Here is a 144,179-nt window from a genome sequence, read left to right as displayed (position 1 = left end):
ATTTTCTATTGGAGGCATGTCGTCTGTTTTTCGAAAAATTTGAGGATAATGCTTCAGCTATTCTCTTTGTGCTGAAAGACGTAGGAATAACTTCTCAGCAGTATACGTGACGCCTGCATCGGTTGCATTGTAGTACTTTGCAAAACAAGGTTTGCGCATTCATTTTCTGTTAGATGAAAATCTTTTCTAGACAGGACTCATTGTAACTCAATCGCGAAGAAAGAAGCGGGTGCTTTAGGCAAAGTATAATTTGTGAACCAGTTATCAAGACTGCGCTACAAAGCTTGGGCCTTTTTTGCGAGATAAGGAAGGTGCGGGATACGTATCATTCTCACGTCTTATAATTTAATAAGGACAAATATATCAGAAGCCTTTAGTCACCCTGAAAGTGTTCCCACTATACACATGCGGTAGCTGTTTTCTGTCGCACATTTATTTACCCTAACTCGGGAGGTTCATTTCAGACTACGTGCCACGCTCTAATTGGCAATCGCCGTGCGCCGCGGCTTCGCGCATTCCTGTGTACATGCCTTTGATGCGATTGAAACATACCATTGGTGCAGAGTATCAGGTTGCCTGCTGTTGCCACTTCCAGAAATATTTCTTCATAGGAAGCGCATCGGCTCTGTGCAAGTACGGAGAGCAGGTTTGTCTATCAAACAATAGAATTGGCGGGACAAAAAAATGGAAAGAAGGCTATTAGTCGGAAGCTGTATCAGCTCTTCACGGCAAACAGAATGCTCCACCCTGATGTTTAGCTTTCGCAATGTGACGCATAGAACTGCTATCGCGATTGCTATTTACGCAACTGATACGTTCAATGGTGAAACTATGCAACCCCGTTTGCAGTAGCAGGCGCTCAGTACTTGGGCATACACCTGCTTTCGAGCTAAGGCTTGAGCTTTGCCTACTACCGAACCGTTTTGAGGAGCACACAATGGGAAGAAAATTTATCAGACACGGACACAACACAGAATACTTTGCGTATATTACCGCTGATTTCGTGGCATGACGTACACTGAGGATGTCTATAGTTTATATCAGTAATTTTAGGGAAATCAGCAGCTTAAAGCAAGACCGGAGATGTAGATGCGGTTAGCATGACATTTTCGTATAATATGGCCTCAACTCGAGCGTGGCATGACGTACACTCAGGATGTCTATAGTTTATATCAGTATTTTTAGGCGAATCCGCCGCCTAAACCAAGATCAGAGATGGAGATGCGGTTATCATGACATTTTCGTATAATATCGGCTCAATTCGAGCACTTGTGCGCCTTATCGCAGCGTCGAGGGAGCAGAACTCGGGCAGTACTTGACAGCGCACCTATCTCGTACGAGCGGTTGCGTAGCAACGAAATGCGTACCCCAGGAAAGTGCATAGCGTCAAATTCCCGTACTCTCCATAGTTCCGCTACGGCTGCTGCGAACGCGAAAGATAAGAGGGGCTTGAGAAACAATCCACCCAGTGCTAGGCAGAAAAGGGTAGCCATTCGTCCATCGGAGTGGAAGCGATCGCAATGGCAGCAATTTATTTCTTTCTCTGGCATGCATTACTGGTCGCGGCCATTGCAAGAGCACATGGAATCCCGCAAAACAAGGTAAGCTTGATTTTCTCAATGAATTTGTCTCTGTTGGATAGGTAAGTACGTCAAGCATTAAAAATAACAACATCATGATGTCAATACCATCTTGCCTTTTCAAGAAAGCTTTCGTGCCCAAACTGACTTTCTGAGCCGACGAAGGTAGGGAAATGAGAGACACGTTATGACATAAAAGTGAAGGAAGCCAACCGTCACAGAAATCAAGGAAAGCATATGGGAATGTTTCTCTTTACTCGTTTCTATTTTTATTTGGTGTTTCTCGATGGGAAAATATTAGTGTAATTATTTTATGGCTGAGAGGCGAGTGATTATAAAGTGAGCTAAAAGACAAAAGTGCCGTCGGTGGTCTCCCAACCCGCAATCTCTGAATAGTGTAATTACACTATTAATTTTGCATTGATGCACACCACAAGTATAAAAAAATTAAAAAGAAATTCCACTATGTTTGCCTCGGTTACGAAAGCTGTCGGCTGCCTTCAAAAGGACATATTCAGGCGATGTTTGTTTTATTGCTTTCTAGACTAAGTGTCGAGAATCCGCTTAACACATGCTCTTGATACAATTGGTCCGACGTTGCTTCCGTTCCAGCGCGGGACTTCAGGAAGGCAGGAAAAACTAGCGCTGCTATGTGTCGTCGTTCTTCAGGTCGTCATGTCAGTTCGCAGTGCTACGGGAGCATTGGGCGTAATTCGCTGTGGGCTAGCAAAAATATCTGCAATTTTTTATCACATAAATCCGACAAGAAATTCCGCGTTCGATCAATTAGCCCTTAGATTTTTCTACTTACAACTCTTGCCTTCAGCATTGCTTACTTAGATATTTTCAGCGCAAAAAAAAAATAATGAAAAAAACGTGCGTGATTTGACCTTCACTCATCTCGATAGAACGGGACAACGCACCCGTTCCGGCTAATACCACACATGGAATGTCCAGAGAAATTAATATTATGAATCTTCAGAGCTTACGAATTTATTTCACCTTGCGATTTTGTGCATTAAATAGTCTTCATACATAGCAAAGTAACAAGCGATCCCTTTTGTTGGGTGTCTTGCAGTATACTATCCAGAGCAGCAACGCGATGCCAAACGAGATTGCGCCTCATCCGGGTAAGCAGTTAAACAACCTCCTTATAACCATCGCCCTTTTACTAGGGTGTGTGTGTGTGGAGTCAGTAATAAATTTCTCGGTTTGTTCAAACAAGATTTCTGACATATCACAAATGCATTGTTGAGTGGCGTAAACTTGAACGGCACATAACTGATTTTTAAAATCTCGTCAAAGAGGGGCTAATGTGCACAGCTTGACTAATCATGATGCTTTAGACTTGATTTCAAAAAATGCAAGCCCTAAGCAATCACAGCTTCCTTTAGGGTGTACTGCATGTGAATGAGTAAAAAAGTCGACAGATGCGTCTTTACAGGCTCAACGAAAGAGTTCTAGAAAAGAACATAGGTTACCGATAGAGCTCTGTTTTGCAATATTTCATGTGGTGATATAGAGAAGCAATTTCACGTGGCCTCTCTTTAGAAGCACTCATCATGTCATGATGGCGCCGCCGCGGTGACTCAGTGGTTATGGCGCTCGGCTGTTGACCCGAAAGACGCGGGTTCGATTTCGGCCGCCTCGGTCGAATTTTGATCAAGGCAAAATTCTAGAGGCCCGTGTACTGTGCGATTTAAGAGCATGTTAAAATGCCCCAGGTGGTCGAAATTTTCGCAGCCCTTCACTACGGCTTCCCTCATAACCTGCGTCGCTTCGGGATGTTCAAACCATAAGAACCATGAACCATCATGTTATGAAAATGAGTGCTTCTAAAGGAAGGTCATGTGAAATTGCTTATCTATATTATCACAGGAAGCGTTGCAAAAGAGCATTGTGTAGGTAACCAATTTTTGTTCCTAGAACTCTTTCGTTGAGCCTGTAAAGGCCCATCTATCGACTTTGTCACTCAATAAAATGCAGCAGATTTTATCTAAGATGCACAGTTCTCAAATAGCGCCCGACATTTACATTCAGCCAGCACTTGGCTCCTTTGCACATTTAGGACGATGGTGGGGGGGGGGGGGGGGGGGGGGGGGGTTGAGGGGTAGTTGAGGAAATATTCTCTCTTCAAGAACACTCGCTTTGTCACTGGAGGAACGGGTGTCATCTGCGGCGACTTCTTGAAAACAGCAAGATTTGAACAACTCGTTCTTATAAAAAAAAACACAGTTTCTTTCCGTGATTCCCTAAGGTTTAAAAGGCACACTTATTGTACAAATAAGCCTTAAATAACAAGCGTTACCAACCGAATATTTATTAAAGGCTACCCAATAAGTGGAACCAGCGACTGCAGTTCCTGCACTGGAAGAGCAGGCGGGTTTCGGCTCCGCAGCCTTGGCTCCATTGCCCAGAAATGTTTTCGTAGAGTATACTCGTCTGGTCTCTGCTCGGACACCACCAGTTCCTAGCGAAGTGTTGATGACGTCATTTAACATACCGCAAGTTACGCCCTAGCCGTGGGCAATCAGGGAATCTTTCTTCGCTGTTCTCGAACATTCGATAAGGAGTGCGCGAGTGAGTTTTGTTTCTGCTCTGACGGCTTCTTAAACTTGAGCGGGCTTTTGTGACTGACACTCTGAAAGCGCTAGGTTTTCTTGTGTTCACAAAAAAGTAAAGGATCTTGCCACCACACACTGTTACCAAGCATGATGTTTTGATAACTATGGCCAACGGTGTTTCAGTTTTGATCCCCGAATTGGTGTAAGCATCCTCTCGCGTTTGTATTACAGCAGATCATATTGCGTTTTGCTATAGTAAAAGCATTCCTACTTTTACACTTAATCATGATTATTTTCTCACGCGTAATTGGTCAGCCATCGAATGTTGACTTTCAGACTGTTTGCTGTGGAATTCTGTACTTGTGTGATGTTTTCTTTTTTCTTTTTATTTCAATCAGCCTTTCTCGTGCAATATCCCCTCCCCGTCCAACACAAAGGCACGAAAGGCACGAGTACCTACATACATCTCTCTCTGGTCGTGGTTACTTACTAGTATAAATGGGTAAAATTGGTATAAACGGGTAGGGAGGAGGGTTTAAACTGGTGCTATAAATCATATAGATGGCTATATGCCTCCACTCATTCGAACACATTTCTGATAAGTCAGCTCAGACATGGTTTCTGGGGGCGAAAAACATTTCTCTCGGAATAATTCTGGGTTATCCGCCCGACATGTGTGTTGGATGAGTGTTGCATCCGCTTGCACTATTCCTCTGATTTTCTTTGTTTATATGTGGTGTCCTTGTTTAATTACGAGCCAATAATTGAATGGAATATTAAAGACTTCCATCGGCTGTTATTTTATTAGGTGCGAAAATTTTTAATTTTTTATCCTGGACAGACGAAGCTGTACTGCAAGGTAAAATTACAATTTGAATAATTTGGAAACAATTTCTTTCGATTAATTCGTAAATCAACGGTCACTGTCGCTTATTCGAAAAAAATGCAGAAATATACATATACGTTTGGGCTACCAATCTCGACTAGATAACAAATTTATCGGTTCATTGTTTTTTTTCTTTCAGAGCTACGAGTAGCAGACCTCAAGGTCACCTTCTTGGACAGTACGCAAGCTGAAGTGACCTGGATCAAGCCTGCGGGCCCCGTCAGTGGCTACCAAGTGGTGATTTGCAAAATAGCCCCGCCCCCAGATTGTCGGCATGATGAACCCAGCGAAGCCAGTTTAAACCTGCATCAATTGATGCCAAACACCACGTTCGAAGTGCGGGTCACGCCTTTCCATCGCAGCAAAGAGCAGAGGTTGACCGGAGAAGAAGCGGTTCTGCAATTTACTACTCTTCCTCGTAAGCCATATTTTTGTCCCGTTTCTTGGCTATTTAATTTCGCATCCATTGGCTGAAGGTTCACCCAGCGTTCTTTAAATCAGGATAGTCTGTCATGCTCAGCTGGGTACGCTTGCACACAATCATAAAAACGTTTTACAACCCAATCCATCTTTTTTTCACGTTAATCCATCAAAGAGAGAAGGATGAGAAACAGAAGGACGGAGAGGCAGGGAGGTTAACCAGGCGATGCCCAGTAGGCTACCCTACACGTGGCGAGGGGAACAAAAGTAAAAATGAAGTAAAGAGTGGCAACAAAATGAGTTAATGCCAAGTTTATAGAGACAGAGGGTGCACACTTCAAGCTCAAAGTTTATAATCGGAAACTCAACCTCGAGTCCTTTAAAATCTTCAAGACCGCCTTCACCGCTTTCTTTTGTGATGAAGGTTTATACCAAGGCTCCATAATCTCGGTCTCTGTGAGAGGAGGAGAGTCCAAACGGCGGAGTGTAGCAAAAATTTGCAGATGCAAAGCAACTAAATACTCTTACCACTGCATATGCTGTAATTCATAGTGTAATTAACCAAGAAACGAGAAATTTCGAACATGACCGAAAAGTGGCCATTAATTTTCTGTAGAAGTATGATGCTGCTTTGGACATATGCAGCTCCCAGAATTAGACACGCACTTTTCTGCGCGCAAATAATTCGTCAATCTTTACGCAGAAAAGTTAGGCCATATATTGTTAAGTCTTTTATGCTATGAAGCTTTGCACTTGATCGTATAATATGACTTCTGTTCTTGAGTGCACGATTGATTTGCCTTAACTCTACACAGCCCGATTAATGCAGAATCCTTGTATTCTCTAAGGCACATGCACCGTTGCAGTAACAAACATGCTTGTCCGCAAATTATAGGCAAAATACGTCTTATTTGCGAAATATCGACTGACCGACGCCGCAACGTTCAGGCAGCAAACAGGAACGCCAATGGCATAATAAGAAAAAGCGCAACCTCGCTGTAAGGAGTGCTCAGCGGCCATCTTGCCTATCATTAGCAATAATGTAGCTGAGTTCCCTATGCTTTGCTTGGTTTCGGTTGGTGCTGCCTTTATACTAATGTGTGTAAAAACTAGCGTCTTATGTTCCTGCTGCTCAATAGCTAAAAAAGAGCCGCTCTTTGGCAGTATTGATGCCATAGGTAGCATAAAACAGTTCTGCACTGCTGCCCGCTCTACATTTCGATCACGTTCCTCGTGGCATTAGCGGTAGCCTAGACCTTTCCATGTCTGCCGCTATGGACGAGGGTGGCGCTAATGTAACGTCTCAGTGCATGAGACCAGATGTTCAAGCAAGGTTAGAAACCAAACACCATGGCGTAGGAAGGCTAGCTTTGGGAGCACATGGCAATGCACCAAATCAGGGGGTACAGGGTGATATGGGATGGGCGTCGTTCGAGAGCAGAGAAGCTAGCAGTAAGATAGCATTTAAATGGTTCAACCCGATTTAAAGGGTTCAGCATTATCCATCCATCCATCCATCCATCCATCCATCCATCCATCCATCCATCCATCCATCCGTCCATCCGTCCATCCGTCCATCCATCCATCCATCCATCCATCCATCCATCCATCCATCCATCCATCCATCCGTCCGTCCGTCCGTCCGTCCGTCCGTCCGTCCGTCCGTCCGTCCGTCCGTCCGTCCGTCCATCCATCCATCCATCCATCCATCCATCCATCCATCCGTCCGCCCGTCCAGCGTTTGCACGCAATATAAATACCTCCAAAGAGTAAAACGTTGGACTGCCGCCACCACACCTCCGTATCAAGGACTTATAGACTAGTGAAACAAATTTTCTTCGCGCGACAACTTTCAGAAACTTAATCTTTGTTAAACTTATCCTGCACCAAGACAGATTGTATACCAGCTCAGTTTCAACTGTGGTCACGATGACTGTACTAAATTAAAATGAAGGTCGTACATGGTGCGCCAACTGAGATTTTTGTTTACCGGGCGAACCAAACAGGGAAAAAAAGGAAGAATTAAAAGCTGAAATGCACTAAATGCGTTGAAGCAAACAGTTTTATCTGTTTCTGTGAGCACTTTCACATCTAGTTCCCGCGTTCTGACGTGATGAAAACCTGTTGTCTGATAGCTCAGCATTTCCCTTAACTACACTCATTCCTGAATTTTAGTGACAGTGCTCCGAGATAAAAGGTAGGCTTAAGTCTAGAAGGTAGCTTCGTTTCTTGCAAGTCAGCAAAAATTGCAAGAGTTTCTTTAAAACCCAGCTTTGAAACAGAAAAGCTTTGCTTCCAGCATATATTTTCTCTTTACCATCGCCATCTCTAGCAGCGGTATCCATATATATGAAGTCGTTTCCAACGCACACCGCTGTGACGTGAATTAAATGGAAACGCGCACACAAGCAATGCAGAAAGAATTGAATTTAGCCCGTATTGACAGATTAAGGTGGTCTAATGACACAGAGGCTACTTCACTAAAAACATTTCATAACCATTAAAAAAAAGTACAGCTGCGACTACTGCCGGTCGTTTTCAGGCGCGAACAGCAGTGACGTCGTAACCTTACCGACCTCACAGGTTAGGTTCCGTGATTTAGTTTCAAATCCTGCTCCCTTTTATTAACAAGGTCAGTTTCGACCTCGTGGCGAAAAAAATGGCCCACTTTTTAATCACAAATTTTAAGGAACAGATGCGTCTTTCTCTGCGAAAAAGCATCGACATAGCCACAGGGAGCAAAGCTATCGGTAATTTCACAGTAAACCCTTGATGGAATTCTCTCCAGCCTCTCTTTAGAGGCAGACTGAGAACAAATTATAATCAGATTTTATATACAGAGTTTTATCTGCAGAGTCTAACCACGAAGAGGGCATTCTAACGCAAAACGACAATTATATAAGGCAGAGGCTGCGCTGCATGACCATTCACTTCAAAATGGTGGAACCCGTCCGATTCGGTACGGTCATCACGAGTCTCTATCGACTGACAGGAGGATTTTTAAATAGAATTTTCACGGTGATGAATGCATCTTTTCCTGCTGCAAATGCGTCAACACAGCCGGAAGAAGCCAAATAATCAAAATTTACTCAGATCAGTAATTTGACAGAGATGGTGCAGTGTTCTTTCAGCACGTTGTCAAATAATACTCAGGCAGTTTAGCTGCCAAGGGTGTCTCGGTCTTTCACACATTTGCGAACTCTGCGGCCACGCAAATGAATTTTTTGTAACTTCACCATCCTTTTAACGCCGATACATTTTTAAGTGATACAAAAATCAACCGTAATCCCGAAATGTTGATTTTGCTAAATTTTGCTAGAAAGTTGATTTTGTGGATACCCAAGTACGCTTCCTCTTGCATGATTACAACATTTTGTGTCGTGTTCGCAGCCCTGAATCAAGGTAGTCAATGCTTCCTGTGGCTGCTTCACACATTTCTATACATTGCAGCGCCCAAGCTTGATGCCATCCAAGTACGACCACTCAATTCGACATCCCTGGAGGTGACGTGGAAGGCAGTGTCTGGCGCCAGAATCATGATTGAAATCTGTCCTGTCCCTGCAAATCTTAAAAGATGCCCTCTCTACCACACCGGCAGTCATATGTCAAAATTAAGGATCAATGATTTGAAACCCGAAACTTTCTACACCATTAACGCCATCTTCAGCACGACCGCGGGTGGCCTGAGCTACCCCGGCGAGCACATCTCAAAGAACGTCACAACTCCTGCGCAAGGTAAGTGCCTTCCTCACTAACACATACATACCTGGGGACGTGATTGCCTTACAAAGCATGCATATAGGAGGGCAACTCTAAATTGTACAAAGCTCCTGCACATGCCACAGATAGTGCTTGACGTAGGAACTACAACGTCTCTCGCTAGATTGCTATCTTCTCAGGGTTTAAAGTGCGTCCTTACCTCAGTTTGCGAGTACGCCTTTTAGTCTGGATGAGCTAGGATTGTAGTTTTTTTACCTCTCAACAAAGGCAGATCTTAATTACGTTTCACTTATACCTCAATAAAGATGCTCGAGAGATATTAGCCGGTCCAAAGAAAATCACTCTGTTCTTACTCAGCCGAGAAGAAATCCTCCAATCGATATAACGTAGCTGAACACAATTTAAACCGCAACAAATACACAAAGAACGCAAACGTTCATTCCAAGACCATTTTCAAAAGACCAGCAGTGACAGAGCTGAACTAGTTTTGTTTTTTCCTTCATTGGTCAAGATGCATTTCGGAAAACTGCAGCGCCAAGTATTTAAGACTTTGAAGTTCGTCCTCTGAACTCAACGTCCCATGATACTGCGAAGAAATCACGGCACTAGAAGCATGCCACAAGCACTTTATGCTTGAGTCTTCTCTTTCAACAATTTCTCAATATAGTTCTGCTGTGCACATACTCTAGCGGCCACTTGCAATGACCTACAGCCACGACACATTGAAATGCACACAGGAACAACCGGTACAGAATCGTTACCAATGGCATGATCCTGCCCCTGAGGAGGACCCCGCTGTAGAACCAATGTCGAGGAAATCGCAACTGTCACAACTATCATTCCAACGCACACCACTGCCAAGCGTCGGAAATGCGGCAGAGAACTATTTGTCCGTCACGCTCACTGTTATCAGTCTACACGAGAAGCAATCTCCAATGTCATTGTCAAGACGTTCGAGTAGAGATTTTGCGTTTACCGTGGGAATCAATCGTTTCAACTGTGGACTGCCGTGAGTGGTCTGTAGTTTCAGCCTTCATATTTGCACGGAGGGTGCATGTTTTGTAAATGATTGCTCATCGTGAAACAATACGAGGCGGATCGAAGAATGTGAACAGCAGCAAAGAAGTGAATTCGAATTTTCTTTCATATCAGGCACAGTCAAGCGCGACCTTGTGAAGTCTCTTCAATTTGGACTAATGGCACAGGTAGCCCTAGCATGACTTCCCTGATTAAACTGGACTGAAACTAATTTCAAACAGCATATTTTGAGGCTATCGGGGGTTTTCTTGAAGGCGTCAGCAACACTTCTCTTCGTCGTAATTAGTGTGACGTCAATAACAAAGCTCTTGTCCTCTTAAAGAACCAATGCTAACTACAGACAGATTTAGTCGGTGAGGAAATAAAGGTGCTCCATGCACCCGAACGTGAGAAAGAAAATTTTTTTTTCCTCTCACAAGTTCGAGTAAACCGAAAACTACAAGCGTTGAAAAGAACAACAGCGATACACAGGTGGTTCAGAATCCACACTTTGCAACAGGCACATTCCTACACGTTCATCTGCGGCAGGTACTTTCGAGCTGCATTCAACAGTGACGATTACAACACCGCTTGTAAAACTTTTGAGCTCCATCAACACGTAGCTTAGAATCGCAATGACGTATCCATTTGTACTAAGGGATGGTGCTATGCTTTTACTACTGAAGAATAATTTTCAAAAATACCACCGACTGCCTCAAACATCTGAAATCACGTTCCGTCCCTTGATTTCACAAAAGCAGCCGCCCCGTAAGCGTCAGGTGTGGCTTTGGATTCCCCTAGGCACCGGGTAGCCGTCGCTTTTCCACTGGGTACCAGCTTTCACCTGGCCTGGCGTTCCGCTTCTGTGGGGCAAAACGCTTGTAAAATGAGTCCTTGATCGTTCAAACCAAAAGAATTTTAGCCATGCGTTTTTTGGCCAAGCAGTCGTTGTACAATTAAAATCCAAACGACCATCAACATCACAAATCTCCGCGAGTAAGGTACTATTCGTGCGATCAGATATATTTATTTCAGCCTATCAAAAGAAATCCGAAGACCTTTACCTTTCAGGGAGTTAAAGGTGACTTGCTTTGACAAACGAGTGTAAAGTTCTGCAAAGTAAGGTTCTACAAAGTGTAAGGTTCTACAAAAAAATTAAAGCAAGGGACAAAACTCTCCAGCACAATGTGTCAAGCCTAAAGTTTTTATGAAATGTACAGGCAGGAGTCCTGCAAGCGTACATCGGAAATGTTGTACGTAATCTATGATTGTTGCAAGAGTGGCACAATGTCACTACCTCACTTCGTTTTCTAGCTTTGCGTTTGTCGCATCGCATCATTGGAGGCGAGCGGATGTCTGAAGAGAAGCAAAGGTTTTTCTCTGTCGTCATGCCGCGGTAGTTAGCGATAGCTGCAGTACATAAACTGAAATCTTAAACCAAGCGCGTTAATTTTGACCGCAATTGCGAAAATGCAAAAGTGCGAGTTTTTCTAGATGGTGTGGCAGGAAAGGAAGTGTTCCACTGCGAACAATACAAGTCATTGTTATAATCAGTTTCGTTGTGATGAATCATATTTGAACAGCGCAATAAAACAACGGGACACAACGATGAAAGGACACCACAAGCGCTGACTCGCAACTAGATTTTAATTCACGTCCAAGCATCTTAAATACTAAGAACGCCAAACACAAACAAGAGGGAAAAACCAAAATAAAAACGATACAAAGCTGCTAATCATGCCCACAAAGGTGACAATCAGCACGAGCGCGAGACTACACATCTTGGCCGGATAAAAACATCATCTCTTTATCAGTTAGTGTGACAGAAGGATCACTAATACAGCTATCAGGTTCCAAGCGGATGTGAAAAGCCTCCAAAATTTCCCGCGTTAGGCTGTCATTATGTTTTCCTAGGATGACGGTGTTAGACAGGTCCCGAGGTAATGGGTCTTCTTGTAACCTTGCCCGCCACTGGAGAGAAGGTACTTGCACCCCTCTGTTGTCTAACACCGTCATCCTAGGAAAACATAATGACAGCCTAACGCGGGAAATTTTGGAGGCTTTTCACATCCGCTTGGAACCTGATAGCTGTATTAGTGATCCTTCTGTCACACTAACTGATAAAGAGATGATGTTTTTATCCGGCCAAGATGTGTAGTCTCGCGCTCGTGCTGATTGTCACCTTTGTGGGCATGATTAGCAGCTTTGTATCGTTTTTCTTTTGGTTTTTCCCTGTTGTTTGTGTTTGGCGTTCTTAGTATTTAAGATGCTTGGACGTGAATTAAAATCTAGTTGCGAGTCAGCGCTTGTGGTGTCCTTTCTTCGTTGTGTCCCGTTGTTTTATTGCGCTGTTCAAATATGAATCAATACCAACTCGCCCAGTTCGCAGCTTTAATGATCGTTGTGATGATTATACTAATTGATGTGTTTTCCTTTTCAGGTGATGGCAAAAACGCAGCATCTTTGCCGTCGTATAGCGGACTTTGGATGTCGTCACTGCTATATTTTCTTGTACATGTATGCTGTGATACTTATCTGCCACAAGGGCTCTGATGGCCATGTTGGATAGGCTGTCAAAGAGCAAAAAGCAAATTCTTGAACGCTTGGCCTTGTCCGCTGCTAACTCACAGCCAAAGAAAAACATGAGCAAGAATCATAAAAAGCTGATTTGTGTACGAAATAATTCGCAAAGTGAACTTTCCAGCAATGAGTGTTTGCAATCTCACATTACTAGGATAACACCCCGGCGTATACCTTAAACACCAAGATGTTTTATGTGGAGCTCCACGACAATCAGATCGCCTCAAGTAAAGCGTAGAATTCACCAAGCAGGAAAGTATCTAACATCCAGTGCAAAGTGAAAACCTGCAAAGACGTGCTATTTCTGCAAAATAAAATACTTTTCCCACTCGTAATTTGCCTACATTTCACAGGTAGGTCACAGATGGCAATATTTTCTGATCAGTCGAACTACACTACGTGCACAATGGAGCATTCTGCAGTGCTCTCAAGCTGAAGCAATGGACGATCTCTCAAGGGATGCCGTGCCTTTTAAAAACACACAGTAGCAATCCGCCTATAATTCTCAGCCCACACGAAATCAAAAGCGCCTTATTTTAATGCGATCCTTCTGTTTGTATTGCGCTGGTAACAGCATTAGACATCTTATGGTAGGCAGTTGTTACATCAGAAGTACCGTCTGCTGCGTCTTCGATGCGAAGCAGGAAAGTCCTAACAACGCTTGCCCTGGCCGTTGCATATGTACAAAAATGTAAAGGTTCTTGAACGACAAACATTCACTAAAATATTTGTTTTCTGCTTGATAATTTCATAGCCTTTACGTTTTTCATATCAGCGGCATGCAGTGCTTTGCTGGTTCCGGACCGATATAGTTTTATTTTAGACTTCGTGTGATATTTTCTTTACTTAATTAATACACAAAAACATGGAAGCATTGGTATCAGTTATGTCTGCAACGATTGAAAGATATGGGGATAGTTGGTATGACATGACTACAAGACATAAAACTGAGCAGGGGACAAGACACAGAAAAGAAGCAAACAGGACAAGCTCGTTATGTTTCCTTCTCTCGTGTGTCTTGTTCCCTGCTCAGTTTTATGTTTTGTAATCATGTCTACCATAATTTTTAAGATAAACGAATACATTCTTTTATTTTAAGAAATAAATATTTCACTTGTCTAGACAGTGCGTAGAGTTATCTAATACACAATCGCATTGTCAATGGCAATGACAATGCAGTTATTATTGTTGCGCTTGATCCCTTCACACATTCTATGAGGAGGCCGCGCTGAAACATGAGCCGCCCCCCCCCCCCCTCCGAACATATATTCTGGCTACGCCACTGGGCTGGACTGCACAACATTTCAACTGTACAACAGACTGCAAGAAGTGTGTTAATTGCATGAGTGCAATGTATTCTGGCTGCTATGTTTTAGATAAGCTTATCTACTGTCGCTTTTATGCATCGAATTATCGATATTTCTATCTATTCCACAATCCCCATTGAGTTAAAGATACTCAGGCTCGATTGTACAACATTTCGGCTTCACATCAAATAATGGTTTAAAGCCTATACTGAAAGCCGAAATCGTCTGACACCGTTATGTTGCCATCTCCGAATAAGGTCCAAGAACGGTATTCGTTGCAAACACCTTTCTGGCTCGCAAAATGCGGTGTGATGCCAGCGCAGTTGAGATGTAATGTCTTACGAAGGTAGGGGACGGCTCACAAAAAGATTCGTTTCTGCACCAGACTCCACATATCTTTCTTGTGGTTCTTCATCAACCGTGCTCACCGCCAGGCATTTAAAGTGGCAGCGGGATCACAGAATTTGGCATTGCTAACTTCTTGTCTTCTTTTAGAGGGATATAATTTTAGTTATTGTTGCGGACGCAACGAGTATTTTTTTTTCACACTTCAATGAGTTGTAATTTCGTTCAAATCGACATCACATTATTCCGCACCACATTAGCCGTTTACAACTCACACTGAAAGCTCTTTACAACTCATCCAAGGAAGTTTCGGCAGTTAAAATAAATTAGAAGCTCTTTGCTGCGAGATGAAACCAGTTCGAATTAAAAATATAAGTTCCACTTTGCTCAAATGATAATATTCTTAAACAAAACTCGCACCATATAAATTCCAACTAAGCTTTAAGCTCTTCTCTGAATATTTTTCAATGAACATCTATTTCGCTCGTTACACTATGTAACGTGCACCTTTTTTTGTGTGCGAAGGTGTGTACTGCGTCCACTGCGACATAAAAACCTACTGTGCACTTGGCGCAAAGCCATAGAAATATATGAATGTATTTTTGTGTTACAAATATACTATACTCCCAATGAAAACTGGCCTGCATCGACAGGATCCCGCCATCTAATTAAAATACGCTGCTTTCAGTGCCGCCATCCTCGGCTGATTTCGCCATTAGCTGGAATATATCGATCAGTTTTTAGCCGAGGATGTAGGAGCCTAGGCCTACATCGCCGTTTACTTTAAAACAGCGATAACGAAATGCTTTTCGGTGCAGACGCAGGGAGGTTTTTGTAGTGGAGGAAAAATTGATAGCTGCGATTTTATCAATAATAAATGACTATTTTGCGACCAGACAAATGTCAGCATTTCCAGCAAAAGCCGTTAAATTGTGTTATTTTTTAATACCGGAAATATAAAAGAGATCTCCTCAGTGGCCCTTTAAGGACTATTTCTCGATTATGCGGTGTCGGCGTCGACGTTGAGGCTATCTTTAACGGTGACGCAACACCGCGCACTGATCGATCAACATGCAGTAACGCAGCCCATGACGTCATAACAATGCATCATGTCGGCATGCCGAAGTGAGTGGTCTCAGCACAGTAATGTCCGGAGTAGAGTTACGTCATTAGCTCTCTATAAAGCAGAAGGCAAATAACAATGGTCAAACAATATTTTGCTGACCAGCGTAAGCATCTAACGCTTAATTTCGTGTTCCGAGCCGATGACAATTTTCCCACAAGTGCATCCTTCATACAAGTGAGATTAATTTATATACTTGATCAACTCACTCGTTTATTAACACCAGTTTATTAGCACGCCTCTGATGTAAAGCCATCACCCAAGTAGCTCTTGAGGTACCCGGAATAATAAAGTAAATAGTAATCGCGTCAAATGCTATCCCGCACCAGCTTGGCTGTCTTCGGTGGACTTTTGATGCTAATATCTTTTCTGTAATTTATCACAAGATGAGCGCTGTGAAAGGGCGTAGGAGTGTTCTGAAGGCGAAAATTCGGCGCTTATCAAGAAGGAATTGCTTAAGTTAAGAAAACTTACTTTTCTTCTGACTACAGAGGCAGGCTATTTAACGCGTTAAATGCATTCGTGGAGTATTAAACGCAGCTCAAGGTTTGTAATGAAAGTTAACGTTGGTGTAGCCAAACCTGCCCAGTCCACCTTTATTGGATATCATTTTTAACCGTGAGGCAACTGTGAAACAATGTATGGTGCTTTTACGGCGATCTTGATGGGACTTGTCTAACCCTAAGATGCGCAGCAAAATGTCCTGCGCACGCACTGAGTATTTAAAGGGCAAGTGCACCAGTTTTTCGAGAATTGCGCGTTATTCAAGGCTTCAAATTTATATAGGCTGTAAGTAAAGCATACATTTAGATGATGGCGTAACTGACGATTTACTTGGAGGCTTCTGCTCAAAGCAGCAGAGCTCTGTGTAACGTCAAGGAAAGCAAAATTTCAAATTCCTACTCTAGTCAACAACACCCTACCGTTCGCCTTTAGATGAAGCCAAACAACGGTAAGCAGGTTTGCGTTCGGTGGTGTTTGTTTACTTCCTTGAAAGGCAGTGTTTATGCTTTGGAAATTTACCAGAACCATAAATGGTGTTGACGCGGTCTCCATACAACCTTGATGTCGGCGCCCTAGCTTTCCGATGAAGAAAAACTCCGAAGCCTTCTTGATAGATTATTTGTTTGGTTTGGTTTGTTTTATGGTGGTTTAACGTCCCAAAGCGGCTCATGCTGTGAGGGACGCCGGAGTGAAGGGCTCCGGAAATTTCAACAACCTGGGATTCTTTAACGTGCACTGACATCTCAGAGCACACGGGCCTCTTGAATTTCGCCTTCATCGAAATTAGACCGCCGCGGGCGAGATTGAACCAGCGTCTTTCGGGTCAGCAGCCGATCGCCATAACCACAGAGCCACCGCCGCGGCTAATCTTGATGGACGAGTTAACAAAAAAACGTTTGTCTTCAATATGCACAAGTGGTAATACCGAATGCTTCACTTAAAATTTTCCGCAGTTTCTAAATTTTCTTCGTTAGAAGAGCTGTTTTTTCACAGCATAGTCAGCGGTGTAGTACGCCAAAGTACAGCTAATCAGCACTAACTCCTAGAATGGTTAACTAGTATGAAAGAGATAACTTTTTAGCTATTCCTGTTAGGCTCCTTAAGTATTGAAAGGCGTGTAGCCAAGCCTATCGTAACATTCATCTCAGTTTCTAGTTTCGAAAACGTGGTTATGCACTGCGATGTAGCCCAAAACATTAACTCAACTTCTTTTGCTAATGTCTAATTTTATGTTTAGGTCTTCATTTAAAAAAAACATGCTGATTTTCGACCAGCGGCTCTATTAGCATCCATCTTTGAGTGTTGTCGCTAAAAGCTAATGAGTAAGTACAGCGAATTATTTCTGCTTTATAATGTAGTCCCTACTTTGTTATCAAGTACGTTGCTCTAAATGATCCTGCAAATGATCATTTGAAAAATTTTCACAAACTCTAAAAACTCGCAGCACTTCTTGCACATCTTGGCAAAGTGAGCGATAATTTTTATTTGTCCTAACCGGTTATACGATAAATTCATGTAGGTAGCTTCATTTAAAATTAGTTCTGCCATTGTTGGCAGGACAATTTAAAATAAGAAAAATGCAAGGTGTCTTCCAGAGTTTTATTTCATCACACCTGATTATAGCGTCTCTACTGAGCTTATCATAAAAAATGGTGGACTATAGTAAATACAGACAATGATGCTCTTGGTTAATCAAATTATAGAAAACAAAAAACCGCTCTCATAAAAATGAAATTTATGGAATGTTTATTGCTTAGCGCAACTCTCTTCATTTTTTTTTTGCTTTCCCAACGACCTTCGGTTTCGGGCTCCTCGCAGAAATCCACGCACATGGCGTCGTCTCCTTAGTAGGCGCAATAAATTTCAGAAAAGTAACGGCTCCTTTAGGATGAAACTATTCGCCTTATTTTTACGCTATTCGCTGGCGTTTAAGCTATAGGACTTGAAATGGGCTTCGTACAACAGGGCTACAAAAACTCTGCACACGCTACGATGTATATAGAATGTTCACATTAATGCAGGTAGTCAGATATTGTCGGCAGGAGCCGTCAATGGTGGGTTAGTAGGTCGTCTCATTGCATTGCACTCTGATAAGATTAGGTTCATAAGAGCACCGAAGATAATACCAGAATCTAAAAAATGTGCCATGCATGGGTTTATCCGGTGGGAGCGCCTTGCGTCCATTGCCAATGTAACTGATCTAATATAACTGCTCTAACTGATAATATTTCATTTGATAGTTGTCCTTTGTCCTAATGTCCCGTCTTCACGTTCGTCATTCAACTTCCGTCGCCCCTAACTGCATGCAAGTTACTACGCAGTACATACTAGCTCCGTTTCAGGCACTGTTGATGTCAACGATGCCGGGATTTGTATTTATGAGCAAGCTGTCCAGGACACCAGATCAGTGGTTTTTCGCAATGATTGGGAGCACGTCATTGTCTGTTTTGCCAGTGGTATTAACAGTAAGAAAACGGTAAGTTTCTCAGCGGTGAATTCTTCAGGGTGAATTTACTAAGGTTACATGGCGCCGTCCCAGGGGTCCTCGTGGAACGCTGAGCTCAAACACCATCCAAAGATTCTATCATCACGCACGAAGTTCTTCTGGCGCCACCATCGCTGCCAATTGTTTTGCAGGCATGCTAGCAATCAACCAACAAGCTTAAACGAAAAAGTTATCAACAAAATGTTTATTTATTTCAGTAATATTATTCACTATTTCAATCAAGTTTCTTGTCCTGGACAGGCTGCAGTAGCATTCATCATCATCAGCTTGACTACGCCCACTGCAGGGCGAACGCCTCTCCCGTGTCTCTCCAATTAACCCAGTCCAGCATTCATATATATTTAAGTAAGCAGGTGCTGGTTATTCTTGTATAGCTGGCAACAGTGGCACTATGCGTGCTGCAGTTTTGCTCCCGAACTGGGTTTTTTTTCTAGAAAATAAGCTATATATTTCGAACCTCCATCATCATGATCACCATCATCATCAGCCTGACTACACCCACTGCAGGGCAAAGTCCTCTCCCATGTCTCTCCAATTAACCCAGTCCTTTTCCAGCTGCGCCCACCCAATGCCTGCGAAATTCTTAACCTCATTCGCCCACCTAACCTTCTGCCACCCTCTGCTACGCTTGCCTTCTATTGGAATCCAACCCGTTACCCTTAAGGGCCAGCGGTTATCTTGCCTTCGCATTACATGCCCTGCCCAAGCCAATTTCTTCCTCCTGATTTCGACTAGGATGTCATTAAAACGCGTTTGTTCTCTCACCCACTCTGCCCGCTTCCGGTCTCTTCTATATTACTTCTATATATTTGTTCAAATATTACAGCTCGTATTTCAATCTTCAGCACGCTGTTGCGAAGCGTCCGAGAGTGTACGCATCCGTCGTTCGAGGGCCCGCGAAATCTCCATATAGTTCAGAGCTGCTCAGTTAGCTCGAAATACTATCCACTCGATGGCCATTGGGGCTGTTTAGCAGCGCTCAATTGGCCTATGAGTCGACTGACTATTGGTTCGGTGGCCTTACAAATGACCGTGTAACAGGGGTATCTCTCCTTTTCATCTATACTTGCAGTAGTGCCGAAAGAACCGTTTTCTAGACATATATGCCTGTGTTTATATGCGCATGCTGGTGTTTTGAGCAGAATGCACAACTCAAACATAAATTGAGTGTATAGATGTCGCAGAGAGAAAAGTTCAATACATCTTGATGTAAAAGAATAGAGCAATAATCATTACAATTACATGATGAGTCGAGTGAAACATCTGATCTCTTGAGCTTTGACACGAATAATGATTTCAGTTCTCTGACCCACATTACAACTTCCAATGGCATAACTCCGATATCCATTGACCTCCTTCCAACTGATTTCTAACTTCATTGGCAACTTGTCTGTAACGATTCTGCAACAACTAGCTCAACAAGTGGATGCTTACGAATACTTGGCCCAAGCTGATCAGAGAGTCCGAAATATTTTTATTTTTTGCGGCTTGAAACATCTTCGCGTAAAGAATAAGTTGAACTCGCGTCAAAGGCATGGCCTTTCATTTTCGAAATGAAACACGTTATAACGGATCCTTGGGAGAGTTCGTATGACATTTCAAAAAGAAACAGCGCGACAGTTGACAGGGAATTCTGGCCGTGTCTTTCCTTTCGTTCCTGACAACAGTCGCACAGTTTCTTTTTGAAAACTGCTGCTCAATCAATCAGTTGTCAGTGCGGTCTAACCATCTTTTAAGAAAGCTTTGTTGAGTTTTATGGACGGGCAAAGTCTACTATTATCATGATTTGCTTTTCTTGAACTGCGTCAACCTCTTTCCTGACATTGATACCATCATTTTTCTTACAGGTTCCACTGTCACAGCGTAAATCAAGAATCCGTTTTAAAACTCTACCGACTTAGGCTTGCTCGAACAGTTTTCGTTTTGTTAGTCGCAGCCTCGAAATCAGCTTATTCTTTTGGCACAAGCGCAACTATATTTGGGTTGGGCGTTGTCTCGATATTGAGCGTTAGTGTGAAGAAATGTTTAAAACCCGGTAAGGGTGAACGATGCATTCGTGTACAGAATTAGCTCTTGTAATTTCAATGCCTGCGTCAATCTATAAATATTTAAATTTGATCTGCGCGCTGAGCAATGGTGACTTCTGGCTGCACTGCACATAAAACGAGACATGAGTGATAGACTCAACTCTGTGTTTCACCAGCCACAACACCGCGGCGCACTGGCCGGTATACGCGTCGTGCTTTGGTACTCAAGCTGCATTTGAACTACATGTTATCAATTCAGGAGACTAAAATTCAGGCGTTCAACAGTGAGTTCGTTAAAAGAATGCTCCAATCGTCTGTAACCTTTTTTGCGTAGTCCTGTTTTTTGACCGCATCGCCTGGACTAAAGCACTTTCGTGCCTTATCGAAGTGCTAAGGGCGCAGCCCAGGTGTGGTACTTGAAAGCTCCTTTTTCATATGTGTAGCTACTCAGCAACTGAACGCTTTCCGCAGATAAGTTAGTAACGTCAGATTCTCGTTACTCTGCTAGGTTTTGGGGGCGGAGGTGCATGCGGAGAAGATAAGAGAAGCTTGATAAACTATCCGCCATATGCTACGCTGCAAGACATAACTGTGCACTCTTCGTAACAGCAGCCGTCGCGATGCCAGCGAGTTTGTCATTCCCCGGACTAACGTTGCTCATAGGCAGCATAATTTGTGTCGCACACGGCATACAAAAAAACCAGGTAAGCCTGAAGTTAAGAGATTATTTGCTAGTACGTCGTGCTTTATTTTAAAGCGAATCTTGCATTCAATGTCGTTCTTTAAAATAAAAAGGCTTTCGGACAAAAAAAAAGATTCGTTTTCATGACCCCTGACAGCGTTAACGGCGCGGAGTCATCGTAACACGTTTTATTAGCATAGCTGGTCTGTTGCGCTGTTACACGAGGAATCCGCGTAATTCGCTAATCTAGTTTTAGCATTTTTCGTTCATCTCAACTAGCGACACTTGCTGAATGCACGTGTGCAAGCCTTTCATTGAAAACATATAAAATACTTACTGCATCTCTTTCGAGTAGGCACTGCGGAAAATGTGCCAGTACACGATTTTGTCAGCGAAAAGAAAATTATACTTCCTGTGACGGTTCGTGCACGTTAACCGCGGCAAGACCCGTGTCAGTGACGTTTCCTGGAATCCGCTGACAGCGCCATCTTAGTATCGTCTTCCGGCGTACTGATTTTCATATTCGGATATTAGTGACTACCCACGTTACCATATTTGGTAGCCGTCGACGACACCATCTTTTCAAACTTCGATATCGTTGTTCCGGCACCCCTCCTTGGCCATTGTCGCGAGCCGCTATCTGTATTCCTCCCCGAGGCCACCAGCCGCTTCCTTTGCTCACCCCCTGCCCTTCCAGAAGGAATCGTCAGCGGCTACCAAATATGATAACGTGTGACATCACCATGTCCAAACATGGCAATCTTTCCACGGAAGCATGATACTAGGATGGCGTACTCAACAGCTTCCAGGAAACGTTGCTGATAGAAATCTTGCCGCGGTGAAGATGCCTGAATCGTCATATTCATCGATTCTTCCCAAGAATGAAAGTTCTCACTTCTTCCAAAGACATGAGAGATCATCTCAGTCATTAGTTGTGCGTGCATTGAAAATCCCGTATTGAACTATCTGTTAATTCGCAGATTTCTTCCGGGGTCACTTTATTCGTGTTTTTTTTCTGTATCTATACGTCGGTGCTAAAAGTTCTAGGACTCTTGACCCAGTCACGTAACGTGCTTTTCACAGTATGTCTGCTTTACTTAACATAGAACGATCTGAAGCAATCATCTTTGTGCCTCTTGTTGGTCGAGGCAGCATTGTTAGTGCATGGTAAATGTTTATAGGTACATCGAGATATCATCAACCACATTTGCGGGTATGTACTTTGCCTGTGGGCTTGATTCAGTGGCGCAAAACAGAAGTAGTACTGCAAGTTTACAGAACAAATTTTCTTTCGAACTCTTTGTTTTGGAACTATGGGCTTCTTTACTTGATTCGTATTCAAAATATCTTGAATGCACTAATTTGCTGTTTTTACTCAGCTTTTCCTTCTGCATTATTATTATTTCCCAAAATTTGATAGCTTTAACTTCTTCACTCCCTTTTACCTTCCTTACATGGCAGCCACGCGATTCAAAAAATGAAAATGAGAAAGAAATATAACTGATGTGAGGTTCTTCCCTTTTGGCACGTTAGAGAAACGCATTGATCGAAGATTCTGAAATGCTTAAACACTTGCCCATAGTCCCGTTAAAGGGGATCCTATACCAATAGTGTCCGTCCAATTTATTGTTTTTAATATACAGAGCTAAAGGACCTTCTTTGACAATATTTGGTGTACAGTATGCTGTTGCATTGCTGCACAGGAAAGCATGGGCACAACATTTTGAAGGGTTTGTTTCAGGGTGATGCCAGGAGCAGCGACGTCGACCCGAATGCCATTTCGCCTCAGTCTGGTATGCCTTTTAAGTACCTGACTGCCTTTTCGATCACTTTTTCACTACTTTTAAGACTTGGCTAGAAAATGTATACTTAAATTTTGGCTTTGTTTCTCAAAATAATATTTTTCTCCTGTATTGCTCTACTCACCCTGTCTTGGTCTGTAACCGGATGGCACAAAATTGTTTTTTTCCTTATTTTACAAGAGGGAATCTGACTATATATAGCTTGGCGGGCCTTTTCTCTTTCTACACAGAAGCAGTAAAACGAGCGTGCGTGTCTGAGAGGAGTCGAGATACAGAACCGCCTTCGATAAATGTAATCTCCTCCCTACACCTCCTTTTCAAGCAATTTCCAAACTGTTGCATGAACACGTTTTTACAGAGGGTACATAGAAACTTACGGAACTATTCGAGAATATTCATTTTGCAGTCAATCTTTTTGTTCGTATTCGCTTCGCCAGTAAAATTATTATTGCCGCACGCCAAATTTGTAACATGTATTGCTTTCTATAGTAATTCATTCCCTACTGAAAAAAGCTGTATGATTAAATAATCTAATACTTGGTTCTCACATAAATGTCTGCAGTCTTACAAAATCGTACATTTATCGCGAAAATGTCATACAATAATAGACAAATTAATAACATTTGTATGACAAAACCAAAATGAGGTTATTGCATCACGCAGCTTGTTTCACTAGGTTTTTAGCTCTAAAGGAGCAGCATCTGAAATTTTCTGGCTTGAAAAGTGTAGCCCTGCTCCACTGACACATAGTGTTCTGTTCGAATTATTAGGTTATCTCGTTGGCATTTTCGTTAAACAGGCATTGGATTTTTTTTTTTTGAATAACAGCAAGGCATTGAAAACACCGTTTCTCTGGAGGTCTTGAAAACTTAATGGAGCCTACCGATATGACTAGCCTCTATCGTGATGCTTGGAAGCATGCCTAGAAAAAGGTGTTCCAAATATATAAGTGAATGAATGCAAGGCTGCAGTCGCGCTTGTTTTACAGAAAAAAAAATATTATTAATTCCATGCATTTCCACGCACTTCCATGCACTTACTCCAACGTGTACTTTGTATAGTGATCCACTGCCAACTTCATGTATCTTTACTAAAGAGCAGCATCTCTGTCTTTTTCTTTTTAATTTCACAAGCATCCTTTCCTTTGTAATACCATTTAGCTTTCCATCCTGTAGTAGGAGAGTGCTAAGAGTCCCCAAAGAAAAAAATAGGAAGGGGGGGGGGGGGAGGAGGTAGCCGAAAGAATATTTAGCGTGGTTCATTAGTTGTACGTCGGCTAATAACAGCCTTTTTTTCTAAAGAGATGTAAGACACCGGGTCGGTATGGAAAAACTTTTGTTCCATAATGCGACATTGTGATCCATCTGACACATTACGAGAAAATAACTGCAAGTGCGGAACTGATTCATAGCTCCTCCATCTTCAGACTTTGCACGCCATACTTTTTATTGCCAATAATAAGTAGAAGCCACAACGTTCGTGCAAGGAAAGTGTCAGTTTCAATGTCCAACGTTTTAACGCAATAATATAGGATCAAAAATAATTATGAAACTCATGTTCAGAACCAAAATAAGCAAAGGTGCACACTAATGAGATCCACCGGGTCATAACGAAAATATCCTATCCAAAGGACCGATACATACCATGACCGGAGGATCGTTCAGATAGTTTCTTCCACACTTGGTACGATTTCAATCATCTGGTTACTGCGCTCATCTTCAGTGAGCAATGTGTAACAGAATGAAATGTTCCAACGCTACAACGAAGTGCTTTTTGCTTCAAATTTATTTCCAGAACTCATTGACATTGCAGTGGATGTAGAACCACCTTGTACTTACAAAGCACGGGTAAAAAATCTACTTTTGGCCAAACCAAAATGACCTGCCTTTTTTCTTAGCTCATTCATGTTAGTATTTCTTTCCTATTACTGTGTTTCTTGATAGATTTTTGTTATTTATCTATGCGACTTTTGCTTCTTCTTGCCTTTTTACACTGTAATAAATTAACTGGGTGTGATGTAATCTTTTCTTTGGAGATAAATTCTCTTCTATTTTGTAGTACTTACGATTTTAATTTATCGATGCCCTGTTCACAATAATTTCGTTTTCTGCACTTGATGAAAGGTACAATGTAATTTCCGTGCTGATTTTTCCAACGGCTTTTCTAGCGTAGAGAGTGCAATGTTTGTCTCCGGAAGGCGAGGCCTTGTCAGGTGTACTTGAAATGCCTTTTGCCTCGCCTACCTTGGTAGAATGTACCTCTTTTAAACGTTCTTGCTCATGATGTACACCTGCCTTCTACCAAAATAAAGTGTAAATCAAGCTGCTAGTGGCGTGTTTTTTTTTTTCACAACCAATATTTCGCTGAGTGATACCAATCACAGTTTTATTAATTTACAAACAGTTTTTTCATTGCTTAAATTATCGGCATTTACTGATAGTTAAAAGAAGCTGTGTCCACAGATTGTTTGTGTTACCAATATGGCCTAAACAAGTGACTGATCAGTTGACTGATTTTGCTTTCCCAGCGTTCCAGGTAACGGACCTGAAAGTCACACACCTGGACATCACCCAAGCTGAGGTGACGTGGCTCAAGCCGTCCGGACCCGTCGGTGGCTATCATGTGGTCATATGCGCCAAACTGAAGCCCTTACAATGCCAGGAAGACATACTGTACGAAACCAACTTGTACCTGCGTCAACTTAAACCCAACACCACGTACGAAGTGCGAGTCAGGCCTTTCCATCACAGCAAGCCGCAGAGCTCCCAAGCAGACGAAGTAGCTACCTCATTTACTACTCTGCCTCGTAAGCCGCCTTTTCTGCTTCGGTTCCCAAGTATTTATTTCTGGCTTCAGACAGCACAATAGCGTAACACGATGGGAAGACGGGCGAGTTGGTGATACATAGTTAAGCGAAAATAGCGCAAAAGACGAGGACAAAAAAAGAAAACAACTCGCAACTGAATGTTTATTCACAAGAAGCAAGGAATATAAAAAGCGCAAACAAACAAGATAACAAAATCGTTATCTCTTTGCGCGGGAATGTGTCTTCGTCAGAGGTGTACACATACGCACATCCTTATCATACGGTTCAAACTCAAGTGTTTCTTATTCGCACGTTCCAAGAAGCTGTTTGCGTAAATTCTAAACTAGCATGGGTTATAAATAATCTTCACAGTATCTCACGAAAAATTAACAAGCTTTACAAGGTGAAAACACATCTGCTTTGTTTTGAAATTAAATCATTAGTTCCAACATATTCAGATGAACCTAACAATAAACATATGTAGTTGTTTTTACCGTGCTAGCTGCTGAAGTGAAGTTCATCCGCCTTCATGCTGAACAGTAGCGCGGAGCCCTGAGCGTCTGCAATCACATGACCAACCCGTGCAGATAACGTGTGCCTCGCAGCTCGTTCACTTTCAGCGACGCCGTAGCAAGCCCGTCGCCCGGCGTGAGGGTCAGAGATGACGACGTGGAGTGTCATGCTGTGTACGCTGCTCGTGCATAGGGAGCAGCTCAAAACCCAAGCGGCACAAGTAATCGGCAAATATTGGAATTGCCAATATTGGCTGGTCCTACGAAGGACCTGTGTTAAACCTTTCATTTCCGAAATTCGGTCAAATGCATGTGTTGCTTGGGAAACGTGCGCCGGATCGAACACAGGACGAACGCTCTAAAGACGCTGCCCCCAGACACGCTCCACGACAAGATGATGAAGTCCGTGCCAACACATTTCTCGCACCATATTAAAGCAGTCACTCAAAGACTGCCAAAACATAAACACAATCGTCAGACACTCATGCGTGTCAGCAGCATTCAGAGCAAACGCGACAATCCCAAAAGCACAATGTCGACCGTCTAACACTGATCATCCTCATTGCCACGATTGTAACCGTTATTTTATTTTGGCGTTAGATCGATGCTATCAAACCTCGCTGCAGTCTTAAGGCAGGCCAAAAAAATTAAATGGCCTTTACACAACTGGTAACGCGGTAAAAGAGCGCTAGGTGGCATGCGATACTGTTTACGCACAGAAAGACGCAAACAGTGCGGGATTTCCGTGCAGTGCTCCCCGGAGAGGAATAGTGGGAATCAAGTTCAGTTCGATACAACATTAAAAGTAGAGAATATCCCGAGCCAATGTCACAAAATGCACTTTGTTCATCAGTTGGTCCGAGGTTAGCCAAGCCCGCCGCGTTGCTGGCGAAAGATTTGGTAAGGGGGGATTGAATAGAAGAATCCCAGAATATCAAAAATTTTCCAGATTAGCATAGGTTTCAGGGCCACACTGGCATGCAGGTTAAGGCCGGAGATGGCAGAAGAAAGAACAGCAAGAGATGAGGAGTGTATTTAAATGTACGCGCCGCAAAAGTTGCAGTTTGGGGATGGTGGGATATTTGTCAGGAACAGCAAGGCTACGAAGAGTTATCCTAATGATGTCGCAGTGAGCATTAATTTCATGTTTGTAAGAGAGTAGTTCCCCTCTTTGGCGGATAAGGCAGGGGATCCCAGGCGCCTGGTGTGGCAGTTCGAGGGCGAGGCGATAAACCACCTCATCGTTTGGGATTCAAACACAGCTGGGAATCCACTTAGTGTGGCTGTGAAGCTCAATTATAACCTGTTGTGCATCATTTCTGACTCGTGCAAAAAAAGTGAGGGATATTGACTGCGATAATAGCCTGCGCAAAATCAGTCTTATAGCCGCAGGGTGTAGAGGGTGCTTGGGAGAGCACTTGTATAGTGGTGATTAGATTATCAGGAGGGCATCTCAGGGGGGTAGTATCGGGAGTGTAAATACCTAGGGTGCATGGCACGGTCTGGCTGTCACGGGCAATAAAGTAAGTAGAAACGCCGTCTTGAGCTCGTGAAGCGTCTGTGTACACGATGGTCGAATCAAGGGAACGAATGTGTTGGCTAATACGAGCCACATGTCAACCTGGGTTGTAATCGGCCGCAACATAATTTAGAATTGCGACAATGCGGAGGTTACGTAGGAGCAGAGGTGGAGGCGTAATAATGAGGAGAATAATTAGATTAAGATCACCATGTTAAAGAATCCAGTGACCCTTTGTGGGGAGCAATAGGGGCACTCTTCCGGTCTCAATACTTTTTTAAAAAGTCCCCCGTGGTAGGAAGAGTTCCAGTCGCTCAGTGGACAGGTGTATGGGGGCATTCAATGCGACCTTCTATAATGTATGAAGTGTAACCCCCATTTGGTGTCTTTGTAATGATTGGTCAAAGTAGGACATGGAACAGTATAGAAAACTTCACTCAGGGCTAATGCGTTATTTGTCAGTCCCAGCCCTACCCGTTTTTACATGTGAGAAGTCCACGGTGTCGCACTTGTACGATGCGCTCTGCCGATCTGATGTTTCTTGTTTACGGCATGAACACATGCTTTGTGTTTAATCAAATTTGCACTGATGGTTCTGCTTCCCACTTGCCACTCATAAACTATATGGTTAATATGCAGCAATGTTATTTGTAGCTGCCATCTAAGGTCATAACTCATGAAAGTCGTTTTCAAGAGGCTGCATGTGTTTTCTTAGCTATATGGTTTTGTTTCATTCGGCGGTTTTGAAGAAGAAAAAAACGAGCTTGTTGCGAGCCTTACTGCGACTCTAAGTATCCCTGCCCCATTGAAGAATTCTCAAGAGCCGCTAGCAGTATATTCGCTACAAACGTCAGGCGTCAGTCAAAAAATATTGTTTTCTTTAATTCTGAAAACTTTCATATGGTTCTTCAAACGCATCTCACCTCGAACGAAGAGATTCGTTTGTAAAACAACATAGTAAAAAAATTACAGCATGGAGTCCTTGGTTATGTTTCCGCGTATTCTGGGCAAGATGAGATCAGCACACCTAGCTGCTGTAGTGACTTCTTCTCGCCCACATATTTTGTTTGCTTTCAAGGAAGAAATTAAGTTCATGATAACTTCAACCTGTCCACAGCCTTTGCCGCCATCCTCACATAGGCACACAACAATTTAGCAGCTCAGTGACACGTTTACAAAGCTTCACTAAATTAAATAGAGTGTCGTTTTCGGGTTATCAAGTTTCCTTAACGGTACACCCATCGGCAAACGCCTGCTTGCAAGGATATGTTTCTTTAACTTTTATGCTTAAATTGGAATTGAACACTTTTTAGGTGGTGTCTGCCTGCTTTAGACATTAATATATCTTGCAGTGCCCAGGCTTGAAGACTTTGAAGTCCGTCCTCTCAACTCGACGTCTCTGGAGGTGAAGTGGAAGGCAGTGTCTGGCGCTACAGTGCTGATTCAAATCTGTCCAGTCCCTTCCGATGGCAAGAAATGCCCCATCTACCGCTCTGGCAGTCGCGAGTCGGTATTAAGAATCGACTATTTGAAACCTGGAACACTGTATACAGTTACGGCCACCTTCACTACCACTGCGGGTGGTCATACCCCCGACATGCACGTCTCACGGAACGTCACAACTCCGGCTCTGGGTAAGAGAGCTAGTCTCTCCTTTTACATCCATATATTACAGTTTGTTATGGCATGCACATCGAGGGGACGTATACCGAACATATACCCTCCAAATGCTACGCACGTAATGTTTTATTCTTTTCATTTTACACCACAAGCTATATGTTCAATATCGTGCATTGGATCATTATCTATACGAATTGCCCTCCCATTTCTTGCAGTGCATTCTAACTCCATTTTGCAACTGCACATTTTGGGTAAATGAGTTGGGATATTATTCCGAGGCTGCTTGGACCGCTGAATTTCATCTAGTTTCTCTTATATCGAGAATAGGTTAACTAAAACTGCGTCAATCGAAAATACCAAGGCGTTTTATGTCACCCAAGCGTGAGAAGAAAATACGAACTAGACTTAAAAGGTACAATGAACCTGAAAATTAAACCGACGGATAAGGCGACTTCAGCTCATGGGCTGTTTTAAACCCTCCTCTTCGACGGACTACTTCCGAGGGGTGCTTCGCTGAGCGCTTTTTAGCACCCCCATCCGATTGTAATGACAACAAAAACGCTTCAATCTGTCGTTCGCGTTCCAGTAGCATCCTTTCGACTTGAAACACATCAGTCAGGCGTAGTGCACATCGTCCCGCCTTTGTCATTATTAAAAACCAGAACAACAAACAAATGGCCGAATTTTAACTCCGAGCTCAGGCTTCGTTTCTTCTTATTCCAAAAACAAGATTTATACGCACGAAATCTTATCACATGGCATCAAGGAAAAGATACATGGTCGCCAAATTTGCGTATAAATTTTCAACAGAAACAAAATGAAGTTGCGAATGAAGAAATCTGATTACGGATATCAAAAAAACAGGTTCATCTCACTCTTATCCCTACTGCAAGTTTCCATAAGGCGAGTCACATAATTCCATAATTTCCAAATGGATTATATGCAGTCTGTACGGAGTGTAAGGAGTCAGTATTGACTGTATGGAAAGCACTTATTGAAGCTTGTGGACTCCATATGACTTCATGCACATTTTATAAAAGCTGTATAGAAATTGTACGAAAAGTTTATAGATTTCGCACATATAACGTATGCATGTGCACATATTTCGCCATATCTTGTGGACACCATATTCCCGTAATTCCATATGAGCGACTCGTATGGAACATTTCAGTAGGATTCCCGTACAGCCGCGCATCTAAATCCGCTACGCCGTAGCTCAGCTCAAGAATATTATGGCTGAATATTTCACAAACAATAAAGCAGGTTCGACGGTTTCAGGCGCAATGTCTGGAATGTTGAGGGCGTACGCGGAAGTCGAAGGAAGGGAAAATTGCAGAGTTTTATGCGGGCGATATTTTGCGAAAGTAACAAAGAATCTGAGAGAGAGATAAGCTTTTTAATTAAAAAAAATAATTTAGCTGGTGTTTTAATCCGCTCACTTGCTACTGCGCGCGGGTAAAGGATTCGTGGATAGAAAGACGGAATGAGAGAGCTATAGGTGTAGAAAATGGGATGACAGAATTTCTGTATAAAGAATGCGCAGTGAGAGGGCTGAGCGGAGGCATTAGAGTTCGTTTAGATGACAGTTGTCAACTTAATAGTCAATAAAAGCTCAAAGAGCGTCTCTGTTGCCCATGGCTAGTTAAGGGTTCTAATACACAGTCGAGTGTTAGAGACACTTGAGTGAGCGATTCCATAAGATATTTATAATTTGCAGACTCCTCAGCATACACTGAGCATTTAAACAAAGTACGATCCATTGTTTCAACTAAGCCGCACTTGTCGTAATGCGGACTGTTCGCTTGACCTAAACGGAGCTGTAAGGCATTTGTAAACGCAGCGTTTAGGCGAGGTCGATGATAAAAAGCTTCCAGATGGCGAAGAATCAAAATCAATTGTCTGTCTAATCCTATCGTTGTGAGGCCGCACCGCGAAAGATGTCCGGTTATTTAGAGAGGATTACTACATTTCTCAATTCCCAGATGTTATTTTCTTGCTTGCTCTTTTATTGCGGGCTATTTCAATAATATGTAGAGCCCAACTGAAATTGACTATGGAATTTATCTTAAAAACGCTTAATTGAGTGTTTTAGATGGTGTGATAGTGAACCAAGCAGTTATCTGCAAACATGTTTTCTATAGTTGCAATCGGTATGGTCATTTTTATCACTATTTCTTTCAGATGATGGGAAGAACGCAGGATCGTTGCCGGTGTTTAGCGGACTTTTGATGATGTCTTCACTCCTCTACGTAAATAAACTACAAGCGCAATAATCCCGAAATGCAAGGACTCTAACGATGGCGGTTGCTCTGAATGAGCAAATGAAAAATCAAGCAACTCCCAGCTTCTTTACGCCCTGCAAAAGAAAGAAATGAGTAATAATTTAACCAAGATCAAAGGGTACGGCGTAATTCGTTTCTATGACCGCTCCGATCTCTGTTTGTGAAATTTCAGGTTTAGCATATAACACACGTATTTTACGCACTGCAAGAAGCATCATTTATTTCCCTGATAACTAGGGGAGACCTAACGAAATAAAGCACAGAAATCAAGCAGCAAAAAATCATCGTGCCTCCCTAGAGCAAAGCGAAAAATACTTTCGTGGGTAATCATCTGTTTTCGCTCGTTGGGTCTCCATTAAAATATTCCTTTCTCAATCATTCCGCACTATGTGCTGAAGATAGTAATCTGCAGCGTTGAATGTCTTGTTCCTACTCGAGATATCTACAAGCCGCCGCGGTGGCTAAGTGGTCCCCGCAGCGGCGGTCGAATTTCGATGAAGGCGAAATTCTGGAAGCCCGCGTACTCTGCGATGTCAGTTCAAGTAAAAGAACCCCAGGTGGTCGAAATTTCCAGAGCCCTTCACTACGGCGTCCCTCCTAGCCTGGGTCGCTTCGGGACGTTAAACACCCATAAATCAAAATCAAATCAAATCGATATATCTAAACTGACCTGTTAATATGCTGTTAATATGCCGGTATTCTTCGCTGAAGTTAGTCAGCAGTACTTCGGCCTGGCCATTGCGGAAATGTGCGATGCCTCTTGCGATGCTGATTCCTCGGTCTAGTAGCAACTGCATGTTCCCCTCGATGATGGCTTCAGTGTTTATTGCTTTCGTGGCGCCTACGGTCACGATAACGCTTGAACGGGGTGGGACGCTCACTTCTTCCTCCAGGACACTTAGGGCAACGTGATTTTCCCGAGTTTTCATCGAAGCGATGGCTTCGTCCGTCGAAAGCGTGATCAGCTTGGATCGCAGGTCGATGATCGCCTGATGCTCATTAAGGAAATCCATACCCAAGATAACTTCGCGGGAGCATTGCGGTAGCACAACAAAGGTCGCAGGATAGGTATGTCCTTTGACAGTCACTCGCGCTGTGCATTGTCCTGATGGCGTAATGAGGTGGCCCCCAGCGGTGCGAATTTGTGGGCCGTCCCAAGCCGTTGTGACTTTTCTGAGCTGCGCAGCGAATCTTCCATTCATCACCGAGTAATCGGCTCCTGTGTCGACTAGAGCGGTAACTTTCCGGCCGTCGATAGTCACTTCTAGGTCGGAGGTCCTGGCTCTTGCATTGCATGTCGCTCTCGGCGTCGGGTCACGGCTTCGTCGCGTATGCGAGTCACGGGTTGGGCGTGTGGTCGAAGCTCCTCTGGGTGGCGGCGTCGATTTCAAGGTAGCTTGCGTCGTGGTCGAGGTTCTCATTGTGTGCGGCGTCGGTGCAGCGAGTGTCGGTTCTTCATGCGGCGTCGCGGGTGCAGCGTCTTCATGGGGCGTGGTCGGTGGAGGATCTTCGGCGTTTAGCTCGTGAGCAACCTCACCTCCAGAGGTTGCTGCCTTTAGTTTCCCCTACGGGGGCTGGGCGACCTTCCTCGTACCGCGGCTGCGTAGCTGCGGCGTGGCGACGCAAAGCGCGAGGTTGACGGCGATGGTGAGCGCGAAAAGCGGTTCGGCGTGTACTCTTCTCGACGCAGGTACTCGTCGATTTCGTGCGGACGTTGTCCGAAGCGTGGTCGTGGGGCGTTAACGGCAAATCCTCGAAGACCGATACGTCGGTACGGGCAGTGACGAAGAATATGGCCGGCCTCACCGCAATGGAAGCACAACGGCCGGTTGTCGGAAGTCCTCCAGGCGTCGCATTTCCTGGGGCTTGAGGGTCGGTCATAGGCTGGGCGGGCGGGGGCTGGGAGGCGGCGTTGTGGACCAAGTGGCTCATCTCGGGGAGGACGTGGGGGTTGTCTTTGGGGCTGAGCAGTCCTTACTGCAGCGGCGTAGGTCATGGCTTGGGGTTCTGTGGCCGTCGGGGTGCCAAGTGCCTGTTGCACTTCTTCCCGTACCACGTCCATCAGAGTCGATGCTTGTGGCTGTTGGGAGGATGGCAGTAATCGGCGTAGCTCCTCTCGGACGATTTCGCGGATAACGTCCCGCAAGCTGTCGCTGGTGGTGGCCGGCGTGTCCGAACGGATTGCATAGGCAGAGGAAGGGCGGTTGTACTGCCGAGCTCGGACGTCGAGGGTCTTCTCAATCGTGCAGGCTTCCTGCATGAATTCCTCGCCGTTTTTGGCGGCTGACGGACGAGGCTGCCAAAGAGTTGTTCTTTTACGCCGCGCATTAAGAACTGAACTTTCTTTTCCTCGGTCATCCCGGGATCGGCGCGGCGAAATAGGCGCTTCATCTCCTCGACGTAACTGCGGACGGGCTCATTCGGAAGCTGGATCCTGGACTCGAGGAGTCGTTCGGCTCTTTCTTTCCTCACGACACTGGTAAATACCTTCAATAGTTCTCTCTTGAATAGCTCCCAAGTCGTAAGGGACGACTCGTAGTTTTCGTACCACGTGCGTGCGGAGCCATCCAATGAGAAAAAAACGTGTCCAATCTTTGCCGCATCATCCCACTTGTTGAATGACGCCACGCGCTCAAATTGATCCAACTAATCTTCAGGGTCTTCGCCTAGGGATCCATTGAAAGTTGGCGGCACCCGCGGCTGCTGCAGTATGATCGGTGTCGACATCTTCGGCGAGATTGCGGTGCTCGTAGCCGCGTCTTTTCGCTGTCTTGTGCGGTCCGGCAGTTTCCCGAACTCAGGCTCCTCTCCCTGGAGACGTCGGCTTGCTCGCTGAGCTGCTGGCTCGTCCTCGGGTGCGAAGCGCTCAGGGCTGGCTTCACGACTTGAAGGGGGCGTCCGGAACATGGAAGGCTACCCCGCACCTCCACCAGATGTCACGTAGTGGTGACGGCAGTCGAAGCAGCGATGAAGACGGACGAAAGGATCTTCTAAAAGAACTGTTTATTGGGCTGACTTGCACCCAAAATGGACTGAATCACTCGGCGGCGGCGAAGCGACAAGCGTGCTCGGCGGTCGTCGAACAGAATGCCCGCCGCTGTCGGCCGTGCTCAATTTAAAGCTGATAGCGAACATTCGAGATAAAGGGCGCAAAGTTACTAGAACATTCCGGAACAACGTAGAATCAGCTTTGCCTGGCTGCGATCAATCGAGATAAATCTAGTCGCGTCTTGCGTCGCAAACAAAGCGATAAGGTGGTGTCGCGGCAGATTTGAAAAACGAATAAACACTGCAAATATTCGCGGCATTATAATGCTGAAAGTGGTGCGCTGAAGATTCAACGATGGTATTCACAACCACAAATTTCGTTCGCCAGTGCAACCAGAGGCTACACAAAAATGGGAACAAAATTTACCTATCACTCTGTTTTACCTCAGGTGATAGAAGAAATCTAGGCATTTGATCTCATTTTTCAAACTTAATCACTTTAAAGAAGTGGCCGCTTTCTGTACCTTGAGGTCCTTGCGTTCTGGGTAGCGTGGGGTCCGTGAACAATGGTCCCGCCCAACGAGTGACACATCCGCAGTAAGCGTAAAAACAAACGTTTTCTTCCGGACCAAACAAACGCTTTCAAACAGGCACAACAGGGAACACAGCTGCAGAGAAGAGCATGCGGTCTAGGCTCTTGAGAGCGCAATGCTCGAATTAGAACAAAACGGGCGTAACGACCAGACCGTGGCGATGCAAAGGTCACTGAAGTTCAACCACGACAAAACGGCACAGGTAAAGTGGGGGCTCAAAGCGGTACAAGAAGCCTGGCTGCTCGCGTAGAAACCACACAGGACAAACCGATATTCCATCTTCGGAGGATGGCAGACGACACTTCCATCCTCTGGCTTATTGGTAAGGTGCCACCCCGCCGACTATGGGCATGACGGCTCGAGCTGGTTGCCGATAGTGTCGCTGCGATAGCGTCGCTTAAGGAAGCCAGCTTACAAAAATTTTCCTAGTGCGATTTCCAGGATTTTTCATTTTCCAGGACGGGATAGGACCGGAGCAGCACAGAAAATTGACTCAATATTGGAAAGGGGTGGTTTCACACTGGTGCTTTGCAGGCCCGGCATTTGCCAATACCTTTCCAATATTGGGCTGATTACTTGTGCTCTTAGGGCAGAGACTCAAAGAGGCGCATGAGATTAGGATATTTGCAGGGACACGCAGGTCGCAACTACTTCAGGACAAAAGCTGATAGTAAATCACTGTCAGAAGGCTGTCGCTCAGTAGACGTGGTTAAATTGATTAGGATGATGGTCAACTCGTATACGGCCTCCTTCGATATCTGACTTTCAGTTGGCAATTTGGCACCCTGCTTTTCGTGCTCCGCAGTCCTCGCGCTGGACTTTTTTTTCCTTTGAAGCACAAAATTTACCCTTATGCAATATCGCTGGCCGAGTCTCCGTGAGTTGTGCGTTAGGTGATTTTAATCAAGTGTCTGGCTGTGACGAATTCCACGATCTCTCGGCTGGAACACATAATTCAGCGGCGCGCCCTTCCTCTTGCTGATGCTATAGAACGTGCGGGAAAGCTCTATGTATATATACATCAACAGCGGCATTTCTCCAACCTTCATGAACAGTTTAAATAAATTAAGGTGCCGCCTAGCCCGGGCACCAAAGCGCATAACTTTTTTGTTGCAGCAGTGACTACAGACTTTACTCGGCATAATTTCTTGCTAAACGCTTTCGAAATAAATGTTTATGCATTAATGGATGAGTAAGCATGTATTGGGGTGGAAAGGGAATCCATGTCATTCGGGACGTAATTTATGTGAATAAAATTCACATTCAGCTCAGTGCATGCAATGTTCTGCGGACGAAGAGCTTCAAAACAAGTACGAGCTCCTCCAACCAGGTAAGACAAAGCGCAGAGCTAATTGCCTTGTCTGAAGTTTACGCCGAAGACTGTCGCGCACCTTAAAACAGACTGACATAGCAGATGCAGTCGCCGACAGGTGAATATAAGCCGCGTCGGAGGTCAAAGTCATATGGCGCGTTACCAAGGAGAAATTAGCGGATGTTCATACACAAGTAAAATTTAATTTGCATTTTGTGCTTTTAGCTAAGGTCCACAGGTAATCGAAATTATGCCAGAGCCCTCCACTACTGCACATTTTTCTGCCTTTCTTCTTTCACTCCATCCTTTATCCGTTCCCTTACGGCGTTGTTCTGGTGTCCAACGATATATGAGACAGATACTGCGCCATTTCCTTTCCCTAATACCAATTATTATTATTATTATTATTATTATTATTATTATTATTATTATTATTATTATTATTATTATTATTATTATTATTATTATTATTATTATTATTATTATTATTATTATTATTATTATTATTATTATTATTATTATTATTATTATTATTAAGCAAGAGCAGAAAACGTTTTCGTTGTCGTTACGCAAAAAGCAAGCGAAGAGTTTGAACCTCGAAGCCTGGTGCATCTTATTTTTTACGTGACTGTATATCGTCTCATCTGAGGCGGCTAGAATAATAATATTAAATCCGGATTTTATTCAAAGTTTTCTTCAATACATTATTGTCTAACTGTTTTGGCGTCCAAAAAGGACAAACTGAATTATTCACAAATGACACGCAATGTGTTCTGAGATCAGGAACAGCTAGGCTATGGCTAAATGCAATTTCCGATCGCACCTTGCCAACTTTAGCACGTAAGCACCTTATCGGAGCGACAGATGTTGCAGCCTCTGAAAGGTTGTTGAATGACGCGTCATCTTATCTCAGTGTTGACGTAGCTGCATGACGTTTCCTGGAGATACGTCCATAACGTCCCGTTCGCGGAGCACTCAATGATCAAGCTATGGGGTTGGCACGAATTCGCACTTGCGCGTGAAGATAGCGGACGCATGAGTATAAACAAAGCACTATAGGCGCTGCGTAGCATACGTTGTCAGTTCACACGTTGCGGTGCGAGCAGTGAATATGACGGCCAGTTTTTTCTTACTCGGCTATGCTCTCATCGTCGGTAGCCTCATTGTTACCGCACAGAGAAGCCCGCAAAATACGGTTAGCTCGAAGTTCACACATCACTTTTCATCGTGTGATACATCGGCATGCGTTTTTGCGCTTTCTCTGTGATCAGTTTTGTTCCGGAATTCTAGGCTTTCTACTTCTTTTTTTCCCTCTTTCTGTCTCTTATTTTTGGCAATTATTGCATAACACAAAGGACTTATTCGCCATCTTTTTACGAGTCACCGTGAAGAATATAATGTAATATAACTACGACGTGAAGGGCTCCAAAATTTTTGCCCACTTAGGGTTATTTAAACTGCACTGACATCGCACAGTACAGGGGTCTCTAGCATTTCTCCTCCATCGAAATTCTAACCCGGCTGCGGCGGTTGCATTTAGATGGAGGAGAAATGCTAGAGGCCCGTGCACTGTACGTGATGTCAGTGCATGTTAAAGAACAATAGTTAGTCGAAATTTCGGAGCCCCTCATTACGGCCTCCCTCATAGGCTGAGTAGCTTCGGGACGTTACATACCCATAAACCAGACACATTTATTCAGAACAGCCTCATTTTTCTACGCCCAGATTTTTTCGACGTCAAATTTAAGTTTGAGGTAACTAACTAAAATTATATGATACTATAGTGAGTGCATTGATGGGACGTCTCTAACCATTCTACGCATATCAAAATCTTGATTTTAAAGTTTATTCTGCGCTTTTTTCGAGCAGTGAAGACTCATAGAAAACCAGTGGGGTGCTGTTTTGCAATAACTGTGAGGTGGCAGTGGGATATTGTAAGAAATAATTTTGCTAGCGCTTAGTGAACACACGAGACAAAGAACACAAATACACAGGACACCAGCGTCGTGTCCTCTTCAACTTTTATCCAGAATTTACAATCAAAACAAAGTGAGTTTCTCGTCTACTTTCGACGTACGTTTTCTGCGCACTTTCCACAATGTCCTACTATGCGCAATCACAAATACTTGCTTTCATATGTTACCACAAGTGGTATTAGGGGTATTTTGTGCTTATATTATGGCGACTTCTCCTGCCACTACCATCGCAGTGGCGCTGCGGTTAAGCGATGCGGCACTGCTCTGGCAAACGGCTGTTTCTGTCACAGCTACCTGTAAGGATTGTGCGACCCAAGCTGCTACTCCCGAGAAACCTCTTGCGACCAATCATTAATTTAACTGCCACCTGCCGCGTCGGTCAGTTTTGTTCACAATTCGATATGAAGGTTTTGATGACGCCACAAGGTTACCAGAATAAAGTGGCGCAACGATCCCCCCCCCCCCCCCCCCTCAGCTGGCTACACCTGACGTGACGCTCCTAAATTACCCAATTTTCTTCCCATTGGCTGCAGCTTGGTCGACGCTTCTCCTATCAAACCCGAGCTTACACGAGTTACCCTGACAGCACTAGGCAAGATTCTTTCTCTGAGTTTGTACGACCGAAGTGGTGCTTTTGCACGGAAATTCTGGGCCGGGATCACTCCATGATCTGTGGGAAACGTGAACAGGTTTAGACGTGCTTCGACCACTCTTACACGAGTTCGGGGTAGATACAGCTAAAGTCACAGCCAGCATTCGACACGCACTTGCGCTACCACTGAGAAAGAAGGAAGGCACATGTGATCCTATAACGCACAGGCAATGAAACGTCGGATAGGAGTTACGGACACTCAGAATTTTTTCACTACTGGAAACTTGTTTGTAGAAAGGTAAGAAACTGGGCAAAATGCTTAGAAAAAGAAAGTGGGCAGTTTTAATACATTGTGATAATTCTGGTGAATTCTCAATATTTAGGCCGAAAAAACTTGCCATATATAAGCGGCCTTATAAGTTCTTACTACCGTTCAAAGCTGTATCCCCTTAATGTTCAGCATTACGACCACTGACATCTCATGCAGTATTTTCTTTGGGGTTTAGTTTTTGCATAAATTAATATTTCACCAGGCATTCTGCATCCGCGATTCAGGTACTTCTGACAGAATAAATTAAAATTATTCACTTTTAACGCACTGTAATACCGCTGATACTCTCGGCATGACATCTTCAAATAAGCGTTTGAGTGGTCATAGAAAGTAGACTGCACTATAAACTCTGCTTCAATCCCCAGCTCTCCGCACAATCTAGAGCCCTGTAGCAGCAACATAATAACGGCCATTGCAGCCACGTGAGCATTTCAAATACAAAACATGCGTGACGGTGGATTTGAAAGCACTCACGTGTTTCATGGACAAGCGATGAGTTCAGTCTTGGGACGAAAATAGGAGGGGAATGGGTAATGGGTGGGGCACATGCGGACCACATAGGTCGCATCTCGAAAGCTGCTCCTACGTCGTTGTCAGCAATGGCTGCAGTTATATTTACAGAGGAAGGTGATCGATGGTAATTCTCAATATGCTAGTCGAGCAACCAGATAGGTCGGTGATCCGGGGACACGTAAAAAGGAATGGGCTAGACCGCGTCTTCAGAGACTGTGCACATTTCCTTACAATATATGGGTCAAAACAGAAAACTAGATGAAAGTAGCTCTTAACACTATCTGTATCACAAATGCTGGCCAGCCCGCCAAGTTCGCCTATGCGAAATTGTAGTGCACGTGCACTAAAGCCCCATTTCACTGATGTTTGTCTGACTCAACCCTCTGGCAGATGGCCCATGGGGTTGTGGCAACCTGCCAGCCGTCATTAAGGCCAACGACGCGAAATACTTTATAGCAAAACCCACAATGGCTCCGAGTGGGTTCTGAACACACGGTGGCGTGAACAGGTGAGCCTCGCAGGTCACTGCATTAAACCACTACGTCATCACCGCAGCCGAACATCCCGCGTGTTTAAGTACCAGTCTCTCACGCTGGGCTTTCATCAACATTCATCCGTGCACAATGTATCCAGAACACAACCCTATCGGACTGCCCTCTGGAGCCTCGAGCAGAAACCGAAATCGAAACGAAAACCGAAGAGCGAGCGTACCTAATCTGCATATGACCCAACCATGCTAAATTTTCCGTGGTTTTTGGCTGAGTCTCCCTCGATGCCAAAACGTAGACCGTTAAGTAAATTCTACTAATATCTTGAACACCGTTATTTCAACCAAAAAGGACACGCGCTTCTACACAACAAAAACAACACAAAATACATATACATAAGAACATGCACAATTGTACTTATTGCATCTACCCCCACCACCTCCTAACACGGACGGCACGATGAATGTTGACGACATGCTAACGATACTACCCGGAATGGGCCAAAGCGCATGTGCCACGAAAAATGGCAGTGATGCCAGCAAGATGGTTTGGGACAACAACACGGCGCCTCGACATCTGGTGGCGGGTCCGGCTTGCCGCGTGAATGCCATTCATGACTGGACAGCAACGCGTCCACGTAGTATGATGAACTTAACATTTTGGCCTGATCCAGACATGTTGGGATAGAACTGAATGATCATTCAATTAGGCCGCACAAACATCACCATAATCACAATACAAGTAAAGCCAACGCTCTAGAGACTGGAAACAACCACTACGCAAGAGTGAAGGAAGTCAGGAAATAAATCTGACAACTAGTGAATCAACTAAGATGTACACACCTCCGAAAAAAGTGGAGACACAACGGGAACTGACTGAACTGCGCACCATCGCTTTCTCACGGTACAGCGCCTGTTTTGTAGCGATAGCTACATTGCGGTAGCATTTCGAGCCTGCAGCGAGGCGGAGCCGCCACCCTGTGGCTGCGCCGACACCATGTGGCTGCGCAGCCAGGCTGTCACGTGGTTTGGTCACGTGGTGCGGAGCAGCTGCCGGCGGCGCGGCGCCGTGACTTGTCACGTGGTTCGTCACGTGGTTTGTCACGCGGCCAAGTTCCACTCGGCCAGCTGTAGCTATCGCGTCACTGCAGGTTTAACCGGAGCTAAACCACCGTCAATTTTTTAAGACATACATATGTTACCTCACCAAATTTGCTAGCCTGTCTGCCAGCAAACTTTCGGCGGGCACGCCTCTACACGCAGAAAGATCGCAGTCACCGCCATTCGCGTGGTCTCTGCACTTTTTCGCACGACTGTACATCAGCGGAAGGCATGCATGTAGTAAAAACACCACTCTTCCCTACCGTTCTGTGCCGAAGGACGATGTAGTAAACCCCAGGAATGCCTTTATCCTCAAACAATGATTTCAAGGACATTATTGCTGGTTTTTATGACGCACACGTGGGCCATGGACAGAACAGGTTTTTAAGACTGAAAACCTTATTACTAAAATTGTACATTATTTTAATAAACTTGTATATGTTATGTGCGCTGCTACATCGCTGAATATTAGATTACTCGTCTGGTCAAGCTGCTCATTGGCAGCCTTTATTTCTGAAACCCCTCCATCTGTATTCTAAGCTGGGAAATAAAATAATTTGATATCATTAAGGGCTTCCGAATCCTCCTTCAGTCGTGTCCTGTAATTGTTTTCGTCCGGGATTTTATATAAAGGGTTACAACCTCATCATCATGGTCATCATACTCATCGTGAGCCCGCTCTCTGTAAAAACTGTTTTGTGCGGCATACATCCGCGAACGGCGAATGACTTTCCAGACTTCTTTTGAGAGAGACGTGTTCGCTCATACGAATGCGAGAGGTCTTTAAAAACCGTGTGCTTCGTAACAAAATAGAGATTCGGTAGCAATGACTCGAGCTTGACTACCGTTGAGTTTGCCTTGATGTTTGCATGGATAAGGGGCACACAATATTTGTTCCTGGAAATGTCAATTTAGTCTTCCACGATATTCGATTAGCGCTGTTGAGAGAATTTAATGCCGAGTGCGACTTCTTGAAGAAAACCATCAAGAGGGGTTCTTGTCGCCAAAAATTTCTTGCAAAGAATCGAACATTCCCCTTTCTGACAAAGCGAACTAATAAAGGCATGTGTTTTGCAGACTGCAATGAATTTCGCTTTTTTTTTAATTAGAATAATCGGCATAACTCGACACCATAAAATTATCTGCCAAGGATCCCATCCTCGGGTACACCTGGCATAAACATTGCGAAGTACACTCATCGTCGTGGCAGTGCTCATTATCACAAGGGTAATAGCTAACAGCCCTTTGCAACTACAGATATTAGCGACAGCCGCTATCATGGGCCCGCAACCATGATGACATTGCACTGTGTTCTGTTGGCGATTGAAGCCGGCAAATATATTCTTTTTTTTATGCCAGGTTACATGTTCTCTTTTCACGTAACGGTGCTTTCGCTGGACCTCTCTGAAATTCAATTTCTCTAGCAAAAATGTTTTCAGACAATCTTCCGTCTGTTACAGGGCACCGCGGACAAACTTAAAACCACTTCCAAGTAATCCTCTAGCTTTAAGTTCGGTCTTTAAGCTCCACCTTCGGACCCCCTCAGACTAATAATGTTTGTAATGTAGGAAATACTGGAGGGTAAATAAAGCAGCAGAAAGGTCTCAAATTTATTGATAGACATCTCCAAATTTATGTCACTGGTGGCAAAGAGATATTTATGCGTCTGAGTTTGTTTTTTTTTCTCCCAAGAAACTCGCCAATATAATTCGCACAACTGAACAGCATTGTGCTATTTCTGCGAAGAGCGAATTGTTCTGGTAGCTTTGTGCCTGCTCCAGGCCTAAGAAAGACATATGAGACGACTCCAAAGACGAACTCATTCCATTTATCTCTTATCATAGAACTGAAATAGTGCAATTTCTTAAAATTGCCTGCGCTCAGTATATAGAGCCCTGCTTCATTGAAAGGCTCCAGTTTAGAGCTCTAGCAGATGCACTGCCGAAACCACGATATGCTGCTTGGATGGCGCTGAACTCACCCTTAGTCGGAGGGAGTGAAGTCCGTTAAAGTTCAACCACCTTTCATCATTGCCTTCACCTGTAAAAGAAAAAATAAGTCAGTTGTCATGTCCTGCTGCACCACCAAGACGCCACTGTGGCACAACGACGTACCAACAATAAAATAACTATTACAGGTATTTCTTTCAGTGTGATCACCAACAAAATCTGGTAGAGTTCTCCGAAAAACAGAAATGTTGCATGTCTAGTGCTCTAAGTGCGCCGCGGTAGATAGAGGTCAATGTTTGTGAAAGTAGGCACTAGCATATCAAGCATGTGACAAGGCACCGAGGAGATTAAAGTGCTATAATAAAAAAGATTATCTCTGCTAAGCTTAGGACTTTATCCTATCATTCAACGAGAATAGCGTGTTGCGATGCGTACGTGCGTTCATGGTGAAGACTAGGCGGAGTTGTTTCAATAAACTCCTAATAAAAGACAGCGATTGTCCTGTTGGCTGTTCCTTTGACTCTCGTGACCTGTACGATGTTTATATAAATTTTTAATAATGCTGTACCATCTTCCTCCTCATCGCTCGTTCGTCCAAAGTGTACTGCATGTTGGCAAGCGCAAGGCATTCTAAAAATTGTAACATCACGTGGACTTGGAGCTGCGACTTCCAATATATTTCATTGTGTGATATCTATCGTACGAACTCAATTCGTTCTGGAGAGCCTCGCCAATGGTCATAATTTACTTGCCTGTTCTTATAATTTCCACACATTTTTCTTCATGAGTATGAGACAAGCATTGAAGATCACAATGAAATCTATTGAATTTATTGGCCTGCCGGTTCAGTTCACACTGATAATTCATCACGACTGATGCATAAAACGCGCCAAGTACGGACCATGACCATGAAATGTTCCGGTTTGTTCACCTGCTGCAATAACTTCAGCACATGATTCATCATCACGAGTGCATCGAAATTAGATGTCACTTAGGAACCTCATCAATTCAGAAATTATTCTCACACTGCTTCGGCTTTTACAAATAATTCATCACAACTGTATCGAATGCAGGCAAGGACAGAGCATGCAGCCTCTCAGCGTATCGCACTTTTTTAACCGGCTCCTATGACTTTTGCCGTTGATTACAAGTTTGATTGCGGAGATCATTTACTGTAAATTATTCGCTGATTTTCACTAAAATGTTGTACATTATAGTGGATATCTACGAGAGTATATCGTTCTTACGCAAAAGCGAAGGAGCCTCAGGAAATGTAGCATTTGTTGACGCGCCGCTATGATTTTCACAGCGGTTATTGATTCTAAACTCGTTTTCTGGTGAAGCCAAGCACTAGTGAGGCTTACAAAAGGTTGCGCTTTATATTCACTTGCCATTACTACTCCCCCAAGTGATTCTTCATAATGACTGTCTGGGATGCAGGAAAACTCGTAGGAGCCTGAAGAAATGTCAGGGTTTACTGACATGTCTCTACGATTTCCACACAATATTTATCACGAGTGTACCGCGATCTAGGCGGGGTTGAAAGATAGCCACGGAATGTGACATTTTATTATCTCTCCGCACATATTGCTCCATGTATTTAATAATGGCCAATGTAACAGAAGTAGTAGGCGTAGACGAGCCACACCAATGTCCACATCATATTCACCTGACGACACGCCCTCGAAAACTCGGTCGCCATAAGGAGCGTATCGGATGAAGCCAAGCCCTCATGAGGTCAATCCCTTGCGTGTCAGTGAAGCACGTGATAAGCGCCAGCCCTTTGCAATTGTGCAGCAATCGCACGAGACATCAGACTGTGACGTCAAGCTTTCAAGTTGTGACACAGAGAACGACTCCCAAGGCGACAAGCAGCTGCATGAATGCATTAATAAGAAGATACTGTAGGGTCTGTTAATACTCTTCTCTAAATCGGTGCAAAACTTTTTTAAAAGAGTGCTAAATGTTAGCACAGAATAATATATTCTCACTGAACAGCTATAAAACGCCTTTTCATTCGTTTCATGTGCCACACACAAATTTTGCGGGTACTATCAGAAACGGCAGGTTAAACATAAGGCAAAACCATGCATACGTTTAAAAAGGGTTGTTGGTCTAAAGGAAGGCGGTGAGGGTCCGTTCAGGTTACGTTTTTGTAAATAAGAGAAAAAATAACCGAGGTGAAAACTGGAGTCATGGTAAATGTCCTACTGCTAAAAATGCGCTAGAGTTACAAGGACTACATCATTTAGGCACACCAATCACAGCAGTATAATCGATTGCTGTAAGAAAATTTAAAGGTTAAGAGAGAGAGCACAACTTTATCCAGTCCATGGTAAAACAGCGCGGAAAAACACAAGGACAGAACAAAGCGCTCGTGTCCTCGTGTTTGTTTTGTCCTCGTGTTTTTCAGCGCTGTTTTACCATGAACAGTAGTAACCAACTTGCCCAGCTTTCCGTACTTCTTTATTATCCAAAGCGGGGTGCAACCTTGGCCCCTGACCTAACCCTCCACTTTCTTCACGCTTTACTCGCCTACTCACGCAGCTAACGGAACCAATAAAACCGAGACCTATCAGCAAATTAGCACCGTAAGTCTCGCAAAGCAAAAACGTTCCCACTGCCCTCTGCCAACCACGTCCCAGGCAGCACAGACAATCGACCCATTCTTGTCAATCGCTGGTGACGCATGCTTGTGAACTCCTGCTTCAAGTTCCTCAGCGTTACATTGAGAAGGCTAAAAAAACGTTTAAAGCTACTGGGAGAGGTGGACGGGGTTTTCTAGAGCATTTGATATGCCTGTAGTAGAAGGCATCACCTGTTCTTACGTACTACCTGTACAACGGCCACAAATATATATGTACAAACCTAAACTAGGGGCTGTGCCTCATCTTGTGCTATGTTCATTTATTGCGCTGCTTTGTTTACTGCTGAAGTACCAGCTTGGCCATTATGGTGCCTTGTTACCGTTATTTCCACAGAGGTCCCACTGTTCATGGGTCGTGTAATTTAAGGGAGCTTTTGACATGAATTCCGCATTGCTCGGGGCCGTCATCCACATCTCATCTCCACACCCTCTCAATTGACGGTGTCTCTCAACGCGTGAGGCAGCTGTGCTGATGTACCCAACACGTTTTCAGGACATCCTTGGAGCATTCAAAACTAAAAAAGATTCCATACATTATAGTTTTTGCTATCCCAAGTGTCGGCAGTGGCTTTTACAATAGGTGTCCTTCAACATGCATACCAAAAGTCAGCCCAAAACTCATCTGGACCTAAACAACTAATAGTTTTAAGTCCTAAAATTTTAATAGTGAGCACTTGAATAATATTATAAATGACTACGCATTTGTGGTTCGCAAAGCCAGTGTTTTAGTGGAAAAAATAAAACCATGGAATTTTGTGATACCTTCTCAACACACTAATACGGAAGTCACTCTGGACTAACGCAAGCAATTTTCTGCGGGCAAAGTGCTTCTGAAGCAAGCCGTAAGTTCACCCAGCCACAATTAAACATGAAGCCACCATGGTGGTTTAGTGGTTATGGTGTTCGTGACCCAAAACACATGGGTTCGATACTATCCACGGCGGCCGCATTACGGCAGAGGTGAAATACGAGACGACCGTGTAATGTTCGATGCCAATTCACGCTAAAAAATCCCAGGTGGCCGAAATTATGCGGAGCCCTTCATTACGGCGTCCCCCATAGCCTGATTTGCTTTCGGAAGTTAAGATGTTAACCACACTGCTGCACAAAAATTTAGTCCGCCGAACATTAATCACACTGATATTTTTATTGCATCGTGTCCTTTCAGCAGAGAAATACACCGATATTGATTCCCGCTTTTCTTTAGGGCATTTCATATTCAATTTTTCTGTGATACATTTTTACACTGTACATAACAACAAATCATAAACTATTTTTACACGAACCTTATACTAATAAGGGAGTAATTACTCATTTACATCCAACCAAACGCAGCCATACGGCTACAAAGGAAAGCTACACGGCTTTCTCAGAAACTTCGTAGTTATAGAAAAATTCATCCTGGTACGCGGTTCGAGTGCTCCGGTGAAGCGGTGGTCCCGGGTTCGAACCCCTGACCAGGACGAATTTTTCTTTAACTACGAAGTTTCTGAGAAAGCTGTGTAGCTTTCCTTTGTAGCCGTTTGGCAGCGCTCGGGTGGATGCCAATGAGTAATTACTCCCTTATTAGAAATCTACTCCACCTTGGGGGATTCCTCTAAACATATGACCGAACCTAATAATATTGTGCAATCTGAAACAGGTAATCGCTAAATGCGCTCTTACGCCTGGTCTCGGCAACGGCAACCGTACAACGTACGCACCTTATCAGTGCGACTAGGGCGGCAGTCCAGGTTTTTTACTTGAATTCACCCTTATCTCCTCTGTGTAGCTGCAGAGCTAGGTGACGTTTGTGCCATATCGTCATATTGCTGGAACACTGAACTACTGAGGTGTGGTGGTGACACGAGTTAGCACTTACGTGCGAAAGAGATAACACGCAATATAAACAGTTGGCGAGGCGGTGGGCAGGAAGACTTGGCTGTTCTCACAACTGGGTGGAGGCTGTAGAGATGAGGCCACAATCTTACACTCTCGGACATTCTCTCCTGTTCGGGTGCCTTATTCTGGCCGCACAGAAGGTCCAGCAAATTACGGTAAGTTTGAAGTTCTCAGATTGTCTGTCAGGAGATATTATGAAAATGCGAATTTTTTTCCCACAATTGATTAATTCATGCTCTGAATGTCGAGGTTGGTTTACGGTCGTCCCCATCTTCTCTATTCCAAGCTCTTCATTTTCGCGGTTAAATTTCTCTCCTCATTTATCTCTGAGCTGCCTCCCAAGCAAAACTTTCGGAGCTTTTCAATTCAAGCCATTCAAATCTAAGCGTTATGTGACGGACAATTGGACTGGGCAGCTAGACGCTGTGAAAATAGGTGTCTTTCTAGACGCAATAAAATCGCGTGCCTTTTCTGAAATATATTGTTACGTGACGGCAAGCACGCGAAAGCAGGACTACGGGCGATTTGGCGTGCGTCTTCAGCATGAACAATGGCGTCACGGGCGTAGGCGGTGACGGGCGGGGGAGTAGGCGGTGACGGGTAAGCGGTGAAAGATCCCCTCCTGGTCTTCTGCATCCTATAGACGTGCCCGTGGAGCCGTTCCACCGTGTAGGGCTCGACCTCCTTGGACCATTCGCGACCTCGGAATGCGGAAATAGGTGGGTCGAAGTAGCCACCGACTATGCCACTCGGTACGCTATCACCCATGCATTGCCTATGAGCTGCGCGACCGATGTCGCTGACTTCCTTTCGCACAATCTTATTCTGCAACATGGTGCCCCTCGTCAATTACTCACTGACCACGGACGCTATTTCATGTCTCGAGTTGTTGACGACATCCTGCGCTCATGTTCAACCAAGCACAAGATTGCCACAGCACACCACCCGCAGACGAACGGGCTAATCGAGCATTTGAACCGGACATTAACAGATACGTTGTCTATGTACGTCTCCCCCGACCACAAAGACTGGGATCTCGCCTTGCCCTACGTGACGTTCGCTTACAACACCTCCCGGCATGACACAACTGGTTACTCTCCGTTGTATATCTTATATGGGAGACATGCCGCCTGCTTTTGGACACACTTGTCCCATCCGCTGACCGTCCCGTCACCGCCTACGCCCGTGACGCCATTGTTCAAGCTGCAGACGCTCGCCAAATCGCCCGTAGTCCTGCTTTCACCTGCTTGCCGTCACGTAACAATATGTAAACGTTACTATTTAACAGTAAAGGGTACGCTGTATTGTCTGTATCTTAAAGTTAGACAGTACAGTTGCTCGGGTCGAAAAGCATTGTTCATCATTCATTGCTATTGTTGCCTTTGTATTCAAAAGTTTTCAATGCGTGTACTATCTTATATCGCCATTTTTTGTGATTTCTGAACTAGTGAACCATGGCACTTATTACCGAATGGCCTCTTTTGCAAACAAAACAGCTCTTTCACATTTACTTCGAGCTCATTCTCGCTCATTAGCACATATTTTTGGGAGATTGCCTATCATGCTTTTGTACATCGGTGAGTCTGTCCCTGTGCTTGGCTCTTGGCTGCACAAAACAAAGTGAACAGGGACAAAGGTTTACAAAGCAGGTGTTTGTAACACCATTCTCAAAACTGGTTATTTTAAATCCATTGTTCTTCACTGTGGATTGTCATTAGGCACCTGGTTAGTTATTTTTTTTTGAGGGAGTGCTAATGTTCTGTCCTTATTAGCATTAGTTTTGTGACTTATTTCCTTGCGGTTCTCCCGAATCTGTTTAAAGTGTAAAAATAAATACAAAATTTGAAGAAAAAAATTAGGGCATGTCTTGGACGCATAATAAATGAGACGGTATTACTGCTGTAAAAATGTTAAAAGGCGGTACATTAAAAGTATCTTAAAAGCGATGTACTAAAAAGCTGTGTACACTAAAAGCGATATCGTAATAAACTAAATACAAGATATAATAGAAATGTCTCAAAAACGGTTCACTAAGAGGCTGTATACTGAAAGCGATACCTAATATAGTAAAAGGAAAATATAACAAATTGCGACATTAAAAGCGTCAAGTTGCAATATACTAAATATATCAGAAACGTGATGTATTATTAGGCTACATACTAAGAGCGATACCTCACTAGAGTAAAAAAGGGATATACTAAATTGCTGCAATTAAATTTGTAAAAAGGTGATACACTGAGAGGCTCTATGTTAAAGCCGTTATCCTACTGTAGTATAAAAGAGATATACTGAATGGCATGAACAGTTGGTCGCAAAATTTCTATTCTGCGGATGTACGGCCAGGCAAGACAAATTGCAAGAAACACCTGCGCATATGATGGAGTGTGCCTACACATCCGCTGGTGACAATACGTCGCGACCGGACTGCGATATGGTGCTTCAAAAAAAAAATTGTTTCTCAGCCCAAGCCTTCAGCAAACTCTTTCTGTTGAGACGCAACAAAATTATTTCTTTTCAAACTTTATTAGTGCAGCATTCACTTTTTGATCAAGTGCTGGTTAATAAGCATTTTGGCGCGTCCTTAGGAAGCCAACAGCTCTTTTTGATCGATTCTTTCCAGGGAAGCGCCCTCGGCAATAACGCCATGCAAGATGATGCTCCGCCTGAAACATGTAAGCTATAAGCGTATATATGTTATTTATTTATTTACTGAAATATGTATTTAATCTGCCTCACATGCTCCAAATTTTGGAGAAATGTGCGAGAGAGATTACATAAATACGATCCAATATTTATTTATGAAACAAGAGTTACATCGTAATACAATGCTTATTCATTCTCAAACTCATCCCTAAAATAAAATTAAAACAGTTACACAGTGGTTTTTGAAGTTTAGAAACAAAAGATGCGTGTTGTTTTGGCTCTATAAGATCGTGGATAATACATGTTAGCGAAGTGTTCCAAAAGACCATTGCTGTGAGCGATAGCCTGCAGCAGAGGGGATGAAATAAAACACATACTCGACCACAAAAACATCGGCAGGTCAGAACGTTGTTGAAACAGCGTGACTTGAGGTAAGGTTAAGCTGACTCTAATAATTGGCACTGCAGAATATAGTCATTATTGCAAAAAAGGAAAGAGGCAAGCATGATTCAATATTTGTTACACTCAAATGACCGCTGCAGTTTCTGGCTCTGAAAAGTGCAGTGAAATTTTGAATCAATTAAAAGAGTTGAGTGAATCAGCACACGAAGGTGGCCAAGGGTTCGGTGCATACTCTAGTTGTGGACGAAAAAATGATCGGTAGGCGAGCGTACGAGTACCGGCGGGTGTTTCATGGTGATTACGTTTTAGACACCCTAATAAGCGTGGGAGGGAGTAAACGCGGGTTAATGACATCCTAGTCGAAATCAAGAGGAAGAAATTGGCTTGGGCAGGGCGTGTGATGCGAAGGCAATAAAACCGCTGGCCCTTAAGGTTAACGGAGTGGATTCCAAGAGAAGGCAAGCGTAGCAAGGAGGCGGCAGAAGGTTAGGTGGGCGGGCGAGATTGAGAAGTTTGCAGGCATAGGGTGGGCGCAGCTGGCAAAGGACAGGGTTCATTGGAGAGAGACATGGGAGAGGCCTTTCCCCTGCAGTAAGCGTAATCAGGGTGATGATGATGATTATAATTATGCGCGGTGCTTTTTTATGTGAGTTGACCAAGAAAATTACCGGGATAATCAAAGCCGACGCCTTTTTATGAGAAAAGTGAGCGACTTAGGGCTTGTTAGGCAAATAATTCAGGACAAAGCTTGACATTTTTCTAGCCTAAGGATGATAGCGTTCAATTAGTATTGCTAATGGGGTTATTTGCACACAGCCCTATAGTCGACACGCTGGTCAGCAGAGAGACTTTCGTGTAGCTCATTCTAAAATTTCGCCCAGTCACCGAAAAAAAATTATACTGCAGTGGTCACACAGTCTTGAGATTACCGTTCTGGTTCTATTCAGTTTAATAATTATCACTCTGCCCATTAATTCCTCCAAGGTAAAAACAACTTGCACAGCGTCAGTTTAATTTAGCAAACTGTCTACCACATGATGTGGAGGTAATAAAAAAATACTCCACGCGATGACAGCATGGCCGCTGTAACACTATGGTGGTGTAGGATTGTAATAGCGTACACGAGGTTTACTGAATACTGTGCTGCGAATGCTGAGCTTTCGTTCAGTGCTATACAGCGGTATTCGTTAATAACCTAAAATACAGCATTCAATTAGCTGTCAAATTACACTTGTAGAACATTTCTAAATTATGAGAACTAGTATGTTCGTCCACTGACGGAATCATGGTCTGTATCACTTAAATATTACGGTTTATATGCATGCATGGCTAATTCCGTAGTTACAAGGTTTAGAATACAAATACCTTTTTGTTTAGCTTACATATCTTTTCTCCCCAATCTTTATAGCAGATATTTTCAACAGTTGGTAACAAGCACGCGAAATGATCATATCTTTATTAAAAGATAATTCAGTGAATAATGGTCGACTGATTCATTTTGTTTCACTAGGGTTTCGAGTCACGGGCCTCACCGTCGTATCTGTGCATGGCACGCGAGCGGAGGTGAAATGGGTCGAGTCTACGGGCCCTGTCGTTGGCTACGAGCTGCGCGTATGCACCAAGTGGATGCCTCGAGAATGTCAAAAGAGGGACCTTACTGAAGTGGGCCAAAAGCTGCAAAACCTCAAACCCAACACCACGTACGAAGTGAGGGTCAGGCCTTTCGATGATACCAAGCCCCAGAGACACTACGGAGATCAAGTAGTGGTCGAATTTACCACCCGCCCTTGTAAGCCCATTTACATTTTGTTCTCAGTCTTCTGGCTGAATACTGGGTGCATTCCTTTACCAAAATGAACTCAGTGTGCTTTTAACCCAGGTTATATTTATCTGTTTAGCGGTGTACAGGTAGAAACGCAAAGAGATATAGCACGCTGTTCTTTGTTAAGGCCAGTCACTTTGGTCCTATATATATTTTGTGTCTATAAGAAATTGTGGCATTTATCATCTCCAGGATGCACACGACAAAAGCTGTTTAAAATTATCCACTATTAAGGTGATTTAGAAGGCCATAAGCTGCTCTGTAAACATATGGGCACCACTTTACGGAGATCCTCATCTCTTATTCTTGTCAGTATCATTCGAGTAGCAGTAAACATGCACATATTCTTGAAACCAGTCTGAACGTCTACTGCTTATTTAAACCATCAGTACTTTCCACTAAAAAGTGCTTGTAGTTAAGAGGCGTTACGCCGCCGATAAAATATTATAACTTTGCACAGTATTCTTCCAGAAACATAGCTGTTCATGCGATCTTTCTAAGAGTAAAACATACTTTTCTTTTTGAAACGCTTCCGCTGCTCTCAAGCCACACACTTCATTTAGAAGTCAAGATCCGTGTTGTTCAATGTAACAGTAATTCTCGAATACAAGCAGATGCCAGAAGGGTACTGCCGCCTTTCTGAGAACCAGCCTCAGTGAATTATGATACAAGCGAGGTTCATGCACAAAATCCTTACATCAAACTGATTCCATCCATGTTAAAGCTGCCAGCTTCTGTGTAGTTTCAAACCTGCCATTCACCGGTCGGTTTTCAGCTTGACGAGTATTTTTCGGCAGTATCTGATTCAGTTGGTCGATAATAAAACGTTCTGCCTGATCTCCAACTTTCAGTTCCCATTGTCCATGATCTGAAGGCGACGGCGCGTGGCTCAAGGTCCATCCAGGTCGAATGGGAGGCGCCTCATGAAGAAGTTAATGGTTACACAGTTCATGCATATTCAAAAGAAGCCGGCTTCGTGCAAGTCGACACAAACGAAACCTTCGTCATCTTAACCAACCTGAGCCCTGTACAAACATACACCATAGAGGTGAAGGTGGTCAAGAAGGAGGGCGACAAACTATCCACCGGCGTGCCTGTCTTAGTGTCGGCTACAACTACAGCACTCGGTAAGGAAGCTAATTCCTTGTTTCCTTTTGGAACCGCAGATTCTTTTCGCCAATCTTATTGCTTTATTAGAGCAAACAGAACTCGGACGGCGCTTAACCTATCCTCAAGAGTACAGGGTGAAAGCATTAGGGATCCCTACCGCGCAGGTAATCCCTTTCCTAAGTTCATAGATCGGTAGGATTGTTCATACTTTCAACAGCGCATAAGTGCAGCGATTTCAAACACAAGTGGCCGTTTCAAATACAGCCCCCGATCAGGAATGTGAGACTAGGTTACTCGCCCCGAGACCCGTTAGTGCCATTTTTTGAACAGATAGTTCTTTGGGATGCTGTTTATCTCTCAACCAATGAGCATTCGCAGTGTCATATGGGCAGGTAGCAACTGTGTTCAATTCATTTGAATCAACGTCACCGCTACCTGCATAGCACGCAGGTTGCCACCTGGTAAAAGTTGCAGGTGCGCACCACACTGCCAGACTCCGTGTTTTGTCGTGAAAGGACCTCTAATGCCACCGCTTTAATAATTATTATCAAATGCCAACAGAAAATAATGCAGGTTTCGCTTCATATTTCATCTAAACTTTGGCTGATCTCTCCACTAGTATTATTCACAGACTGAAATTTCTCTAAAGGTCCACCTTCCCTGAAAAGGCAGTAAACAAGCTGTCATAACGGCACCAAAACAAAAAAGGATTTCCTGTCGTTCCGTGATTATGATTTAGTCGGGAAAAACGTCAAATTGAAGAGAATAGTGCAAGTGAAGATTGCACCGCATAGCCTACAACACACTCCTAAGTACCGTAATACAATCCACTATTTTGCACTGCAGATCAGACGAAGCTAATGGTGCAGCCTGCATCACTACCATTTATAGCCTGAACCGAAGGTTCTAAAACCCTAGGGGCTTTATACGGGGCCTGTTTTAAAACAAACTTTTTATTTACCGATATTCTCACGTATCTTACACTATAAGCATAATTAAAGTGTCTTCACTTCTTTTCAGGAGCGCCCACAAACGTACTACTGCAAGCTACGTGCGACCACCACATACTGGCCTCGTGGGATTATGCCGGAGATCCTCCAACGGGTTTTGAACTGAAGTTGTGCGAAGAAGGCCAGCAAAGCTGTGACCACAGAACAGCTTCACCAGAACAGAGGAATTTCGACTTCAAGATTGCCCCGCGGGAAACCACGTTCACATTCACCATTCAGACCTCCGTACATCATACCAGTGGGCACCTGAGTGAAGCGGTTGTGCACAATATTAGGTCCCTCAAGCAAGGCAAGTTCCACAGTATTATAGTTACATAATCGTTGTCTCCTTGTACTTCGTGCATGCAGCAAGAAAGCTGGAGGCAACGGCAGTAATTCGCACGAGAAAGCTTAATTTGATACCGTTGCAAAATTAACAGTAGTGACAGTTCAAAGACGTCTCCGGTTTGCTGCAAGTTCCTTTAATAATGCTGCTCTCAGATTGCTGCCATTGACAAAACAGACAGATCTGTTTTGTGCACGTGGCATGAGTGATTCAAATGGTAATCTTTAATATGCACTACTGATATCACTACTTCGTGTCGCTTTCTCTCCAGGCTAACAAGTGCCTTACAGTTGATATTTTGAAAACTGCCTACCAAAGTCGGGGATAAATCGCAAGGAAATATTCTTAAGTGCCGCCTTATTCAGATTGAAAGATGCATTTTGTTTCTATATGAACGTTTTCCAACTTTACGGTTCCACAAAAAGCTGAATCTATTCTGCTTTCGTGAGCATCAAAAAGAGCCATCATCATAATCATCATAGTATAAACCTCTGAACTAGAGCGGCATCATTTAAAAGTCTTCTACAACACACTGGCCTAGTTTAAACAATGCCCGTACAGAACCTGCAATATATTGCCACCTAATTAGTCAGTCCGATGCACCTCGGCCTGCCTGTCGTTCCCTGGTCCCCTCTTCCTCTTCTACTTCATTGCTGTTTCAACAGTCCCCCTCCAAAAGATTGAAAATTATCAACTGTTCTAATTGACAAGTCCTATTCGACCTGATGTTAATTATTTTCGAGAACTTAACGTTATTTTTTCTATATTGATGTTCAAACGTTCACAGTAAGAAAAACTGAGTATAACCACGTTTAACACTTTTGCCTCGGCATATGCATTACATGCTTAACGTTCACATCTACCTGGTTTAATTACTTTAAAACCCAACCAATTTATTTCTATATCCCCTGATCTATTTCCCGCAGTACAGGGTGACACACCGTTGCATTCTCGTTTTGAACTTCACCACCTAAATTTACTTTTCTCTTTTTTGTGACTGGAAACACTTTCTCTAAGTCCTATTGCTTAGATGGCTCACTAGTTGGTTTACTAGCATCCGATATGAGGTATGTTTTTGCGTTATTAAAATCAACTCTTGCAGTATGGCTGTGTTGCGATCACTTTGTTTCCTCCGTGCCAGCAGCTTTTTGGAGGCAGAAGCCACGTGGCGTTGGTGAAGCAGTTCCTTTGTCAATGCAGTTAAAAAGAGACACAAAGAATCAGTACCGGATTACGATTCACGGCAGCTATGTTGAGCGATCCTTGTGAGACGCACAGCATTGTCATGTATCTTTCATACGCTTGTTTTCCCACAGGGCTTCTGACAACCCATGCTCTGCGGAAGTGTTAGCAGTATGAGTGCTTTTAGAGACGAATAATCCTAGTATGTTCGGCATGCACTGTTTCATGTTATAGGCAATTATTTTCGGTGCCACATAAGCTTTTGGAAAAGTGCATGTGCATAGTATCTCTGCACACTTGACAGACCGGATATATAATTCGCCACACGGATTTACCACCACTGAGTTGCAAATCATTCAGTGCTAATTTTTTTACTTACAGGACTTATAACGAATCATAGTCACACAGTCGCAGTAACGCTTCCGTTAAGTGCTAGGCTTAGTTGGCTTTGCAAAAAGCAACACTCGCGAGAAACTTGTCCTTAATGAACCCAAAAAAACATTAATTTTCTCATATTTCTTCCCTTAGACCCACTGTCACACATCAGCTTCTTCTAGTGATTTTAATTGTTCTTTTTTTTTACCTTACAGCACCAAAGATCGAGGACTTCAGTGTGCATCCCGTCACCAACAAGAGTCTTGAGGTGTCGTGGAAGGCCATTCAAGAAGGCAGGATTGGCATCGAAGTGTGTCCCGCCACTAAACCTAAAAGCCAGTGCGTTAATCACATAACCGACAGTGGCGACTCCAAATACTGGATCCATGGTCTCAAAGAAGGAGCTCAATATACCGTTTCTGCAAGCTTCAAGCACACAGCGGAAGGTCCAGTGTGCCTCTACAAGCAGACCTCGCTAAGTGTCACAATCCCAGCTGAAGGTAACTTAGCTCGAACGTGACCGTATTCTTCAAGTGCGAATGCGAATCGCTCAGGAAGTGGTGCGAGAACATAATACCTAGCGGTCTTAAGACCGAAGGCAGCGACGCGCGTAACGAAATTAATGATAAGTCATTATAAATTACAATGGTCATATGTTTTACAATGGCCTCATGTTTTAAACAGATATCAACATACAACGGGATATACAAAAGTTGAGCAGTGGAAATATTTTGTTTAAATGCCATTATATGTCTCCACTTGTTGATTGTTGAACGTTTGCTTGAGTGTTAATGTATTTTTCTTTCAACATATGTATGACCGTTTCAGTGTTCTCAATTTTAAACATTATTCGAATCAGTGCATATATGTGTCGAGTGTTTTCTTTATTAATCGACTACTGTATGTGTTACTGGTTTTGCAGAATGTCCTGTACCGCTCGTGTGCTACTGCTTGCAGGGGTTTCCTGGACCCAGTCAAGCTGCCCAGGCAGTTTTAGCCAGGAAACCCTCCAGTTGAACCTGGAAAATTAACTTATTGACTTATTGAATGATAAAGTCCTAAACAGTTTCAAACAAGGGTTTTTAATTAGGTTCTAGGAGTATTGTGATGTAAATAGAAAAAATATTAGAATTTAGAGGTGTATTCATGGAAATTACATCAGCAGAGTGAACGGTTGCTTACAAGTGGGTATAATTTTGATGCATGGAAACTCAAATTCCTGTATCACATAATTCCCAACATTGAAAGCGCTGTAGCTCTTTGAGTTTTTCAATCACACTAGGCTTCCAGAATAAGGTGCCATATTTTTGGTGTTCTCTACACTAAAAAAACAGCATCTCCCTTCTGAACAAGGCTCTCGAATTTATGGTAAAGGTGTCACTTTTCCTTTCTTCACTTCTGGCAAAAAGAAACGGTTTTATTTTCCTGAACATTTACTTGGGAAATGCTTTTAGCAATCTTTTCTACTGATGTACTAGTATAAGAGCCAAAATAAACGCTTTGGACAGTTGTGTAAAGTACAGTAGCAAGACAATTGTAAGTATATGGTGCCTGATCATAGCAGGTCCTCAAAATAAGTGTTTAACTGCATGCAAGCACTTTCTATTTTGTTACAGCCCCAGGACACAACTCTGCATCATTATCTGGCCTAATGGGACTTCTTTTGGTCATGTCGATGCTCTTCCAAATTTTAAGATGACCGCCACCGTCCTAGAAACAAGCTCTGACCATTGCGACTTCTGCACCTGACCTGGAGAAAGCAGAGTAGTTAACAACACCTTGTTCTTATTTATGAAGATAAGCTAATTTATTTCCGATTTAGGAGAGACTGGTGGCTTCAGGAATAATATTTATTTAGAGGTAGTGTTGGATGCGGGATGAAAATGATAAAACCTTCCGTTATAACCAAGTGTTTTGGTGTGTCTGTGCATTTTTAGTTTCTGTCAGCAAGAACGTAAGACCGCATGACTCTTGCCTACAGCGTCCTAATGGTCTTGTGCCTAAAGCTATAGAATGAACTTGTAAAGCAGTTACTGACTTTCTCTCGCAAAACTAGCACTCGAGCTCAGCCGAATAGACATGCGAACAGCGCATCTACAGGATTGCCCACTCAGTACGAATACGGCATCAATAGAAAACAAACTTTTTCTATTGTGTACCTACAATAGGGCTCCAATGGGGCTGGGACACATTTCTCTTGTTTCTTTTTTTAGCCCCAAAATAATCTATGTATACCTACCCCCGTCTGTTTTCCCCAAAAACGTTTCTGTCGTTAAACTGCCATGCAACCGTCAATTCATCATCACTCGTCATTCGTGATGTTATAAATTAAGAAAAAAAACAGTTGAAGTTCTGTGGAATTGCACTGCATCGAGAGGAACAAAAAGGCAAGCTTTACTGCTCCCTGTGCATACCACTGCATCATGCGCATGCTCCTTTCGCTGTAAGCAAAACAAATGTGTACAAAGCATTTGTGACACGAATGGCAAAGTGGGCACACCCTTACGCAAACCGTAGACCGTACATAACGAAGAGAGAAAATTTATGCAATGCAGAAATTCTACCTGTTGTACGCGCACACATATACGCAAGAGGTCAAGAAAGCATGAAAGATAAATTACGGGGTAAAAAGCGCGGAAATTAACTCCCAGCTTGACGAACATCCAAATAATATTACACAGCACACACAAGACCTGTCCGTTGACTGCCACTTGGCACGCTTGATCTTTACCATCCAGAGGAGTAGTCCTTTGGCTTCTCTCAGAAATCGACATATATTCCAGTCGTTTCACGAATGGTTCTTTCACTGACCCAAAAAAACGCTGTGCGCGCGTCTTCCTCATCACGCAGCAGTGAGGCGCGGACACCGCAATGCGCGCCGCCACTTGAAAAGGAGGCGTTGACGCCCTGCAAAAAATAACTCCACCCCGTGGTTCCTCTTTTCTCTTTAATTTTCATTTATCTACAATACCACTATTTTATGGGAAATAAAAAAAAGTTTTCTACACTAATCTTGGATGCCAGGAGGCCTGAACTCCGCTTCAAACCTTTTGCAGCGTTGTGAGAAGAATATTGACCGTCCCACGACACAAAAAACAATTTCATGGGTCATTTTAAGCTTAAAGTACAAACGGAGTGAGTAAACTCATAATAAGTGGCAAGCAAATATACTGGCCTGAAGCCACTGTCAGTACTTTTATTATCTGAGTAGATACCGAGCAAAAATTTTTTTGTAGTTTCCTTTTCATCAATTTATTCCACTCATGAACAAACCGGCGCAGTGTGTAGGCTGGTATAGCTTTTAAAGGTTAACGACGAATGGCAGACGACGCTGTATAAATCCACACACGAAACAGAAGCATCTTAAACGCGAGTCATGTCTCGTCCACAGCGTAAGAAAAAGTGCATAAGAGAAGAGCTAATAAAGCAGTGGAGAAGTGTAATGCGTAATAACAAAAATCAATCTCAATGAATCGGTGAGAATATAGGATAAAATGTGTGGGACACTAATATTTTAACAAACGAAAGCCCATTTATCAAAAACATTGCCATGCCCTTAAAGGAAATTTGAGGAACCTGACGTTCCTCACAAGTAAACAGAATGTCACATACACTGTCGGCTGCACCTAAGCAACTCTTAGAGAACCCTCATTCCCCGCCCCGCTTACCAGCTCAATATATAGCCAGAAAATAAGGTATATTTAGGTCAAGCTGTGGCTGTACTCAAAACTTCCGAAACATAGCTTGCGTTTGTGAGTGACGAAGTAACAAAACACCAGTCTAGAAGAATTAAGTCTAACTGCAAGACGTGTCTTGAAAAAAAAACATATATCTTCCTAAAAGATATTCTTAAACGTTACAAGCGCTGATCAATTTCTTTTCTTCTCATCTCCATACCTTACACGTCCTCAACCGGGCCTGTTCACGTCCGCGTCAAGTATGCTTCCCTGACAGCGCACTTTCGTACTTTTTCTGTCCAAATGCGACTCAATTACTGCTCCTCTCGTTGGGAAATCCGTACAACGTTGCATCTTGACTTCTCCAGAAAGGTGAGCCGCTCCACAAACAACTCTCCACCCAAAAGCATGGCAGCTGTGTGTTGCTCACCAATCGTACCACCCCGATCTCGGCCTCAACCTATGTTTAGGAACGATTGACCAAGTCTTAAGACGTCTAAAGAGCCCAACAAGTCAATTTTAAGAACCTACGTCTGCTTTGTAAAAAACACCGTAGATTGTATCGAGAATTTTCAACCAGTAGATGGGCAAGTTTTTAGGTACCCACACGCAGGAAATCACAGTCAGAGCGGAATAACGATTGCACACAGGCAGAAAGAATTATTTCCAAACTAATAAAGTTGCAGCCACCAGAAATAAGTACAGAACTTTATTATTCAAGTATAGCGTCCATTTGCGTATCCACGCCAAACGTCCTACTGTGCAGTGGTGTACAGCTCCTGAATGTGTGCTTTAACTGACCGTGGTTATCGCCTCAAGCTGCGATGTTCTCGGGTGCCTCCGCTACGTGGTACCCTAGACTACCGTTAACTATCTTTCTGTCATTCTGTCTGAGTCATCTTTCTATTTTTAGTGCATCTGAGTGCCTTCTTCAAGCGAAGAACCATTATTGCCTCATGCTATCAATACATGAAGGTCCCTTTCCTTTACAATACCTCAAAATATTGCTAGGACTCCTGACTACCATTTTCAGAAACTGATATTTTTGTATCGGGATCCCTTTTCTAGATAAATGCAGGCTAGTTTTTTTTTTCTTTAAAGCAACAAGAAAAAGGAACAAGTGCGGGTGAATTTAGGCAATTTCTGTCATTGAAAGTCTGGCGGTTAACAGATGAGTGTAGACAACGATGGTGGCCAGTAGCCTACAGCCTTTTCATGAGTACCAATACAGAAGGCACAAGTCTATGCAGTTGATCAAAGGGGGGCCATTGTGCAAGCTTCAACACCAGTCAAAGTTTACAACCTAAACTACTGAAACTGAGAGAACTTTACATTCACGTGTTATTAAACTTTTTTTGCCAAATTCCTCACGTACATGAACCTTTTGGGTAAACTCTATTAATGCAGAAAGCCTTTCCCTTTCTGTGGGCTACTTTCGGTCACAGCAAACTTGCTTCGTGGAGCTATGCCAGGGATCCAGTCACGAATTTCGAAATGGAGCCCTGCGATGAGGGCCGCGATAACTGCATCGAGGAAACTGCTTTATCCGCAGAGCGAAGTTTCACCTTCAGGAAAGAGAGAGGGCTTATTGACGGGAAAGGCAGAGAGGTTGGGCCGAAAATAAATATCTGGCCTGCTACTCTGCACTCGGGGACGGGAATTAGTGTTCACCTTCACCATTCGCTCTTACGCACTTGCCTTCGGCAGGCGCTTTAAAGAAGCGGTTGTACCAGATCACTAAAAGAAGGTAAGCGTTCTGTGTATCACAGTTGCATCATCGTCATCCTCCTGTGCATTTTGGTTCTTGGTTTCAGCACCAAAACTACATGCAACTACAGCATTTAAAATAGAGCGGTTAAAATATAGAGACAAAATAGATCATTCATACTGAAATAAAAACCTACAAAACTAGTCGTATCTGAGCTGGTTGGTACATAGCTTCAGTGGTTTAAGTACGTGTCTGTGTTTGTGTCTATTTATGTGCTGATGCGACTCAAGGAATCAAGATAAAAGAACCACACTTGTATTGTGGCAAGAAGGCCTGAAACTCTGGTTTTGAAATTTTGTGACCTTCAAGGCACTTCCTTTTGACGCTGGCAAAGCCGCTCTTCTGATATGCACGGTTCACATATGCGCCTGCTGAAAATGCAAGGTCATTAGGCCATACTACAAGTATAGCTCAAGCTATCGCAAACTTCCCGTGAACAGATTTTCCACACCCCTGCTATACAACAAGCTCCATCTGTTTTACAAGTGTGAGTATCATAGCAGTCTTCGTAATATTGTCACAGGCCAGACGGAGAACAGTCGTAGACGTAGAGGGGGACCGCAGAACGACCGAGGTTTTTAATCGCCCAGAACAGAGCCAGCTCGAGCGCGCCTCACGCGAACACGACCACTTCGTCCTCGTCACGGCTTAGCGCGCAGGTAGCTCGAGCCAGGTCAGTGGCATTAGTCCCCCGAAAAAGAAGAGCATCGTCCCGATGCGAGGGTATGTACAAAGCAGAAAACGAACACAGTTTAAAGTGGAGCGTCATCGCTCTCACGCGAGAAGTATGGCTTAAGTCGCATTACATGCACAATGCCAGTCCGTGGTTGCCGACGACCGGTAGCCACAGTTCCACGTGGAACAACCTCATAATCCACGTTTCCAACACGACGGAGCACCTCATAAGGTCCGAAATATCGGTGCAGCAGTTTTTCGGACAATTCCTTTTGGCGGACAGGGGTCCACACCCACACACGGTCACCGATGTTGTAGGTAACCTCCCTGTGGCGCCGGTTGTAACGTCTGGAGTCTGTGTCTTGTTGAGCTGTGATGTGCAAACGAGCAAGCTGGCGAGCTTGCTCGGCTTGTTCGACAAAGGAGCCCGCATCTGGTGTCAAGTCATCATCCACGCACGGGAGCATGGCGTCCAGCATCATCCGCACTTCTCTGCCGTAGACTAGACGGAATGGTGTAAAGCGGGTTGTTTCTTGAGTCGCAGTGTTGTACGCGAATGTGATGTAGGGGAGTATTTGGTCCCAGGTTCTGTGCTCCACATCCACGTACATGGAAATCATGTCGGCCAGTGTTTTATTCAGGCGTTCTGTGAGCCCATTTGTTTGGGGATGGTATGCTGTCGTTGTTCGATGGCTGGTGTAACTCAGCTCAAAGATGTCGTGGACAAGCTGAGCTGTAAATGCCTTCCCTCGGTCTGTGATGACGACGGACGGAGCGCCGTGTCGAAGCACTATTGCACGCATAAAGAAGTGCGCAACTTCGACCGCTCTGCCTTGAGGGAGAGCCTGCGTTTCGGCGTAACGCGTCAGGTAATCGGTTGCAACAGCTATCCATCTGTTTCCTCCCGACGACAAGTGAAATGGTCCGAGGAGGTCCATGCCGACTTGTTCAAAGGGTATGTTAGGAGGCATGATAGGTTGCAACATGCCAGGCGGTTTCAGAGGCGGCGTCTTCCTACGCTGGCACTCACGGCAGGTCCGAATATATCGCTTCACACATGAGGCAAGGTTGGGCCAATAGTAGTTCTGCCGCACTCTGGCAAGTGTGCGCGTGAATCCAAGGTGCCCAGAGGTCGGCTCGTCGTGGCAGGCGAGGAGGATCTCGTGGCGGAGGGCGGCTGGTATAACCAGAAGGTAACTCTTACCACTGGAGGCGGAGTTTTTCTTATACAACACTCCGCCTCGAAGACATAGGGATGGCAGCCTACGAGCCAGGTAGGAGGGTATCGAGGGATGGTGACCTTCTAGATGCTCCATGAGCAGCTTCAACTCGTCGTCCGCACGTTGTTGTGCGATGATGTCGGACGACGTGACTGCACCAAAGAATGCTTCGTCTTCTGCGTTACCTTCGTAAGGTTGCACGGGTGAACGCGACAAGCTGTCAGCGTCGGTGTGCTTGCGACCAGACTTGTAGATGATCGTGAAGTCAAATTCCTGTAAGCGTAATGCCCAACGTGCTAGGCGGCCACATGGGTCCTTAAAGTTTGTCAACCAGCACAATGAGTGGTGGTCAGTAATAACCTTGAACTGCCTGCCATACAGATAGGGGCGGAACTTTGTGATGGCCCATACTACGGCCAAACATTCCTTCTCAGTTGTAGAGTAGATACACTCTGCACGGGAAAGTGCACGGCTAGCATAAGCGATTACTTTTTCGACACCGTTCGGACGCTGGACGAGAACCGCTCCAAGACCGACGTTGCTGGCGTCCGTGTGAATTTCAGTGGCGGCATCATCGTCAAAATGGGCTAGTACTGGTGGTGATTGTAGCCGACGTCGTAGATCGTCAAAAGTAGTTTGCTGCTCGGCACCCCACAAAAATGGCTCCTCATCTCGTGTCAAGCGCGTCAGAGGACTGGCCAGCTTAGCAAAGTTTTTTATGAAACGTCGGTAGTACGAACAAAGGCCTAGAAATCGTCGGACGGCTTTTTTATCAGTGGGAACCGGGAAGTCCGCGACGGCAGAAATTTTGTCAGGGTCTGGCCGGATGCCCTCGGAGCTGACGACATGCCCGAGAAACTTCAATTCAGTAAATCCAAAATGCCATTTTTGCGGCTTTAGAGTAAGATGAGCTGATTGTACGGCTTCTAACACCACTCTGAGCCGCTGCAAATGTTCCGAAAACGTTGTTGAAAAAATGATTACATCATCCAGGTATACTAGACATGTTTGCCATTTAAGGCTGGTAAGCACGGTATCCATCATTCGCTGGAACGTTGCTGGAGCACAGCAGAGTCCGAAGGGGAGCACACGAAATTCATAGAGGCCGTCCGGGGTGACAAAGGCGGTTTTCTCCCGGTCCCTCTCATCAACTTCTATTAGCCAATATCCGCTGCGCAGATCTACCGAAGAAAAGTATTTTGCTTGGCGCAGTCTGTCGAGGGAATCATCTATACGAGGTAGCGGATAGACATCTTTTTTTGTTACGCTGTTAAGTTTTCTGTAATCCACACAGAAGCGCAGCGTGCCATCCTTCTTTTTTACGAGAACGACAGGAGACGACCAGGGACTATTCGATGGCTGGATTATGCCGTCATTGAGCATCTCCTTCACTTGCGTTTGGATGGCCTCCCGCTCTCGGGGAGATACGCGATAAGGCTGTTGATGTATTGGGCGCGCGCCATCGTGCGTGACTATCCGATGCTTAGTGATGGGCGTCTGACGTACCTTAGACGACGAGGTAAAGCAGTCCTTAAACTGCAGCAACAATTCTTGCAATTGCTGCCTTTCTGCGGGCGGGAGGCCCTCGTTTATGTGAACGGCGCGTACTGCCTCTTCGTCAACTTCACCAGGCGTGTCTTCTAGGCATGCGAAACACTCAGCCACCTCTTGGACGGGGTCGACGTGGGCGACGGCTGTGCCGCCAAATAAATGGCGGTGTTCATTACTGAAATTGGTCACGAGGACTTCAGTGCGACCGTCAGATCGAAAGGCGGGTTTGGTGGCAGCGAGTTCAGTTGAAATTGTAACCAATCGATTTCGAAGGTCTATAGTCGCACCATTTTCTCGAAGAAAGCCGAGACCGAGAATGACGTCTCGTGAGCATTCAGGCAAAATGAGGAACGTTGCCACGAACGTGCATCCGCGCACCGTAATTCTTGCCGTACACATTCCGAGCGGCGTAACCACGTGGCCACCAGCCGTACGTATTTGTGACCCTGCCCACGGCATCATAACTTTCTTCAGCACCTTAGCCATCCTACCGCTCATTATCGAGTAGTCCGCACCCGTATCCACTAGTGCGCTAACCTCCTTAGAGTCAATCAGCACGGGTATGTCAAGGGAGACCTTGGTCTTACCAGACCCAGTCGTCGGCGCCGTCTTCGTCGTCGTCGTCGTCGTCATCGGTATCGTGGTCGTCGATTCGGGAAGGGTCAGTCGGCGCGTCGGTGGAAGCTTTTCGGCAATACGGCGTTCGGCGGCTTCGCCTCCAAAGGTCGCCTGTTCTAGTTTTCCCGGTGCGGGCTCGAGGACCCACGCTGTGCACGAGGTCCATAACCGGACTGATGAGGCGACGGATGGCGAGGTGAGGGCGATCGGGACGTTCGGCGCGGAGGAGGTGATGAACCACGCCGGCGGGTGACGTATTCGTCAAACTCCTGAGGCTGTTCGGCATGCCGCGGACGGGGACTACCTGCAGACAAGCCTCGCAATCACAGAGGCCGATATGGACACCGCCGGAAGATGTGACCGGCCTCGCCACAATGGTAACACAGGGGACGTCGGTCTGGCGCACGCCAAATATCGGTCTTCCTCGGCGCCTGTCCTCGAGCTTGCCAGTAGGGAACCGGCTGCTCGGCGTGTACTGCGACTACCGAAGGGGCATACGGTGGCGCGCAGGGAACCGGCGCAGGACGGCGCAGCACGTCCGCATACGTCGCTGGCGGCCAAGCAGCTGGCTGTGGTGGCGGCTCTACTGGAGCGACGGGCGATCTGAGCGCCTGCTGAACTTCCTCCCGAATGGCGCTAGTCAGAGAGTCCACAGGAAAAATCCCCTGAAGTTTCTGCAGCTCCTCACGGACCACAGAACGCACGATGTCCCGAAGGGAGCTTGTATTGGCCCCCGAAGCAGCATCCAGGGGGTGTAGAGCCGAGATAGGGTTTAGCTGCCGGTCGTAGAAATTGTACCGTTGCTGGAGCGCCCTCTCCATGAGCACAGCCTCGGAGAGGAACTCGGCGACTGTTCTGGGCGGGCTTCGCACAAGACCGCAGAACAATTGCTCTTTCACGCCTCTCATCAGGTGTCAGAGCTTTTTCTCTTCCGTCATGGTCGGGTCCGCTCGGTTGCAGAGGCGCGTCACTTCTTCCACGTACATCGCTAAGTTCTCGTTTGGTAGCTGAATGCGAGCGGTCAATTCACGCTCGGCCTGTTCACGGCGATCGCTGCTGGTGTAAGTCTCCAACAGCTGGCGACGGAAACCCTGCCACGTCGTTAGACTCGTCTCGCGGTTTTCGTACCAGATCCGAGCGGCGTCTTCTAAGCTGAAGTAAACGTTCCGGATCTTAGCACTGTCGTCCCAGCCGTTGAAACGCGCAACGCGCTCGAACTGATCAAGCCAGTCTTGGGCGTCCTCCGAGTATCCGCCGTGAAAGGGCTTCGGGATCCGGGGATTTTGCAGGCTCACAAAAGAAGCAGGTATGAACGGGGCGCTGTCTGACCTTGCTGCCGTGGTCGTAGCCATGGGTGCGCTCTCTTGAGGCTGGAGTCCGAATTCTGGAGACAAGCCGCTGAGCCTGCGGCTGACACGATGGACGGGGGTTCGCACAAGAGGCAGCGGGCTCGTGCTTCGGCTCTCCGAGGAAGGATGGAGCATCAGCCGAGAATACCCAGCACCTCCACCAGATGTCACAGGCCAGACGGAGAACAGTCGTAGACGTAAAGGGGGACCGCAGAACGGCCGAGGTTTTTAATCGCCCAGAACAGAGCCAGCTCGAGCGCGCCTCACGCGAACACGACCACTTCGTCCTCGTCACGGCTTAGCGCGCAGGTAGCTCGAGCCAGGTCCGTGGCAATATTATTCATTGTTGTATTGCGTGCAGTGAGAAGGCCTCATTGAATGCTCTTTAGTGACCCCTAACTTTTTGATTAATTACCGCATTCTACGTGCAAACATTTAGACTGATTAATCAATCCGGTGTTTCAACGCGCTGCATATCTTTAATGCGCTTTCCGTGCCGCCGGAGCCTTTTCAGTGCTCCTTGAAGACATCAAAGATCGGGTTTACTCATGAACTTAAACGGCCCAGATTCAATTTTTTTTTCTTTACACAATGTTTTAAAGAGCTTTTTTGCAGACTCCATGGGACAGCTTTACTTCAGTACTACAAAATTACCGAACGTATGGCAAAAGAAAATGAATTGCGCTATACTTCACAATTTTTGTTCGTCGTAGCATACACCCCACACCCAAAGGTAAACCATGTCTTGGGGATATAATTTTTTATTCATTATTTTCCTCGCCCGCATCACTTTCTTACCATTCAGTACAAAGCATTTATGTTCCCCTAAAGATGGACTGCTGCGACACGAATGTGAGGCGGTCAGTTTCGATTTTGCGTGTACCAGCGGCCTTTTTGAGGTAGACGTCATTAGCTGCACCATGCATACGAGGTGGCCATATTTTCATGTTTGATTCCAACGTTCCACGGAGAACAGGTAAAAGACACGAAGGCTTATACAGTAGGAGAATTAGCATCACCGTTCATGCCGGTGTTGACCACAGGTTTTCAGGCTTATGGCGCTATATTGCGACTCATTTTTTTCTTTCCTCAGGAGTCTGAAAGTGCCTGCAATAAGCGTATGCTTACCTACAGGCAATCAAGAAAGTTGGAGCACGCCAATTTTTATGCTCTAGTCCATAAATATTCGTTGTGCCAAACGGCTTAGGTGAAATTCGTTTCCATAAAATTTGTAGCTGTGCGACTTCTGCAAATACAGAAGTTGCAAAGAGCAATTTACCACTGTCGAGAGCTTCTCAAATGTTTTTTTCTTACCAACAGCTCTAAGAAAGCAGCTTTGTCGCGCAGTTGGAGGACTTTTTTTATAAGCTATGTTTAGTGTGTGCCCAAACCTCGTACACACATCACTAATTTGCCTCGCATATATCGAGAAAAATATCAATTTCCCCTATTTCGATATCACGACCCGAAATGCGGTATCAACCGCTTTTGATAAGATTTTGCTCTGCTTTATTTTTTCATACAAGGGCCGCCGTGGTGGCTCAGTGGTTATGGCGCTCGGCTGCTGACCTGAAAGACGAGGGTTCGATCCCGCCCGCGGTAGTCGAATTTCAATAGAGGAGGGGTTCTAGAGGACCGTGTACTGGGCAATATCAGTGCACGTTAAAGAACCCAGGTGGTTGAAATTCCTGGAGCCCTTCACTATGGTGTCCCTCACAGCCTGATTCGCTTTGGGGCGTTAAACTCCATACAACAGACGAATATTCTTCCGTACACTTTTCAGCCCCAGTAGTCGAAGACTTCGATGTGCGTCCCTCCGGGAACAAAACCCTCGAGGCGTCGTGGAATGCCATTCGTGATGGCAAAATTCGTATTTGAAGTGTTACCCGCAACTGTCTCGAGAAGCCAGTGCACTTACCACGTCATCGACGGTGGAGACTTCAGATACCGGATCAGTGGTCTGGAAGACGGAACACAATATACCGTTTCTGCAAGCTTTAGCCCAGGAACGGACGGCCAGATGTGCATTCACAAACAGACTGTGAAACGCAACGATCCCGCCACAAAGTAACTCGTCTTCAACGCGCATCTGTAGTTCAGAAATGTGGCCCTCCGAAAAAGTTAGACGCTGGCGTTCGTCACTGCGATGGCCTCAGAGCTGAATGAACGAAGCCTACGCGGCCACCGTCTCGAAGTAAGCAGCCGGCGGCGCTCGAGGCATATTCTTGAAAAGTTTGCGTCAGCATGTTCTTCCTGAACATGGAAACCGCGCACGCCATCTGCGATAAGTGATAGGCAGGCCACCGACGGCCAATTCAGACAGGGCTTTTTTGAGAGACCGCGCACACAAAACAAAAAAGGAAGGGAAAGTGGCTAAGTCGAGTATTTCCAGGTAGCCATCGTTTCTTTTTGCTTATTATTTTTTTTATCATTTTGCAGCCCGTGGCACTGAGTGCGCACTATCAGCTGCCACGTTTCGTTCGTTCAAAACGAGTCTGGGAGCGCTGGAATATGGTAGCGCGTGAGCAGTCATGCAGTTTTTTTTTTCATATTTCGCGGGTTTTTTTTAATCCCGGGATACAGGACCAGGTAGGAGGGATGTTGCTACAAAAAACTTGGCCGGTTCTTTAACCCCCTTTAGAGCTAAACAAAACGCACGTGACCCCAAAATGAATATTTCAAATTTTCCTTAATCAATCTTACTAATTAGCTAATTAATCTAAATTTTAAATATACACTGAGGAGCGCCACAAGGCCAGAAATAATATGTCGTTGGTTTCGCCGGACTCCTGCACACCCCTTTTTTTTAATCCTTGGTTGAAGTTGCGTGAAGCACTCTGTATGTGTTAAATAATCGTCGAACGTTTAAGCCGGTTTACAGGCAGGTATTTTAAGCACAATAGCCTTGCAACCGTAATGCACACATTGCTATCATGTTCTTGGAATAGGTCCTTCACTTACCGGACAATCAGGTCCACGCATTCGTTATATGAGTGGAATGAAAACACCGCTTTTCGTTAAAACCCTAAAAGTAATTTTCATGCACTTTTTACTCTTACCTGCACTTAGGCTAACGCCTTCACTAAGGCTAAGAGGATGCCGCGCGCGACAAAAAAAAAACTCTGTCCACATAACTTCAGCATGTCTTCTCAGACCTCACTGCATGTATAGTCCGGGCCGCCGCGGTGGCTGAGTGGTTATGGCGCTCGGCTGCTGGCCCGAAAGACGCGGGTTCGATCCCGGCCGCGGCGGTCGAATTTCGATGGAGGCGAAATTCTTGAGGCCCGTGTACTGTGCGATGTCAATGCACGTTAAAGAACCCCAGGAGATCGAAATTCCCGGAGCCCTTCACTACGACGTCTCTCATAGCCTGAGTCGCTTTGGGACGTTAAACCCTCATAAACCAAACCAAAAGCATGTATTGTCCTTAGTGGGCGTTAAACGTACTGCGTGCATGGCTGAGTCCATGCCACTTCAGCTCTGTACTGGGGGTTGATAATGAGAAGAAACTAAGGTAAAACCAAGAATTTTCAAATTCACATGTGACTCCTGCAATCGCCCTGAGTACTTTCCTCGTCTTCCTGAAGCCACTCTAGCTTTACGTAGCCACTGCTGCTCCATAGCACCGGCGGCAGCAGCTGCACACTTTAACACTATTGGTATATCAGCTCTATGAAGACTAGTCAGTGACCGGCAAACCGAATGCTAATTTTCATACACACAGTCGGACGCACATGCACACTTTCCACATTTCCAAATAGACTTCTTGTTCACACCCCAATATGTCGAAGATTCTTGGACAAAATTTTGAATATTAGAAAACTGTAAGCTACTGGTAGAAAAAATATTGAAGGTAATGGTCCATTCCTCAGATATGTAGCAAAATATCTCTTTAAAATGTTTCCGTCGCTCGCATTAAGCAGTTATGGCTGCCATAGAAAACCAAAGGGGAATGCTTTTAAGAGCAAAATCGTTAATAGCAACATCAAGCCTACCGACGAGAGCTCTGTGGATATTATAAAGGTGTTTATTCGCAGGTCGGTTGGTAGAACGGCGACACGACGGACGCACTTACAGGCGTCATTCGAAAATCCCAGCTGCACTTCGTCTACCTCTTCTCTGCGCTGCTTGAACTCCTGCTGGCCGGTCCCATTACAGTTACTTCCCCGCCGAAAAAGGAGCCATCCTGGCGACTTACGGGGAGGAAAGCATGGGCGGATCATAATAAGGCTTGAGGCGCTCCACGTGCACAGTTTCGCGCCCCCGGCGACGGTGGTCCGAAGAGGAGGCGACGGCTCAACGATGTAATTCACAGGAGAAGTTTGTTACACAACGCGGTAAGGTCCGTAACAGCGAGAAAGCAGTTTCGTGGCGAGGCCGGGAGTGGAGGAAGGCACCCAGAGCCAAACGAGGGCGCCAGACGGGTATGACGCGGGAGGGTCTGAGGAATCCCGACGGTGCTTCTGATGCCATTGGGGCTGTGTTGTGAAAGAGCGGGAAAGTTGCCGGTATTGTTCGGCATACAGGTGAGCTTCGGAAAGTGATGTGGTCTCGGAAGGCTCAGGGCGATAGGGAAGGATGGTGTCCATGGTGGATGTAGGCTCTCGGCCAAATAAGAGAAAGAAAGGAGAAAAACCCGCCGTTGTCTGAGTAGCCGTATTATACGCGTACGTGACGAAACGGACCACTTGGTCCCAGTTAGAGTGGGCGGCGTCAAAGTACATGGCGAGCATGTCACTGAGTGTGCGGCAAAACCGCGCAGTCATGCCGTTGGTCGGGGGGTGATAGGCACTGGCGCAGCGATGAACGATTTGGCATTGCTTTAGCGAGGCCTAGACGGCGTCCGAGAGAAAAACACAACCGCGGTCACTAAGCAGTTCTTTCGGGGCGCCGTGACGATGAACAAGAGTGTGTAGAATGAAGCGAGCGACATAGTTTGCGGTAGCAGATATGAGAGCCGACGTTTCGGCGTAACGTGTTAGGTGGTCACAGGCCACGATGACCCAGCGATTGTTAGCCAATGTAGTTGGAAGTGGGCCTTAAAAATCAATCCGACGCGGTCAAAGGGTAGGCCAGAGCAAGGTAACGGCTGCAAAGGAGCGGCGGCGGAGTGGGGAGGTTTCTTGCGACGTTGGCAGGCGGTGCATGACCGAATGTCCTGACGCATGTAGCGGTATATACCTCGCCAGTAATATCGCAGACGAAGGCGAGCTTATGTTTTAAGTACACCGGCGTGGCCGCATGGTGAAGTGGCGTGGAAAGAGGCGCAGATGGCTGCACAGAGGTGTCGAGGGATTACCAACAGCTACTTCCGCCCGTCGGAGAGGTAGTTACGGCGGTATAAGAGGCCATCACGAACGGCGAAGTGGTGGGCTTGGCGGCGAAGGGTCCGTGTCGAATGATGCGGCGAGGGAGTGTTCAGGAAGTTTAGCAGCGAGGTGAGCCAAGGATCCTTCAGTTGTTCGGAGAGCATATCATGGACGTCGAACGACGAGAAATCGTAGGCATGCACAGACAAGGGCAGAGGTTGAATCGCATGGGAGCGGTGAACGAGAAAGGGCGTCGGCGTCCGAGTGCTTCCGGCCAGAGCGATAAATGACGTGAATATCAAACTCCTGGAAACGTAAAGCCCAGCGGGCGAATCGGCCAGAAGGATCTTTGAGGGAGAATAGCCAGCAGGGGGCATGATGGTCTGCGACGACCTAGAAGGGCCGGCCGTAAATGTAAGGTCGAAACTTGGCAATCGCCCAAATGATGGCAAGACATTCTTTTTCTGTGGCAGAACAGTTCGATTCCGCCTTGGTGAGGGTGCGGCTGGCGTAAGCGACAACATATTTCAGATACCCAGGCATTCGCTGGGCAAGAACGGCGCCCAAGCCCACACCGTTCGCGTCAGTGTGAATTTCTGTCGGACAGGCGGGATCAAAATGGCGAAAGATTGGGGGAGAGACCAGCGGGCGACGTAAAGTGCTGAACGCGGTATCGCAGGCCGGTGACCAAGACGAGAGGTCCGGGCTGCCAGCAAGAAACTGCGTTATACTGGCGATGATACAGGCGAAATTTCGGATGAAGCGGCGAAGATGAGCATAAGGATATAAAACTGCTAAGTTCTATTAAAGGGCCACAGAAAGGGGTGTTTGAGCTCGGCTTTAAAATGCTTGCACTATGTAGAGTACAGGCCACCGAGCGTCCATGGCGCGTACGTGACCTCAAAAGCGAGCGGGAAATTTACAATCCATTTTCAAAAATACCCGGTTTCGCACCTCGCGGCGACGCGTGGTACCGGGCTTTCGCACGAAAACCTGGCAGACGACGTCACATCTTGCTAATGACGTCAGAAGCCGGGGTTATCATTGGTTCACAGCGCCAAATTCTTGCAGACGTCACACGCTACCACGGGCGCGGCCACTCCGCGCGCTCCGCAAACGGCGGAGGTAGGGGAGGGGCCTAGTGAGCGGGGCCGGCGGAGGAGCGCCGCCCTTTTGGGGTATGAGAGAGAGGGAAAGGCGCGAAGACGCGGAAGTTCAAATTTTGTCTGCATATAACTCAGCTTCCACAAAACACATTAAAATAATTCTTGCTAGGGGATAATTATGAACCGTCGTCTTTTACCATCCCGCGCATAATGCACCTTTATTGGGACACTCTTTCTGGGTCTTTTTAAGGTGGTCTTTTTAGTAAAGTAAGCGACGGCGCGACGTTTGGCAGGGTCAGAAATAACGCCGTCCTCGGAGATGACATGGCCTAATATTGTCTGCTGCGCAGCACCGAAGTAGCATTTTTTCAAGTTGACCTGTAGCCCGGCGTCAGTAAGGCACGTGAGTACGCTCTGAAGATGGGGAGGAAAATCTTTGGAAAAACGGCAATGTCATCCAGGTAACATAAACAAAAGTTTCCCATTTGAGGCCGCTGAGAATAATATTCATCATTTTATCGAATGTCGCTGGAGCATGCCAGAGGCCGAATGGCTTCACATTGAATTCATACAAGTCGTTTGGAGTGACGAAAGTGGTTTTCGGCCGGTCAGCCGCAGCCATCGGTACCTGTCAGTAGCCGGAGCGTAAGTAGAGAGATAAAAATACTCCGCTCCCTGAAAGCAATCGATTCGTGGTAGAGGATAAACATCCTTGCGAGTAATCTTGTTGAGACGGCGGTAGTCCACACAGAACCTGATTGAGTCATCTTTTTTCGTCACTAAGACAACAGGAGAAGCCCAAGGGCTGTGAGAGGGCTCTATAATGCCGCGCTGAAGCATGTCGTAAACATTGTCACGGATGACGCGGCGCTCACTCGGCGAGACGCGGTACGGTCGCTGGCGCAAGGGGGCGTGCGTACCACTGTCAACTGCGTGAGAGACGGCCAACGCGCGCCCCAAGGAGGGCTGGGAAAGGTCGAAAGAGTTGCAAAAGCGGTAGAGAAGTTCCAAGATCTGGTCACGGTAAGCGGACAGAAGGTCGGGAGTGATGGCACGATGAAAGACGTCGGAGGGAAGCGGATCGGACGCAGGCGCACAACAGGCTAAAGCAGTAACTGGGAGACAGGCACGGGTATCGGAGAACTCGGACGCAAGAGCAAGGTTCAGTTCATCAATAGAGCCCAGGCATCCGCCGCGAAGAAGAGGCGACGGGCAAGAAAATGGGTTGGTGACATACATGGCGCAGTGGCCGTCGGAAATCGTAAGAACAGTGAAAGAGAGCAGAAGCCGCTGATGGCGGGTGGCGGCTGCGGTGGGTGTTAAAAGAACAGGGCTGTTGAGGGAAGTGTCAGGTCGGAGCGGAACGAGGGCAGAAGAGAAGGGAGATATGTCGGTGTCGGCAGCCACAAGTGCTTAGCGGAGCGCACGGGCAGGTCACACACTGAAACATTACACGCGGGAAAAAGCTCAAGTTCAGCAGGGGCACTATCAATCACTGCGCGGTGGGCCGAGAGGAAGTCACAGCCGAGGATGACATCGTGAGAGCAGGCGCTCAGCACAACAAACTTGATGGTATAGGCGACGTCGTTGATAGGAAGGAAGGAAGGCCTCAGACGTTGCTGGCACATACCCACTACGGGGGAGTGGCCAAGACACAGGCGGTTACTTACTGGATACAGGAAAGTTTTGACGGGAAAAGGAGTGATAATAGTGTGTAGTCTGATAGATTGGAAGAGGGAAGGAAAGAGGTCCAGTTAACTTGGAGATCAAAGACGGGACAATTGCTTAATGTGCATAATAGTACATAATGCCTGTAATGTTGCAATGTCGTACTGACTGAGGGCGGGAAAAAGAAATTAGAATGGGAGTCGCTGCGTTTCTTGAAGAAAATTTTGCACAGCAGAGCGCACACTCCTGTCGCTTCGTCCAAGCAAAGAAGCGCCAATGGAAAGAACAACCACGGAAGACACAGGCAAGCCCAGTTGATGAAATGGAATTTGCAAAAGACGCTTCCTCAAATGAGAAAAGCGGCGGCAGAACAGCAGGAAGTGATCTATTGTCTCAGATTCGGCACAAAAAGGGCACCGTGGGGAAGCTGCCAGGCCAGATCTGTGAAGGTAGAAATTTAGAAGGGGAACCCGGCAACGAAAGCGCGTGAAAGAGACCTCTAGCCTGCGTGAGCGCCAGTCTTTCCTACTCCAAGGATGCAGAAGATGCTGATATTCGGGAGATGATGTAAGAGCCGAGGCAGCAAATTCCTGAAATATTGTGTAGCTGCGGAACCTCACCGCAGCTGTATATGCACACGACGTATATGCACGATAGAAACGTCGTTGATAGCTGCGCTTCGTCTACTTCGTCGCTGCGCTGCTTGAATGAACTCCTGCCGGTCGGTCCCATTACAATATATTTATTGTTATAGTGAAATCTCACAATATATGAAAAAATTGATCACAAACTCTTTCCCATTCAAAAATGCTTTTGTCCAGAATTGTTTGGTATGTCGTAGGAATCGTGAATTGCACAACATTTGTTTTTCAGTCTTTCCCGCTTGCTTGAAATGCTCTAATTTACTTTTCTTGTTTCAAAGCCATATAATGTTGTTTAATGCTCAACTCTTGGGCGCTTGGGCTGCAGACGCGAAAAAGGAAAACAGTGGTCATCCGCGGCACTATGCGCCTCATTGATGGTTTAATGCGACTACTTTAGGTGTCCCATTCATGAGAAAAGCCGGCGTGTGCACGTCCGTGTCACGAAAATGCTGGTGGCCCGAGTACCAGACTGGACAGGTGGCAACCTGCCCACTGGGTTGTGGATAACCTGCCTAAAATGGCAGGTGGCAATGAAAATAATTCAAACAAATTCAATACAACGGACCCCTACATACCATGGCGCTGTGCATAAATTCATTGGTCGAGACATAGTCTCTCGCAGAACTTGCTGCAGCTCGGAAAGTGCAAATTGTGTCTCGCAAGCCCAACAGGTGGCTGTGTTTGAAACCTGCCATGGCATTGACGCATCACTTAACCGGTTAATATAGCTTAATATCGCTTAATATTGCAATAGCATGAAATTCCCACTGTCTTTAAGCACATGAAGCCCTACTTTCTTTGGTTAAACTTGTTACGATCTTGGCTGACTAGAGGTTGCATAAACTGCGTGTAATAACCACCTTGCACCTAGGAGGCGTCACTGCTGTGTTCATTTCAATTCTGGAGAGCGCGGAAGCATTCGTCCCCTCTTCGGCCCTCTGTGATCAGTGCCGACCTGGGCCCCTAGGGCTCTTGTCAGCTCGTATCTTCTCAGCGTCCCTTCACAACAATGGGACTTATCGCTGTTGTTGCGCCGATGCGAGGCTCTGCCGTTGATAGGGCGACCTGAGCTTCCGGCAGCCAGTTGGGTAGACGCCTTGACATGGAAAAAAATGTTGTGCCCATGGCTCTCAGGTTGAGCATGAGCGTGTGGTTTGTTGCAACTTGTATATATCTCGGCAGCTGCACTGCATTGGTGAGCGAAGAAGAGTACTAGGTTAAGCAACTACGTATGTGACTTCGGTTTATGAATGTCCACCTTCACCTTGCCCGTTTGATACCCGTATTTTCTGTTAGGTTCATGCCAACGATGAAGTGGATGGCACCCGTACAACCACAGGGATCGCCATTTCCAGCAGTGAGTACTTTTCTCTAATTTTAGTGTTTAAAATGGATTTTTTGTGTTTTTATCTGAGTCAAAATAACACTATAAGTTTTATTCTAAAACTGCAATGATGCTTTTGCAACAGTGAAACATGGATCGCTTGGCCCGGTAAAGAAGGACGAAATGTAAAACAATACATTGCTTGCTTCGCTTTTCTTCTATGGAGGTCTACACATACATTCATGCTTTATACATGGGAATACTGAGCCAAATAAGTCTTCGAGTGCTACAATCTGGCATGAGATAGCGCAGGAAAAAGAATAGCTCAACAGTGCCGCGTAAGTGGCCACTTACGCTCAAGCCTAGAAATACTGGTGTCCGCAAATACAATATATTTTTTAACCATGTGGATATTAAATTTTCTCTAAACTATTCCTGGTGGGCTTCTGAATGGGCATGCTTGACCAGCATCTCCATAGAAAGCACCGAAACACTGCTGTGTTGCCCGAATGTATGAATACAGCATGCAAAGTGACCGAAAAATTAGAACAGGACCGCAAAAGAAATTGCTGCCAAAACCCTCCCCCCCCCCCAACGCTTCCTCCCACAGAGAAGCTCCATGAATAATACAATGACAATATGCAAATACTTTTCTTAATTTACTTCTTTGATGCTTGTTCTTTCTTTTTTTGCAGAAATTGGTCCTGTCCAGAATCTGACCTTCAAAATAGTCAATCTCATTACTCTAAGGGCTTCTTGGAAGCGGCCTCTTACAACGGAGGACATAAAAGGATACACCTTACGATGCACTGATCCGAAGAAGGGCGATTCGCGGACAGAAGAGATTCGTACAGTGAAAGAATCAGTGCAAGCAAGCTTGGAGCTGCAAGATCAGCTGGTATTCTTTGAGTGCCAAGTGTGGGCTTTTTCTGCAGCTGTGAACGGAACTCCAATTCGTTTTAACGTTACGACATCTGGCCTACGTGAGTATTCTTCAGAATAACAATTTAGATTTTGTTTTCCCAATTCACAAACCGTTTTCTGTGTATAAATAAGTTTCTCAAATTGCATGCGTTGCAGATTATATGACTGAAACTTTCAGAAAGCCTTCAAAATGTTTCATAAGCGTTGTCAGAACGGAATGACGTGTAAAATGTACTGTCGGGGGCAAGAGTATGTGGACCGCGTGTTCCTCAAACAAATCCGATAGCACTGTTATTATCCGGAGGCTACAGACCACATTTGTGGAGGTGAAACTGAAAAGGTAGTTTTTTCATCTCCACATGTATGATCTCCAGCCGCCGGCTAACTTGCTGCGCTTGTTTCATTTCTCTCAGACCCTCCAGAAAACGTGATCCTCAACGCAACCTGCGACGGCAAACTAGTCGCACTTTGGTCGTACCCGTACAAAAACCATGCGGGATTCAATCTCACGTTGTGCAGGACAGGCACCGAAGAGTGCAGTATAACGCTTTTAAGCAAGAAGATGCGACAGCACGCGTTCGTCGTGGACCTCCTTGACGTGCAATACCTGCTAAACATCAGCGCGACCGGGAAGATTTCTGACATATATGTCGAGAGCAAAGCGGCAACCGCCGATGCCACTGCTTTCCCACCAGGTAAGCTGCCGTTGTCTCCGAGAGCGGCTCCTAGCCAAATTTTTTACCCGAAATAATTTAAAGCTTGTACTATTAGCTGTTATAGACGAAAACGTAGCATATGGACGGGACGTAGAAGGGTGAAGACAGGACGATTGCTACACTTACAATTTCAGTTGTAAGTGTAGCAATCGTCCTGTCTTCACCCTTCTACGTCCCGTCCATATGCTACGTTTTCGTTTATAATATGTCTGACCAACTGGCCCCTCAGTATACACTATTAGCTGTTTCCAAAATTTCTTTTCTTTTTCATCAGCAGGCAGTACAGCTAACTTTTTAGGCAGTTTACACCATCGTCGTTTTTCACATTTTATAACATTCTGGAGGGAGCAATTTTTTTATACCCTGAGCTTGGCGTGTGATTTCCTTAGATGCCCATGCGGCAGTAAACCCTACACAACCCAACTCTCACTGAAAGGCTGTTCTGGACATGGCACGCTGTGAATAAATGATCATTCCATGACTGAGGCTTTGTTTTCTGATTGCTTTACGTAGTGTGTGCATCCTCCTGCAAGTCTTATTGCTCGCAACGACTTATTACTGCTTTCTAACGTACTTTTAATTTGAAAGCCGTTGAAATTCGGCAAACAGTGAAGGCAAAAAAATGCAGCTGTCAACTCACTCTGTCAAGCTTTTAAAGCTAGTGATGATGTCATAGCGTTGTAGCAAGCTAAACTTTAGGCAATGTCTGGTATCGCTTTTCCGAATCAGCACGCAGACACAAGCCTACAGCACTCCATAGGGCGATGACACAAGTGGACATCAGGCGCACGAGAGCTCAATTACGACATTTTTATTTCGAACCTCAGAATAGAGTGTGAGTAGATCAATGTACTGATAATGAAAAAGAGGAGCAGCGCACAGACAAACTAATAAATAAAAAGAACCCGGCACAGAGCCACACAGTACGTGTTGCGACCCTTCGTCAACTCTTTTGTTCTTGTGCTGCTCCACGGTTTGACCATAATATCAGACCTATTCGCAGAACAATGCTGTTGTAAAGAGGGCGTTTCAAATATGTGTGTGAGAAATTCGAGTTGTATGAACAGGATTTAAGCCACGAAAAGACTGCGCAACGTCGAAAGCTATAAGCAAAGATTTAACAGCTTCATCCGGAAGTTGTGAACCATCGCGAAATTATGCCACCGTGGAGGCTTGGTAGCTAACTCCACTGCTATCACTGCCTGGCCCAAAAACTGGAGAAGAATCTGCAAGCTTCTGGTCACTAGTTTTGCAGTTGACGTGGTAAAGATGCGAGAAAAATACTGAAGGCTAGAAATATTGCTCGATCACAGTAATGGCTTGGTGTTTAAGCAAAAGAACAATGGGGACATAATGCGGGAATAGTACAGTCCAATGTATGAAACACGTACAGTCTTTGGTAACTGTACATTCCAAGGGGTCTGCTTCTGAGTCCTGCAGCATAAAGCCTGAACCATCCCAAGCTTAGGACTGTCAAATGAGCTTAAGATCCCTGCTACATGAGTTGGAAGCAAACGCCTTGGGCTGTATACTTTTGACAAAGAATGTGCGTGCTGTTTAAATGCTGAGTTTTCTTCAATAACATGCCTGGCTATATCACTTTTCACAGTTGCTATTGATGTGCATGCGCAGGCAAAGGAACTCTGTCATTACGACTGCGGCCAAATTTTGAAGAAAAAATACTTCGAAAGTGCCGAATTTCTGTGTTTATTATATGAACTATCTGTTGCTCAGCAAACAAGTAATACTATTCCACCTCTTTTTTTTTCAGTTCCTTTGCTGACAGATGTAACAGTTAAGGGTGTCAGCCCTGAAGAACTGCATGCTACATGGAAGAGAAACTGGACTCATGAGATTCACTTCGTCATCTGCCATTCAAACAGTTCAAAGCCAGAATGTCAAGATCATTACGTGGCCGGTGTTGCTCACGAAGCAAACTTTACAGACCTCCTTCCTGCAACCGTTTATCACATAACAATTAGTGGGCAGGTCACCTACGGTAACACAACCTGCGTTGGTCCAGAACTTGACCAAGACGTCTCCACTTATTCACTTCGTAAGTTTGAAAATCTTTTTTAATATGCCTTGATTCAGATGCTTGCACTATCCTCTTGGCCGATTCGCGAGGTGCACCGTTTCTTTACTGCATATCGTGTATTGTTATCATGATTTACTTACAAAAATGTCAGTATGAAACTTGTTTTGCTTCCTCAGGCACAGTACTAATAATATTTTTAAACTTCACCGAACTGTTTATGTATTTTTTGTTAAAGTAGTCAAAATTAAACCTACAGGGCCTTCAATTTCTTCGTGCTTTGTCTGCAATCCTCTAGCTATAACCTGAAGGCTGCAGGGCTCCATTGCTCGTCGTGTGACTCATATTAAGCTGATCTTCATTGCTCTTTAAGACAATACCGATAAAATACCCATTGTTCTTGGTTCGGGGTTCAAATCAGTAATTGTTTTAGGTCAGCTGCTATCGAGGTTCAGAGCGGTGTCATTAAGCTATAAACAGGAGCCATGTGGACACCCCTTTTCACCCTTTTACTGATGTTCGACTAATGTCATGCTTCACATGTTTCGACACTAGCTGCCGCAATAGTATGTACTGCTCCCTCTTCTTGAAAACCTTCTTGAAGACCGGATTTTTACCGGAGCTTTTCGATGAACACTTAAAAAAGCAGTCTGTTGAGTCTATTCGTTCTGTGTTTTCATAACACCATAATAATTTCCAAGTGCCGGGAGATAATCAGCTCTTTCGTTATGCCTTTTTCTTTGTGGCTAATGTACTAGCTCACCAAATACCTTATCAGTTCTTGTCATGTCCAACAACAAATAGGAATAAGAATACATTACTTTACAGTAGCCGCTATTATAGCCTCAAAGTGTGCAAAAAGGGGCCCGTTCTGACTGTCATTCCATTTTGTTTTCTTTCATTGTGCACAGACCCTGCGCCAATTCGCAACTTGAGGCACACCGTTGAGAATGTGACACATCTCGCCACAAGTTGGGACGCACCGACCGAAACCGTAAATTTTGACGGTTACGTTTTGCTTTGCAGAGAAAATCAGTCCCATGACGTAAGCAGCACCGAAGTTTCCCACCCAATACAGCACGTTAAAGTCACGCTGGATCTCAAGAAACAACTGGCGACGTTCTATTGTGAGGTGTGGGCGTATGCCAAGAACGGAAGCGAACGCAACAACGGTTCAGCCACATCTTTCGCGGAAAGAACAAACGGAATAGGTAACTAAGAAGGAATCCCGACATTAAGTCTATGTGCTTCTCCGGGTATTTATAGCAATATTTGTCTAAATGTTGAGCGCCTAGCGTTCACTTCATCAGTTTCGAGTGTTACGGCATTGAAAGCGATGTCACGCATATGTAGACTGCAAAGAGGGCTCATCACTTGAAGGCAGCGCATAGATGGGCAAAGAATAAATGCTTGAGCTTTTGACATTTCTCTGAAAGTAGCCAGTTCGTTCTATTTTGAGCAACTTAAAAATACTCCTGCCTCGAAAATAATTACGCCTGACTGAAAATGTCCTCTTAAAGTTCATGTCTTCTTTTGATTCGTAACGCCATCTTATCATCTGCATCTGACAACTTTAACTTTTGTGCAATGAAAACGTCACAGTACCGAACACGGTTCTATATTGACCTCATGTTGTTGTTTTTTTCTATCACAAGAATAGAGAGGGTGGGGGTCGCATAACGAAGTGTCTGAATTCCAATGTGGTACAAAAGTCTTTTCGTCAACTTCATCTCACGCAGAATGAAAGAGCCCGAACCACAAAATAATTATTGGCGTATTTGGATCTACCTATTGTAACACGCCCGCCTTTCTTCATGCTATTTGCGGAATCATTGACACCTGCTTTCTACTCGCTCTTCTTTCCTGCCTATAAAGCCCCTCCAGATAATGTCACACTTGTCGAGAGGACGGCAAGAAGCTTGGCGTACTCTTGGTCGAGAAATCCAGAGGCTCCTAAATGCCGAGTGCAAGTACGGACAACCAATCAAAGCGAAGCGCATGAAACCGACTGCGCGGGCGACAACGACCTATTGCACTATAATGTAACTGGTCTGACACCGGGCGAACATTACGAGGTGACTCTGCAAAACTGCGCAGATTACTGTGGCGTCAAGAAAGTGCTCGAGGACTACACGGACGTTGCCGGTAGGTTCCTTCTTTGAGAGTTTCAGGCACTTTTTCAGAACTGTTACGTGCCCTTCGCATTTCTTTATCCCCATATGACCAAATATGAGGATTCTCAACTTGTTTGTCTTCAGAAACTCCACCTAGCAATATGCACTTGCGAATTGCACGCTGTGAAGTTAGCAGAAGTTTAATGAGGCAGCAGCCTGCGTATTAACACAAGGTTACTGCACTATAAAATGTTCATATGCACTGCCTCCAAAAGCCGGATTTAAATTTAGTTTTACTCTATTGTATTCAGATAGTTGCCAAGGAATAGAAGATGTACAGCGAAAGTAAACATGCCTTAGCGAAAAAGAACCCTCCAGCTCTAAAACTGTATCATACCCAACAATTATGGACGACAGAATTTTTGAGCGGGAAACCGTTTATAAGCGCATTTTTTCATATAATGTAAAATTTCACTATATAACAATCAATATGGACGCCCATCACCTGACGGCAGTATCGCTTTTTTTTTTTCAATCCGCGTTTTTGCTGTTGTCAAAAGTGTACCCCATTGATTTTCTATGGCTGTCTTAACTGTTCGATGCGATCGCGGGAAACACTGTGAAAGAAAGATTTTGCTACATATCAGAATAATGAAACATTAGCTGCAATCTCTTTACAACAGTGTCTTACAATTTTCTAATTTTACTAAATATTTTTCTGAGAATGTGGGACATGAAAACAAGGAGAAAATTGAGTGAGTCTCAAATATATTAATTTCTTCCAGCGCCGTCTGAAGTGGGGAACTTCAGTGCTTTCATCAAAGGATTTGTAAATGTGACGTTCACTTGGACAAGGCCCCATGAAGCGAATGGACCTATCGATGGATACCTTATTCATATCGTGAATAACGACACCAACTCCACGATGCAAATCCTCGCCGATGGTAGTACGACAAACACAACAGTTGACGTGGATGAAGAATTCTCTTCCTACTATGGCGCTATCAGCGCTTACAACGTGAAGCAACCAGAGCAAGAACAACTTTTCGGTCCAGCTACCTCTGCAAGTTTCGAGTCCCTTGGAGACGGTAAGAACTCACAGTCTTTGCTCCACTACTTTACGTCACAAATTATCAGGTCACGTACAGTGCATAGCATATGTGACTTCGGACTTGCTATCTACGCAAGAATGGTTTAAATGTTTTGGGTAAATCTTTTCGGATTTTTATACAGAGCACAAAAAAGCACATTCCTTTCCAGCATGCTTCAGCATTCCTTTCCGGCATGCTTCCGGCATGCTTCAGCATGCAGAGCATACAAGCCTCAGTGACTGGCCCAAGTGACGAGTGCTTCACACAGCTGCTGGTAGTGAACCACTTGTTTCTACTTCGGCCTCCTCTCTTGTATTCCCAAAGTACCAAGTTCGTCTGCACTCCGTATGGTTGAGCAAGATTCAGCGTTCTACCTCACCTTTGTGCTTCAACTGTGATGTCGTGGGTGATGTGACACTCATTTGCAACCTAAGGAAAACGAAGTTCTGTTGGGCAACATATCTCACATCGCATACTTTGAGGTACTCCGCTATGCAGCGAACACTGCAGCGAAAACTGGCAAGAATGCTCTTAACGTTTCCAGAGGACAACGGCCTTATGAGACAGGGATATAGACACATTCATTCAATTAGATGACGCAGGTCGAACAGTGGCTGACAAACTACTGTAAGCTAGGCTGATCCCGCCCACAGATAAACAGCACCCCCACCCCGAGATTCGTAACTCACTTTTGAAGATCCGTATCACTTAAATCTTATTCTTGTTAGTCTTATGTTTTTAATAAGGTTACAATTTTTTGGCAGCTTATTAATTCGTGGAGCCAGATTTTGGGACTGCCCTGTAAGCAAAAGTATGTCCAATTCACGCTAAACCAATCTTGCACTCGTGGCTCTGTGGACGGCTCGCTTACTCTTCAGTAAACGCATTGAGTTTAAAGCATGTAAGCTTAGAATATTGTTAAGAGAACACTCATTTACTCTGTGACAAGACAAGAGACGTTATGAGACAACAGGTACTTATATCTTGCCAAAAGATCACAAAGTTGATTTCAAGGACTTCTGATAGATACAAGCGGCTGAAGCATCTAGAAAACAAAAGAGCCAACAAACAAAACAAAATACTGAGCTCCCGTGAAAAACAGGAAAATTATTCCATGCTTATGCCATAGTACTCCGGTTACATAATCGTCTTTTTAAGTCAGCAATAGAATCTTATGCCCGTGCGAGCTGTTGTTTCATCACTCGCTACATCAACATACCCCACCGCATCATGACACCAAAACCGCGTCCTAAGCAGTTTTGATGCCTGTGATAATGCGTTCTATTAAACTCTTGCACAGGCAGTGGTAACCTGTGAGCAGTCGCAAGCTGCGCGCTGGCCCCGGGAAGGGTTCAAGGTACACGGTATAAGTTAGTATGACGTGAAATGGCAATGGGTACGGTTCAATTCAAGCAGTATTCGGAAGCTGTTTTTTTCCTGCATGTTGATTTTTCATACGTTCCTGTCGGGGGGACGTATGATAAATATTTATAGCAAGTCCTTTCTTCACTTTTGCGAAGAGTCAGCCTAGCCCATAGGTTCACGACCGGGATGGTCGCTAGTGCATGTGTATGACTTCCCCCATCTATTTTGTATACAAAGTAGCGTTACGGAGTTGTTGTATCCTGTCAGGGTCCTGACACGCGCAATAAAGAAGCCGTTACCATATGATGACGCTGGTTACTTTTTCTTAATAGCGGAATGGTTGTCTTTCAACAGTGCAGTAGGTAACTAAGCCTTCTCCACTAACCATTAATTCAAAATAACGAGGACGGGAAGGAAGTCGTCAAAAATAAAGTGTCTTTGTTAGTTTATCTGTATTTTTGTCTATATTCGTAATTTCACCTTCGTTCTTGTAATAATACATAAATATTTGTATACATCTAAATTTAGACACAGATCTCACATAGGCATTAGTAGCATGCCCTGTGAACCCACGTGGCGTCAAATGCATCAATTGTCGTTAAATATTTTTTGCGCAGGCCCGTTTCCACCCTACCCCACCGTCCATGGTATAAAAGAAAACGAAGCAGTTGTCTCCTGGAAGAAAGCAGTGGACCCTAGATACATTATCAATTCCTACAACATTTCGATTGAGGGCCAGGCAAGCTCGCTCACTGCTGACACCGACTTCAGCTTGACTAAGCTCGATCCTTGGAAGAACTACACCGTCAGCGTTTCTTCTTGTTCGAATGAGACTGGCTGCGGTCAGGCGAGGTCCATCGCCTTCACCACTGATGTGTCAGGTAAGTCTCCCAAGTGACTTCAAATGGCAGCAATTGATCTAAGTTTCAGAAGCAAGCAGGGTTAAGAGAGTTCAGTGAAGGCCCAATGTTTACAGGAATGCCTCTAAACCAACACTTTCTCACTTCGAGTTTATCAATTCGCTCTCGCCTTACCATATGCAAGCCTTCCTAGTTAGCTCAGTTGGTAGAGAGACTGCTTCGGTGTTGCGCTGGGGTCGGGTTCGAACCACGGACCAGGGAAAATACATCAACTACGAAGTTTCTGTTAAAGCTGTGTAACTTTCTTTTCTAGCGGTGTGTTTGCGCTCGGATGGATGCCAATGAGTAATTACTTCTTTATAATAGTTTAATATAAAGTTGTCTGCAAAGCGCACCGTTAATTCGCAAGCAGTGCAAGAGAACTCTTTAATAACGCGGAATTGTCCAATAAAATTATTTTGTATTGTATTTTGTAACGACGAATATTTTCAGTTGATTGCCACCAGGCCGAATTGTAGAAGCGGGAAAAAAAATTGCAATAAAATGAAGCGACCTTAATTTTTTATCACTAATGCCAGGTTAATGAAATTCCACATGTTAATAAAAAAATCTCTTTGTAAAGTGCGAAACTTTACACACCTCCCAAAAGGATTATTTCCGAAAAAGACGCTTCGAAAAAAACACACGACGCCCAAAAAAAGCAAGAAGCCCCCTTCTGAAGCACTACATGCAATAATGCATTTTAAAAACAGTAGTGTAAAGCAGTAGATCACTCAGACGTGAGAGTCAGCAAAGAATATCGAGCTTCAATATTCATATGAGCGTAGGCACTGCAGTTAAAAGCGGCGGGACCATCTGCTTCTTCACGCGTCACAAATTGTAATGCATGAGTAAACAGGGTCAATAAACTCACGCAAAAACAAGATTTTTATAACCACGCTTCAATGCACAAGCTCGAGGGGCCACCTCAATGTTGGGAACACGATACTCAGCTTCAATACGCTAATAAAATGTTCAACGTCAAGTCGTTGAATTCGGTTAATACGATTACATAAAAACATACGATATCTAGACTATGACGTAAGTCCTTCTAGCGGACAGAATACATTGAAAAATGCGGGCACTAACCAGCTGAGATTAAGAAGGAAGAATTATATGAAACGACTCGAACAACACACTCGCGACATGAAAATACAAAGCGACAGCACAAACGCTCTCCCAGAGAACATGGTCAGTGCTGGCCATCAGATTTCAATTTTATGAGGCGAATTTCATCGGAATAAGATGACTGGCAGCATCACGTCTTCATCTGGAGTCTCTTCTCATATGAACGACACCTCAAGCGTCCAATCATAAAAAAACACTAATCTGCACCGCACATAGGCACGCTGCTTGCGTTGATTTTTCAAAACGGAGTAAAAAAGAGCCACGTCATGGATTTCTTTATTTTTAAATTGGTCGCAGTGCTGGAAGCCGAAACGTTATTAGTTTTCTTTTTAAACTTAGCTGGTTGGGATCAGTGTTTTCCAGCAAATAAAAATATGCGCGAAAATCAATACAACAGTGTTGAGCTTTGTCACAATGTCGGGCATTCAAATTTGCTTCTTACAAAAATACAAATATTCCTCATATACCAGGGTTCAAGTTTCTTCGTCTCTTTCAAGAAACCGCAAATATCACAGGATAAAACGTTTTGACTTTAAGTGGGCCTATGAAAAAAAACACCCTATATTTCACAAGTACACAACGATGTCGAAATTGTTACATATCCTCGCAACCTGTCTTGAAGAGGCCACTGAATACAATGTCTACATGATATAATGCGCAGGGCTTTAAGGGCTTTGTACAGTAATCGACTGCTCTTTTTTGGTGAATAAAACAGCGCTCATGAAAGCGCTTCCAAAACAAGAGGTGCACACACCACTTGCTCTGACTTTCAAAAGCGCGTTTATTGGAAAGACAAATACCCGTTGTGGAGTCTTCAAAACAGATGCAGTTTCTCTTCATTTGCGCCAGTTTTCATGCGCGCTGCTTCGTCCATAAGCACCAACCAACAAGCCCTGAGCAACAGCCTGGTATTTGTTCTTTTTCCTCCCGTTATGAACTCAGAAAATTTCAGCTTGTTAGAGTGTGATGGATTACCAATACAATAGTGGTGCTTTCCCACACGACGGTGGCAGCTTCTTCACTCATAAAATCATTCTTGCTTCAAGGTTCCCCATGTTCATTTTTTGCGCATTTTCTTTTGTATACTCTGTTCTAAAAACAAGGAGTTAAGTGTTATTGTATTTAACGGTTGCATTTATACCTATCTGTGAAATGCATTACTGAAACGAACAATTGCGTGTAAGCCTTATAGGGCTGCACACTGCATCTAAAGGCTTAGCCCGACATTTTATTTCTACGATGAAATGAAATAAAATAAGTTCATTTAAATCTGTTCCCTTGACCCAGCACCGTCGAAGCCAACGCAACTGAAGGCTGGACAGGTCAGCACAGAGTGGATGTTGATCGAGTGGGGACGTCCGGAAATCGCAAACGGTCCCATCAGTGGCTTCAATGTGAGCTTCAAGGGCAAAAACATTTCCTTCACTGTCACTACCACGGAGTTCTCATACAACGCCAGCCAATTAAGCCCCGGTGTGGAGTACAAGGTTTCTGTTTACGCCTTCAACTATGGATACTACGAAGAGAAATGCGGGCCCCCAGCAACGCTCACAGCGTCAACGACAAATTACGGTAAGTACTTACCCAGTGCTTAGCGTGTCTTACACATGCTGTCTGAAGCATTTATCAACTTATCAACGGCGATCAAGCCTAAAATTTCCCACGATATTTGCCATAAATGTCACAGACGGCTCTTCCCAACCAACTGTGGTATATTTTTCTACACCAGAAGCAAAGTCAACCTTGCTATGGAGATCCAGCAGACAATATTCTTACTGTTGTGCAAAACAAAATAGCGGTTTAACTGAACACAGAGATAAAAACCAAGGTTTCATTGGAAATGACTTCGCTTAGAGACTGCAATATAAGACAACTGACGTAAGTACTCGCTTAAGCGAGTACTTACGTATTTAAGGGCTTAAGACAAAACAGAAAAATTTGATGAGTTTGGGATCAGAAAAATGTCGCTAGAAATAGCTCCCTCTGTATACAGAGTGTTTCGCATAAGACTGTTACCAATTTTTTAAAACGGGCATATTGAGGTACAAGAGCACATTCTGCCGCAGAGCTTTGTCAGTGGTGCTATGCATCAGGATTCGGCTAAGTCATGTTAACTAGCAGGCTGGTTAAATATTATTAAAAAGCGAACTCTTTAACTATTAAAGTTAGGCAGCTCTGCATTTAGGGAGTTGTTTGTAGCCCATCGTAACTAATATACATGAAAGTTTTTAGAGTTTAGAAAATGCTATTCTCGTCGCCGCTGCCATGCAAAAAAAAAAAATTGGGGCCCCGCACGGACAAAACCAAAACTATGGTGCCACCGAGGGTGCGGGCCCCATAGCATGCATCACACATCGACGTACCTCTCACTAGCTCTCTGTCCGTTCGCCGCTCCCACCAAAGCGCCTCGAAACGAAATGAGAACGTGACGCAAAAAATCGCTGTGTGACGCACAGTCGTAGGCGTGGCTAGCGCTTCGGTCTTCGGTTTCGGCCTGTCCCGCGCATAGCCCCAGAATTTCTTCTGCTGCAGTGGAGTCGAGAATGGCATATTCGAAAATCTTAAAACTGATATGGATAATACTTACAGTAGGCTTCAAACCCACTGGTACAAGAAAAGCGTGAAAGTAATAGTTCTAAAGTTAACTATTCAATAATAGTTAGCCATCCTGCTTTGATATCTAACATCTCTTTCTTGAAAAACTAGCGCACATGGACAGAACAAAAATTACCCACAGAGGGGGACGCGAAATTGCTGATTATTTGTGAAAAAAACGATAGCATAGGAGCTCTTCATTGACACCAATGCGTGTGTTGGCTGACGGTTCGACTCATAACAGATGGCTGGCCCAAGCTACGACCAACATTTCTGTGCTAGACCTCACGCAGATTCGAAAGCAGTCAGTCCCGCACTTATGCGACAGTTCGGGGCCCCAAAAAGTGCCGCCTCCCTGATCCCTGAATGTGACAGCGACGCAACGTCAGGAAAGCACCTTAATAAGCTCCATACGCCATCGCGTAAAAAGACGAGACGGACAACAGAGCGCTATAACTATGCTCCACATGCACACAAACAGCGCGATTAAAGACGTGAGGAAGGCTATCTGACCAACTTGCTATGGGTATCCTTCCTCATAGCTTTAATCGCTGTGTATGCGCCGAACAAGCGGTCAGTGCTGCGTTGTGCGTTTTGTGTTCTTGCTCAGTCTGATTACTGTGGTTCATCCTCAAATAAACCCATACCAACTGGTCCAGATGGCCATTCGTGTACAAATGGGGCAACCTAAAAAGAATGAAAAATAAGAAGCCCCTGCCTGCACCACTGACGTATAGCAGGCTTAATCCAAGCTTAAAAAAAATTAAAAAGCCCGAATGCAATGGTATACTTTTATGGGGAAAAATGAGGGAGAGGGCGGGGGGGGGGGGGCAAAAAGCCACAGAACGACCCACAGCCGGGGAAGCGGGCCCGGGGAGACTACCCTGATCTCCCCTGGGACGTAGCAGAAGGGGTTGGATGACGGGTATGGGAATTGGGACTTGGGATGGGGTTATGGGAAATGGGAAGGGAATGGGGACAGCGAGTTTTGGCTCTGATCCTTCAGTTGTCTCGACTCCACTGCTGGCTTGTCTGGCCAGGACAGGGAGAGCATCGAGATTGTCGAATGGCGCGGCTCCCACGGGATGCCTGACCACCCACAAACGCAACGGGCTCCGACCACCGGAGACAGGAAAACGTAACCCGGGGTGAGCTACCTCGGGTTCCCCCACGACATTCAGGGTTTGTTTCGGACCTGCCAGCTACTAGCCGTCGAGTGCTTTTCGCGGTTTTTCAGACTCCGGAAGTATGTGTGGTGTGGTCCAGCCAGTAGAGGCTCAGGTCGTCAGCATATCGACCCTCCGGCCCTCGGCGCCATGACCTAACACCTCCGGGAGGACCCACCTGTGCATCCAACCAACCAATCATACAATTATTTTCTCCCCTAGCTTGCTCCACGCCTACTGAGGAGGGAGTGTTCTAGGGCCAGGCTGACCGGGCCACAAACCAAGAACACGGCTTAGGGTGAGATGACCGGGCCTACTCCGCCGGTACTCCACAACATCCACGGTTTTCGCACTGGTCGTAGTACGCACCCCTTACCTCGTCGTCCCGCAATGAACCCCATGGCCCCGCGGTCAGCCGTGAGGCTGCCTCCCCGAGGACATCGATTCCGAGAAGTCTGGCTGTTGTAAACCCCCACGCGGACCTGGCCTCTCCGTAGCCAGAAATCGCCAGGCCAGTCGCCAGCCACGCACGGCCCCGCGTGCAGAGGCTACTTGGATGTATTTAAAAACCTTTTGCTTTTTGGCATGCATTCCGTGCCGGATTCCGTGGGTCCAGCCTGATGATATAACCAGGCCTACCTCCGCTCAGGCATCGGACCTCACGGGGGCGAGTGGCTCTCACAGTCGCTTGGGAGTCGCTGCCACTCCCATGGAGTTTTGCATCCCCAGAGGATGGGCCCCGGCCAACCCATCCCCACCGCTGGCGTTGCACCGGAAAAAAACATAGTAGCCGAAACTACACCTGTCCTTAGCCGGTGGCGGGTGGGGGGGTATGCCACGGGCAGGCAGCACAGTCGGATCCCCCCCCCCCCCCCCCCGCCATTCATGTGCAATAGGTCTTAGCTGCATTCCGATGCACACCGCCAAGTGCTATGCCGAAGAAAGCGGGATTCTAACTCAAAACACCTATTTTTAAAGCCACCGCGGTGGCTTAGTTGTTATGGCGCTTGACTGCTGACCCGAAAGGCATGAGTTCTATCACGGCCGCGGCAGTCGAATTTCGATGGAAGCGAAATTCTTGAGGCCCGTGTACTGTGCGATGTCAGCGCACGTTAAAAAACCCCCAGGTGGTCGAAATTTCCGGAGCCCTTCATTACGGCGTCCCTCATAGCCTGAGTTTTTTTGGGACGTTAAACCGTCATAAACCATGCCAAAACTATTTTTAACAACTGCTTGCAATCTTAGGTGGAACACCAGGTATATGCGCTTCAACGTGAGAAATAATTTCGCTACTTGCACACTGGTACCAAGCACTTTCGGGCAAAGCATTCAGCAGAAACATTCTTGCAAACACTTGTTAGCCTAACCACACGATCTGACTTTACTTCTTGCTTTGAACTTGCACGTCCGTGTCTCCACGATATCTGGGTACATTGAGCAATAATGCGTTTTTTTTCTTTACAGCTCCAACTAAAGGTTCGGCCTCCTTAGTCGTGCTAATTATTGCCGTGGGAGTTTTTCTTGTTACCCTTGCTGCTGTGGTTGGATTTCTGCTGTGGAAAAATTTGAAGCCAAGACAAAGGTAAGAAAGTTAACTTTTTCAGACGTAAGGCACGAGATGCAAGCGCTGTAAGCCACGAGGCTTTATCAGCTCTAGCTAGGGCCTGTCCCATATTCCTGATAAAGATGTTTTCCAAAGGGAGCGGTTGCTTGTGACCTACATAGAGTGTCTCACGTAATAAGAACCAAGCGTTTAGGTATCCTAAAACAAATAGTGCAAATTACAGTGAAGCAGTACCCTTGGTTGCCTCCTAGAGCAACCAGGCAGGTTTAACTGCACGCAATTATTATTAACTATTTCAGAGTATTAGCATTTTTAAACCGACTAAGCATGCAAAAGTATTAACTAGGAAGTCACAAGTGTCAGAGTGACGTACCAATTCCTGACCTTCTTTTATTGTAGAATAATTAGTAACGTTCTTCTGCAACCCACAGCATTAAGAATTCAAACTTTAAGGCCAGAACATACGTGCGAGTGCTGTAGGCTAGCAGCAAATCCGGCTGCGCTTACTAGGGCACATCTGACCACCTACCAGCACGAAGTAACTGTAAACGCATTCTTCGTATATATAGCAATTACCATGGTCGTTATGCAGATCTTGCAACCGCTCCATTATTCCAGCGTTATTCACTTATTCGCACAGACAAAATTTATTATAAGAAGCTTCTGCTTACAGTACACAAACAGAAATTATTCTCTAAAACATTCAATACAGATGCATCTCGACACCTTCTACGGCGAAACATCCGACACATACCGAAAACAAGAACAAATTATGGAAAGCAAGCATTTGTATATCAGTCAACTGATATATGAAACAAAGCTGAGGAACTGTTAGACTTTAGCGCTCCATTGGGTACTTTCAAACAAGCCTTAACCGCATTGCTACTAGCCGATGTTGTTCCTTTTCTTGATCAATGTCATTCTGTTCCCTTTCTGTTTGTTTGTATGTACGTACATCCGGTCACAAAATGAATATATGCAGTGCAGTTGTGATATGTGTGCATTGTGGCTGTGTAGTGCGTATTACAAGTGTAATATGTTTGTACTTGTGTAAATTCTTTACTTTTGCCTTTTATATGTATTTCCTTCTCTTATCACTGCTGTCGAAACTGTTTGCTGTAGGGGACTGGGACATTTCGTCAGGTCATTGGTACCTTTAGTCCCAGTCTCCACTCGCTATGACGAGGAAATAAAGTTCATTCAATCAATTCAATCATTCAATATGACATATATGACACATGGTCTTGCTAAGTATGTGTTTCTGCAATTCCCAAGCTTTCTCACAATCAGAGCTTTCAAAGGAGTCTGAAGTAAAGCTAGAGGTCGAGCTGTATGTCAAAGGTCATATGTTTTCATGCTCAAGTGCGTCAGAATGCACAAATTTTATTTATTTTTGGCGTTTCGGATCTCTATGAATAGAGTGCGATTGTATTTTTTAATCACAAGTCCCTAAACATTTTTCACGCTATAGACAGCTTTCAGAAAAGTGTGAATATTTTTCCTTTGATTTCAGCAGCGACTTTTTGCAGATTTCGTCTACGTCCTGTGATAAACCTGGTACTGTGCACTGCTAAACATTGCAGTTTTAACATTTCTTCATTTTTTTAATTCCTGCATAGAACAGTGCCAACCAATGAGGAACAAGACACAGAGATGTTGACGATGAAACCTCGACTGAGACTTCGTCACAAGCTTTGCCCTAAAGGGACATTTGGTGAAGAGCCTAATGATCAGCCTGTTACCTGAAAAACACCGAGTCTATTGGATGAAAAGTTCGAGTAATTTATTATATTGCCGTTTTCCTCAATAAAGCTTGTGTTGTACTGCGCGTTCATCTGCTCTGAATATTTTTATTTACTTCTATTAACAACTTCAGGAACGCCATTTATAAAAATAGCTAAGCTCACCTATAATACCTCCCTCTGTTAAAACCGCTATGTTCATTTTAAATAGTCGCTCGCCGGACATTCAGTTACGAAGTTCGTAATTTTTCATTGAGAGGTGTAGCGCAAGAGAACCAAGTACGACATAGGCACAAAAGAAATATGACAACGGAAATGATGTCTCACCGACTGGCCCACACGAAGATACAAATCGATAATTTTTCAGTTCACCGCACCTTCAATTATCGATCAGAAATATTCACTGCGCACGTTTCATTACATTCAGTACTGTCTGGGTTAAAAATCAGAACTTTAGGGGGACGAATATATTTTCAAGAAATGCACATATTAGCTCGCTGTGTAAAAATGAATGTATCAGTATGCTTTGCGAAGTTCGAAATCGCGTCACCCCGCGACGCAGGTGCCATATGAGAATCTCAGCGAGCACTTGAACCGACTGTTATATGTGAAAGCGTTTCTGACAATTATTAATCTCTCTTCTGATTAAAAGAAATCATTCTAACAAGACTGATTTTCCCTGCAGAAAAATGTCATTTTTCTTAAAGTTCATGCAAGCACTAGGTGTTCCCCGGAATTTCTGGCTAGTTCATTGAACTGCAAATTCCAATTGTTATCCCGTCCTGCGCGCTATTGTGAAATAAACGTCAACCCGTGAAGCGATTCCCATTGACCTGGCATGAAACGGCCGATGTAAACTGGAATGAGCAAGTGAAACGAATGACACAATTTTTCAACATCCTGTTGGTGTTTAACGTATGTGCAATGTCACTGCGGCGATGTGCACTAAGCTCGAGCAGGTCACGTGGGTCAATAAAATTTTTGCTGAAAACTATTATTAAAGACTACATAACCAGGAAAGCTGATTGATGTCACTTCTCGGTTACTGTAACGATAAGTGTTGTCTCAAGAAGTACTTTGATTTGGGCTAGTTGGTTCATATCTTGAAAGAAGTTAGGACGGCGCTAAAACGACAAAGACAAAGAGGCACGAACACAACAGGACGGGCGCCCGAAGTGTTGTCTCTTCGGTTACTGTCCTTGTAACTCTTCATAAACGAAAACTCCGCGTGTGGGGATTGAAGCTTGAGCAACGATAAGAGTACCGGTGTTTTCTTTCTAACGAGTAATCAGTGCCGACGTCGCATTCTGACGCATCCTGAGGCAACAAACAGGTCCAACCTTTGCATCGGTCAACTGAGCTTGTTATGTGCTCAGTAGGTCCACATGGGTAAATGGTGCTCGTCCGGCTCCGTAAGTGAACGTTTTGCACATTTATTTCCCTCTACGGCCTTCGGTATGCCACTGCACGTCTTAACAAAGCAGAGCTTACGTGCTACCGCTTTATTATACTTGAAATTCGGCCCTACCACAGCAGTGGCGTAGTCGCTTGAGCATCCGCCTTGCATGTGGAAGGTGCAGGGTTCGAGCCTCACTGCCACCGGGTACCCATCGGTGATACAATGGGTACAAGCTTTCCCGTGCCTGGAGCTCGGTTTCTTTAGTGTGAAATGCTTGGGAAATGGGTCTTTGACCCCACCTTGTGCAATGGAAACTACCTTGTGTCATGGCGCTATTTGGCCAAAGCTGCCCTTGCGCCATAAAATTCATCATCATCAGGTACCCCTATTCCATCATGCATGTGCACCTTCTTCTTAACGCCCCTACGCTTGCCAGAGCAAGATTGAAGCTTACTACGTGTACTACTTGCAAGCAAAGATAAGGCGCTTGAACTTGACATTCTTCTACTGGCTGTGCATCCTCAGCAGTATCATATCTCTCATTGTTATCACCCTACCTCCAATCAAGGCAAATGTTTTTCTGCGGGATCACTACATGTACACAAACTTTAACCATCCTGCGTTCCAGAAAGAGATTTATCCTGAACAGAATTTTTTTAATCGTTGTTTCTGTAAACCTTCTTCTTTCCTAATTTGTTGGTAAAGCTAACTCTTTTCATTCCAAAACAAAACAAACCTCTATATACGCTGAGATCCAACAAAAGTTTCTAGCGCCGCAGCTTGGTGCGTTGTGAGTGGTGTATTTCGGGGTGTATTGTATTGTATTGTGTAGTGCGTGGTATATTGTTGTCCATTTAATAGCACAGTACGACAAGAATGAACTGGCTGTGTGATCCATCAACATCTATAGTAATTGTATGCTGTCAACAAAGAATTGAGTGAGTGTTTGGTCTTCATGTGGAACGCTGATTCTTATCATAAACGTTTAAACTTCTCTCATTGTAGTCCTGCTGTTATACAATTCTTTCGAGTCCCCATCTTTTAAGGAGGTTAATTTACGCTGTTCCTTTATATTATTATAGATTATTTCTTGGGCTATAAAGGACACTAGGCCTTAATAAAAGAAAACAGCCCAAATAGACACTCTGTGTCTACCTGCAGAAGTGTGGAATGGTGGTCTAGTTGGTTACATATAGTGCTAAAGGTTTTCCATTGACACAAGCAGAGTTAACGCCACAAGCCTTAACTTTCAGCTGAAAAGTTATTAGTCCTTCCAGTCAGACAAAGAAAAAAAGAAAACGCGTGTGCGCATGCACATGCGAAAGAAAACGCATTTGCCAGCTAACATAAAGCTGTGTGAGCAGAATTTAAGAACGCCATGCGGTCTTCAAGGATCGGTATTGTATGCGGGCTCAAGACGTACCAAGATTTTCTTTCCTACCTCTAGAAGTTGTGCTCACTGTGAATCCTCACAACGCAGAACACGTACAGATTCTGTCAGCAACCTGATCTCTGAGAAAGTTCGCGGTAGGCTGAAATTTCATGCAACATGTGCTTGTCGCATAGAATGATTTCTGTCTTGGTCTGCCACTGTTAATGTTCCGTGTTAAATAATCATAAATGACGCATGCGTTGCGATCTGTAAGTGCTGTCAGTTATATCTGCGGTCAAAATGTAAGAAGATTATTGGCAGAACGAACTGTGCTAAATCTTTTCAGCATAAATAAAACTGTACATTTTCCCTTTATGGTATTCCTATTTGCAACAGCATACTTTCCACCTGTGGTTACTGAGTGTAACTCATGCTGAGTCATCTGCTTAACAGATCACTCGCAACTAAACTGAACTGAACAGTCATAAGGCGGAAAACAAGCTGCAACACTTTAAAGAAAAATTTTGTCGTTTATTCTTAGCTACTCATAAATGATAAAAATGCTGTTTAAAAACTAACACAATTTTGAAGAATTTTCAAAGTATTTGAAATCTCTTCGCATTTAAACGCAAGCTACTTCAAAAAAAAAGTGCGCCCTCATTCAGGTCAGATTTATGTGATGAGATTTTCACGTCAATTCGCAAAGGGCTGAAGGCTTCACGCTCATATACCAGGTGTTTCAGCGAACACTTTAAAAATAGGCTCTTTGAGGTAAAAATATAGGTTTTTCGGCATAGTATTACCCGTGTTGGCGGACACTAGAAAACTGGTGTATCGTCTTAAGTAGTAAGCTGGTTAACTTATTTTTAATAATTAACTTTTTAGCAATTTGATTTAAGCACCAAGTGGATATTAGAGACTTGTAGCCCGTCGTTTATAATACCCACATCAGCTTTTAGCATTTGGAGAACGCGATTACTCTTGGCGCTGTAGGCTCGATCAATTTTGGCTTTTTCGGGTAGTTACGTGCAGTGGAGGGGTTGCTTCGCCTGCATGCTTTCGAAAGCGCATGCATTTTCGCACGATGCAGCCAAATTTTGTCGAGCCACAGCGGAGAGGGTTAACGCGTTTTAGAAATTCTAAAAACTGAGAAGGACTTTGGTGTAGGCCAGTTGGTATGACATCATGGCTATTACTAACGACAAGCTACAACTCTCTATTTGCTACTAGGCGCCAAACTCTACTAGTTAAAAAGTTAATTATTACAAATTAGTTAACCAACTTACTACTTAATACGGCCCACAAGTTTTCTGGTGTCCGCCATCACTGGTAAAACTATGCCACGTAAGCCATATTTTTACCCCCCAAAAAAAGACCATTTTTGAAAATTTTTGAAAGTGTTCGCTGAAACACCCGGAATGTTGGTCTGGCAGATGGTAACCTGTTTACTGGTCCCTCTGATCCCATACGAACCAAATGCCCTTGTTTTTCAGTGGAGAGTGTCATATAACTTGGCACTGTTCTCACCGATCAAACTTTCTACCTTTGACGCCACGACTAAACTGGCGGCCACAGCTGCTGGCCTTCGAATATTCATTGGACAGTACTACACAGACATTGGCGACAACACTGCGCATCCGCTAAAATGACGCGGACGTTCGTGTTTTACATCAGAAGGCTTCGTACGTAAAAATCCGGTTGAAGACGTCTCTGATTTCATTGCTGGCGTAATTATTTTGAAAACGATATGGCCTCTTTCGCGTTTGATATATAGGTCTCACTAATATCATGTGCACCATCAGAGCAATATAAAGAATCAAAGGTTGCTGATACAAGAATGGCAATCAAATACATGACGCTGACGCATACACACGATAGGCTCACTGTTAGGGAATGCGACCTTATCAGCTTTTGTTTTACTGATAACGTCCTTCATGCAGTGGCGGTCATTGGGGCACAAGGGCTTACTTTGCTAGCCACATGACAACTTTTAGGTAACGCATATTTCAATCCGGCCTTGCCACCTCAATCGTATTTGCTTTGAAAGTGAGAGCTGTACGCTACACCATACGTTATTTATAGGGACCTGTTCACACACAAGGGTGCCAAAGTTTATGCAATGAGTAGACTATGCATGAAAAAGCGAAAGGTTTCTGCTTTCAATTTCAGTTTGCTGCCCAGCGGTTATGAATTTGAACGATGCTCAGAAAGCACGTAATTCTGCTCCTTTTTGTTTCGGCGTTCAGCGATGACCAACGCGAAGGGCCTCACGAAACGGCCACCTCTGAGGTAAGGAATGCTCTTGAATATCTTTTGTGGCTCGTTTTCATTTTTATTTTTTCCTTAATTTCCGCCCTGCTTTTGCTTTCAGCACGACCAGTTCACCCTTTACAATTTCTCGGGTGGGTTCCCTCTCGGAGGTGGCTTTGCTTCCAAGTGTATGTGTCAAAGAGGCGACCATTATTACAGGCGAACTTTTCATACTTCTGCTAAACGGCATATCGTGCTTACCGAGCCTCGGCCTTTTCTCTTCACTGCTTCTTACCGTACGGCAGTGAGACTTAAGCATATATCGGGATAATAACGACCGTGTCTCCTACTTCTGCAGCTAGAGGTGGTCAGCCTAAGTCACATCTGCTCTTGCTTTACACGAGAGCCAAGAAATAGAAAGAGGCATTTTTGTTTAACCTTGCAACTTACTAGAACTTCTAAGTACATTTTTCTTCTTTCTTTACGTAAAGTCGTTCACAGACCTGTCCAGAGCGCTCTAACCGGGCATCGGCGAGTACATTTGCGTCACAAGCGGCGTGAGGCTCGAAACGTGGCCTTATCTTGCGTGCGGGCTATTGATGTGAAAAGTAATTTCAAACTGCCCACGTCTTGACCTCCTTCTGTCAAGTTGTTTTCGTTGTCAGTGAGATTGTTTATTTTTCTCATTTTTAGAGCAAATGAGGAGCGTAGCATGTACATTTCTTTCTGTTCTGCAGAGGGACTCAATGCGCACGACGTTGCTCTAAAAAATTCTTTTCTGCTTTCGCTTTTGCACAAATACATTTATTTGTACCTCCTCAGCAGTGCCACCCAGCGATCATGCGCAGCATTTCTTCAATGAACATGTCACTCCTGATGAACCCAGGAAGGCCGCAGCGAATCTCAGTAAGTTTCAAGCTTCCTCGCTCACAATTTCATTTCATCCGATTTTTCTTCATGACGCAAATAAGAGCGATTTTACAGCGATAGCTGTTAGGCGCCCGTCTCCTGCTTTCTCATCGCCGTCAGTGTAACCGGTTTTTGCGCTAGCATCCACCGGTTGCGCCAGTCAACCTACCTGGGTCGCATAAGCCTACGGGTGGCTCTGTATGGAACAGCCGCCTCCCAGTGCAGGGGTGCATCACGTGAGCACTGGTGTAGTGGTCACGAAACTAAGCGCCTTAACTAAAGTAAGCGCTTAAACAGCTATCGCTGAATCTCGCGTTACACAGTCGTAACCGTCCTGTGAGTACTATTTTCCACTCTTGCCCCAATCGTGCCATTCGCCGCATATACCGCCATATGCGATCTGTGCATTTGGAACGCTACCCTGGAAGTGGCTAGTAAGCATTTAAAATATTTTTGTTCTGCAAAAGTTTCAGTTTCTGTTTAATTTTAGGTCATATGTTCAGGGGACAAGGAAATTCATTTGAACATCTTTTATGTGTTTAATTTTATCCAACAAGTTGAGAAATGGAGAAGAGCCGCGTCTGGAGTGATCATTCTGAAAGAATGGCTAAGTTCAACATGGCGTCTAAGTGTGGGCTCCGTGTACTCAGTATTCGAAATTTGTTTTTTAAGTGCCGTCCAAATATTTAGACGATCACCAAAAATATAAATTAAATTCCAGGTCCGCCAGCCAATGTCACTGCCACGGCGACATGCGACAGCCACGTGGTCGCCACGTGGTTCTACCCGGATGATCCTTCCACCTCATTCTGGGTCCAGCTCTGCATGGAAGGCATTGCGACTTGCCAGAAAGCAAGAGTCAGCCACGAGGCCAGGACGTTTTCTTTCGACGTAGACCCCACAGAAAACAGCTACAAGTTTTCAATATTGGCATCAAAAAGCACGCCAAATGAAGAAGTCAACAGTACTGCAGTAGCAGTTAACGTCACAACATTTCCTAACAGTACGGTCTAGATTTTAATTTATAGCAACGTACTTTCCTAACATATCGTGTCCGCTCATGCTCCTTCACAATGAATAGCAATCTGATTTGCAAAATTTAAATTTTTAAAAACTTTTGCCACAGTGTAAGCATTCTTACCATGCGAATATTGCGTTGGCAGTATACCTTTGACTCAAACGTTATTTTAGGCCTCCTAAGCTTTGTTTTCACGATTTTGAAACTAGGATAGATACAATAGTTATGACAGTTATTTCAGTGAGCTGGAAGCATAAATTCCTGCGATTTTCTTTGTTTTTTTCAATTGATTACACTTCCCAGCAAGTTTGAAAGCACGAACTTAAAATACGTAAGACTTCAAATTAATTCCCCCTGAAGAAAAAGTTGATGTGAATTAGATAACTTTCTAGAAACTACTTTCCCCGGCAGAACCACGAAGACCATTGCGTAAATGCGCGCTGTAGACCAGAATGTTCTTTAAAAAACATTTGAATTTTTCTTTCTTTGAAACACAAGAAGAGAAAAAAATAAGTTGGCTATATGCCAGACATGAGAAAATAAATGCGCCACATATGAGATATGTTAGGAAGCACCAACAAGTTATTTCTCGTAATTTATTGCATAAAAGTATACATTTTTTTGTTAACTTCAAGGGGCATATATAAAACCAAAAACAACCCCTAACTAAAGCGCCAAGAAAGTTTTTAGATTTTGCAGCTTTCGTGCCCTAATTCTTCATAGATCTGTATACCTGCTAGTCTCTAGAACAACGTTTCGATTGAATTATGCTGGTACTCATTAGGTTTCCAGTCATTGCATGACTACGGATATTCTATGTCATGAAATGAAATTAACTCGAAAAAGCAAGTTCCCAAAATACGCACCACTGTCAAAATAGGAAACGCAAGAAATCGACGCCCCTTGAACGCATACAACGCTAAAATAATTGCGCAAACATGTTGGCTAAAACTGTGCTCCTCAATCCATCGTGCGAAATAAGAAATTAAATGCAACTGGCGGCACTTAGGCATCCGTTATTGGGACTATGCACTCAATGTGGGCATTGCTAGCGTTTCTTTTTGTATTGCAGTCCCTTTGTTGGACTCGGCAACCGTGAGCGGAGCAACTGCAAGCTCTCTCAAGATAACATGGACGACCGAATGGAAGTACACAGTGCGGTTCTCAGTGTGTCCACTCCAAGGGTTGAAAAAACAGTGCAGAGATTTCTTTGCTCCAGGCTTGCAGCTCGTTTACACCATCACTGGCCTCAACGCAAGCACGTTATACGAAGTCGACACGACGGCTCAAGTCACTCGGTACGGCTTGACCTGTGCTGGTCCTGTATTTGAACAGGACGTGTCGACGTTTGCTTTCGGTAAGTTTAGTGTCAACGAACGCTTTTTGAACGGTGTCACGTCAAACATCAGATGGCCATCTCAACTAGAAAGCGTGATTAAAATTATTAAGCGCATGGAGTCTTTCTGGAGATAGGGATCGAATTCTATAACGTTATCATTCGATTATATTCAATTAATCACTGCTGCCGGTGACGTAACCTGTGGAAAATGACACGCTGGAGGTTGCATAAACGCGCATATGACGCCACTCACTCGCATATACAAATTTCAAGACAATTCCCCATCTGCTGACCGCCGCCGACATCGACGAATGACAGAGCATGGCAACGCATTTGTCATGCCTGAAGAACTTTATCAGCACTAATACAGGTCTAAGGCAAAACAAACTGTGGGCTGATCGGGCTACATATAAACGGAGCAAAGTTCCTGTTACATAGTCGGAGTAGATGCGGCTGTGGCAGGGTGGCTGGAGGCAGCGCCACTTCAAGAGTGGCCGCACCTGTCATTAGTGCTTTGCTCCCTCACCTCCGGCTGGTTCCGTCACGGCCAGCGTCACGACAAAATTAACAAAAACGAAACGAAGGTTTACAAAATGCAGCGCCTTTGTGCTGTATGTATTTCACTGGCATTTCAATGGCGGAGCCCCGCGCGTGATTCGAAAGCCTTGGTTTTAGTATGCATAAGCATAAACTTCCTTTTCTGTTTGCTTTTATAGTATAGCTTGTTTACGAAGCTGAGCTCTCTTGCTCAAGTGGCGCAGCCGGGATACGATGTAAAATCTAGTTTAGCACAGCGCACTTAACAACAACCAAGTGTGGTCAGCCGATCTGCAGACACAGTCAAGAAAAGTTTTGTGCCCATGAAAACAACGCCAAGTGTGGCCGGCAATGTAAATGAAGGGCTTAAGCATTTCCCGGATCATCCCTGTCCTTCAGCCGCACATTGCAGAAATGGCGCAGTCGAAGCTAACCACAATGGCCATGGTGTCTTAAAAATCGTGTGATTCATTGTTTCTTCACAGATATTGGCCCAGTACGAAACTTGAAACACGTCGTCATCAACGTAACAGTTATCACCATGAGCTGGCAGGAGCCTGCCGGGTCCAGTGGCATTGCGGGTTACGCAGTCACTTGCGAGGACAAAGCGGGCAGTCAGTCGGCATCAGCTGAGCTGCCTCCATCCCGGCAAGTGGACGCCAGTATGGACCTGAAGTTGCAGCTCGCGAATTTCACCTGCACTGTAAATGCTTTCGCTGAAACTTCAAGTGGACGACAAGATGGGAACGCAACTACATTTGATGTCTTTACAGACGGCATAGGTAGGTCCCTCACCTCGTCTCATTTCAATCGATGCCATGCATGATTCGTAGTTGTCTTAGTGCGGCAGTAATTTTAGACAAATCCTCATATACCTCCTGTTTGGTAGGCCAGAAACTACATTAACACTGCACTTCAGCTGAGCTGTATTGCATTTCGGGGGAGGATTGAATTCTGCTCAACCTTTTTTTACGTAAATGGCTTCGTTTAAATCCGATTAAGATTAACAGTAGAGTTCTAAGATCGCAAAGCCTCAACAGCACCTGCTAATAAAAAATTGTACGCCGAAAACTAGCAGATACGTTTGCCTAATATTTACTTCGCTGTTACGTCAGTGTCCGAGCAAGATGATGAAAGTTTGTACATAGCACAACATGCAAAACATTATCTCCGTCACCCTACTTTCACGGCATGACTGCGGTTAGTACTAGTGCCGTGAGCTTCAACGCAGTGCGCTAAGGAAAGCATTTACGCCCAGCGACGCGCAATGAGGCAGAACATGTCGCTATATCTATGGGTTTTAAGGCGCATAATTTATTTCGAAACCTACCTATTCCATTAAAATTCGTGAACGCTAGGCATAACTGGATGTGTATTTTTTCAGAGATTTCTAAATCTAATCACTCCTTTTTTTCTCACCCAGAGGCACCGAGAGATGTCACCTTGCTGAATGCGACTGAGACCACACTAACCTACTCCTGGCGCGCTGATCCAACAGCTGGGAAGTATCGGATCAGTGTCAAAGCACAATCGTCCAATCGAACTTTAGTAAATTTCCACGAGAACCAGTTGCAACAACCGGACGCGGTGTCTGTCAAACACACTGTGGTCGGCCTCATTCCTGGCACGTTCTACGAAGTTTCGGTGCAAAACTGCGCGGACTACTGCGGTTTGCCGACCGTAGTCACCGATACCACAGAGGTTGCTGGTGAGTCCCTCTCTAAGGTCTCAATAATTTTTGGTAAAGTTGGTCAACTTCAGGAATCCTTCATCTGTTCCTGGGACCAAACGCAATATGCATTGAGATAAACAGCAACGTTCAATGAATTCTCACTCTTATCACTCCCTGCTCTAGCAATTTGATGTTCTTAGGCAATGCAGAGGAAGGTAGAAAAGACTTACTATTCCGTTTATGTGAAGCATAAAGCTTGGCCCTGGTAATGTTACGTCATCAATTCATTTGTCACTCAATGTCATTTCCTATTTCCTGCGCCTTGATTACACGGGACTTGCCTAATAATGTGTAAACCACGCAGGATCCATTTCACGCTGAACTCAGGGGAGTAAATTAAAATTTAGAATCTTACATCTTGTGCCAGCTTCGGACGCTTCATCACTTCCTTATTCTGGCAGTTTTCTCGGTAATTTCCGCGGGAGTATTTTTTCAAGAACTTACTCAAAATATCATGTACTATCGCGTTCAAGTGACTTGCAACGCGCTTGAAATTAACCAACTGAGGTTTCTGCTTCATTGGAAATCAATGGGTCTTCGAGTATCTTGCACAAAGATTCAGTTTACGTGGTTCTCTGCGTAGGCGGCTAATTTCATCAATTTACTGCACCACTAGCCTGCCACACTAATTCGAGAACTGAACTCCTAACACACCTTTCGCGTTGCAGCTGATATTCGGTGTGGTAATATATTGTGTAGTAATGACATCAGGCAAGTTGTTACCAGCCAATAAATATAAGTTGAATTTCAAGTCATTCATACTAAAATAATATTGATGCTATATGTATGTCTTCTGTCCCTCCAGCGCCGTCGGAAGTCTTGAATCTCACGTCCAGCCTGGAAGGATATCTGAATGTTTCTTTGATGTGGATGAGGCCACAGGAAACTAATGGACCTATCGATGGATACGTGATAAACATTTTTAACAAGGACAACAACAGAACGGAAGACCATTACATTCCAGGAGACTTGCTCAATTTCAGCTTCAGGCTGTGGGAACAGTTTTCTTATTTCAAAGCATCAGTGTCCCCTTACAACGTTGATCATTACCGGAACGTAACGTTGTTCGGCCTGCAACAAAGCACCGAGTTTACAACACTTGGAGAGGGTAAGACCACCTTATTTCTGTTTCCGAGCTTCTGTCCGTCAAATTGGCAAGGGCAGAGCTGTGATATGTTAATACGCCGCTGAAATATATAAGCCGTTAGGCGTGGTTAAAATCTGAGAACAATGCAGTGCTCAGCTTTCCCGTATCGTTTTTCATGGCAAAACAAACCGTTATGTTAATACGCAAATTTCGCTTATTTAAGAATATTTAAAATTTGTACGCATTTAATATACCATTATAAATACCCCGTTAGCTTTATGTGATCAAGATAGGAAAAATTATTTTTTATGATTTAACAAATGAAAGCGTATCTTTAGTGTGCTTTAAACACAAACGTGTAGCCTCGCATAATGGTAGCAAGTAAAACTGTTTTCGAACCATGCATCATGCATTTGCAAAGAATGATGAGGAAAATTTCAAGAAAATTCAGTTGTACGAGCAGTAGTTAAAAACCACTTCATGTCTATGGTAAAGACTGTAGAAAGGACGACAGTAGTGTCCTGTAAGACCATGCCAAAAATCTGGGAAGAGCCATTTCTCAACAAGTGCATGCATTGACTCTCACTCCGAAACTGTGGTGTGGTTCAACTGGCAAGTAGCTCAGTACTGCTTTTAACACTAGGTCAGTACTGTACGGAAAGAAGCAAATGGCGAACTAAAGAACTGTTCCGCGATGACATTTCTTGACGCCAAGGTCATTGTGTCACTTTAAAATTCATGTGAAATGAAAATGTAGCTGGTGATTTCCATTTCATATCAGCGTTTCCCAGTTATAGCCTCGCCGAGTCCGCCGTGATTGCTAAGTGTGTTTGACTTCCAGTTGCTGAATACACGTTCACTGGTTCGACCCCGGCCACAGCTGCCGCATTTCGATGCAGGCGAAACGCCAAAATGCCTGTGAGCTACGGGATGTCAGTGCAGAATAAAGAACCCAAATGTTCAAAATAATTCGTGCTAATAGCACATGCGATGCTTCGAGACATTAAAACCAATACCAATACCATTCCATAAACTTCGAAAATATTACAATATTTTTTGCGCTATAGTCTATACTGCTTAGTTACAAGTTCCTTACTATTTTAGCATTTCTTTAATGTTTTTATTGCTTTATTTATGATGCGCCTTGCTGAGGCACCATACTCCTGGCTAGAAGTGTAGATCTTTTTTTTATGTGGTGCGTCGTGATCAGCTGTCCTATCAATTACTAGCATTTCCCACCTTTTTCCATTATGTTTCACATTTTCCATTGCCTGGAGCCTAAAAGTAGTGTCGAAATACATTCAGTTAAGGAGAAACTTAAGAGGCAGGAGAAGCAAAATACATGAGTGGCCTTACTCAAATAGGTAGAGACGGTGTCTCAAAGGGACACAGGAGAAAGTGGAGTCGGAGTATATAAATACACTCCAAATAGAAAGGAGTAAAAAGGGTGTAAGCTGTGTTCTAGTGCACATCCTTCTATAAAAGTGAGTGCTCTAGAGGAGAGCTTACCTCATTTCTACTCCCGTATAGGAGTATTCGTATTTAGAGTTTAGATTACTGCGCTCGGGGGAAAAAGACGCGGCTTTCACGGAAAACGGACCCTTTATGAGCTAAAAAAATGTTTTAAAAATTACATACAGGTGTCGCTACCAAAGGCCGTTTTAGTCAGCAAAGCGCAGCGCATCAGGAAAAGTAATTAGCCAGGGATCTTTGAGCTCAGGCTACAGCGCCTTTCACTTCGAAACGGCCATCGCGGAGTTATTTTTGGTGTTGATGCGACAAGTTTAAATCAAGTGATGAGAAATTTTTCAAACGCAATTCTTAGGCAATTTACCAATATGCTGCAGATGGCATCAGCAACATAGCCAGAAGGAGGCATAGAATTAATATTTTCTGAGAACGAAGATTCTATTCAGTTCTCCTTATTGTATCTTTCCCAGGGTGATTGTGCCTTTATTAGGAATATACAGAGGCGCCTGACACAGAAAATTGTACTGTTCGTATTGAGGACAATGTAACATATTTATCAAAATTTTAACTGCAGTTTACGAGAAACCAGTAATCTGTCACAAAAACGTTTGGACGCTACGCTCATGTCATTTAGACAGACATTATGCACATACGCCCAACTTGTTTGGTTGCAGGACCATTCCCTCCATTCCCCGAAGTTGTAAGCACCAGAGAACGTCGGGCCTTGATTTTCTGGAAAGTACCACATGACCCTAGATACGACATCAGTCGATTCCTTGTCAGCCTCAATGACACCAGCCGCTTCTTTACTCCGGATAATCACTGCTGGCTGGAGGAGCTGACGCCCTTTGAGAGGTACGCTGTTAACGTCTCTTCGTGCACCAACAAAGACTGCGGTGAAGCGCGTGCTGTAAGCTTCAGAACCGATTCAGGATGTAAGTATGTTTTGAATATTTCTTGTCAGAATCTAAATCCATAAAAATGGTGACCTCTCAAGTCTTGCCATTTTTACCGCAATATGTACTGCAACCTGTGCGACAAATTTTAAACATTCTTCCAGATTTTTTGTGTGTATTTGAGTGTTTTGCTCCCCGGAAAAGCAGTTTTCTTTTCCAACTATCGTTCAAGCTTTGATTGTTACACTTCTTAGCCACTTTTTTTTTCCCAGTTAACGTTAGAGAACTAGTGATTTTCCTATTTGAGCAAACGGAAACATCTCTCTTCACGGTGTTTAATCTAATAGTGCTTTTCAAACGCCATTCGCTAATGTGCAATATTAAGAGAGTTGGCGGTCCCCCCCCCCGCTATTTCTCATTATTATCTTTGTTGTACGATGTTGTTGCACTATGCTCAACCTAATTTTTTCTGTTGTACGATGTTGTTGCACTATGCTCAACCTAATTTTTTCTATAACTAAACATTTAATTTTTTATCTTCACCGTCAATATTCTTGGCCACAGCGTGTAATGCGCAACTGCCGCCGTGGCTCAGTGGTTATGGCGCTCGGCTGCTGACCGTAAAGACGCGAGCTCGATCCCGGCCGCGGCGGTCGCATTTCGATGGAGGTGAAATGCTATAGGCTCGTGCACTGTGCGATGTCAGTGCGCGTCAAAGAGCCCTAGGAGGTCGAAATTTCCAGAGCCCTTCACTGCGGCTCCCTCATAGCCTGAGCGCTTCGGGACGTTACACCCCCTTAACCAAACAGCATTTAACGTGCTCTTTGGCCGGGTAAAACCAAAAGTGAACTGGAGATAACGCGCTGGACGGTGAAGCACTCATCGATGCTTTGAATTTTTTTGCGATACTCCGGCTAAATGTGCAGGTCTTTCTTGTGGCAAATGGGAATATTTTTTGTTTCTAATTAGAGAAAAATGAAGCCGCGGCGAAATGGCGAGCAAAGATAATAAAACCAATGAACCACTCTTCCCAGGCAATTCAGAATCTGACTTTTAAACTGCTTTCCGCGCTCCCATTAACGAATTTCAGAAGCCATCGGAAAAGACTGGGATTTATCAAACATTCAAAATTCCCCCGAGAATTTTTTACGTCCAGCACCAAGCTGGTTGTGGTAGCAGCCACACAAACTGGAGGAGCTTGTCCAGATTTTCTGGTCTAGTATACATAGAGGCTGGCATTTCTAATACTCCTTTAACTAGAATACATATAATTTGTGATTTCTTACAAGGTTATTTATAAGCTAGGACATTGAATTTCTTGGTGGTAGATGGTGGTAGGATTTGAAAAACGTTGATACCGAAGTACAATAGTGACAATCGTATCATTTTGCAAAGCACGTTCACCTTCAAAATGCTCGCAGGTGTGCGTTACAGCCTTCATCATATGCTGTGTAGTCACGGGATTTTAAAGCGAGCCTGCATTAATGCTTGAAACATCAAACGCCTCCTAAACGCCGCTAGATCGAATGTAATTCATCATGCCTACCGAGACTTTAAGATTTGTAAACATTGAGCACAACAAGTGCAATAGTAAGAAGAACGAAGAAAACTGCGTTGTCATTAAGAGGCACGATAATAATAATAATTGGTTTTTGGGGAAGGAAATGGCGCAGTATCTGTCCCATATATCTTTGGACACCTGAACCACGCCGTAAGGGAAGGGATAAAGGAGGGAGTGAAAGAAAGGAAGAAGAGGTGCCGTAGTGGAGGGCTCCGGGATAATTTCGACCACCTGGGGATCTTTAACGTGCACTGACATCGCACAGCACACGGGTGCCTTAGCGTTTTTCCTCCATAAAAACGCAGCCGCCGCGGTCGGGTTCGAACCCTGGAACTCCGGATCAGTAGTCGAGCGCCCTAACCACTGAGCCACCGCGGTGGGTGAACAGGCAGGATATACTAGATACACACTGATATACACTGATATACACTGATATACTAGGCTTTTTTCTCTCGTTCACAACTCCGCGTGCATAATGGTAATGTTTGCGAGATGTTTTGTTGTCTTCGGAAATGAAAAGAAGCAGTTTTGTATTTCTACGATGTAGATGTTTTTCTAAAAAAAATCTTGCTCAAAACCCGTCTTTAACTCGGTAAACGTCACTTTTCAAGAAATTCGGAGGAACGAAAAAACGCAATTCATAGTTCTCAAGCACCTTTTTTTTTTAACTGGTGGTCAGTTGATGACGCCAGTTTTCGCACAGAGTAGTTGTAGTACGTATCGATTTTATAAGTGAGAATTGCAAATAGCTTTACAAAACAACCATGGAGATCTATCAGGCTTACACTTTTTGTCTACTTTTAAACATTTTCTTTTTTTAAGTTCCTTCCCTTCCAGAAAATTTAACCGTCGACTCACGAAACTCCACCTGGCTTTTGCTAAAGTGGCAGCGTCCCCAAGCACCAAACGGTCCTATTAGTGGCTATAAAGTCACTTGGACCGATGGAGAAGATATCTGTGCATCAGTAACGACTGAGCAGTCTTTCAACTGTACCCATTTGAAGCCCGACACACTGTACAAAATATCCGTCTATGCTTTCAACAACGATCATCGTGAAAGAAAATCTGGTCCTGCATCAATTCTAGAGGCTTCTACAGAATCAGACGGTAAGCGCGCAACAATGGCATAACCTATTAAATAGCTTGTGTTCAAGATCATTATTAATAAACGCTGAGAGAAGGTAACCGAGCAGATATGTGTCCTTTTTTTGTTGTTGTTGCAGGTCGTCATTCTGAGCGCACGTCGACGATGACATTAGCTGCTTCCATCACGGTATTATGTCTGTTAATCGCTGCTGCGGCTGCATTTATTGTGTTCAAGAGAAGGCAGATGAATCGTTCTGCTGCTGCAGAGGAATTGTAAGTTTTCTGTTCGCCGGCTTTGTGCACGCGGAGGCGTTATGGGATTTGTTGTTGGAAACCGCAATAGCAACAATCCATTTATGCGCATTGGGCAGTATTTTGGACAGGACAATTCCCGATGATCAGTTGCCGTGTGGATCAATCTGGAGCTGACAGTTCTCGTTAAAAAAAAAGTCGGCGGAGGCTTTTTTGCCGCATCAGGTCGTACTCAGATGCGCCGACCGTCTGCATGAGGTCACTCTCAACTTTACACTCATAGATTCCTTGGAGCCCTCATACCACCCCAAGCGCAGTGCTGCAGGGGCGCAGTGGTAAAGCGGTGCGCTTCTGCCCTAAGATGGCAGGTGCTGGAACCGGTCTGACTTGTGAGTTCGATGTGACTGTTCCCGAGCAACCAGCGTGAGCAGTCATTAATTTAACCACCACCTGCCAATGCCCTGGGATGAGAGGTGCTGCCACCGGTGGGACTTGTGCGATCCAGGTTGCTTCTCTTTAGCAACTTCAGGCGAAAAATCATTAACTGCCAATGCCCTGTTCTGGCAGGTGCTGCCACCAGTGAGCGAATGTGCGATCCAGGTTGTCCTTCCTGAGCAATATCACCTGACAAATCATTATTTTAATTTTTACATGCCAGGTTGGATGAGGACGCCATATTTTATGGGTACCATCGAGTGTTAACACACGCAAAAACATACACAGACGGGTTTTCGCTCAATGTTTCTAGTAAGATACGCCAGAAAAACCCATGTGGCCAAAATTGCGAGCAGCCCTTCAGTGCGTTGTTCTCTTCTCATAACATACGTGCAGTTTTGGAGCAAAACAATACCAGTCCTGAACTGTACTCAACGGAAGTACTTGCCCGGCCGGATTATGCATGTTGAGATGCATAATTTCAACCTAAAAGACTAGTGGCACACACTAGGGTCATAATACACCATTTATGATGAAAATTTGTGCAAGAAATATTTCGTGCGAGAAGTAGAAAGTGACAACTGACTTGTCATCTGGCTATTGAATAGGCATAACCCTCCACAGTGGTTGTATGGCTATGCGGTGTGGCTGCTGGGCATAAGATCGCGGGGTCAAATCTAAGCCACCGAGACTGCGCTTTGATGAAGGTTAAACGCGCATGACTTCTGTATTCTGTGCGATTTCAGTGCATGGTAAGAACACTAAGAGGCTTGAAAACTTAAACAGGCCCGCCACTACGGCTTGCCTCATAACGGAGGGTACTGCTTCTGAATGAAATATTTCCTGAATTTCTTGTTAAAATAACAATTAGCATAATTACTGAGAAAATGAAACTATCAAATCTGTGTTTTTGTTTCAGTGACTGCCGGCTACTCGTCTCTGAAGAAATACAACCTTCCCCTAGAAAGAACATTTTAAACTGTCTTTCTTCAAGCGTCTGAGCAGTGGAATATGCGCACTTGTCTACGCAAGATACCCGAAAGTCTGGGAACACAGCTTGAATAATTTTTGACGCTGTGTGAAGACAACTGGAACACTTCAGTTGAAACGAAGCTTATGTCTTGTTTCCTACGGTGCCATTTTTTAGTTTCTTCTAAAGCATGTGCCCTTATTCTTCATCTAGCAGCCGCAGTTGTCACAAGTCACGCTCTCTCATTACTGCCTTTTATTCGTTGATGGCTGCAACTAGTCTATTCAGGCACCAGTTTCGACCATTATGCCATAAACGTTTATGATTAATATATTCAGTACACGAATTCTTCATGTCAATCCTAACGGTTCGTTCACAATATCTATTGTCGTATTCAGAACTTCACTTAAAACTTGTATTACTAAGCAGGCATTGCACTCATTGGCTACTGGGTAAAGCACTCGTAATCATACGTCGTCATTCATAACAAAGAAGTTCGGCAATAAAATCCAGATGCCATCTTTTCTCAAGAATCTTATTTCGTCATTTTTCATGGTGCTTACAACTCGTTATGCCTCCTTGCGAAGACGATATGCGCCCTCAATCTACTTCTAATGCCCGCTGATTAGCCCTAGCACATCGTGTAAAACCAATTCAGTAAATAAAACACTCAGAGCCAGATTAAAAAGATCGGCAATGCGTTGTTACAGCGCAGCCTTAGCGGTTGATTTCTTTGGTTTAATATGTAAGTTTTGTTGCTAATTATGTGTTATTATACTAATATAAGTATTGAAGCTGCTATCATAGCTGGATCTCGCCGGCCGCGGCACTGAGCTCCTTCGTGGGGGGCGCATTAGCGATTACATACCGGGTGTTCCATCTAAGATATTCAGCAAATCTTAAAAATAGGCTTATTCAATTATAAGAGTGGTTTTTCAGCATAACATTGTCAGCTGTGTAGCGCATCAGAATACAGCCAATATATGCTAACTATGCATAAGGATGGTAACCTAAGATTTAATAGTTAGCTTTTTACATATTACTGTTACGCTTCTTATGTACTGAATTGCGCGTAACGCACCGTAAGTAACATCCATATCGGTTTTAGAATTTAGGAAACGCAGTTACCACCGGAGCTGTAGCCCGACCAATTTTGCCTATTTCGACGAATTACGTGCACTAGAGGGGTTTCCTTTCCTCCAAGCTTCTCAAAAACGTATGCGTTTTGGCGCAATGTTGTTAAGATTTGTTTGGCCACAGCGCCTAAAGTAACTGCGTTTTAGGAAGTCTGAAAACTGATATGGATATTACCTACGGTGGTCACAGGCTTCTCAATAAATACAGAGATTAAGAGTAATAATTTATTTATTTATTTATTTATTTATTTATTTATTTATTTATTTATTTATTTATTCATTTTCACAATACACTGATCCTTTCCCAGGCTCTGACAGGAGTGGAATGATGTAACAATACACAAAAAAGTCCAGGTGTTCCGAAACATCAATGAAGGAAACAAAGCACACGTGAATGATCGCATCAGTAGAGTGCACAGCTGTAAACTCAGTCAATGACACTCATGGACAACAGATATAAAATAAAAAGAAAGCAGTGGCTAGAATTAAATATACAATAATTAATATTGACTTCTTAAAAAGTTAACTAGTCAACATTAATTAATCAACCCACCAGTTAGCGAGACTACGAGGTATACAAAGGTGCTACCGCGTTGGCAACGCTGTGTCAAAAAAGTGTTCTCCTAACTCAAAACGCTTATTATTAAAAATTGCGGAACATCTTAGGTTGAACACCAGGTATATCGAGTTTCGTAATCGAACTGAGAACTAGAGCCCCTCCGCTGTGACTAGGCATTGCCGCGTATAGTAGTCACACCCCTTTCAACTCTTCCTTTAACGTTTCCTTCATCGTACTGTGCAGATTTATAGCCGCTCTATGGCTGCTACCACGCTTGTGCTAATAATTACACCGCCTATGTAGACGCGCTCAGAGCGTCCGATAGGCGTTTCTTACTAACCCGTCGTGGTGGCTCAGTAGATAGGGCGCTCGGCTACTGATCCGGAGTACCCAGGTTCGAACTCGACCGCGGCGGCTGCGTTTCGATGGAGGCGAAACGCAAAGGCGCCCGTGTGCTGTGCGATGTCAGTGCACGTTAGAGATCCCCAGGTGGTCGAAATTATTCCGGAGCCCTCCACTACGGCACCTCTTTCTTCCTTTCTTCTCTCAGTCTCTCCTTTATCCCTTCCCTTGCGGCGCGGTTCAGGTGTCCACCGAGATGTGAGACAGACACTGCGCCATTTCCTTTCCTCAAAAACTGATTTCCAATTTCCCTTTCTTACGACCTAGAGGTGCTTCTAGCGACGCCGTACGACTGCGTGCCTCACCCAGCAACAAAGGGTGCACAATGCCAATATCACGAATCGATTGCCCAAAGCGGTCACCTGGTCGCCGGGAAAAGCTACGCGTGGCCAGGGAATCAGCAGTGAACACGCGCCCCATCCGAAAACTACAAAGGCAGCGCGCGGCGCCAACAGTGGGTGCTGAAGTCATCCGCTACTGCCACGCCACCAACGACGCTCAACCAGCAAAGGAGCCTTTAACAGCTGTGCTGTAAAAAACAGACGACAGAGAGACAATTTGAGATCATGGTATTGTTAATAAATCAAAGCAATACTCATTATTATTTTGATGTGAAAAAAAAATAACTAATACCGAATGGAAAGCTCGGCTATGCCTGTTCGATTTAGCGGTAGCATGGCGCCAATGACGAAAGCGCCTTACATTACGGTTATTCTGCCATTTTATTGTGCATGTGAACTATAAAGCTAATTTTTTTCCATTAATGCTTGCTACGTTCCGCCGCAGTGGCTCAGTGGTTATGGCTCTCGGCTGCTGTTCCGACAGACGTGGGTTCGATCCCGGTCGCAGCGGCCTAATTTCTATGGAGGCGAAATTCTAGAGGCCCGTGTACCGTGCGATGTCGGTGCACGTTTAAGAACCCCAGGTGGTTGAAATTATCCGGAGCCCTCCACTACGGCGTCCCTCATAGCCTGAGTCGCTTTGGGACGTTAAACACCATATACCTTATACCTTATTAATGCTAGCTACAGATTATATTCCGTTTCTACAGGTGAAGTCAAGCGAAATGTTAACCAACGAAGTTCCATATTTCAGGCACAGAAGTGAAATGTCCATGACAGCAGTGCAGGGGCGCAAACATTTTATTTCTTCCGGATACTATCGGGACTAGCGCCTATCTCTCTAGCAGTACAGGCGTCATGTTGAGGCCTCCCTGTGAAGCACGCCGTATTCTAGGCAGTATTTAAACTCTGCACTATTCACGTAATTCATAAACATATTTCCGGCTCTATTGAAATACACAAAGACTGCCACTTAGGACCCGATGACCGGTGCTGAGCCAAGCGTCCCAGAAAACTCTGCGAGGAACTCATTCATCCCATGACATTCGTTGATGGTTAAACAAAACTGAACTTCACTTTACCTAAGCATCGCAGCTGTGAATCAATAGCCATGACCTTCAGTTACGAAGCCCAACATCATGATATCAAATGCCAATGCCGGTAGTCGAATTCACCTGTAGGCGAAACGCAAATACTCCATTGTGCTGCGCAATATGAATGCCGGTTAAAGACCCCGCGTCACCATAATTAATTTCGAGCCCTCCACTAGAGCGTATCTACAGTCCATGGGTCAATATATGTCGTCACACCCTGTACACCATCATCAGTATGCCATATTGTAACCAAAAGAATGGTTCAACTACATTGCAAGATATTTCGTAGCACTGAGAAGCCATTGAAAAACAGCGCATCTAAGTTGAATGCCCACTGCCTTTTGTTTGATACTACATGCGTGTATGTTATCGCTAGCACCTGTTCCGCATGGACCCTGGGTTATCTCCAGTGTCCCTCGGCCGTGCACAATAATGTCTCAGACTCAGCTATAGTCTCTTTTAGCCTCTGCAACCTATTCTCCGAAAGCCTGTGAACGCACGCGTAATCTTGAAAAATGACCGATGGCTATTGCGAACCCATAAAAGGAGCGAAAAGATTGTTCATAAGCTTCGACAAAGCGCTGTGAAATGATGAAATTTATGGCGTGCCTTATTATCATGTTCTGAAATGCTCTAGTGCACTTAGTATATGTGCTTTGAAAGAAACTTGTGTTGTTGCATATTACTGCGGCATTTCTTTGGCAACTTTACATTTGTTTGGTATTTGTTTGGCGTGTATAGAAACAATCCTCAAATGACTGCCACGTTTTTATGGCAAAAAGGCGACTTTAACTGAAAACAACGTTTTTATGAGCTATAAAGGAGGAAGAAAGTAAAATAATCTTATCGCCACAATCAAATGATTTTACAAAACTGACGATGACACCAAAACAGTTGTTTTTTATTTTTTCTGAATGGATCTCCGAGCCTAGGACACACCACCGTTCACTTCCACAAGGCAATCGCGGAGCTTCTTTTTTTGTATTTAAGTCACGAGTATTAATCAAGTGTCGGGAAAGAAAAATTTTCCTTTTTAAATCTAACTTTGTCAAGATTGAATGTGTCTTGTTCTCCCAGACAAATATCAGTACACCCAGAAATTACGGAGAGCTTTCCTCGGTGTTCCTTTAACGGAGCAGAATTGCTTGGTGCTTGTAAGATTCCTTTGGAAAAACTTGGATGACGCTTAACCTACCCTTAAGAATATACTGCGGTAGAATTAGAGATGTCTCCCGCGCAAGAATTCCTTTCATTCGTAAATTCATAGTTCATTCATACCTAGAACCATAAGTGGCTGGAATAACATACCATCAGATATTGCTACCGACGTTCACCCAGACAAATTTCACAAAATTCTGCATACTCCAATCAGAATGTGACGTCCCTGTACACCACTTTACTTTTATAGGGTTAGGAATCCCTCTTTTGTGCTGAATTGAATACCCCTACCTTCTTCCAGATGTTTCTTTTCCATTCTTTTTTTCTTTCTATGTTGTTTTTGTATTCTTAATCACAGCTGATTGAATTTTTACGCTTTTCTATTTGCGCTATAGTGTTATTGTTATTTTTTACTGCACTTCAAAATGGTGCCTGCTTCTTTTTGTTTCTGTTTCTCTCTTTTCTGTTTACAGCAAACTGTTGTCAGGGTGCTTCGTGCCTCCCCTCTATGTAATACCCTCACCGGAGGGCCTTTAGGGTATTTGAATAAATAAATAAATATTGTGCGTTTACCATGACATTGTGTAAGATGTGGTGGTGCACAGCAAGATGCTAGGCAGCGAGCATGGGATGGTAAGGCCACCTATCTGCCTACATTTTCAGAAAAAAAAAGAGACGAAACTAGTAAGGAAGTTGGTCATCAACGAGTTAATGATAAGAAAGAAAGTAGAGGAATTCAGAACCTTGCTGCCGAGCAGATATTCGGCTATAACCAAAAACGACGACCTTAGCGTTCGAGCAGTAAACGATGAGGTCAGAGATATTACGGAGTGCACAATAGAAGTAGGCGGTACGATAGTTAGACGGGATGCCATAAGCTTTCTCAGGAGTCTAAAGATCCGATTAAGAAAAGTGAAAGCGTGGAAGGCTTTAAATCAAAAGCAAAATAGAACTGCAGATCCGCCAACTTTAGCAAACAGGCATGTGGTAACCGACATAAGGATGTATAATTTGGAGAGAATTTAGCATGCTCTGAAAAACGGAGGTAGCCTGAAATGACCATAGAGGAAATTAGGCACAGGCGAAAGTCAGATAAAGAAAGCCGTAGCAATTTAAAAGGCGGATAGCAGCCGCTGAAGATCAGGTAAAAGCAGATATGTTACAGGAAAGTGAAGAGATTGTTCTAGAAAACTGGCCGCCCTGAATACGCAATGCCTGAGGACATTGAGCTTATCGGAATGTTGAAAAAAAAACGCTAAAATTATAAAAATCTATACTAACCACAGTCAAACGGGCTCCAAAATTTTGTTTTTGTGGCAGAGCACTGATTTCAAGTGCCAACATTTTATATCGTTTGTCTGATACATCCACACTTCAAAGATGTCGCCGTAGCAAATTGTCCGCTCGTCTGCCATAATTTTGAGAACTCTTTCAAGCATCTTTCAAGCATCAAAACAATGTATTGGATTGAGGACGAGCAGTAAAATTATATCATTTATGTTCAAACCTAGTTCATGTAAGTGTTGTCACCTTTCCGCATGTCAGCGTCGGTTGTTGAATGCAATCAGTGCGAGTCGGAGGTCTCGTTACTTTACATCCAGGACTAGATACGATAACGCATTATGGTTCAAAATTTCACACCACCGTCGATATCAAGTGCCACCATTTATTGTCCTCGATGCGATACTTCTGCACTTCGAAGATGTCCTAGTAGCGAGGTATCCGCCGCTCCCATTCTTCACACACAGCGGTATGCAGACAGTGTATAGTCAGGTACGATAACTGGACTCCCTCATTTTCTTATCAGTTTTGCTGTTAAAGGGGGCTGATCCCTTGGCAACCGCTCTAGCACAAAGCATATCGCCATGTAATTTTCACTGCCAACGCTAGGAGCAACGTCTCTGCTGATTGTCATGTACAAAGTTTTCCTATTTCTTGATTATATGAAGACAAAATTCTACACATCTTGTATGTACATTATGATGATGATTATGAGTATTTAAGCGCGAATGCCGCTTGGCCAAAGAGCACTACAGCACAAGGTGATTTTTGTCCACACCAGATGGCATCAAAGACCTATTTTCTAAGGATTTCACCACAAAAGGACCTGAGCAACAGGCGTATACGTTGCAACAGACCGGGGGATATCTTGTATGCCTTGTATCGCCGTTTGGTACCCGGTGACTCCAGGGATCAAACCCTGCACCTCCCGTAACGATGCGATGCGCTGATAAAACCCCTAAGGCATTTTGCGGTACCTTGAATGGAGCAGCGCAGGTTTTGCCCAGCTTCGGTGTTTCCTTGTTCGTCACAACTGCGAGCTAGGAGTTTAGTAGTGGCAGCGCTAACTTAGGTTATTATTAGGGTAAGAATAACAGAGGGATCACTAGTCACTTCTGAATATGTGAACAGCAGTAACATGCAATTCGTGTATGTAATGTGTGGCGTTCAAAAACAAATATGACTCCGCGCGATCTTCAGCGGCCAACTTTCAAAACATTCGTTCGTGACCCGCAGTACCTCAGCACATGTGAGAATGACGCAATGAAGAACGTTTAACGCACTGTAATGGTTCGTGCAAAGTATGCTTAATTTTACGGCTTTCTGCGTTTGCATTTGTAGGGTGAGGCTCACGATTTTTTTTTTCGATCTTGTTTAGCACTGCGTCCTGTAGTTTACAAAAAAAATTTTTCGTCTGCAGTAATTGTTTTCCTACAAGGGCGACGACTCTTCCACTTAGGGGAGAAGCTGTTTTTATCGCTGTCTGCTACGCCCCTCGACTCTCGGCGTAGTCTGCCGTTTTATCGGGCAAGGGCGGGTATCCCATGAAGGCGCGCGTTGTATAAAAGGTTGCGGCGGCCGCTCTCCCTAGACGCTCCTAAGGCTTCAACCCGAGTGCGCCTCCGTTAGTCTCCCGTTATTGCCACTGACTGTAGAGCCATCACAATGTACGTCGGGACGATTGCATCAGTTCTTCTAGCCTGCTTGGTCTGCCAAGCTACCTCCCAGGTTAGTGCTTTGAACAAACCAAGAAATTATGGACAAAAATATTTTTCAACTAGAAAAAGTTTATGAACGAAATTTTTTTCATGTATTACAAGATTTCACTGTAACAGTCAATATATTTGCAAATCTCTCGTTGGCAGGCTTGCATTTTTTTACCATTAACGTTTTTGCTATCGTCAAAAACGTTACCATCGCCTTCAATGTTTTCGTAGTAGTACCTTACAATACTCCGATATTCAAATTTTTTGTCCAATAATGCTGGACGTGGACTGCCAACTATTTTCATTACGAATCCATGTCTGCTGAAACAAAAAAAAACATCTTCGTAAGTCATACTATTGGGTGGCTACTCCCTCTCCTAAAACGAGAGGGAGTACGATGGGAATTGGTATACGACAGAAAACTAGAATTGGAGTTATCAAACGGAATAGACGCCTTAATGCTTATGAAGTTCAAACTTACCCGAGGTACTCGGCTGAAAACCGCAAGATAGCTTACGCTGCACAAAAAATGCGATCAAATATTTCGGAAGCTTATTTTCATAAAACACTTTGCATTACAGCGCGTAGTACTATAGTGCTCGGGAAAAATTTCAGGCACCCCTACGGAAGCATTTCAAGAGCAGTAGAAAGACCGCATTTAGGAAGTTGCACTCAGATATCGCTTTGAAGTTAACGAAGGCGTTAAGCGCAAAAAAAAAAACCTTCTTATTCAGCTATTGGAAAACAAAATCTCATAATACAGACCAATAAAACTGTGGTGCCAAATCGTACTCGGCACTCAACAAGTGCTTGTATTTTTTTAGGAAGGTGAAAGGGGACAAGTCAACGCACCAGAACTTCTGGGGCTATAAAGCTATTTCAGACAGTCCTACTCAAGGCAGTAACTTGTGTGAGATGCGGGACGAAGTAATGAAAAAAAAATACAGGACGAGTCTGCGAAAGATCTACGATTTATCCTCCACGACTACTTTGAGGCTTTTACTCTAAGCCGAGGGATCACATACACGACGGAATTGTTCTAAAGGGTGAAGTTGAGCGGAGGTGGTTGAGGGGCGGTGGGTGGTTCGACAGCCTCCTAGCTAGGCGGGTGGGCTGGTGAGGCGGCTGCTGTGTAGTGCTTCCGGAGTGCATCTGGCGTCCCCCTGCGTCTTTGAGTCCAATTTCACCGTTGGTTTTTGTGCACAGCACAAAGACTTCCCAATCGGTGATTTCGCCACTAGCAGCGTTTACATGAATGCGACAGAAGTCCCCCTTTTGAGGGAAAGTGCAAAAATGTCGAGGAGAAAGTAGAGGACGAGTCACTGCTTTCCTTCTCAAAACCTCCGTTTTTCCTCAAAAAGGGGACTAAACTCGACTTCTTTCGCATTCATGTAAACGCGGCTACTGTCTGTCTGGCGACGCGGGTAGTCGGGAAGAGCAGCCTGTCACTGGTGGCAGCACCTGCCATCGCTGGGCAGTGGCGCATCGTTTACCGCGACACCACTGGGCCAGCAGTGTTGTGAAGACTCCCACTCACCTATGAATGTGAAATGGAGAACGATCGATTTTGCATACATGGACATTAACCTATTAACGCTATCGCGTCATGCCTTTAAGGCGCAGTTTAAGTGTCCCGTCCAGTTTTCTTTTTTAGTGCATCAGCTGATTTCGCCGATCTTTGAAGCTTGCTTGAACTTGAAACCCGAACTTCGAACCGAATCAAAACCGAAGTTAAAAGCGATGTGATAGCGCACTTAATTCGCATTTGGCGTAACCACGCTAAATAGACAGTGATTTTCTTCGTTGCGCTACTGCATGGTTTTCTGGTGGGCGGAGACTTGTGCAGGGTGGAATTAAGTGGTTTTGTGGTGGACGACGCTTCGTAAGGCAGAGTGGAATGGGCATGTGTATGGGTGGCGGAGAGCTCTTCTAAGAGGTGACGGTGGGCAGCTATGGGTGGGTTGGGGAGGTGGCTGGTTGGAAGTGGGTTTTGCTTCAGGAGGAAAGAGGCGGACTTCCCCTCAATTAACATCAGATTCTCGAAAGAGCAGGAGAGGGAAGGTGAGCTATAGCAGTACTGCTTTCGTGGCAAGTGCGGCGCTATAAGTTTCTCTTGTACGATCCTTATTGGTAACAAAAGTAAAAACAGCGCTTATTTGTGCACAAACCACACAGAAAGACCAGACAGGACGTGTGTGGTTTGTGTGGTTTCTTTCTGTGTGGTTTGTGTAAAAATTAGCGCTGTTTTTACTTTTCTTACACAATTTTACACCAACAAGCCCAGCAAGAGGTACTGTTAAACGAACATCCTTATTAACATCTTATTGAATAACTTTTGATTTTGTTTTGGATGAAACTTTCGATGAAAGATTTGTGCGTTACGACAATTTATAGCATGACTGGTTTTCAGGCTTCATGTTTGCAAAATTCTAACGAGCCTGCATGCGAAGTGGTTACTCGCAAAACGAAAATCCTAGACACCTTTTCTGGTACAATAAATGGCCTCAGGACTAATTCTCTTTATTCCAGCTTGTTGTAACGAAAAATCATTTCTTCAAAGCATTATTTTCATCAGCTCATTTCGTCCTTCCAAGCAGCGTCTTGATTTCAAGGTAGTATTTGCCTGTACAACACATACTCGCTAAATTATTTAACAAAGAAGTGTCAGCGTCGTGACCAACTGGCTTCTTAGTAGAAAGCAGTTACTCCTTTCGCATTACCCCTTATCTGATTCTCACAATTCGTACCTGGTTGTAAGTCTGCTGTGGTGCTTGAAGGTAGAGAGTTTCAATAATACCTGTGGCACAATGAATTTATGAAGCACCTTCTCACGGCAAAAGTGACCTTTCTCGTAAAGCTCCCAACATATGCTTATTCTTAGTGTGTCCTGAACATTGTTGAGAAACCACAGTAAGCGCTGCAAACTTTTTCACAGTGCCAAGATACATTATTCTAACCACCTGAACGTTGAAGTGTAAGGGCTATTTTTGAAGCTGTGGAAATACAAGACAAGCTGCTTAGATGCCAACATTCCATTATTATTTCTCGCGCTTGCTATCTTTTTATCATAATACGGGTGTCGTCAACTTGTATTTCAGCGAGGAGCACTTGAGGGGCGTGCTGCTCTTGGCAGCTCGAGATAGTTGCTCCCTTGATCGAACAATGGAATTCCACAGTTCCAGCGGTAGACGCCTTCCCTGAGTCTATTGTTGGGCATTCACCTACAGTCAGCTTCTTTTGTTCAAGACAGGCGTTGCTTACTGGGAGGCACTTCACCCAAGAAAACTTGTGTTTACTGCGAACGCTGCGAAGATATAACCAATTGTCAGTGCTTTGCCTTATCTGGTGAGAAGCGATTGTCAGGGTCAAATCATCACGGGGGAGGTGTACCTAGTCACGTACGAAAATAGCAGATTTTCTTTTCGTGAAAGGTGCGTTCTTTCAAGGTTATATGCTTATGCAAGCTTCATTCATCAAATTTTGCAAATGATTGGAAATGCGCTTCTCATTTAGCCCAACAAACCAGCATAACATTTCTTTGGCAAGCTGAACATGCACTTCGTTTTCGATTCAAAAGTGCAGCGTAATGAGACTTCACATTTTATCAGAAAAATTCTGCGAGAGATCAGACAAGGCAGCCAGGATATTGCCTGGTGGCTTACGAATTGTATTGTTTGAGCTCTCACAGATCGATATACTTTTTTTTAATGTGCGTGAGCATGCAAACATTACTTGGACAATGTAGGTGCACGTAAGCCTTCTTCAAAAGTTTAGAGCCCAGGTGGTTCGATTGTGAGCCAGACCATGTAACCTATATTGCGTCCCGAGCGTTCTAAACCTCCTCAAGGTTGGAAGATATCTGGTCCTGCTCCCTTCAATGGGTAGGACTTCTACGAATGCTACAGGAGCCCTACTACACAGCATAGAATTAAAACTCTCACCTTCAAACTTTTGACCAAGACTGCGCGTCCACATCTCACCTCGTCATACCATACGAGAGGTTCCTCATGAATGTTCTGCTTTGTTGTCTAACTCCAAGGAACAGATTATGCAAATAAGACTGCTCTTCATTTATTTGTACAATTTATTTACTTCAAAATATTGTAGTCCAGCATTTTTAGCCTATGCCGCAGGGGCTATATAAAGCATAAAACCAAAGAGCGCCACAAGAAACGGTAGTTCACGAAGTTTAAATCAATAAAAAGAATGCAGCACTCATTCACTGAAACAAATGCTGTTCAAGAACTTTGCCAAAACTAGACGGCTGAAAAAGGATATCCGGACGACAGTTCAAGCCGCAAATGGTTCGCGGGAAAAGATTGGTTCAAGCAAATAACTTCCCTGGCGTGTTCGCCTCGACGGTAACATTTTCTTGGATTTTGCTTTCTTTTGACTTCTCGACTTTCTGAAATGTTTACAGGATGCTTGCACTGTTTCACTTCCAAAGCAGATTTAATTGACGGCAAAAATTGCAAAAATGATGAGCAAGACAGCCTTAAATACATCGGCGGAGGCAACTTCACATTATGTACCGAAAAACTGGCCACTAAGTGTACATCGAAGGTTTACCTGTACATGCATATTTCCCGTGCAAGATTACTTGGTGGTACAACACTCAGTATAAATGAATCTATTATAAGGCACTAAATATAACTTCGCATCAACGCCAATTACAACAAAATATCAGCAAATTAACGCTCCCAGTCATGCGTGCTTCTGTGCATATGGGGCAATACAACAGCCCGCGATAGCAGTGTCGTTTATTGAAATTGAGAAAATAATGAACTCTCAGGTATTCGGTCTCTAGGATAATCGAAATATGCTGGAAGCAAAGCTGATAGATACTTCGTTCATAGAGGGCGGAGTGAGCATTTTGAAACTAGATAAAATTTCAAATGAGATCCTTGATTGTTAACGTCTTGTCCCGTTAAGCGTCTTTTCTCGCCCCTCATTTTGTGATGTAAGAATGTGAGAAGCGCTATATTAGATGCACTATTCTGTGTTCAGGTTTCCACCAACATTGCTTTGAGGTACAAATATGTACTCTAAAATAGTTTGAGGTGGTCATTTTTCAATACGGCATTTACTTTTTTTTCATGCGAACCCCCTGTCTGCAAACACCAGATTGAACCCAGCGGTGAGTACTTTCAATCAAGTTTCCGAATGCAGTTATTAATTGTTGATCAAGGTTAAAGATCTATCGAGAAGCAAACTGACTACAACTGCAGAGTAATTTTGCTTAATCGGATGCAGATGACCTACACATTGAGATATTTTATGTTTCTGTTGAATAGTCGACCTTTTGTAGCTTTGCTTTAGCTTATGAATAACGTTGGAAAAATTTCTGATAAAAAATTCTCATTTTTTATAGACAGCTTTCTTTTTTATTTCGACACGGGCGCATTGTGCACCTAACGCTCTAGATTTATATATTAGGACTTTAAGAACTACCAATAACTCTCACGATCGATTTTCCCTTACCTTGAGATTCAAAAATAAATAAAATCTCCGAATTCCTACCCTTGTAATAACATTCATCAACAAGCTCATATCACGTTTATAGCGTGATAATGCGTATCACGCAATTGCACTCATGGCGCTGAATGCCAAAGAGCTGGCACTAACCTACATCGAAAAGCAAGAACTTAGAACCAAAGCCTGGCACACGACCCGAGCTCTCATGCATGAGCGCTTGTGTAGATTTATTTGTGGCAAAAAATTGCTGGCGGCCAATGCAGAAATAGAAGTGCGGTCAATGTAGGACCACTTACGGAAGATTGAACCTCATATAAGAGCACGATATGTCAGAGTACGATACCTCACAAACTACATGTCACCGTGGGCAGCAGTCTCTCTCTGTTAAGCATGCTCAACTGTAAAGACTAGGCGAAGAGTATGTATGTTGACATGACCTTTGACATGAAATCTGAAAATGGATTCCTCCACACAAGCACAATTTTTACCAGCGTTTTCAAACATACCTTGCAGCGAGGAACATGGCCCCTCACGACGTCAAGGTCACCTTCCCGGACCACGCTTGTGACCATCAGTTCAGAGAAGGATCATTCAAGGCAACCGTTTCCTGGGAGTCGCCTCGAATGAACCGCCCGATTCGAGCCTACGTCGTCCATGTTCTTACTCCCAGTGGCGTCGACATCACGATTCAAGTTGACGTCACTATGACGCGGCAGGAGTTGAACTTCTTGCAATGCTGGAGCGCCTACGTTATTCGAGTCGAGGCCCTCTACGAGTCCGGAGATTCGGCCTTCTCCGACGCCCTATTCTTCACTACAGGAAAGCAGAGTGAGAACCTCTCGTTGTACTCTAGTATGTTCTAGGACGCCCGATATTTGCCGCAACACGTACTTGAGGAATCTGTTTTTGAGGTCGCTTTGTTTCTCTCAAACTTTACAGTAAACGCGCAATCTCTTTCTTGAGGACATTATTACTAAAAATCTGATTTAAAAGTCTGAAAGTTTCACATTCTGCGGGACCTACTTTGCTAAATATATATATTATTTGTGTTTCATGCGAGAGCAGCGTTACTAGTGAAACAGTCGTGGTATATGCATTCGAGTCAAAAAATTGCGACAAAGCTGGTCCCAAAATAAAGAAATACAAATTTTTGGTACTTTCGTACGACAGCTTTTTCTGAAGTATTACTAAGTTGTCTGTTGTTGCGACAGAGCTGGTTTTGTCGTTACGGCAGGCGACTGAACAGTAATACAAAAAAAAATCTTGTGACGACAACAATTTCTGTCATCAGGTTCCAAAATACATACTACAGAAAAATTTGTTGGGACGAACAAAAAGTGTTTTGTTGTCAAGAAAGATTTAACAAGAAATTTTTGTTGTGTTTTGCTATAAGATGATGCCGCTGTGGGCAGTAAAGGCATTTAAATTTTGTGCATTGTATATTTTGAAGCAGTTTCGCTGGAAGCTAAGTGTGCCTAATATGTATTTCTACGCTTAAGTTTGTACATATTGTTCTCACTTATCTGAGGATCCCATTTTCACACCTATTCGAGCGCTTGAGCAGAAGGAAAGTCTGTCCATTCTGCGAGGAAAGTTTATTGTTTGACAACTGAGGGTCATCATGGAAATTCTAAATCGTTCAGTGCTAGTATTCGTCTGGGTTTCTGATATGTGTTGCAACTACTTTCTAAACCACAGCCCTTGAGGGCCATAAACCAGCCTTGTAATGAGGAAATATTCTCCTCTTTCAGTTGGTAGCATGTGACTAGACGAGAAATGGCGAACGAATTATTTTTTTTCACTTTTTTATTATGCTTGTCCTTATGCTTAGATATTATAAAGTATGCAATTCCCACTTTATCTTAAAATCTTCGTGCTCGCTACTTATTAAAACAAATTTGAATGAAACCTTTCCTTCTATTTTACTCGAGACAAGAGGCATTCCTTAAGGAGTCATTAGGCTGTATTGGCGTATAAACAAGGCAATGACACATGATTTATATTGCGCAGCTTACTGTTACCTAGGCGACTCCATGCTGCCACGCTGATTTTCAAACTTGGGAATGCCGTGTATCGTTTGCTACCTAAATAAATTAGGTATGACAGTTTGTTATTAAGCTTTCTTTTATGCAACGATTTATTCTTGTTGTTACCTACCCTATGTAGATTCCAAGGTCTTGCCGCAAGACCTTCGCGCTGACAACATCGGTTACTCTTGCATCAACGGTGCCAGTACTGGTTCCGTCAAGCTCTCATGGAAACCGGCTGAAGTGGACTCCTTCAATATCACTGGTTACACAGTCATCGTCACCCCTCAAGAATTCCAGTCCAAGATATTCACCCTCGACAAGGACGCGAAGAGCTTTCAGTACGACGACGCGAGTTGCGAGGGCACCACCTTCTTCAGTGTTCACGCCCGGGCGCTCGTGAGATTCGGCATCTTTGGCGCAACTCCGTCGGAAATTGCACTGCCGGACGCCTATGCCGTATTTTCACCGAAAAGCAAGGGTGAGAGAATTGGGGAGAATGAGCCCTTCACTCTTTAGGATGTATCACAGTGCCAGCCTAAAATATAGACACAAGGGGGAACCGTAAAGCGTCACTTTTATATGTGTTTTATTCCTACCTGAAACATTCTAATACGTTATCCAAAGAAATGCTGGTATGTTGTGGGTGCGCAAATTTCATGATTTTTTTCTGAGGGTGAAGACATTGGAACAATGCTTGCCCAAGCTAAGCCAACTTTTCTGATCATTTCTTTTTCTATTATTCCTGTAACAGTTTGGTTTTTATGACCGGCCACAGGCTTGCACACCGCACTGGTTTGGACACAGTGGTTTCGAGCACTCTTAAACTTAGTTCTCAGGCTCTGTGTTTTTTTCTGCATGACCTGGCGATGAGAATGCGTGTACAGATATGATATTCGACGGATCAATATGAGAAGCTTGGATGTTTGAAGCTTTAAGATGCTGGATTAAGTTTAGATTAAGCAAAACAAGGCCTCTGGAAAGCCTCAGAGAACTAGAAGTATTCGTGTAAACTAAACAAGCCATTGCATGCAAGATCAGTAGCTGAACCAATCTCATTTCCTAGCTTTCTATGGTCCTCCTGGTATTTCAAAACATTGGGGCACGAAGAAAGTGATCTTGTTTACTTGTCTGCAATTTCATCTTAAGCTTGCTAGAACTCTGTCGGCAGCAACTAGTAAGCGAATGTGCGCTGGCCTGTTGTTTTGCAGCCATAGAGGCCTCACAGAAGGTCTCACGTCATTGGCAGCAATAGCGACCCTTAAATAACAGAAACGCGTTATAGGGACGTGATTATTTAGTGAAGCATGTGCGCTCACCTAAAATCCCCTTCTCAGTCATAGTTTATTTATCACACTAGTCACAAATGTCTGAGTCCAAATGCGGTGCGAAACTAAGTAACATGTTTATCTGGGTTTGTTGGCAATTAAATATTAATATAATTCGCGCAGAGACGACGACAGAGCAAGACATGGAAGATACATGGCAGAGACATGGCAGAAAATGTCTGTGCTGTGTTTGTCGCCTTGTTTTCTCCTTGCCTTTGCGCACATTAAGCTAATTACGAGGTAAGGAAGACTTGACCGCCATTGAAGGCAAGGAAGCAAAAGATTTCCATGTGGGGTGAGCAGAACGCTATAATGACACCGTGTATGCTTTCTTCCTCTTCTATGACCGCGTTCCAGCAACCATAAACAGTTGAGTTTAACGCCTGCAAGTTCCATGACACTCAGCTCACCTCTGAGGTTTGGACGTACTAGAGCGTCACATTCTTAAGCATGAGCTTTCAAGAACTACCTTTCTGCGTGCGCTGTAGTCGGTCACAACACAAGACCGAGAACGGTGAACACCTCACGGTTGAGCATTCTGCGTAGATGTGATTCTAATTTTTGTAACTTGCTTGCCCAACAACGGCTGAAACACTTCACTGCTATTAATTAAGCATGGTCATATTAAGCTGAAGATTCAAACTCATATACAGTGCACGGCGTAAGCATGCCTTATTGGAAGAGAAACCATGAGGACAGAGAGTGGTGTGTGTCACTTATCGATCTGGCTTTTTCCGCTTTTGTGAAAAATAAAACCGACTGGATGCACGGACAAAAATAAGAAGGACAGGAACTTGTAAGGGGACTAACTCCTACTAGTCCCCTTACATCCACTAGATCAAGACTTCGCTGACTGCGCACCCCGTCGTCTTGATCAGCCGTGTTTTCCACCTGCGGAGCACCTCTGTTGTCGTCCTTATAAACAAGGTGTATTTTAGACGCTTTCGGTTCTCGCCATATAAGCTTATTCTTAAAGCGACGAAGAGAACATCATCGGAATGCAGAAGTCTTACATCCTACCTTACTTATAAATATGGCCTATAGGTTTCTATAGAGTTCTTTGGCACTCTATTCATTTCTATACACATTTACTTCCGTTTATTCGTAGTCTATACACTGTCTATAGAAAAACGTCTACTCAAATTGTATAGTCATAAATCTATAGATTGTCTACATTATTTGCAGTGTCTACACACTAGTCTAGAGGAATTCATGTAGAAAGTCTAGATACTTCATAGACGAAAGTATATGGACAGTCTATAGACTTTGTAAAGAAATTTTTGAAAGTGCTACGTTTGCAAGATTCATGAAGGTCGATGGAAAGATGTGAGCGTAATTTTAACATCAGCTGTTAATACTGTAGAAAAAAAATCGAAAATGCCGGACGAATGATTTGCCTGTTTAATCAATAAAAAAAGAATTAATGTGAGAAATATCCAGGTATTATTACGAGACACATGCCAAATATTTTAACACCGAAAAATATCACGAAGCGACTGACAATATTTTCCTTCCTATCTTTTAAATATAGCTACATGTGTCAGTAACAGCCACCAACAAGCTTAACGTATGCATTTCTTAAAACCTAAATCACAAAAACATTTATTCCATTCTGTGTTTCCTGCTTGTCCTTATTTCTACTGAATATAAGTCGATGCAAAAAAAAATAGCCTTAGGAAGCAGTCACAACTCTCCATTCTTTCTTTGCAGCCTACGTTGTCCCGGCATCTACAACGGTAAGTTATTTTCTTCGGTTCGTGTTTTGTGTCATTGTTTACGTTACGGTAATAGGTATAAATGTTGGCATATATTCATCACTAATTTCACTTCAAACGTATTGACTGCATCTTTGAACGTTTTCTACCCCCTTACGACAGCTGCACTGTGTCCTCATTAAATATCCACAATACACCTGCATCATTTCGGTTTCTATAGTCCGATAAGCAACGTTAGAGACATAGAGGTTTAAACAGCCGTCCTACAGAGCTTGCAAGTCGCTGAATTATTTACTATGTCGGCTAGCCTCCAGTCCATTTCCCGGATTCCTTTTGCATGGAAGCAATTTTCTTAGCAATGCAGGCTAAACGCAACAAAGCTCACCTAAAGTGAAAAACCGTCCCATATTTTACGCACTTCAAATCTCACTTATTGTCCTTTTGACAGAGAAAAAAAACTGAGTTGATGTAAAGCTTGGTTTTTAGAGCCGCTATTTTGCCTAGTGTGCGGTCGACCAATGACAGTGATAGTATATTTAATTTGCGGATTCCAAGAGAAGGCAAGCGTAGCAGGGGGCGGCAGAAAGTTAAATGCGCGGATGAAGTTAAGAAGTTTTCGAGGATACGGTGGCTGCAGCTGGCAAAGGACAGGGCTAATTGGAGAGACACGGGAGAGGCCTTTGCCTTGCAGTGGGAGTAGACAGGCTGATGATCACAGAACATGCTCTTGTATGGTTTTCAAGCAAATACTTGGTGGTAATGTTTGTGTTTAGCATTCCCAATGCGCTATTTACGGCTGCTTAGCAGATGGAGATCAGATTATGGCAGCTTTGTCGAACATTAACGTTCGTCCTAAAATAGCTGTTTATGCGTTTAGTTGCAGCAGTCATCCCGCTTCAAGTACCGGCAGTAGTGTGACAGATACAATTCATCGTTACTTATACCAAATTTTTTTTTTTCTGTAGTCCTCAAGAGCGTTTTTTTCGTTTATTTAGGAATCATTAGATGCACAAGAGGTTTGGTTTTTGGTTTTATGGGGGTTTAACGTCCCAAAGCTACTCAGGCTATGAGGGACGCCGTAGTGAAGGGCTCCGGAAATTTTGACCACCTGGGGTTCTTTAACGTGCACTGACATCGCACAGTACACAGGCCTCTAGAATTTCGCCTCCATCGAAATTCGATCGCCGCGGCCGGGATCGAACCCGCGTCTTTCGGGCCAGCAGCCGAGCGCCGTAACCACTCAGCCACCGCGGCGGCCTGATGTACAAGAGGTGTTGAACTGTTCGAAGTGGTTTACAAGGGGTAATGTTACACGCGCCTCGTGATAAGAAAGTTCTGGGTTCGAATTTTGGTATGACCTCGAATCGATCAGTTTATCTAATGGACCTCAAGCGCTTTTAATTACGGTGTTAGACTTTCCTTGCTTTGAAAGGCTTTACATAATAGTTAACGACAGCTAAAAACAGCGGAATTGAGCCAGTTTTTGAGCAAAGTAGAAAAAGCACGGAATAGAAGCTGAATATTTCACGTGGAGTTAAACCGAAAATTTCTTTCAACACCCTCTAGACGGAGAGTTCTACCACTGTGACTGAAGGCCACACCACAGCCAGCGAAACTGTGTCTTCAGCTGCCCCCGAGCATGACAGCACTACTACGGGACACATCGTCAGTACTGAGGAATCGCACGAAGCCACCACGCATTTTAACGATGGTATGTCCTTCTACCGTGCATCTCGTAGCGTTCCCCCGATTAACATAAAGCAGCGCAGGACTGACTCACATGAATTAACGTTTTCTATAGTTCGCCCTTCTACTCAGGAAACATTGATAAGATTAATCAATATGCAAAACATGTGCCCTAAAACTTTCTTAGACGAACGGCGTGTGAGGAAGAGCTTTAAATGTGACAGGAAAAAGACATAAAAGTTTACTCCTTCCTGTACTTTAGTTTTCCTAATGTCAGATGCACTGGTGAGTGCGACCGAACCAATACCTATTAGTAATGTATGCGACGTGCACCATGACCTGTCATGCGTCATCTTACTGGGAAGAGAGTCTTCAATTCCTAAATACCTATATGCTCAGATTAGTGCGCAAGGTTGACCCAACCGTTTGTTTAGCTGAACTGATGTAAACATCCCATTTGGCAGAGCGCAATGGAAGATTTCTGGTACTCATCCGTAGACATGCAATTAAATCAGCAGGTACCTCACTATCTGAAAGAAACGGGAGAACCACTTGAGGCTAGCACAGGTTGCATCCTAAAACTTCAAAATCCACATATACCGCGCAGTACTGTCTGGTGTACGGGGTTTTGACGTCCCAAAGCGATTCAGGCTGTCAGTATTGTCAATAATATCACACAGGAGCTGTGCGAAAAGAGGGCAAATAACGAGTAGGGTCTAGGGAAAAGAAGCGTTGATATACGTACAGTCCTCGCCAAAAGTAACCGAGCAACCACGACGGCTTCTGGAGCGGGATCTCAGCCAAGCGACAGCGAGGCTATATTCGGCGTTGGCCGCTGCTCCCGGGCTGCGAGTGCACCCTGGCTGACGGAAGCCAGCGCCCTCAGTAGTATGACAGCGCTCCGAAGGCGCGAAATGACTCGCCGCACATACTATCCGCTTACTTCTTATCATCCAAGGAAGGAGGGCGGGAGTGCGCGCTTACGTTACCCAGTTTACCCTCGCAGTCGGGCAGTAAAGTCACTGGAACGGGAAAAGTACCGCATTCGTTTTCTCTCGCCGCCGCGCCGGCGGGCCAGCGCGCGCAGACCATTTATGGCGGGGAATGACCACGTCACCGCCGAGAACGAACCGGGAGTGCGCGCGCGCTCCCGATTCGTTCTCGGCGGTGACGTGGTCATTCCCCGCCATAAATGGTCCGCTCGCTTCTTTCTCGCGGCCGCCGGCACTCAGATCGTCCGGAGCATTACGTAGCACTTGCTCTTATGGGCCGAGATAAGCGTGCACAGCATTGCCAGTCACGTAGTGACGCTTGTGCAGTTCATGCCTGCGTACAGACTGCGCGCGGCCGTCGCTTCAGCGGCGCTGGACCAAATATGGCGGCTCCGGTGATGGTTGCGGTACTTTTCCCGTTCCAGTGACTTTATCGGGGAGCAGCGGCGAGCGCCATGGGTGTCTAGAAATGTGCGCCCTCTCCGGAGCGGCGGAGGGAGGCGCGCGCATCCATGCACGATACATCGCTGAAGATAACAGCGCCGCCGCTCGGCTGAGAGTCCTCTTCCGCTGCCGTCGCGGCTGCTCGGTTACTTTTGGCAAAGGCGGTACATTTTTATGTTGGTGTATTTATCTGACGTTCCCTTGATTAGTGGGCCTATGATTTCAAATAAAAATTTCGTAATATGGAGCTATCTTGTACGTAAACTTTTAGCGTCGTGATTTGTCATCTAGCTTTGCTGTATTCAGAAACAATGATGTGAAAAGACCTGGAGCTAAGCAAATTATCTTTTTATCTTTCTCCATCAGTCGAGCCCGCCGCCTCCGGCCTTTCCACGTCTAACATCCTCTGCATCGTTCTGATTCCTCTGGCTGTCATCCTTCTGGCTGCTCTTCTCTTCTTCGGATACAAGAAGTACAAGAAGGGAGGGTGAGGTTTCTTCCAATTAAGAAAAATATTCTAGCATGCTGTGTAGGCACAATAAGACACGGACAGTAAGGCAAAGCTTACTCTTTTTCGTTAACCTAACTCGTACGGCCGTTTATGCTGCACTCGGCACCTTCCCAACTTCTATTAGACTTGCTTTTCAGATGGTCATCGAGCAGAGACGCCACCAGAGCATCTATTTTATGGTCGGATGCAATTCAAGAACAAAGCGGCAGATGCCCCTCAAATGAGGCAATTCCAGCTAGTAGCGTCGACCTATTTTCATGAAGCTGCGGTGAATCCGATCACGCCGTACACAGTCACCTTTCAGCAGCTAACCCCTGTGTTGTGGCGCTAGCGGGTTTAAGGAGATTAACCATGACGTCATGAGCATCAGTCGACGCCATTGCCTTGAGGGCTTCTTTTGAGGGGCGTCGGCCGAATTGTTCTTGAGTAGTATCAGACCATACTTTTTAGCATTCTAGCGCCAGATCAGTGTTTCCCGGGGCCTGGTGCTCGGCTTCGGAGAGGTGCTATGTTTGGAAATGGGTATTTGACCCCATCTTGTGAAACGAAAATGCATTGTGCGTCACCTCTGTTTGGTCAAAGCTGCCCTTCCTCCAGGAAAATGCATCCTCATCATCTGTTCAAATATAGTCGCTTGCAGAGTCAAAAGATTCCTCAGGATTGATAGTCTTGATACAGTATTAATCATTGCATGCTTTTAGCAATCGTTCTCGGCAAATTAAAGTGAACTTCGTCGAAGCCTGACGCCCAAAGTGAAACTTAACCAAAATGTCCATAAACTTCCTGTTAAAATGGTATTCAAGAGAACAAAAAAAATGTTCAGTCCTGCGGGCGATTCGAACCGGCGGTGGAGCAAATAGATAAGCTGCGCTTCCTCCTGCATTAGACAACTCGCCCGTCGCCGCTTTAGTTCATTTCCTGTTCAGTGTCAAAATAATATAGTGGAGAAAAAAAACCCACAATGAGAATACAATAACATTGGAAGAGGGAGTCGAAACTGAGGTAGCAGTGCATTTCTAAAACGTTGGACGCTATCAAGCTTACTCGGTGCCGGCATTCATGGAGACTTTTTGCTCTGAGCATTGTAAACATCTCATTGAAAAGTCCCAGTTTCGATAAAATACTCGCTCGCTGAGCGTGGCCGCCTTGACGGCTTGGACGCAGTATTTCTCTGGAACATCAAGCAGCAAACTTTAAGAAAGAAATGATTCGGCCATCGCGACAGGTTCTCGTGTCGCGTGCATAATTGGTAGCCAGTCACGGTCTGCTGAGAATTTATTTTGACAGGCGGAAGAGTGCGGACGCAGGAAAAGCGCAGTTTAGAGCGACACTTGTTAACGGGCACGTTTCCGAGCTCTCCGGCGTTGGTGGTAAACTACGCTACGCTGATTGATTAGTATCCGGTTACGTCACATGTGACGGCACTGACACACGCGCCATGCTGAATGATTGGACCCCCAGAGGTGACTCCAGTGACAGCATAGTGACGCCAAGCGCGCAGTGGCAGAGAGAACATCTGCTGATGAATAAATAATAACATAGCGACCACCGCGAACAGTGTTCCCAGTATCCCACGCTACACAGTGGTAACCGTCCTGTGAAGTATTTAGCGATAGCAAGCTATCCACTTCGGGAAAAAAAAGAACAAGGATAATCCTCGCATGTTTGCATTTTATGGAGTAAGAGTGTGGCAGTTTCAACGCCTACTCTAACATAGGAAAGGGCCAAATCTAAGGTCACCTCGCACTTAGCCCATGTCGATCACCTGGCCGGACAGGATACATTGTCGAGAATGCATTTCCCAGTCCTCTCATTGTTTCTGGATACCATTCTCATTGACAGCTGGTGAATGCGGTTCTCGATACAACCTTCGATCACGCTCCACTCGCCAATCGATATTTGATAAACCCGAATAAAAAAATCATAGACGATCAAAGCGATCAATGCGGTAGAGTATGCATCAGAAAGGGTATTCCACGCGGATACAGCGACCGCTGCCGACTGAAGGGTTCAGTACGTGTGAGCGGGCGACGCGATGCAGTTCATCAATCAGCGCGTGACGAGTCGTGCTCCTTCTCCACTCTTTCAAATCCACCATCATTCGCCTCCTACCCTCTTTTCGTGTTCCCTCTTCATCTTTCACTCTCCCACAACTCCCATCAAAGTGGAGAGTGGTATTTTACTCTCTCTGCATCGCCACCTGCCAGCAAGGCTTGAGCCGGACGGATGTGAAGATTTTTTCGACGTGGGGGTTCTAATGCTACCGCATTAAGTCATCGAAAGAATCTGTTACGAGGGATGTCCGGTTTCTATCCCTGTATGACGAAGCCAATTTAATATCACCCCAGTTCAGCATCAGTTCGCAAGGCAGCATCTCCCCAAAGTACCGTCCCCATCAGTTACGTATATGTAATGTGTTTCACCAGAAAATGTCCTAAATAGTATTCTTAGGCTGAACAAGAAAGCAGCAGCAAAGATGGCTTCGTGCTCTGTTTTACAATGGGGCTCCTATACGAAGAGGCTAATGTGTGCACTCTGTCATGCAGAATGAATGGCTCATTAGCTGGCGCATTAGAAACAATATTTTGTAGTTTTCGCAACCACATGACGATTCTCCTTTTTTTTCATCTTTTTTGCAGATCAAGTCTCCTCGGCGATTCGGACAGTCCGTGAAGCACACGGCAATATCTTCGGGCGCGAATCGAGTAGCTTCTGTTGTAATAAATTTTGTAGATATTTCTATGTTTAGTTGTTCTATTTGTGCTCAACATTATGTCTTGCTGTTAGTGAGGTGACTCAACAGCTGGATGATATACAGGCCTGCAAGCAGCAAAATGAATGGTTTTGTTTTTCAAGGCAGAGCAAACTGAGCAGAAAAGGGAAGAGAAATGAGCGGCTCGTTAGGACACACACATTTGATGAAAGCCAACAGCCACCGAAACTAAGAAGCATAGCGGAATACTTCTTTTTTTTTTCGTTTCTAGTGTTGATCAATAGGAGAATATCTGATGCACTGCTGATGCCAAATTTTAGGTGTTTGTAGTGAAACAAGCCATTCGTTGAAAATGTTGCGAGCATCCGGGGGTGGGGTGAAAGGAGAAAGTTGGAGCGACGGTGTTCTTTAGCAGAAGATGTTTAGAAAGTTTAGAATGAGGTAGCCCACTACTGCCGGTACAGGAACAAAGGCCCATTTCCTTCATTTTCCTGCCTGGCATCTACTGCAGCGCTCAGAAGGCTGGCTGCCATTCCCTTTTCTGTACTGTACCACTGTACTCTTTCGACTTCCGCCCTTCGTTCGTCTGTGCTACTTAGCGCGATTTCTTCTCTGTGAAAAACCAACTAGCCCCCCCCCCCCCCCCCCCTTGCCTTTTTGACTCTTTCGACGGCTTTCTCGGGGCCGTCTTGGAGTAAACTGGCCACATTCCTGAGCTTACTCAGAACGGGGAACTTGACTCTTAGTTTCCACAACGAATGCAAGACTGTTGTCTGGGAACGAGACCTTTTGGCTAAAAAAAATCCTTGCGGAGAAGCTGACTTACCGATTTCTGCAAATGGTTCATTGACTGAAAGACGTTCTGTTTTCCGAGAAAAGCCGAAATACTCCTATAGCCTGTAAAGATCAAGTGCGACAAGTAGCAGCCAACGGCGGACTGGTGCTGTGTGCGCAGTGTAATGCCATATCTGTGTTCGTCAAGTTGGCTGTTCATGTTTCGTGGTTTTGCCCCGCTGCATTTACCGTTCATGCATCCTTTATCTTATGCTTATATGTGCGTGCACAACTAGTAGAGTATATGGAGTACACAGCTTCAGCCAGTGACCATTTTCATCGGTGATGCTTAGTCTGCTGTTTTCTTCACATTCTTAACGTATCAAGCCCTTTTAAAAAAAACGAATTCTTCATCCATCTGCCTGGTGCCCGTTGGCTGTCTGCAAAGTGGGCCAGAAGATGGCGGACGCCGTAGCAGACGGCACGGTTGTCTTCACCCTGCACAAAAGCGGGATTGGGGCAGCGCGCACAAAATGGCGGAAAGAAAATTTACTTTTCCTTCCTCCGTGGCGCATATCGAGGCACCCTATTTTGCGAGAGGGTGTGGCGCTAGCATGCGGGAGCCGCGAGAAGCACACAGAACGTCAACGTAGCAGACGACACGAAATCGCACAATGGGAAACGGCAACGCCAGTGAAAGTATAAAATGGAAGCTCCCCGCATTTTTGCCCTCGCGGCGAATAGCAGTGACTGTGACTGTTGTATCATGTTTAGCGCAGAGTGAGAGAATGTTTCAGAGTTTTCACCGATCGCTCAACGCACGCGGCTGCGGTTTCGGCATTGCAGGAGCGAATAGTTGGGCGCAGTGAGCTGGCAGTGCGTATTTCCCGCACTTATCCTTAATGGAATGCGGAGAAAATATTGCAGGAAAGCTTTGTAGGGGGCTAGTTGGTCGTGCATACTGAGACTGGGGAGCGCTAGATTCGAGACAAAGGGACAACACCACATGGGAACGCCACGAGACACGACCGCACGAGGTATTAGAAATGCGTCTGCTCTGCTGCAATATGGCGGCCCCCATGTGTTGGTAGCAGATGTGACCGTATCTCGTGGTGTTCATATGTGGTGTTGTTCGTTTGTCTCGAATCTAGCGCTCCCCAGTCTCAGTTGCTGGAAGGGTGCGGAATTTTTCTTAGAATAGGTGATTCAGCGCGGCAGCCGATTTGTGCCCCCAAAACGGGCGTGGTCGCCCTGCATATGGAGGGTGTTTTTCGCTGCGCATAGAATGCTGACTTCCAGGAATTTGAAAGGGTCCATAACTTCGCTACGTCCGTAGCGACTGCTGTGGAATCACATGACCTCGGTTAACCCCCCGCCGCGCTTATACCAATGCTGGAGAATGGGTCTCGAGTCGAGTTTTCGAGACGAAGAGCTTGTTTTCAGAAGCAAAGGCGTGACTCGTCCTATACTTTCTTCCTCGACGTTTTACACTTTACGATGGCGTTGTTGCGGGCTAGTTCGTTTAAAATGGTGACAGCAGGACCGGACTATGGCCTACTGTGATTGAATGTGTGCGTAGATGGTGTCTTCCGGAGTGTACTACTTTATCCTGTGAGTGAATGTGTGTATGGAGTGTGGCATTACAATGGCGTATGTTCTACTGTGAATATGTGCATAGATGGTGACTTCTGGAGTGGACTGCGATGTGAACTGTGTGGATTGATTGTGTGCATAGATGTTGACTGCGGGAGAGAATGTGTGCTATTATAAGAGACTGTGCGCTTAGCGGGGTAGATGCGGCATTGTTAATATCGAAGGGACGCTGCGGTGGAGCAATTGCCGGTAGACAAAGCAGGGCTAACCCCACCTGTAGCATTCAACACCTCAACCTCAACCTCACTTGGAGAGCGCATGGCCGCTGTACAGGCGAGGTAGTCGTTAAAAAGTTCGTAGTGCATCTCGTCGTCAAGATCGAATGCTTTGCAACGGATGGTGTAGCACATTCTACGACGCCCTATAGATGGCGTTAGCAGCACTCGGGTGTCGGCCGGGTCATTCGGCTGCTGGACAAGCCGCTGCCTTCACCAGCTTGTAGTCTTCGACGTGGGCAGCCCGCATATATGGCCACCCTGCCTGCTTTCGCAGCTTCAGGAGCCGCCGCGTTCATCCGCTTCTCCTCTATGTGGACAGGCTTCCCTCACTGCTTTTAGGGCTCTGCGTACTGCCGTTTTGATCTGCTTATCTTTTTCGCGAAAAGCATGCAGCGCTCTTCTCTTTCGCTGCTTTCGTTGCTTATTGTACAGGTATGGCGACCCCCCGCCTACTTTTTTCAGCCTTAGCGATGTGTTTGGCCGCCTTCCAGCCTTTGTGTGCGACTGCATAAGGCTACCGCTGGCATAGGCCTCTCTTAAATTTGTATCTCCTCATTGAACTGGCTCCTTCTCATGGACACGGCGGCAGCGCTGCCCCGCCGACTGTTTGGGAGTGTTACACTGATGAGGAAGATGGCAGTTTACAATAGCTGAAGAAACTGCAACGGCAGACACGAGGTCGACGCTGCAGAAGCCGCAGTTTGCGCCGGCGCTGGCTCGTTCACTCAGGGCTGGCTTTTGTGCCGCTAGAGCTGTATGTGCGACTTTCCCCGAAACCGAGGCGGGTCTGTCCTCTATCACGTGATCACCCCGTGCACGTGTTTCCTGCTGCCTTTGTCGCGTAACTTGCTCCTCCATTGAGGTGACCACCTCGTGCCCGCAGCCACGCCTTGCGCATCATGCAACATTCTTTGACGCCCGATTGTACGACGCCGTCAAACGCTTCGAAACGCTTCTAGGACGCCATCTGCGCATCTGAAAATGAAAACTGGCTTTGAGACACCCGCCGCGGTGGCTCATTGATTAAGACGCTCCGGAATAATTTCGACCACCTGGGGATCTTGAACGGGCACTGACAGCGCACAGCACAGGAGCGCAACGAGACAGCGTTAAGGGCCAGTGTCGCAGAAAAGCCGCGGTGTTGTCGGCGTCCGCAGCCGGCGGCGAAAAATACCAGAAGCATTAATAAATAAACCGGAGTAGGAAATGGGTCGAATTGGGGAATCGAACCAGAGCCTTCGGAGTGCGAGACGAGCACGCTAACCGCTCCGCCACGCCAGGTCTTTTTTTTTTGTCTGTATTGCCTGTTCCAACAGTTTACAACTGATCATAAACGTGTTCTGCGCTACATTCTCAAACATCAAGAGCGGACATGCGTTTCGCTCACGTGAGAAAATCAAAACTGTTTCAAAGAACCCAACTCTCTCATAGACTCGGTAACTTCATCTCCAAAGCATAGCTCCTTGTACACTTCACGCAGCTTAAATATGTTTTCTTTAAATTAATCTCGAACAGACCGCGCATCTTCATTCCGGTGTCGTACAGCCATCCTGCTTCGCCAAATGCTGGGCAGGCCAAGAAGGAAAATTACATCGTATTTATAAAGGTCAGCCTCAACGTCCAGGAATCGTTTCCCATACGGCGTCAAGGGCAAGTCTTTATTGCACGCTGGAACACGTCCCAAAAGAGCAACGCACCACAGCAATCAATAAAGACGTGTTCTATTGACTCTGGTTAATGACATAACAAGCAGTCAGCACCCCATGGTGCCAGCTCGATGGTTTGGAATGAACAAAGGCGCGTCTAGTGAATGCGATGTTGTCTTAGAATCGTGCCTTTCCTTCATTTACGGCGCGGTTCGGGTGTCCGCCGAGATATCTGAGACAGGCGTCATTTCCTTTGCTTAAAACCAATTTTATTTTCATTTCCCTTGCCTTACGGCGCGGCTCGGGTGTCCACCGAGATATGTTTCCTTTTTTTTAAATTGTCCAACGGGCAAGGCATCGCGCCGAACGGATGATGGCGTTTCGTGGATTCCTTGGCAACGCTGCAACACGCTGTCGCGTCCTGCTCTAAAAGAGGAAGCTTAAGCGTCCTCCAATTTTTCCCGCACTTGCTGCGATGCAGTGGCTATTCCCGCTTTCCTAAGTGGGCGCTAGTGAAGCCACCGGAAGTTGGGCGGCATGTCCCGGAAGTCCGGTGTCTGCAGTGTATTTCAATGCAAAAAGTCGCGTCTCTCGCCCTTCCGTCCTGTTTTCCCGTTATTTTCGCGCAACATCTACCGTACTATTCCCATCTACTGGGCTATTCCCGCTTTCCTAAGTGGGCGCTAGTGAAGCTACCGGAAGTAGGGCGGCATGTCCCGGAAGTCCGGTGTCTGCTGTGTATTTCAATGCAAAAAGTCGCGTCCCTCGCCCTTCCGTCCTGTTTTCCCGTTATTTTCGCGTAACATCTACTGTACTATAAAGGAATAACCAAGCTCCACGCGAGAACTGTGGGAATTCGTTGGAGAACCCTGTAATTTCAGAGAAATCGAAAAAACAGGCAAGCAGGTCTCACCCTGCCACGGCTAAGCAGTACGTGCAGTAAACACTATGTTCTTACCTGGTTCTTGTCTTCCCAGCGTAATTAGGAGAAGTAGTGGATTGACGATGAGGCTAGGTCATCATAAAACCAAATTTTCATGCAGCAAAGAAAAAGCGAACAATGGCGCGGATGTCCTGACTCTCTAAAAGCCATTCGTTATACAGCTGCCGTAGTTTCAGTTTCGAGTTAGTGGCGGACGATGTCTCATTACATCGATGGCAGGTGTTTTTTACCGCTTTAGGGTGTCATTTACCTTCCAGACGAGCTTTTAACCTAACGCCATAGCACAGCCACGTTTCAGCTTTACAGCGCGAGAGAAACGACTGACGATAAAGACTAATGCTGCAGTGTGAGCGTGGCAAGTCCATTAAGGCATAATTTGCTGCCGTTGGAAAAAAAATACATGATACACTCCGTCGAAAAAGCAGTATCATACCTCCTGGAGGCGCTAATGTGAACCAGCAGAACACCGACGGCTCCTCACCAGTTAGCAACCTCGCCCTCGCTCCGGTTCGGTCTAAACTTGATTCGGTGAAATGGTGACTGTAAAGTCGTCTGCCTGCTGAAGGTTTCCACCTATTCTTTCATAAAATTTATTCCCGATTGATCATATAACTTGGGCTTGTGGAGCGCTACAGTATGCATCACAGAGCATAGTTGGCGACGCTAGCGCAACGGCACGACACAGAGCTGAACAGATGAGGCTCCGTGTACGTGCTATGTGCAGCGACGTCCTGTCGCCTGCTAGTGTCGTCCCATTGGAATGCAATGGAACCTT

General features: G+C 44.7%; 5 protein-coding genes across 5 annotated transcripts; all 5 read left to right on the top strand.

Moving 5' to 3' along the window:
* Positions 1–1,442: 1,442 nt before the first annotated feature.
* On the top strand, positions 1,443–13,097 carry LOC144104252 (collagen alpha-1(VII) chain-like). The gene is made up of 5 exons (XM_077637147.1): positions 1,443–1,601; positions 2,659–2,710; positions 5,170–5,448; positions 8,901–9,185; positions 12,628–13,097. Exons 1-5 carry the CDS (start codon positions 1,521–1,523, stop codon positions 12,738–12,740), a joined length of 810 nt encoding a protein of 269 aa, XP_077493273.1. The 5' UTR covers positions 1,443–1,520; the 3' UTR covers positions 12,741–13,097.
* Positions 13,098–15,536: 2,439 nt separating this feature from the next.
* On the top strand, positions 15,537–32,002 carry LOC144103650 (collagen alpha-1(XII) chain-like). Its single transcript, XM_077636313.1, has 5 exons — positions 15,537–15,544; positions 24,876–24,910; positions 25,591–25,869; positions 29,253–29,534; positions 31,702–32,002. Exons 1-5 carry the CDS (start codon positions 15,537–15,539, stop codon positions 31,791–31,793), a joined length of 696 nt encoding a protein of 231 aa, XP_077492439.1. The 3' UTR covers positions 31,794–32,002.
* A 16,178-nt stretch (positions 32,003–48,180) lies between these two features.
* Positions 48,181–58,921, top strand: LOC144104251 (fibronectin-like). Its single transcript, XM_077637146.1, has 7 exons — positions 48,181–48,327; positions 50,793–50,844; positions 52,728–53,006; positions 53,891–54,166; positions 55,170–55,448; positions 57,257–57,541; positions 58,658–58,921. Exons 1-7 carry the CDS (start codon positions 48,244–48,246, stop codon positions 58,738–58,740), a joined length of 1,338 nt encoding a protein of 445 aa, XP_077493272.1. The 5' UTR covers positions 48,181–48,243; the 3' UTR covers positions 58,741–58,921.
* Positions 58,922–77,614: 18,693 nt separating this feature from the next.
* Positions 77,615–113,698, top strand: LOC144103649 (fibronectin-like). The gene is made up of 23 exons (XM_077636312.1): positions 77,615–77,821; positions 77,923–77,983; positions 78,646–78,933; positions 79,288–79,569; positions 81,362–81,646; positions 82,537–82,836; positions 83,501–83,770; positions 84,525–84,827; positions 86,813–87,076; positions 89,510–89,794; positions 93,448–93,565; positions 95,167–95,290; positions 97,125–97,215; positions 101,133–101,216; positions 101,941–102,051; positions 103,310–103,594; positions 104,599–104,895; positions 105,537–105,821; positions 106,651–106,953; positions 109,077–109,337; positions 111,682–111,966; positions 112,083–112,218; positions 113,552–113,698. The coding sequence occupies exons 1-23, from the start codon at positions 77,729–77,731 to the stop codon at positions 113,631–113,633; spliced, it is 4,893 nt and encodes a 1,630-aa protein (XP_077492438.1). The 5' UTR covers positions 77,615–77,728; the 3' UTR covers positions 113,634–113,698.
* A 7,459-nt stretch (positions 113,699–121,157) lies between these two features.
* On the top strand, positions 121,158–138,199 carry LOC144104250 (uncharacterized). The gene is made up of 8 exons (XM_077637145.1): positions 121,158–121,301; positions 126,404–126,416; positions 127,268–127,582; positions 128,921–129,262; positions 131,820–131,845; positions 133,391–133,535; positions 135,313–135,433; positions 138,097–138,199. Exons 1-8 carry the CDS (start codon positions 121,239–121,241, stop codon positions 138,128–138,130), a joined length of 1,059 nt encoding a protein of 352 aa, XP_077493271.1. The 5' UTR covers positions 121,158–121,238; the 3' UTR covers positions 138,131–138,199.
* Positions 138,200–144,179: the final 5,980 nt, after the last annotated feature.

Source organism: Amblyomma americanum, chromosome 9 (genome assembly GCF_052857255.1).
Source record: "Amblyomma americanum isolate KBUSLIRL-KWMA chromosome 9, ASM5285725v1, whole genome shotgun sequence".
NCBI classification, from domain to species: domain Eukaryota; kingdom Metazoa; phylum Arthropoda; class Arachnida; order Ixodida; family Ixodidae; genus Amblyomma; species Amblyomma americanum.
The sequence above is the reverse complement of the archived record's forward strand: the minus strand, read 5'-3'. Positions and strand labels throughout refer to the sequence as shown.

Excerpts from the sequence above, each read along its gene's own strand:
- LOC144104252 (XM_077637147.1), top strand. The coding sequence starts at position 1,521 with ATGGCAGCAATTTATTTCTTTCTCTGGCATGCATTACTGGTCGCGGCC. Across the intron at positions 2,711-5,169 it reads CGAGATTGCGCCTCATCCGG|AGCTACGAGTAGCAGACCTC; the intron begins GTAAGCAGTTAA and ends TTTTTCTTTCAG. Across the intron at positions 9,186-12,627 it reads CGTCACAACTCCTGCGCAAG|GTGATGGCAAAAACGCAGCA; the intron begins GTAAGTGCCTTC and ends TTTCCTTTTCAG.
- LOC144104250 (XM_077637145.1), top strand. The coding sequence starts at position 121,239 with ATGTACGTCGGGACGATTGCATCAGTTCTTCTAGCCTGCTTGGTCTGC. Across the intron at positions 127,583-128,920 it reads CTTCACTACAGGAAAGCAGA|ATTCCAAGGTCTTGCCGCAA; the intron begins GTGAGAACCTCT and ends TACCCTATGTAG. Across the intron at positions 133,536-135,312 it reads CACCACGCATTTTAACGATG|TCGAGCCCGCCGCCTCCGGC; the intron begins GTATGTCCTTCT and ends TTTCTCCATCAG.
- LOC144103649 (XM_077636312.1), top strand. The coding sequence starts at position 77,729 with ATGGAAAAAAATGTTGTGCCCATGGCTCTCAGGTTGAGCATGAGCGTG. Across the intron at positions 83,771-84,524 it reads GGACTACACGGACGTTGCCG|CGCCGTCTGAAGTGGGGAAC; the intron begins GTAGGTTCCTTC and ends AATTTCTTCCAG. Across the intron at positions 84,828-86,812 it reads TTTCGAGTCCCTTGGAGACG|GCCCGTTTCCACCCTACCCC; the intron begins GTAAGAACTCAC and ends TTTTTTGCGCAG.
- LOC144103650 (XM_077636313.1), top strand. Across the intron at positions 24,911-25,590 it reads CTTGTACTTACAAAGCACGG|CGTTCCAGGTAACGGACCTG; the intron begins GTAAAAAATCTA and ends TTGCTTTCCCAG. Across the intron at positions 29,535-31,701 it reads CGTCACAACTCCGGCTCTGG|ATGATGGGAAGAACGCAGGA; the intron begins GTAAGAGAGCTA and ends TATTTCTTTCAG.
- LOC144104251 (XM_077637146.1), top strand. The coding sequence starts at position 48,244 with ATGAGGCCACAATCTTACACTCTCGGACATTCTCTCCTGTTCGGGTGC. Across the intron at positions 48,328-50,792 it reads AGAAGGTCCAGCAAATTACG|GGAAGCGCCCTCGGCAATAA; the intron begins GTAAGTTTGAAG and ends GATTCTTTCCAG. Across the intron at positions 53,007-53,890 it reads CGAATTTACCACCCGCCCTT|TTCCCATTGTCCATGATCTG; the intron begins GTAAGCCCATTT and ends TCCAACTTTCAG.